General features: G+C 36.9%; 1 protein-coding gene, 1 long non-coding RNA gene and 1 pseudogene across 3 annotated transcripts in view; all 3 read right to left on the reverse strand.

The window, feature by feature from the left end:
* SOX6 (SRY-box transcription factor 6) overlaps positions 1-299 on the reverse strand; it is a 509,394-nt gene extending 509,095 nt beyond the window's left edge. The window contains exon 1 of the mRNA XM_036260192.1: positions 226-299. The gene's annotated coding sequence lies outside the window, so the exon portion shown is untranslated. The remainder of the gene's footprint in view (positions 1-225) is intronic.
* Positions 300-45,561: 45,262 nt separating this feature from the next.
* LOC118629073 lies at positions 45,562-110,262 on the reverse strand. Of its 2 annotated transcripts, XR_004959347.1 has the most exons (6): positions 110,161-110,262; positions 92,038-92,134; positions 89,833-89,999; positions 77,093-77,174; positions 73,787-73,901; positions 45,562-45,689 (listed from the first exon to the last, which is right to left on the reverse strand). It is a non-coding gene; the product is annotated as an uncharacterized LOC118629073 (long non-coding RNA). The 2 variants fall into 2 exon arrangements; XR_004959346.1 differs by lacking the exon at positions 45,562-45,689 and having other exon boundaries at positions 73,784-73,901; positions 110,161-110,258.
* LOC118629072 lies at positions 88,078-88,736 on the reverse strand (annotated as a pseudogene).
* Positions 110,263-144,179: the final 33,917 nt, after the last annotated feature.

Below are 144,179 nucleotides of genomic sequence, written 5' to 3' on the forward strand. Positions count from 1 at the left end.
TCAAAAAGTAAGATATTTATTCTTTCAGCTTATTGTAATGGGCCTTAATAGTTTTTTTCTATACTTCTTTTAAGAAAACACACACACACACAAATGAATAGCACTTACAAAAAACACTTACAAAAAAACTAAGAAAAATTCACACACACAAGGGATTAAGAACTTGTTTCAAAACTATAATTTTCATTACACAATAAGAAGAATAAAAATTAAACCAATACTTACAAATACGCAAAAAAAAAATCAGCCCCAGCACCCAGAAATCACTGGTAAATTGCCTTTGAATTCATGAAAGTGATCTGAAAATTTAGACAGAAAATGAAATTAAAAGGTTAAGAAAATTGCCTTTATATGCTTTATTTAAAAATATACATTTTACTATAAATCATACTACTTTTAACTCTGGCGGTTGTTCCCATTTACTCTAACAACATTTTCTAAGATGATAATAACAAAACAAAACAAAAAAACCATGATTTCATTGTTCTACTGCTAAGAATACAATATCTTCATCCATTATAGCTTTTATTTTAATGTCAGTAATAAACTTGGTGTTTAAAAGTGTAAGTAAATACAAAAGAAAAAGATTTTTAAAAAGAAATACAGTCTTACAAGTTACATTTGAAAAACATGTTTGTGTCTGCAAGTTAAAATGAATTAGCTTCACAGAAAATATCTTGGACGTGTTCAACAAGAATACCTTGTAGGTAGAATAAACATGAAAGGGTGCAGTTTTTGTTCTACCCAAAGTATGGAACCCATTTAGACTCATAGGTTACACACAATGCATTCTGTATGAGCCACAATTCAATCCAAAATTCTTTTGCTAGCACACAATTTAGTTCTGGCCGAAGAGGTAATAGATGCAACTCAAACACACAGAGCTAGCCTTGTAAAAAGTTTAACTAGCACAATGAGTCACTTTATGCCTCTAAATATCTATGGTTTCCTCTCTCCAGAACCCCCATGCATTAGAAGGTAGTTTAGTAGTTTATTTTTATTGTTTGGTCTAAATACAGCACATTTTTAGTTTCATGAAAACAAAGAAACTTTGTTGCAAAGGCCGTATTCTTCCCCAAATGTGAGGATGGCTATAAGTAGTGTTCAACTGAAAATAATAATGGAGCTTAGGTTCCTAATTTAGGTCAGAAACTTTCCTAGACTCTAGGGATTGGTTTGATTCAATCTTTTTTAAAAAAAAAAAAATATGGCCAGTAAACATCTAGGTTAGTTAACCTAGTTAGCTAACTAGATTTAAATAAAATTCATTCTCAAAAAATAATAATAATTTTGATCAACTTCACTTGTGGGAATCACTTCTCCCAATGTTGCACTTATAGCACAAATGGCCATAATAAATTAGGTATCAGCACCTGAATTAAGTTGAGATACAAAATAAATATCTAACTCAGCCCTTCCCTAGCTCCTATAATAAATATGCTTTTGCCTAAGTGACCCAGATAATTTATTGTATTTTCGAGTCAGGATTGATAGGAAATGAATCTGTCCTGAGCATTTGGACAATTTTAAGTATCAAAGGCTAATATACCCATTAGGTTTCTTCACCAGAACACCTCTTTGTGGGGAATGGTGCATGGGCCTTCTCTGGTCCAATTTCCAGCAACTCTGTAATGCCTGCTTCCACAGATGCAAGAAATACAGGAGAGTTTGGCCGGGGGAAGGTAGCTCTCCCACTTATTTTTAGTATTACGCCCTTCTCCTCCTCTTAGCTTTCTGATGTCTTAGGAACCAGGAGAGCAAAATAAATCCATAGCACAATGATGTATAGCCAAAGCCTAAACTCTGGAAGAATCCTAAAGGGTTTTTAAGCACTTGTATATTTTTTAAATAATCACGCCTTGTCCTTCTAGCAAATATATTTTTAAAGAACAAATTAGAATTATGCAACATACACAATCCACCTCATTCCTTCATTTACATTTAAAGGTTGGGGGATAAAATAAAATGCATCCAGAAAATATTGTGGCTAATGTATAGCTCTTTTTTTTTTCAGTCATTGAACTCTTTAAGAGTTAAGATCTCTGACCTGGCCAGTTTGCTAAGTGGTTAGAGCATCGACCAGCACACCTAAGGGACTTGGGTTCGATTCCTGGTCAAGGGCACGTACCTGGGTTGCAGGTTTGATCCCCAGCCCCACTTGGGGTCGTGCAGGATGCAACCAATTGATGTGTCTTTCTCATATCAATGTTTCTCTCTCTCTCTCTCTCTCTCTCTCTCTCTCTCTCTCTCTCTCCCTCCCTCCCTCCCTCCCTCCCTTCCACTCTATCTAAAAATCAATGGAAAAATATCCTTGGGTGAGGATTAACCAAAAAGAGTTAAGATCTCTAACTCTGAAAATATTTTAAATTTGGAACAAATCAAATTTCAGACATTCGGGATGAATAACATTTTGATATGCACTAATATGAAGTCAATAAATTTCATTTGTCATATAAATGCAGCCTCCTATTTATGTTAAAAGCAACTCAATCTCATTATCAACTGATACACACAATTGGTGAATTTCATAGCTAACAATTTAAAAAGTATACGCTTCTAAAATCACAGAGTTCATTATTAAAACAAAGAGAAAAAGAATTTAATACATACTTCTTCCTAAAGAGAATTTAGGAATAAGCAAGCAACATATTATGATGGCCAAAGAGTTAAGAATGGACTCACAAGAATGAACCCAGGTGAGGTAAGCTACTCCTTAGAGAACTAAAAAAGTTTAGGCTAAAGAAGACACTTCTAAGTAGAAGTGTCCACTTTGGTCCTGAGGGCAGCACAAAAGTATGATGACAGATGAAAATGCCAAAGCAAATCACCGTTTGTTCTACAAAATCACAATCTGGTTAGTAAAATGAATCCTAGTTAGTAAAAAGAACACCCGGTCACCACAGATGGTTCATTCCTCTGCTCATTCATTCATTCATTCATTCATTCATTCAACAAGTAGTTTGAGATTGCACTGAAGAGTCTAAACAGATATTTTTTAAAAATAAAAGCATTTTGTACACCTAAAACTAATACAATGTTATATGTCAGTTATAACTCAATTTAAAAATAAAAAACAAATACATGAATAACCATGGCCTTTCCTCTGAAGGATTTTTCCATCAATAATCTAACCTGGGTCACAGACTACTACATCTTACCATGGTGGCAACATGCTTCTGATTAATTGTTCATCAAACTTTTGCACATCCTTAGTTTACTAAATAAAAAGCGCATTGCTACAAACACTTCAATATAAAAATGCACAAAGAATATAAAGAGGAAATGTACAAAGGAACAAATACAAATGTCCAATAATATAAAATAAATATAATTTCCCTAATAATCAAAGAAATGTAAATAAAATATTTTCACAATAGTGACAAAATATTTTGTAAACTAGTCAAAAGCTACTATTGGTGAAGGTATAGAAAAATAAACACTTTCATGTACCACTGATGAGATTATAAATTGGGCACCACTTTTCTGAATGATAATTTGACAATAAGTGTTAAAATTTTTATGTCAATCTCTTTTAAGTTGGCTATGCTACTTTCAAAAATATTTATTGACATAAAATTATGGCCACAATATAGTGTTGAATAAGAAAGAAACATGGCCCTGGCCAATTTTGCTCAGCGGTTAGAGCATTGGCCCGTGGACCAATGAGTCCCAGGTTTGATTCCAGTCAAGGGCACGTACCTCGGCTGTGGTTCGTCCCCCACCCTCATTGGGTCATGCGGGAGGCAACCAGTCAATGTGTCTCTCACATAGATGTTTTCTCTCTCTCTTTCCCTCCCTCCCACTCTATCTGATGATAAACAGAAAAACGTCCTCAGGAGAGAATTAAAAAAATAATAAAAGCAACATGTGCCGTAGCCAGTGTGGCTCAGTTTGTTAGGCATTGTCCCATGCACCAGAGGGTTGGTGGTTCAATTACCAGTCAGGGCCCTGGTTGTGGACTTGATCCCTGGTAGGGGATGTGCAGAAGGGAGCCAATCTTGGATGCTCCTTCTCACATCAATGTTTCTCTCTCTCTCTCTCTCTCTCTCTCTCTCTCTCTCTCTCTCTTTCTCTCTCCCCCTTTTCTTCCTCTCTCTAAATATCAATTTAAAAATCTTTTTAAAAAAATCAACATGTATAATAAGAACCAATTTATAGAAAATCAAATGTGTATACACACACACCCATTTCACAAAATAAAATACAATTTAACAAAAATATTAACATTGTATGAAATATAGACTAATTTTTACTTTCTTATCTTTGAATTAGTGTTATTGAGATTTTTAAAATACTTAACATGTCTAATTTATCTCAAAACAATAAAGCTATTTCTAAAATTCCTTATATTACTTATACATTCAAAAGTGGTCACCCCAAACCTGGCTAACTTGCTACTAATCTGGCAGCAAAGGCCAAATATTAATATTAGTTACAAAGAGAAAATCCTCTGAATTACAAGGCAATTTCAAACAAGTATCTTGACATCAAATGAGGAAACCATAAACATTTTCACAAAAGCATGTCCCACTCTCCCCAAAATAGTACTAGATCAAAGGTAAACAGCAAATAAAAATACTGCCACCTCGCTGTATAATTAGACTTTTAAAACTTTCAAGCTAAAATTTTAAATCCTGCTTAAAGCTATCTCTAAGCCACACCCATTTCTCTTTTTATCCCCACCCTTTTTTTAAATTTATTTATTTACTTTAACAAGAAGGTTCAAGCACCAAATGGGTAGTTGGATTTATTTATGTAGAATTTGTATTAATTATAAAAAATGAAATATGAAAGGGACTGATACCAAGCTAATGCCCAAGTTTTTAAAAAATGCAATTGCTAATAATTAAGAACATCACAATAGTGAATGAAAAAATTAGGGTTTAGTTATTGATACATATATCTTCCAGGGCAAAAATAAGAGTATTTCTGAGATATCAAGGAAGATACTTATGCTACCTAGTCCAACACTTTGCTTTCCTAGCACAAACACCTATTTTCTCAAAGAAAGTGGAATTTCTCCTATTCTTAAAGATCTCCAAAGATAATTATTATTAAAGTCTGCTCATAGTAGCCTATTTATTTATTCTATGCTATTCAACCTACATCTTCAATACGATTTCAGCATTGAGGAACACCATTTAGAAGGGACATTGACAAGTATGCAAAAGAGATTAGCTAAGAAATCTTATAGGAACCATTAGAATGGTTGCAAGTTCTAAAGACAGTTAGAGATTATCAAACTCTTTGGTCTCAGGATTTCTAAAAATTTAGAGTCCCAAAGAGTTATGCTTATGTTTATCAATATTTATTATATTAGAAACTAAGGCTAAGCAAAAATTTGTGTTATTAATTCACTTAAAAGAAAATATATGATTACATAATAATCATTTGCCTGGTAACATACTTTTAAAATATAAGCATAGGGAATGCAGATTGGTACAGCCACTATGGAAAACAATATGGTGTTACCTCAAAAAATTGAAAATGAATTGCCATTTGACCCAGTGACCCCACTTCTAGGAATATACCCTATGAATCCTGAAACACCAATCAGAAAGAATATATGTATCCCCATGTTCATAGCAGCACTATTTACAATAACTAAGATCTGGATAAAAAAGTGGTGGTACATATACACAATGGAGTACTATGCAGCTGTAAAAAAGAAAGAACTCTTATCCTTTGAGACGACATTGAGGGACCTGGAGAGTATTATCCTAAGCAAAACAAGCCAAACAGAGAAAACAAATATCACATGATCTCAATTACTTGTGGAATATAATGAACATAACAATCTGAGGAACAAGGTAGACCCAGAGATGTGGAAGTAGAGTACAACCCTCACAAGAGGAGGTCGGGGGGAGGGAAGAGATAAACCACAGAATATATAAACATGTATGGACACAGACAACAAAGCTGGGCACGGGGTGGGGGAGATGGGGAGGAGGGTGTCAATGGGAAAAAAAGGAGAAACATCTGTAACAAAAATAAATTAATAAAAAATAAAATAAAATATAAGCATATTTTCCAAAACAAAAGAATTTGAAGACGGGAATTGTCTTGCATTTTTGCAAATCTCTTAAATGCCTGGTTTAATAAAAGACAGCTGAATTCACGTAGGTGTTACTGCATTCAATCTGTGTGATATGTTGATTTGGTGGAAAGTATGTGAAAAATATCCATCTTCACACAGATATGAAGAGGCAGAGTGTTTTAATAGCCTTTCCACATAATTGTAGCTATTCTTCTTTGATACTATATCAAATTTTGACAAGTAATAGTTTTTCAAAGGTTAATTGCAATATGTAATCTGAAACCTGAATACCAATGAACTTTTTGTATTCTGTTACTTTAAAACCCACTGGTCTTTAAATGCATCTCTTATCCATGCATGATTTTGTAATATGAATTGGTTCATTTGGGAAATGGTTCACTGTGTTGTGCAGATCTTTAAAATGTTGACATATTTCATTATTCAATATTTTTAAAAATCAAATTTGTTAATATCACCACCAATCTTATCAGAAAATCTTTTAAGTATTGGGAAGCCATAAACCTCATGGTGCTAGATACAAGTTTTCCAAACAACTAATTTTCTCTTGAAGCATCCAAGTCTGAATAACCACTGTGTGTCTGCTAGTCATTCTTTCAAGTAAAAATGAGGTTCTATGAAAAAGGGGGGGCAATTAATTCAGTTTGCAACTCAATCACACAAGTGATTTTCCTCAAGATAACCACTGGACTTGGGTATGTAGCATAAATGCTCTATGCACACTTCCCATTATATCACAGAGTATTAAAAGATGTACTTATGGGTCAAGAATTAATAAAACCAATTATTTTACTGTTTCATCTACAAAATTATTATGTGAAACTGGCTTTTTTTCCCTTTGAGTGGTGATGATTTTAAAAAATTCAATGACTATTAATATAATCTGGTGCCACTGCCCTAATTTGCATAAGGCACCAGCCAATTTTGCCCAAAATTGCTTTGCATCCTTAGTGTAAATGTCAACACTACAAAAAAGGCAAGTAGCATCTTCGTATTATGATGAAAATAGTTTTGACTTTTCAGACCCCTTGAAAGGGTCTCAGGGGTCCCCATGTGTCCACCATCCACATTTTGATAATTGCTTATGTACTCTGGATAATCCACTTTGCAGCTAAGGAAACTATCTAGTTTAATATTTTCAAACCAACAAAGAAGAGGTAATATCTAGAATAGTGAGTGTAATATGGTAAATACTGATTGAAAGTTTAGTTTTTCTTCTTTCCAAAAGAAAGAACAATACTAGCGGGTGGGAATTACAAAATGATGGATTTTAGCTCAATCCAGACAAATCTTTAAAAGCAATGGAAATACTTGCCTCACAAAGTAGAAATCTTTTGCTGGAGTTGTCAAAGTTAAGACTAGTGACTCATTGCAGGGATGTTGTAGAAAGAATTCTTACATTATGTTGAAAATTCTACCAAAACTTAGCTGATTATGTAATCACCTAGGAAGCTTTTATAAAATTTGAGTCTCTGGGCCCTACCCCAAACCTACTAAACCATATCTCCTTAAGTGGGCCAGGAGTTTCCACAGGTCACAGTGCACTGTTGGCAGGAATGCAGACTGGTGTGGCCACTATGGAAAACAGTATGTAGTTTCTTCAAAAAAATTAAAAATAAAATTGCATTTTGACCCGGTGGATCCTACTTCTGGGTATATATCCTAAGAATCCCAAAACACCAATCAGAAAGAATATATTCACCCTAATGTTCATAGCAGCATTGTTTACAATAGTCAAGATCTGGAAACAGCCTAAGTGCCCATCAGCAGATGAGGGGATAAAGTATGTTTACACAATGAACTACTACTTGGCTGCAAAAAAGAAGGAACTCCTACCTTTTACAACAGTATGGCTGGACCTGGAGATTATGCTAAGCAAAATAAGCCAGTCAGAGAAAAACAAATATCACATGATCTCACTTATATGTGAAATCTAAAGAACAAAATAAACTGACAACAAAATAGAACCATAGGCATGGATACATGAAGAAACTGTCCAAACGGAGGAGAGTGGTAAGAACAGGAAGAGGGAGATCAACCAAAGAATAGATATGCATATATGCATAACCCATGGATACAGGCAATAATATAGTGAAGTTTCCAGCAGAGGTAGGATGGAAGGAGGCAAAGGGGAGGGGAGTGGGGAATGGGGGACATTTGTAATAGAGTCAAAAATTTTTTAAGAAACATGTTTTTTTTTTTTTAAATGTGTATAGATGAAGGGATTAAGCAAAGAGAAAAGAGAAAGACTCATGGACACAGACAACAGTAGGGTGATTGCCGTATGAAGAAGGGGTGGGAAGAGGTGGAAGAAGGTAAAGGCAGTATAAAAAGAAGGAAAAAGGCTCCATTGGTGATTGTTAAAGCTGCCAGCTGTAGATGGTATTCAAGAACTGCTATACCAGTTCCCTCTGAAGTCCCTACCACTCTAGGATCCTACAATTTTATATTTTATCAACACCCACTGGGAAGTATGCCCTTACATTTTAATGTAACACTTCCTAAGCCTTCTTTAACACATTATAGATGGTCGGGATCATGGTATTTCTGGGTCAGAAGAGGAAGAATTACTGTTGCATTTCTTAGGTCTGCCAATTCACCTCTGCCCACATGTGTAGCAGAATGTAAATCAAAGAGAGAATTGCCTGTATTTGTCACATTTTCACAACTGCCAACACTTTACTACTCTCCTGAAATAACAATTCAAGATCTATCAGTGACTAAGGATGGTCAGTACAAAAACAGTGTCTACATGCAAAATAAATGAGATTATTTAGAAGACAGCACGTCTTCCACTTTACAAAGGTAGCTTATTGCAATGAACTAAATCAAAATATAGACCACAGATTTTCAAAACCTACCTACAAAATCACCGTGTGACTAAATTCCCCAAAACTCTTATATTTTGAGGTCTTGACTACAGAAAAATGCCACCTACTTCTTAACTTTATACTTTATACAACATAAAGCAGCAAGGCCTGTTGACCAGCGTCAAACAAAAATTTGGCAGTGGGTCAAAGGATATTTGGAATTTTTTGGTAACTTTTCACTCAATAAACTTGTTCTCTTTTATCTCTTCCGTCATGTCCTCTGCTTTTCTTAGCAAGATATACTTCTTTGAAATAACACTTATTATTAGGTTTCTTAATATTTCCTTTTTTCCTTGCAGTCTGTCTGATTTCAGACATATATGGTATCAGCTTACTAACAAGAGTCAGAGAAGATCTTGTGTAAGTAGGACTGGAAAAAATAGTGATTATCGAAACATAATCATCAGATTCCATATCAGAATTACCTGAGGTGCTTATTAAAATAATTTTTTTCGTTAATCCTCACCCAAGGATATTTTTCCATTGTTAGATAGAGTGGAAGGGAGGGAGAGAGAGAGAGAGAAAGAACATCAATGTGAGAGACACATTGATTGGTTGCCTACCACACAACCCCAACCAGGGCTGGAGATTGAACCTGCAACCCAAGTATGTGCCCTTGACTGGGAATTGAACCCAAGACCCCTCAGTCCATGGGCGGACACTCTAACTAATGAGTCAAACCAGCCAGGACTAACATAATTTTTTTTAAAAGACTGTTGGGTCCCACCCAGACCTATTGATTCAGCAATTCTGAAAGTATGGCCTAAGAATCTATTTTAAAGCATAGTGCCCTAGGTGATTCCCATGCACACTAAAATTCAATAACTCCTGGGTCAAAGAGCAACTATGTTAAACGTAGGTAGGCTCACAAAAATAACTTTTATGCAAATATGAAAAATTTATAACTCTATAAAATGTTTAATCTTACTGAAAATATTCTCGTGATCTTATTTTTTTAAATTAAAGTATTTTCTTAAGTGTTAAGGAAGAATTAGAAACTAGACATGGAATTTAAGTTTTGTCGTTGTTGTTTTTATCCTCACTCGAGGGCTTTTTTTTTGTATTTATCTTCAGATAGAACAGGAGGGAGAGGGGTGGGGGAGAGAGAGAGAGAAACATCAATGCAGAGAGACACATCGACTGGTTGCCACCTACACGGCCCCAACCGGGGCTGAGGACAAACTGCAACTGAGGTATGTGCCCTTAGCAGGAACTGAACCTGGGATTCTCTGGTCCACAGGCCAATGCTCTAACCACTGCCAGGGCTGGAATTTAACTTTAAAATTAAGTCTTGGGCCCTGATCAGCTTGGCTTAGTGGTTAGAGCATCGACCCATTGACCAAAGAGTCATGGGTTTGATTGCAGTCAAGGGTATGTGCCTCAGTTGCGGTTCGGTCTCCAGCCCTGGTCGGGGTTGGGCGGAGGAAATCAATGTGTCTCTCTCACATCATGTCTCTCTCCCTCTCTCCCCCTCCCTCCCGTTCTGTCTGAATATAAATGAAAGAATATCCTCGCGTGAGGATTAAAAAAAATAATAAGTCTTGGTTATTTTACAATGTTGAGTTTTTGGTTGTTGCTTTTGTTTTTTAATATGAAACCAATACAAGCAATTCAGCAGCAATTCAATTAACATTTCTGAGAGCCCACAGGAAGTATAACATGAAGTGGAATTTCTGGGGATACAGAACAATAAAGCACAATCTCAGATCTCCAGCTACTGACAATCTGGATTCATTGTAAGATAAATATTAAGTTAGAATAGTCTCAACATTTGCAGTGCATTATCATACCCAGAAAGAGGAGAGGATTTCATCCCTGCTGAGTTTTCTCTCCCTAAGTTCTCCTCACAAAATAAAGTGGCAGAACATTTAAAAAGCAATCATTTAACAAAAGCTTGCGAACAAGTAATAATTTTTTAAACCTATACATTTTTTAAGTCGGTCTATTTTTTTCTGCACGGTCAACTGACAAATAAATGTGGCAGGGCTGTTTTTTGTACTGGTTCTACGTAATTAAATCAAGATGAATTGAAAGACATCTAAAGAGGGTTCGTTTTGAAACTCATTTTAAGAAACTCTTTTTACCACTCTCAGTACCACTCCCTCTTAACCACAAATAATGACTTCAGTAATGGAGCTCTGTAATTTAAAGTATCAGGCAAATAACACCAAGTAACTCAGATGAGTTGACAGCGCCTGTTGTGCAAATATGTACTTAGGATGAGATTATAAAAATAACAGCTGCATTATCAACTGGATTCAGACCAGAATAATTTATGTGAATGCAGAGTCACCATGGTTGAACTTGGCTCCATAGCATGAGTGTAGCACTTTGTATGTTTTAAGCACTTCTCAATTTATGATAAAAATTCAAAGGTGGGGGGAGATGCTAAAAAAAGAGAGAGAGAAATAAAAATTTGGTGACTACAGGCTACTTATCTAAGAGTCCTAATTCCTAAAGTAAATCATAGTAACTCATCATTTACTGAATGTTTGCTCTGTGCCAGGCACTGTGAAAAACAAAAATGAATAAAGCAGAGTATCAGATAACTTTAAGGAGTTCACAGCCTAAGAAAGGAGACAAATAAGTACAGTCTTGTGTGAAATATGTTAGGTGAAGAAAAAGGATTATAAAACTATATCATTTCATTTTCTGAAATAAAGAACATACATAGAAAATTTGCATACTACCATTTACCTCCCAAGATCTTAGTAAGAATTACAGATATAAAAATGCTTCCGAGACAGAGTGTGCCTTCTATAACTGTAATTCCCTTTTTAATGCTTTTGCCCTGAGAAGACTCTGTTTAAATATACCCAAGTCACAATTTACACAGATGACCTGGTAGCTAATGTAATCACCCACTTTTTTAAAAAAAGTTTTCTTTATTGTTGAAAAGTAATACAGATGTCCCTTTTTTTTCTCCCATTGACATCCTCCTCCCTGCCCCCTAATCCTCTTTTTAAAGAAGAATGTCTTAGGGGTACATGACCCTAGAGCTGTGTCCTTGGCAATGCTACCCCATCAACATACTCAACTACACACTGCATATCCACGGAGAACTCAGTAATACACTGTGGATTAGTCCTTTCCAGGCCTAATAAGGTCCTGTGCTCACTCTCAAAACCACAGAAACAAATTAAGAGAATTGGTAGAGAGATCCTGCCTATCCTATGGAGAATTGTATATTCTCCATAACAATTTAAAGACCTCACTGTAAAGTCCAGATAAGATCTGGCCTGGCATCTCTCAGAGATGGCCTCACTTCCTAAGGGAAAATGTCAGGGAAAGCAGGATGAGATGCTTCGAGGTTTGCAGAGAAGGAAACAGACACGTAACTCACTTTGGACCGCATGACAAATCGGTGACAGTTTTAATTTTAAGTCATAGTTTCCACTTACTGTGCTGTCCATTCTATGAGGTACATAAATGTCTCCTGTTACTTCATCTGTAAAATGGGATACTTAGCATTCACTTCTCTTGCAGTATGTCAGTTTTGCTACTTTGATCTCTCACTTAACTCATTTGACAAAAGACACTTTGTAAAATGGAAAGGGGTAAAATTCCTGGATTTTTAAATACATTTCTCCAGTGCCAGCACTTTCCTACCCTCAGCTCCAATTAACCACTAATTCCTACATCTTCTTGTCCTGGAATTTTCGTAATTTCACCTTTTTCCGGTCCACAATAAGACTGATGGAACAGTGTATGTGGGATAGTGGTGGTGGTGGTGGTGATGGTGTGTGTGTGTGGGGGGGGGGGGTGTAGATATACATAGAAAAATTACCCTGCTACATACTACATAATTCTCATTTTCCTTCATCAGCTATTTTCAACTGGTGTGCCACAAGAATTTTTAAAACACACAATACCTAACTATTTAGTCAGGAGCACTGACCTCTTTTCTTCTAAACTGTCAAATAAAAAAATGACAACAGCCAACAACACAATGATAGCCATCTGGTATGAATATCCTGCCTTGAACCATAAATATATAGGGCATAAAATAGAGTTTCATCTTATTAGTCATGTCACATAAGGTTGCATTTGATTGGTTAATTCTTGCTACCAGAAATCCTGATTAGAAGTATAGACATCTGATTTCCTAAAAAGTCACTCTGGAGCAAAAAGGGTGGGTTATTATTATTATTCTTATTATTAGTGTGTAAATCAATGAAAATTATACCTATTTTTTGTCAGACTGACAAAAAATATAACATATTTTTTGGTGTGCTGCAGAATTTTAGTAATTAGTTTATATGTGCTGAGATGAAAAAGGTTGACAATCATGGCCCTACATTACTGCTCTCATGCCAGCATTGCAACAAAAACCGCCTTTCTTAATGTGAGGAGATGAAAGAAAGGCACAGAGCTCTCCAATACTCGAATCTAAGCCCTAAGTTTTATCCAAATCAACTCTGTTTCTGCAGACTTCACAATTTTACAAGAAAAGAAGAGTAGATATTATTAAGCAAATTCTTTAGGCCTATCATTATTCAATTAATACTTACTTTCTCATTAAATTCTCATAATTATTCTGTGACGGTATTACTATCCTCATTTTATAAATGGAAAAGAAAACAAAAAACAAAAAAACCTGAATCTTAATAGGATTAGATGCTCACAAAAGTAGTAAATGGCAGGGTTGGCACTCGAATTCACAATCCCTGGTTTCAAAGATACTGTACTTTCCATTTTTCATTTAACTAGCATTCCTTAATAACTCGGATCCTCGCCTTTTCAAAACATATTGGTTCTAATGCTAAAAGAACTCCTTTTAAAAGATTCTAAATCCTACCATTTCTGTGCACTGATCCTACTCCTGCCCTTCAACCACCATAGATCTCTGGTACCGGCACCACGCCAAGTCCACACATCAGCCTATAATTCAAAGCCTCCTTCTTGCATCTCTTACCACAGAGTAGCTTCCCAGAATAATTTTTCTGGACAGAGGAGTCTTTCTTCCCCCCAAAATGAAAATATTTACCAAGTAGCTCACATATACAATATGGAAATTTACAAAACCTAAAGAGAAATATTGTAAGGTCAAAACTGTTACTCTGTGCATTAAGTAGATCATTTAAATTTGAGGTGATTCTAAAAATCAAATATATAAGTTTTATTTCTTTCCAAGATTAAAATAATCTTAATAATTTTTAGGTTTAAATGTGTGAAATATAAATATTACAAAAGTATAAAAATTAAAACAGTAATTAGCACAGAAATAATAGGCAGATCAATGACCAACAGAAGATCTAGAAATAGATGTCAGTGTACAGAAAAATGTAGTATGTGATATATGACAGTTCAAGTCAACAGAGTAATAACAAAGTATTCAAGAAATGATGTTGGGAATGGGTAGATACTTGGAGGAAAAAAACCAAAACACTGAATCCCTACCTCACACTTTACACTAAAATACATTCTAGATGGATTTTAAGATCTCCAGCAAATCATTAAGGAAAAGAAAATAGAAAAAGAGGTCACAAAAATAAATGGAATATTTACAAATTAGAAAATGGAAAAAGCAAATAAGCTTTAAAATGTGTTTAATATCAGGATTTTTAAAATACGAATACAACAGTTCATAACTCAGTACAAGATAACAAAGACTTAGCAAAGATTTAAAACATTCATGAGCATGAGAAATCAGGCACTTCATTCACTTTAATATAGCACAATTTTTCTAAATGGCAATTTGACAATTCTGCATTCCCTATATCAGTTATGGAAAAAAATAAAAACTATGAAAAAGTATAAATAAAAAGTAAAAAGTGCTCTTTCCCATAACTCCAAATTTTAAAAGTATATGTCCTTTAATACAAAAATTCTACTATTTTGTCCTAAGAAAATGACTGGACAAATGGGTAAAAAGTGCATGTACAAAAATGTTCAATGAAGTATTGTTCATAATAGCAAGTTGCTGGAAATCACCAAAAGTTCATTGACATTGGAATAGGTAGGGTATCACCACAACACAGAATACACTACAGTCATTATAATTGTGGTATAAACAAGAAAGATATCCACAGCCTATTGTAACTGAGGAGGTGAAGCTAACAAAGCATTACATATTTTTCCATTAATAGAAATTATTACATGAATTGTATGCATATAAACACAAAAAAGAATATACAGCAAAATGTTATTTATAAGTGTTGATATCTATACATATATACATAAATAGAAGAACAAAGAATATGCAGGAAAAGTTCAGTAATGAGTGCTGAGACTATAAGTAAAACCTTTCCTTTTATTCCATTCATTTTCTATTGTCTCAATTTTTTTTTTTTTATCCTCACTCGAGAACACTTTTCCATTTTTTGTTCAGATAGAGTGGGGAGAGAGAAACATCGATGTGAAAGGGACACATCTACTGGTTGTTGCCGCCCGCATGACCCAACCAGGGCCAGGGACAAACTGCAACCGAGGTACATGTCCTTAGCAGGAACCGAACCCGGGCCTCCCTGGACCTCAGGCTGATGCTCTACCACTGAGCCAAACTGGCCAGGGCTCCTATTGTCTCAATTTTTACATGCATTGACATTCATTTCTTGTATAATTAGAAAAAAAGGCTGTTTATTTTTAAATAAATTAAAATTTGGTAAAGATTTAATTAAGATTCAAACACAACTTTTGAAACACCAAATTATAACCTCAAAAATTACAGGACTTCCGGTCAAGATGGCGGTAGGTAAACACAGTATCTCATCCTCCCACAACCACATCAAAGTTACAACTAAATTACAGAACAACCATCATTCAAAACCGCCTGAAATCAAGCTGAATGGAAGTCCTACAACTACGGAATTAAAGCAACAGCCACATCGCGACTGGTAGGAGGGGTGGAGGCAGATGGACTAGTCCCACACCCACATGTGGCAGATAAAAATCAGGAGGATACCTCGGCTGGGAAGGTCCTCCCTGAGGACTGAGGGGTCCCCGTCCCACACCAGGTGCCCTGCTCAGGGTTCCAGTGCCAGGAAGAGAAGTCCCCATAACTTCTGGCTGGAAACACCAGCGGGAACTGAGGCTCAGGGAGGCTGGGACAGCTGGAGCCCCAGGCAGCTCCTCTTAAAGGGCCTGCACACAGACTTACTCGGACTTGCTTCCTCTAGGCTTGGAGGGGAGGCAGCTCGAGGGGTGCTGGAGACATACAGGGAAGAACTGAGCTGTTTGGCATTGGAGCAAGGCCTGGAGAGGCGCCTTCTCCATGACAGACGTGCTGTCAGAGGCCTCTGTTCCTTTGGTGAGCCCTTCCCTGGGGTGGCAGACAGCCACCATATCTGGGACTCCAGCAATCTGACTCACACTGGTTGCTCCGCCCTGTTGATTCCCTGAGGCCCTGCCCCACCCAACTTTCAGGCCCACCCAACCTGTTGCCAGTTGTTTAACCATAGAATTGGCCTGTCTTGGATCCTGCTTCAGGTTTTCCTAAATTCTTTCAAACAAGCAGCATCTGGTCTCAGATAGCCCCATACCTCTTGTTAAGTAATACATAGAAACAAACACAGAGAGGCAGCCAAAATGAGGAGACAAAGAAACAGGTCCCAAATGAAAGAACAGAACAAAACTCCAGGAAAAGAACTAAGCGAAATGGAGATAAGCAACCTAACAGATGCTGAGTTCAAAATATTGCTTATAAGGATGCTCAGTGAACTTAGTGAGGGCCTCAAGAACATTAAAAAAGACCAGTCAGAAATGAAGGAGGCACAGTCAGAAATAAAGGAGGCACTAACTGAAATAAAGAATAATTTACACAGATTCAATAGTAGAGTAGGTAAAGCCAAGAAGCAAACCATTGATTTGGAACACAAGGAAGCAAAAAACACCCAATCAGAACAGCAAAAAGAAAACAGAATCCAAAAAAATGAGGAGAGTGTAAGGAGCCTCTGGGACAACTTCAAGCGTGCCAACATTCACATCTTGGGGGTGCCAGAAGGAGAAGAGAAAGAATAAGAAGTCAAAAACCTATTTGAAACAATAATGGCAGAAAACTTCCCTAACTGGGTGAAGGCAACAGACATACAAGTTCAGGAAGCACAGAGAGTCCCAAACAAGATGAACCCCAAGAGGCCTGCACCAAGACACATCATCATCAAAATGCAAAAGTTTCAAGACAGAGAGAATCTTAAAAGCAGCAAGAGAAAAGCAGTTAGTCACTTACAAGGGGGTTCCCATAAGACTGTCAGCTGATTTCTCAAAAGAAACTTTGCAGGCCAGAAGAGAGTGGCAAGAAATATTTAGAGTAATGAAAAGTAAGAACCTACAACCAAGATTACTCTATCCTGCAAAGCTGTCATTTAGAATCGATGGCCTTATAAAGAGTTTCCCAGACAAGAAAAAGTTAAAGGAGTTCATCACCACCAAACCGTTATTATATGAAATGTTGAAGGGTCTTTTTGAAGAAAAAGATAAAATATATGAACAAAGAAAATGGCAATGAATACATATCTATCAGCAATGGAATCTACAAAATGAACAGGCAGAACAGAAACATTCTCATAGATACAGAGAACATTTTGTTGGATGCCAGATGGGAGGGGGATTGGGGGAATGGTTGAAAAAGTGAAGGGATTAAGAAGAACAAATTGGTTGCTAGAGTGACAAACCTCAAAGAGAAGGGGGCTGGGAGGTGGAAAGAAATAAACCAAAGAACTTATATGCATAACCAATGGACACAGACAACAGTGTGGGGAAAGGCAGGAGGGAGGTGGGAGTGGGGAGGAGGGGGTCAATGGGGGAAAAATGAGGAATATCTGTAATACATTCAACAATAAAGATAAAAAAAATAAATTAAAAAAAAATTACAATGAAAAAGATAGATAATCCTAACAATATCAGTAAGAATAAATAACAATGCTAAATTAAAAATAGTACATTGACATCTACTGTAGCAGAAAATGACTAAATCTTCCTCGGTTAAACAAAATTCAGTGTATTTGAATATACACAATATAAATGCACAAATATGTATATAAATATATTATATCCATAACATGTATGGATATAAATGTGATGGACATATGTTAATATTTATCTACTTATATCATAAACCCTTTATAAAAGGGTTTTAGGAAATTGGCACACCATATTTCCATAAACTTTGTAGAATTTATGATAGAGTGATCTATTATTTGAATTTTCTTTGCATACTCTTCCTAAAACAGTGTTTTAAATTTGGCAGATTTAGTAAAAGTCTTCAAAATGTTCATCACTTTGACCCAGCTCCACTTCTGAGAATCTGTCTTAAGGAAATAGTCAAAAGTACTAAAATAATTTTTGCACAAACAGATTTATCCCCGCATTATTTTAAAGAGTAAAACTAGCCCTGGCCGGTTTGGCTCAGAGGTTAGAGCGCCCGCCTGCGGTCCGGAGAGACCCGGGTTCGGTTCCTGCTAAGGGCACGTACCTCAGTTTGCAGTTTGTCCCCGGCCCTGGTTGGTCGTGCGGGTGGCAGCCACTCGATGTGTCCCTTTCACATCGATGTTTCCCTCTCTCTCTCTTCCTCTCTCTCCCTCCCACTCTGTCTGTACAAAAAATGGAAAAATGTCCTCGGATGAGGATAAAAATAAATAAATAAATAAAGAGTAAAACTAAAGAGGCAGACAAATAACAGATCCTATCTGTGTAAAACAAGCATAGATGAAAGGTGCTTACACAGGCCCAGAAAAATTCTACAAGGATCCCAGAAAACTCTTCATAGTGGGATGAAGATTTTCATTTTACACATTTCCATATTTAAATTTTGAACATGAGCATGATTACTTCTATAATTTAAAATGCAAAAAAAAAGATAAAATGGCAATAACAATAATAATTTGAAGCAACCTATATCTAAAAATGAGAAAAAAAATTAAGTAAAATATAGTCCACTTACTAAGCATAATATTATATTATGTGGTTATTTTAATGTTTATTTAGAATCCTGTGTGATAGCACAGGAAAATACTCATGACATAATGTGATGCCAAAAAAAGTGATAAAAATTATATTTACATGCTTTTTAAAAAATAAAAGTCAATGTTTAAGAAAGACTGGAACTACAAGCTGTGAACAAAGCTGCCACTGGGTATGCGACTTGGAGTAAATACTATTTCTACTTCGGGTATTTTTCTTAATTTCTATAATGCTGAATGTTTTTAATTGAAAAAATAAATTAAGAAGAAAATAAATATGCAATTCTATTATTTTATACAGAGTTCACACTTGCAAATGTCACACTTGCAAATTGACCAACATTTAAAATGCTTTTTCTGAAATGTAATTAGCAAGCAACTAAATCTGCTTAATAATGTGACTTCTATATCCTAAATCCAAAAATAAAGGACAGTTTAAGTAAAATATAGCCATTACTGGGCATAATATTATGTGGTAATTTGAACTTTTATTTAGAATCTTAAGTAATAGTAATAGCATGGGGAAATGCTCACATGGTATATATCCTTTCTATTATATAATGGTTTAATTTAGGCAACAGAACTAGCTAACTTCTTTGAATCAGCAATATTCCTCTGAAAGTAGGAAATGAGATAGATGAACTTTTTCCTTGATCAGTAATCTCAGTTTCCTCTTCTATAACATGCACATATTAATACTATTCTGCCTCACAGGTTTGTTGCTAAAGTTAAATGAGATAATATATGAAAAGCAATTAGTACAGTCTCCTGGCAGTTAATAAATGGTAGCAATTGTTACTATTATGAGCATGCTTGCCCTTAAAATATTTTTTTATTCTCTCTTTTCTGTTAAGGATACACTTTATGCAAGGCTAATCAGAAAGAAAAAGGATAATTTTCAAATTATAAATGGATATGTATGTTTCAGAATCAACTTAAAATAGTTAAGAATTTGCCCTGGCCGGTTTGGCTCAGCGGTTAGAGCGTCCGCCTGCGGTCCGGAGAGACCCGGGTTCGGTTCCCGCTAAGGGCATGTATCTTGGTTGCAGTTTGTCCCCGGCCCTGGTTGGTCGTGCGGGTGGCAGCCACTCGATGTGTCCCTTTCACATTGATGTTTCCCTCTCTCTCTCCCTTCCTCTCTCTCCCTCCCACTCTGTACAAAAAATGGAAAAATGTCCTCGGGTGAGGATAAAAAAAAAAAATAGTTAAGAATTTCTTTAAAATACAAAATTATATCTGGGAAGTTACTTAGTTAAACCTTATACTGCAAATTTACATTCTAGTTAAACCTTATACTGCAAATTTACATTTTTAAAAGAATGTAATATTTACTATTGCTTATGCCCAAGTAATTGTTAAGCATACAGAACCTCAAAATAAAAGAAAATCAACTATACTTGTATAACTAACCTCCTAGAGTAACAATTACATTGCATAGTATGAGTTTTTTAACCTTCCTCACTGTTTATTCCACTATCTCACACTTGACTAGAACAGCAGGAACCAGAAGATAGTCTGGTATAGTAAAAAAGAATAAAGCCTATGAGGCAGACCTAGGTTCAAATCTTGGCTCTGTCGATTATTAGATACATGACCATGAGCAGTTATTTAATTTCTCTACATCATAGTTTCCTCGCCTGTAAAATAAAAATAATCATATTACCTACCTCAAAAGATTTTTAGGATAATTAAATGAGATTATCTACATAAAATATCTAGCAATATGTTGAACTCACAAAGTAGTAAGTGCTCAACAGTTTTTTGGCAATTATTAGTAGGAATCAGCTAGTAAATAATTTTTTTGTAAAAGGACATATAGTAAATAATTTAAGGGCCATACAGTCTCTGTTGCACCCATTCAACTCTGCCATCATAGAGCAAAAGCAACCATTGAAAATATAAGTAAATGGGTATAGCTGTGTTCTAATAAAACTTTATTTATAAAAATACATAGTGAGCTACGTTTGACCACCTGGACATAGTTTGCTAAATCCTAACTTAGTGGACCCCCCAATTGGAGGTACTCTAAATGATTCTCTAATCTATGACCTCCTAGGAATACTCCTTCAATTATCATATTTTCCAAATCAGTATTTTCAAAGTGTGTCCTATAGAAGATTTGTTTTCTGAAACATTAATAGATGTTACATCTCAAAAAGACTCTATGATCATAAAAATTTAGGAAGTTCTTGGCTGAACAGATTTTGTATCTGTAGAACTTCATTATAAATCAATATCTTTGGAAATCTCCAAAATGAGCACATGGAAGTCACTGAGTCATTATTCTGGCCAGATTATTTTAATGTCTATCCACTTAGTGATATGGGTATATAAATAAATAAAACAGGTAAAAATCCCTGCTTTCATCGAGTTTATATTCTATGGAAAGGCAAACAATGACTAAAAAAACTAAGTAATGTATAGATACTATTGTAGATGGTGGTAAGTGATATAGAGAAAAGCGAAGAAATTGGAGAACAGAGAATGCCAGAGTTGGAAGTATGTTGCACAGGATATTTAGAGATTAAATGTAAATTAAAAAAATACTCCAATTTTAAAATCCTCATTATATGTGGTTTATAAGACATTTCTAAACCATAAGGATACAAAAAAGATAACAGTAAACAGGTTTTTAAAATATAACATGCAAACACTAACCAAAAGAAATTTCTACTAATATCAAACAAGAATGGCTTAAAAGGAAGCAGCATTACTATAAAAATAACAGTTAATAATAAAATATATATATTGTTAAGATACAATGATTATAAAAATGTATATGATCCTAATGACACGGTCTCAAAATATTTAGCTAAATTTTTCAGAAATATAAGGCAAATAGACAAATTTATAATCAGAGTAAAGATTTTTAAATACGTCTCTTTATAAATAATAAAATGAGTGGACTTAAAAAACAGGAAAAATATAAAAGATTTAAATAATATGATCAGCAAATTCGACTTAACATATTTAGAATGGTGCACCTGCAACAACTGCACAATAAACAATATTTTTAACCAAATATCTTATAATCATACTTAATGGTAAAATGTTGAAAGCATTTTTTTCAGATAGAGACTATAATAAGAATGTCTACCACCACTACTTATATTCTCAACATTGTATTAGAAGTCTTAAACAGTACAAGAAGGCAAGAAAAAGAAATACAAGGTGTAAGGATTAAAAGATAAGAAATCAAACTGTCATGTGCAAATTATATGATTGTATAGGTAGAAAATTCAAAAGAATCTACAGATAAAGAATTATAACTAATAAGTGAGTTTGGCAAGTCTGTTTTATACAAGGGTATTATACAAAAAAAGTACACTGCATTTCTATATACACCCTCAAGCAAAATGAATTTATAAATACCATTTACATAAAACCATTAAATATCTAACTGAAACTTCTGATGAAAGATATGTGACGTTTCATCGCAGTAAACTATAAAATATTTTTGAGAATAAGTTAAAAGATTTAATAAATAGAGGGCTATACTATGCTCATGTATTAGAAGACTCAAAATTGTAATGAAGTAAATTTCTCCAAATTAAGGTATGGATTCAATGCTATTCCAATCAAGATTCCAAGAGTTTGGTGTGTGTTTGTATATACATAATTTGCTCAGTTAATTCTAAACTTTATATGAAAATCCAAATATCCAAGAAAATCTTAAAGAAGAACACAAAGGATAAACTTGATCTACCAGATATCAAGAGGAATTGGTCCAACTAGGAGAAAAATACTCCAAGGGAACAGAATCAAGAGCCAGAAGAAGAAGGGGGAAAAAACTAAGTAGATATAGGTATTTGATTTACAACAAAGTTATAAGTTGGCACTACTAAGCAATGGGGAAAGGATGAGGTTGCTTTTGCTTGTTTTTTCAAAAACTGATGTTGGGTCAAATAGATATCCAATAAAACTTGACCTCCACCTCACATCATGCTTAAAAAAAATTAGTTCTGAGTGTTTTATAGATCTAAATTTGGATGATAAAACAAAAATCAGAGATTTTTTTAACCTGAGACCAACAAACCTCTAGGGATTCTACGGAAAGGTTTCAAAGGTTCCATGGCTTATACCAAGGCTATATATCTTTTATAGCCTTCAAAAACAAAGCACACTATTCAAACTAAGTTTTAAAATGTCCTCATGAATTCAGGGTTAGATTTCTTAAGACATTGAAAACATTAGCTAAAACAGAAAAGGTAGATAAATTTGATTACATAAATATTAAGCATTTATGTTCATTAAAAGACACCTCAAAGTGTAGGGAAAGATTAAAAAAACACACCTACTTCAGAGTCCCTTGACCCACTTCTGATTTTAGCTAGAGCCTGCTATGGACAGTTCCTTGTGAGCTCAGACTTAATTGGTTCTGGCAAATATTTCAACTAAGTACTCACTGAGCACCCTCCCATCCTCTGCTTCAGGACCTTCTCTGAAGACTATGGGAATACATTTAGCCTAGCACTAGCTCAGCTTGGAAGCTGGGGGAGTAAGTGCCCCTAGAGGGAACCCTCAAACATATTGAATAAATGCTCTAGGTTTCCTTCCTTTGGAAAGACATTCTGTGCTCTTCTCAGAGGTCCTAGAGGAATCAAGCTTGTGATGCCTAAAGTAGTGACCTTAATAACAGTTTTTCCTTCTTCCCTGCCTCACTGTTATAAGTCTCTCTCTTCTACGTCCTTGCCACAGGCTCTACTTTTCCTAGAACCCAATTTAACAACATATCAATGTATCCAAAATATATAAGAATTCCTACAAATCAGTAAGAAAAAAACAAGCAATTGAAAAGAAAGTAGGAAAAAATATAAAAACTTGAAAAGAAACTTCACAAAGGAGGATTTCCAAATGGCCAATAAACATATAAAAATGTGCTTGATTTCACTAATATTTAGGGAAATTCAAATTGAAATCATAATGAGATGTTATACCACACCTGCCAGAATGCTAAATCTACAAAGACTGATAATCCCATTAATGGCTTCTTAGGATATTTTCCAAGAAGTGGGATCACTGGGTCAAATGGCAGTTCTATTTTAAATTTTTTGAGGAAACACCATATTGTTTTCAACAGTGGCTGCACCAATCTGCATTCTCCCCCAGCAGTGTGCTAGAGTCCCCTTTTCTCCACACCCTCACCAACACTTGTTAGAGGATCTGTTGATGGCCACCATTCTGGCAGTTTTGAGGTAAGATCTCATAGTCATTTTGCTTGTATCTCTCTGATGATTAGAGATGTTAAGCATTTTTCATATGTCTCCTGGCCATTTGTATGTCCTGTTTAAAAAAGTATCTATTCAGGTCCTCTGCCAATTTTTAATTGCATTGTTTGTCTTCCTTTTGTTGAGTTGTATGAGCACTCTATATATTTTGGATATTAACCCCTTATTCAATGTATAGTTGGTAAATATGTTCTCCCAGAGAACAGGTTCCCTTTTCATTTTAATGCTGGTTTCTTTCGCTGTGCAGAAGCTTTTAAGTTTGATGTAGTTCTATTTATTAATTTTTTCTTTTGCTTCTCTTGTCCTAGGCAATGTATCAGTGAAAATTCCACTAGGTATAATGTCTGAGATTTTTCTGCCTACATCTCTTTCTAGGATTTTTATGGTTTCACAGGTTATATTTGAGTCTTTCATCCATTTTGAGTTTATTCTTGTGTACGGTGTAAGTTGATGGTCTAGTTTCAATTTTTTTTTTTTTTTTTTTGCATGTAACGGTCCAATTTCCCAACACCATTTGTTGAAGAGACTGTCTTTTCTTCATTGTGTGTTCTTGCCTCCTTTGTCAAATATTAATTATGCATAATGTCTTGGGTCGATATTAGTGTTCTCTGTTCTGTTCCATTAGTCTATATGCCTATTCTTGTGCCAGTACCAGCCTGTTTTTATTACAATGACTTTGTAGTATAATTTGATATCTGGTATTGTGATCCCTCCCACTTTGTTCTTCTTTTTCAAGATTACTGTGGCTATTTGGGGTCTTTTATGGTTCCATATAAACTTTTGGAGTATTTGTTCTAGAGCTGTGAAATATGCCATTGGTACTTTAATAGGGATTGCATTGAATATGTAGATTATTTTGGGTAGTATGGACATTTTAATGATGTTGATTTTTCCAATCCATGAATATGGTATATGTTTCCACTTTTTTATATCTCCCTCTATTTCCTTTTTCAATGTCCTGTAGTTTTCAGAGAACAGGTCTTTTTCCTCCTTGGTTAAGTTTATTCCTAGGTATTTGTTGTTGTTGCAATGGTAAATGAGATTGTTTTTTTAATTTCCCTTTCTGAGTGTTCATTATTGGTGTATAAAAATGTCATCAATTTCTGTATGTTAATTTTGTATCCTGCTACTTTGCCAAAGTCATTCATAAATCTAGTAGATTTTTGATTGAGTCTTTAGGATTTTTCTGTGTACAATATCATGTCATCTGCAAATGACAGTTTCACTTCCTCCTCTCCAATTTGGATCCCTTTTATTTTTTCTTCTTGTCTAATTTCTGTGGCTAAGACTTTTAGTACTATGTTAAATAACAGTGGCAAAAGTGGCATCATCCCAGTCTTGTTTCTGTTCTTTTGTGTTGTTGTTGTTGTTGTTGTTGTTACAAATGTTTCTCCTTTTTTCCCCCATTGACACCCTCCTCCCAATCCGCCACGCCCCCAGCATTATTGTCTATGTCCTTGTTTACACATACATGCATATAAGTTCTGTGACTTATCTCTTCCCTGCCCCCACATCCACTTGTTTCTGCTCTTAAAGGAAATGCTTTTAGCTGCTGTACATTGAGTATGATGTTGGCTGTAGGTTTTTCATATATGGTCTTTATTATGTTGAGATATGAGCCCTATATTCCCATTTTGCTGAGCATTTTTATCACAAATGGGTGCTGCATTTTGTCAAATGCTTTTTCAGCATCTATTGATATGATCATATGGTTTTCATCCCAGGGATGCAAGGCAAATCACCTATGATCCACTTTTAAGTAGTTACCCTGCAGAGATGCAACCAACTGTACAAGAATGTTTATAACAGCATTACCTATTTATTCATTTTTAAATGTTTCTTATTGATTTTTTTTTTTAAGAGAGGAAGGGAGAGATAGAAATATGGATGAGAGAGAAACATTGATAGGCTGCTTCTTGCATGCCCCCTACTGGGGATCAAGCCCACAACCAGGGCATATGCCCTGACTGGGAATCAAACCAGGACCTCTGAGTCCCTGGGCTGACACTCAATCCACTGAGCCACACCAGCCAGGCCAACAGCATTATTTATATTAGTCCAAAACTGGAAATGTTTGTCAACAGTAAACTAGGTAAACTGTGATATAGTCATAAAATGGAATTCTATGATAATAAAAATGAGTAAATTATTGCTACACAAAGCAAGAATGTATCTTACTAATAAAATATAAAGTGAAAGGATCCAGATACAAAAGGGTATATAATGAATGCTTCTATTTATAAAAAGTATAAAAAACAGGCAAATCAAAACTAGGTTGTTTAGGAATGTATGCTCTGGACATGAAACTATCAAGAAGAACAAAGGAGTGATTAGCATAAAAAGATGTAGTGACAACTCCACCTGTGCAGGAGGAAGGAGAGTAGTGGTTGAGAGAGGAGCAAGGAGGACTTTGGGGGTGCCAGAGATGTGCTATTTCTTAACCTGGATGGTAGTTACACAGATATTTACTTTACGATAAAACATATTTGTTTTGTGTACTTTTCTACCTGGATATTATATTCTATAATAAAAAGATAAAAACAAGTTTTTCGTAAATCCCTGACATTTAAACATGAGATAAGCAATCTAATACAAAATGATAAGAATGAAAACTAAAATTGTGAGATACCAGTTTTCAGTTATATGGTCAAGGATATGGAGAGACGGGCACTCTCCAACATAACTGTTAAGAGCACAAATTAGGACAGCAGCTATGAAAGCAAATTTGATAATACCTATTTAAAATTTTAACTGAATATAACCTTTAACCCAAAATTGCATTTCTAGTAATTTTTCCTACAGATATATTTGCATACCGACACGAAGAAGACTCTAGAAGGATAGTCAATGCAATATTGCTAGTAATATCAAAAGATCAGAACCAACCAAACAGTCCATTAATGAGGAGGGGCTAAATATACTATATTCAAACAGTGGAATATTGTATTGCCATTTTTAAAAAATGAGAAAGTTCTATATGTTCTGATAGGCATGTATGTATATATAGATGAAATGAAAAATGTATAATACCATTTGTGTTAAAAATACCATTTAAGAAACATTTTATAGTATAGCTCTAGACCAGCAATTTTCAACCTTTTTCATCTCATTTATTTTTGCTTTACCAAAAAACAATAATAATTATAGTAATTACCTACCCTTTTTGCTCCAAGGTGACTTTTTTAAAAGTCAGGTGCCTATACTTGTATAGAAAGATTTCTGATATCAAGAATCAACCAATCAGCCTGGCCAGTGTAGCTAAATGGACTGATCATCATCCCGTGGACTGAGAGGTCCTGGCTCAATTCCCAGTCAGGGCACATGACTGGGCTGCAGGCTCAATCCCCAGTAGGAGATTGTGCAGGAGGCAGCCAATCAATGTTTCCTTCTCACATCGATGTTTCTGTCTCTCTCTCTCTCTCCGTTCCTCTTTCTCTAAAAAATCAATCAAAACATATTTTTAAAAAAAGAATAAACCAATCAGACGCAATCTTATTATGTGATGTGACCAATAAGATGCAACTCTGTTATATGACCTATATATTTATGGTTCAAGACAGGGAGGGAATTCACACCGGGTGGCTATTGTTGTGTTGGCTGTTGTCTTTTTTTTTTTTTTTTTTTAACAATCTAAGAAGGAAAAGGTAAGTACCTCTGACTAAATATTCAGGTATTGCATGTTTTAAAAATTATTGCAGCACATCTATTGAAAATTGCTACTCTAAATAGATACACATAAGAAACTGGTAATAGAGATGGCTTTTTGGCAAGGGAACCTGAGGAAATTACAGAAAATATGTAGGAGAACTACCTTTTCTCTTCATCTTCTGCACCTTTATACATTTTTATCATATATACATATGACCTATTCAAAAAAAAATAACTTACTTTGGAATTGAGTCTCACAAAAGTCCTCATAGTCTCTTTTTAAAGTATGCTATCCAGTGTACAGGTAGTATATTAGCCATAAACATCTTTTATATTCCCTGGAATAAGAAGTAACTAAATCTAAGAATGAAGTTTTGGGATTTATCATCCTGGTATGATGATTTCAGCATAATGAAAGCACCTTTAAGATGACACACTGTTTTTCAAATATACTACAAAGTGTTGTTAGACAAAACAAAGATGAAAGGTATTTTAGTCCTGTGCTAATGAATACCAGAGTAAACACCATAGAACAAAATCATATAAATGACAGGAGAACAAGTCATGACTCTGCCCAGACAGGTCCACTAAATATATACTCCCTCTTTGTGTAGTTTTTAAGATTTTTTTTTATTTTATTTTAACTTGGCATACTTGAGCAATAAACAACTTTCTTCCAGCTGACTCTGTCCACTTTCTGGCAAACTTACTCTTTTGGAATGCGGTGAATATTAACCATTTGTGCAAAACTAAAATAGGTTGACTCAAACAGATCATTGACTTCAACTTGACTTCTTTCTCTGTAAACACAACTCAGTGAACATTACAATACCCTTGATCATTTTAACAGGACATTTCATTTTAGTACTCTTGAACCTAACTTTATTGTGGCTTTTGTGAATGTCTCTTTCATTTCAGTTAATCTCATACCTATCACCTGAATAGACACTTCTCCAAAGAGGACATACAGATGGCCAATAAACATGTGAAAAGATACTCAACATCACTAATCTAATCATCAGAGAAATGCAAATTAAAGCCACAACGAGATATCACCTCACACCTGTCAGAATGGCTATCATCAATAAATCAACAAACAAGGGTTGGTGAGGATGTGGAAAAGAGGGAACCCTGGTGCACTGCTGGTGGGAATGCAGATTGGTGCTGTCACTGCAGAAAACAGTATGGAGTTTCCTCAAAAAATTAAAAATAGAACTGCCTTATGACCCAGCAATTCCATTTCTGGGAATATATCCTAAGAGACTGAAAACACTAATTTGAAAGAATATATGCACCTCTATGTTCACTGCAGCGTTATTTATAATAGCCAAGATTTAGAAGCAGCCCAAGTGCCCATCAGTAGATGAGTGGATAAAAAATATGTGGTACATTTACACAATGGAATACTACTCAGCTGTAAAAAATAAAAGTAAAAAAGAAGAAAATCTTACCTTTTGCAAAAATATGGATGGACCTGGAAAGTATTATGCTAAGTGAAAGAATCTAGTCAGGGAAAGACAAGTACCATATGATTTCACTCACATGTGGAATCTAACAGACAAAATAGAAACAGACTCATAGATACAGAGAACAGACTGACAGCTTTCAGGGGTCGGGGGTTTGGGGCTAGGTGAAAAAGGTAAAAGGATTAAGCAAAAAGAAAAAGAAAAAAGCTCACAGACATAAACAACAGTACGGTGATTGCCAGAGGGAAAGGAGGTAGAGGTAAGTAGAAGAGGATAGAGCAGAGATAAGTGGTGATGGAAGGAGATTTGACTTTGGGTTTTAAACACACAATACAACATACAGATGATGTACTATAGAATGGTACACTTGAAACCTATACAATGTTATTAACCAAGGTCACCCCAACAAACTAAAAAAAAAGTTTTTACATCTCATATCCATCTTTTAAGCTAATTCAAGTATCTACAGATCTCATTTTGTGTACAATCATGGAGAGCATGGAAGATTTACCAATCTCATGTCACATAAGAACAAACAGGGATGAATGACATCTGAGAGAAGAAAATGTTGCCATTCTTAAAATTTAGAAGCTAGTTCATTCACAAATTAGTAAATTGCAGCATGGTTCTAACCCATTTGCTCGGACTTTAAAGACGGTAAGTTCCTGAATTCACATTTTAACTTCAGATAGTTACCTACTTACTTGTTTGTTCAAATCAACAAAAATCTATTATTTTGAACTAGTTGAAGTCAATAGCTTTATTTATCTTAATCCCATGTACAGTATAACTGAATTTTTCCCCTTCAACGTATATTAGTTAAGCACCTGATCCTGGCCTACATGACCAGGGTAACTCTTAAATTGTTTCAATGTGCATTTCGTCAGATTGTAAACCTCTGATGGATAAAACCTGTATTTTTTCTTTCCTTTTGTAAACTTATATAGCACCATGGTTCAGAGCTTTCAGTAAGTTTTTATACCGCATTTTAAAAGCAAAGGACATTTTAGTTAACCTACTTGGAGAAAAATGTTTTCATAATATATCAATTTACTAGCCAAAGGTAAGTTCAATAAGAGCTCATCTTTTATATGGAAAATTATGATTATTAACACCCTGGCACAGGCATCCAATAAGATACCCTTGTAGGGTAGGTTTTCTGAACTTACATGTCACCTAATTGTTATAAGTCTCTATGTTTTAGAGACCAGTGCCACCATTGCCTTAAATTTGAGGTCTATTAGAGAGACATTTATGAGTAGCAATAAATTTTAATCCTCCATTTTTCAATGTAGATAAATTGATCAAGAGGGAGGGACAGTAACCAATCCTTCTTTCAGGCTAACTAAAGGCAAATATAACAAAACCTAGAAATACATTTGACCCCAGTTAAGATTCTGATTCTGTTTAATAAAAAAATAAGTTAGGCCCTGGCCGGTTTGGCTCAGCAGTTAGAGCGTCGGCCTGCGGTCCAGAGAGACCAGGGTTCGGTTCCCGCTAAGGGCACGTACCTCGGTTGCAGTTTGTCCCTGGCCCTGGTTGGTTGTGCAGGTGGCAGCCACTCGATGTGTCCCTTTCACATCGATGTTTCTCTCTCTCTCTGTTCCTCTCTCTCCTTCCCACTCTACCTGAACAAAAAATGGAAAAATGTCCTCGGGTGAGGATAAAAAAAATTATAAAATAAAATAAGTTAGCCCTGGCTAGTTTGGCTCAGCAGTTAGAAAGTCAACCCACAGACCAAAGGGTTGCAGGTTGGATCCCGGAATTGGTTCCTGGTTGGGTCCTGCAAGAGGCGACCAATCAATGTGTGTCTGTCTCTCAATCAGTGTTTCTCTTTGTCCCCTCCCCCCCATCCACTCTCTCTAGAAATCAATGGAAAAAACAATGGAAAAACTATCCTCAGGTGAGGTGAGGATTAACAAAAATAAATAAGTTATCATAGACTGATAAACAAAATAGATCCAGAGACGTGGAAGCATGGAACAGACTGCCAAATCTCAGAGGGAAGGGAGGTGGGGGTGGAAAGAAATAAACCAAAGAACTTATATGTATATATGCATAACCCACGGACAGCTATATTTCAGTGAAGGTTGGGGGTTGGCAGAAGCAGGGTAGAGGAGGTCAGTGGTGGGGGGGAAGGAGGGGACATCTGTAATACTTTCAACAATAAAGATAATTTTTTTAAGTTAACAATTAGAGATAATTGTCCAGGCAAAGGGGGAAAAATAGTAAAAGAAAAAAATTAGAGTTTCCAAAGAAACATATACAAACATATTTCTTTAATAATTATAATACAAGAAGAGCTTCATTCAGAATGATACCTTCCTACTGCATGGCAGTTTACAAGCAACCTAAATGCTTTGCTTGAAACTAATAGTATTTTTTTCCTTAAAATGCTATTGTCTGTTCTCTGGCAAAAAAGCACATATTTCTTTGGATGATGATGAATAAGGAACTACAAAGTTTACCACAGCTTCAGTCACCAATGCTCCCCCCCATACAGTGTCATCCTCAGAAACCATCTGGTGCTCTTTCTGCATAATTAGGAAAACATTGAGTTAGCACTTCACACTCTAGGGAGGATTAAACCAACTTTTTTAAGCAAGAAAAATTCCAGCCAAGTCAAAACAGAATTGTAATGTATCAAAACTTTCTCTAAAGGAGATCTTTATATGCCCAGGCTTAACCTGTTTTGTTTTGTTTTATTGCAATACCTGAACTCTACAAATAGTATATTCCGTGAGTAGAATGCTAGCAAAGCAGATGTTACCCCTTGCATCCACCCACTAGATCTTATTCCCAATTTGGTTGTCTGCAGTGGTGAATCAGAGCAAGGTGACTCAGTCAACTAATGACAAGAAATTTGAAGTTCCACTTGTCTCACAGTGTTTACCTTGAAATACGACTATTAAGCTACTAAAACTTAAAAGCACAGGAGCTAGCCAAGTTGCAAAATAGCATTCAGGATAAGACCACTGCATCATAATTTCTCTCTAATTGTTTTTCTTAGAACAGATGTCTAAAATGAGTTCCTCACATTAAAAACAAATGGAAGGAGATTAAGGTTTTGAACTATGCCTCTGACAAGCTCATATGAGTGTCTTACAGTCGTCAGAATTCATTCAAGAGGAAAACAAGAAGCATGGCAAAACATAACTCAGCAAAGTATTGCACTTTAAAATATGTCTTGTTCTAGAACTGCAGACTGTACATGTTTTGCTTTGTCTTGTTTTGGGGTTTTGTTTTGTTTTGTTTTTTGTCCCAACCTCTCTGGACCAACTGCTTGCCCAAGGATAATGGAAACCTACCAAAATTTAAAGAGTGTCTAACATCTTCCAGACACATTGATGTACACCAAAAAAAAATGCACTGTCATGGTAGAGAAAAGGAAAATACCAAAGGCTATAGTTCCTAGGTGTACCAAGGCACCCAGACACACCACAGAGAGCTCACAGAAGCACTACAAGGTATTTTAACTTTTCAAGAGAAACACAGTTATCCAGGACATCTTGTTGATTGCTATGTAACTACAAAGACAAATTAGTTCATAGTTTCAACTGAACATCACACTACATTCATTTCAATGACATTGTATCTTTGCAAAGCTAGTTTTCCATCTTCGCCTGATAAAAAAGCAACTGTGCCAAAATCAATGAGGAACTGGGAATGAGAGTGGCAATGTCCAATCTGTCTCCAGTGTTTGAAAGATTGTGCATAGACACCTCACTAGCAATTGTGATTATTTAAGAATGAAATTAAAGTAGTACTTTTGCTCTCAATTTATGTGTATTATTTTTTTCAAACAGCTGCTAAGTTTTTAACTCATGAATACTTAAGTTGTTTGATTCCAGATATGTACTAAAGTGAACTGTTATTTTTTTTTTGGAGTGGAGTCACTATGAAAAAATTACCATGAACCAAGAAAACTTGAAGACTTCTGATTTACAGACTTAGAGTCTGTTTACTCCTGAATATACAAGATTCAGGTAAATAAAGGCAAATCGCTGGTGATAAATAAAAATAACATAAGTATCTGAAAAATACACTTTTCTAAACAGTCCCTGAAGGGAATGACTTCATTCAGGTCCATGGGAAGGGAATGACTCTGGGGTTATTGTGAGCAAAATCGGTAGTTTCAGTGTCACTACCAAATAAGTCAAAGCCTCAAAATGCAAATGCAAGCTAAAAAGAAAAAATGTGAAGCAATAAGACAACCTGATAAAAACAAATCAGAAGCATTATACATACCAAAAGAAAAACTCACTAGAAACACCACATTGGTAGGTTAGAAAGTGACAGAGACATAAAAAAGTATCAGTGCAACTTCATACTCAGAGGTATCCTGGCAGCATCCGGTGGTATTTCTGATCCCAGACCAAAATTGTAACCAGGAAGTGTACACAAGCGCACGGAAGAAAGATAAGTAAATACAAAGTCACAGGATTTTAAAACACGCACGCATGCAAAAGAGAGGGATATTGGAGATAATGCAAAACAGTGCAAGGGGAAGATAGCTCTCAACACAGAGTAAGAAGGATCACAAACCTAAAATAACCTGCAGATTCTCATTTAAGATAAACTGTAGATGAAGCCTGGCAATGCCCAGAATTGTGATTCCAACAAGAACAGCACCAGAGCATTACAGCAAAACAGAATGCCAAGTAATATGAAGGAATGATCCTTGTTGCACAAATTAAAAAGGGTAAGACTCAAATCTGATGAGAGTTTCACATTCCTAATCGGCAGACAAGATTCTTAACATAAAGGCAAAATTCCATCTAAATGTAAGACTGTAAAGTGTTGGTTAAAAAAACAATTTTCAATGTCACAAAGTACATTATTGATATACCCCTGTGTTGTTTAAATGAATTAGAGGCAATGGAGAATTTATCTGGGATATCCATACACAGTGATTTTACAAAAACTCGGTCAAATGGCAAACTCGTAGAAGCAGAGGAACGCTGGTAAGAGTGGCCAATAGTCCAAAGTTGTGCATGCTTCTTTTCTCCGCTACTAGCTATATCACATTAGAAATGTCAGTCATTCTTAATGTTTCTCAGTTTCCCCAAACTTCAAAAATGTATGATATATAATATTTATTGTTTCAGGGTTACTGAAAGAATGGGATATGATGAAAGAATAAAAGTTATTTGAAAATATAAAGTTCTGCAATCAAGAAAGTGTTCTATTCACTCAAAACAGTACTTTTGCTTGCTCACATGAGCTTTAGGAAGAGCTGGGCAAGCTAGCAAAGAAGTTCCAAAACTCCTTATCAGTAATCTATGGATTTTTTTTTAATCCTCACTCAAGGACACTTCTTTGCATTTTTTATCTTCAGATAGAGCAGGAGGGACAGAGGGAAGAAGAGAGAGAGAAACATCGAGTGGCTACCACCCACAGGACCCCAACCGGCACCGGGGACAAACTGCAACTGAAGTCCGTGCCCTTAGCAGGAACTGAACCCAGGACTCTCTGGTCCACGGGCCGGCGCTCTAACTGCTGAGCCAAACAGGCCAGGCCGGTAACCTATCGATTTTACACACAAATAGATAACACCTGCAGTACTAGAACTTAATCTCATGACCACATCAGATACTGAGGCATCAAAAAAAGACTAAAGAAAACAAATGCTCCTGTGACTGGGTTAATTTAAAATAGCATCTTAAAAGTATTCCTGAATAACCAATTTGTTGCTGGATCATCTGAATTCTATCTACAAAATGCATCTTGAGTCTGAGTCTGGAAACTGATATCATTAAATTATGTCATTTCCAAAATGATTCTCAAATTTAACTCTTCCTATTCTCTTTCACTGCCCTAGACTAAGCCCTTATTGCCTCTCATCTGAACTTCTAAACAGCCTAATTGAGATCTCTAATTCCAGTCTCCTCTCCTGTTACTTCATTACTCATTCCAGCCATAATCTTCCTAATTATCTTCCTTAAATATAAATATCACTATGTCACTACTATGAACAAAATCTATTTGGCTCCATTTCACTTCTTAGCATAAAGGCCAAATTCTTTACTATCCCATTCAAGGCCTTCATTAACCTGGCCACAATAGCCTTCACAGTCTCATCACCTTGAATGCAGGCAGAACTTTAGCCAAACAGGACTGTTCCCTGTTTCCCCAAAGTGAGTTGCATTTTCCTACCTTCGGATCTTTGTTTATGTTCTTCCCACAGAACAAGTGGAATGCTACTCCCCTCACCTGTTGAATACAAATGCTACTTTCTCCATGAAGTCCTCCTGAGAGTTAAGTTTTCCAACAGGAGTTAGTCTTTCATTCTCTTAGCATGCTGATAGCATGGCCTGTATATTTCATTTGGACACAAAAGTTTTGCTTTGTATTATAATAATTTATGTAATATCTGTTGTCTCTTATACTAGGTTATAACTTTATTGAGGAGAGAAGACTTGCCTTGTTCACTTTAATTTCACCTACAAAGCCTAGAAGAACTTCTCTGAATAGCAGGAGCTCTGTAATATGACTTTTGAATTTAAAATGGAAACCACTTATGCAAATAAACTTCACCCAGAAAAAGCACAGCTAAGAAATGAATAGGAACACATTCCCATGAAGGATGGAGGGGAAAACCTGCTATGCTGTGTGCTACATTGTGGCATTTAGCCCCTCTTCCATTGTTGGCAACCTTTATAAAAACAAACAAAAAAGTTAAAAAGCTGGACTTATGTCCTATATTTTCAAAAACACAACAGTAACTTTTTCAATAATAATGTTTCATGGCAAAAGAAGTGTACCTGTCTTTCTAAAAGATATCTCTCTATTTCTTGAACTCAGTTCATAAATATAAGTCCTTCAAAAGCTGAACAGAAAAGTAAATTCATCATCCAAGACATAATGTATTCATATCTGGGTAGACCTCCTTTGTACTTATCACTAATTGGATTCCTGTGGTACCTTTCTTCTGAAGGAAAAGTACAGATGCCAGTAAGACAGGGCGAGAAAGGCTACTGATCTCCCTACTTGCCAGATTTTGAGGAAATGAGGATGAAAAGAGAGAAAAAAATACATAAATAAGCTTTCATTTTCAGGGGCTAGGATAAAAATCCCACATATTATTTACCATGTTTTCCAAGTTTTAGTCAATAGGCTAGACTTCTTAAAGGAAATCTTTCTTCCAAATTTCATAATGCAATACTAAGTTTAAAGGTACTAATTTATCTGACTGTTAATGCATCTTCTCTCCTATCAGGTTTGCTTAAAATAAGACTCGTATATTTAAAAAGTGACAAGAAAATTGAGACATAGAACAGAGAAGAGAAATTAAGGTCACAGAATGAATTTAAATGTGGCATTAAGTCAAGTTTCCCCGAGAACCCTTCTAACATACTTTGACCCCCATAGACATGCATAAATATAGCGAAAGGAAAGTCTGGCAGATTATATAATAAATAAAATGCTTTTTTAATTAGCTTTCGTGCCTTACACAGTGGATGCCAATTCAAAGAAGCTCCTGTGGCCAAAGAGACTTTTCACTCAGGGGCAACAACCAGACTAGAGGTATCACCTGTTCATTGCAACTATACTGACTGACATCTCAGTTACTTTTAAGAGGCTCATAAAAATTCCTAGAGCACTGAGGAGAGGAAAAAACTCAACCTAGGGCAATTAGCCAAACAGAAAGGGCCACTGCCACAGCCATTTCACTTTAGGATCCTGGAAACCTCACCGTGTCATGAAATTACATTTCCAAGATGAAAAGGTTCCCCCAATGCTTTCTGGGAATCATACTCAATCTGCATGGATCTAACCAACTTGTAATACTTAACTATTTTATTTACTCTTTTTTTGGTGCTATTGTACACTCAGCAGGAATCTGCTCTGCAGTATCTAGTACTTCTACCCTGGGTAAAATTAAATAACAATATTACTTCTCCCAGATGTATTTGTGTTTTATACCTGTCAGTAATCCTAGAACGAAACGAGAGTACCGAAGACAGAAGAAATCTAACATGTGTGGAAAGCCTACTGTGGTTAGTTGTATTATGTTCCCAACTGTCTGTTCTAACTCTTTGACATGTGACTTCCAGTGCCTCCCAGTAAATGGAGTATATTTCCCTGCCCCATTGCCAGGCTTGGACAGATGACTTGGCCAATGGAATATGAGAAGATGTGACACACGCCATATTCTTATAGAAGCTTTAAATGCACCTACATAGTCTGGATCAACCTTCTGTACTTCTGGCCTCTGCTACAAGAACAGCATGTCCCAGATAGGGCCTGCTCCCTCAGCCTGGATCACAGATTGAAATGACATATGCCAGAGAGCCAAGGAGAGCCACAGCCAACCTGAAGACTCATGACTGAGAAATAAATGTCTGTTGTTTAAAGCCACTGGCGTTGGGATTCTTTGTGACTATAGCAAAGCTAACAAATACAGAAACTGCTAACGGAAATGGTATTATACTGCATAACAACCTTAAAACCTCAGTGACTTGCAAGAACAAATATTTATTTCTCTGCTTATAATACATGTTGATGGAAGCAAGTCAGCTTACGTGTCTCTGCTCGGGGGTCAGATTCAAGTCTGCGCCATTTTCTTCTTATTCTAGAGCTCAGGCTGAGGATACATCCTATGTCTGAAACATACTCTTTGTATAATAGAGAGCACAGAGAATAAGAGGTATGAGAAAATCTTGCAACGCTTCTAAAAGATATTGCTCAGAAACAACATGGCCAAGATCCAAAGTCAGTAGGAGGAGGAAGTATACCCCATCTATAAGAAGTGAAGGAATAAACAACTGTGATCAGTAGTACAATATGCCATATTTATTATGTTTTTATCCTAGGGGCTGTACTTTATATAACTTACATTTCACACCAATCTGGTAAGAATGGCATTATCTCCATCTTTTAGAAAATTGTGGCTCAGAAAAGTAATGTAACTTGTGCAAAGGTATTTCAACAATGTGTGAATGAAGGTCTGGGGTCCAGATCCAGGACTAGGTGACTCCAAAGCGCTTGCTCTTATGCCCACCCCACACTCGCACACTGTTTTTCTCTGTCAAGTTTTAAGCATTAACTTAGCAGGTGGGATCTATGCCTCTGTAAAGCCAGTATGGGCTATAAAGGGCTTCAATAACTAACCTTTCTAAGTGAAATAGGGTAACGTAAGTATAGTAAAAATAGGGACATGAAAACAAACTTACAGAAAGAAAGATAGGCAGGAATGAGCACAACAATGAGAAGGTATGTGAATGAGAACCCAGGGAACTGAAAAATAAGAAGAGAAACTGATAGCACTTCTCTGGGCAAGAGCACTTATAAAAATAGCTTGCCTCCGGGGAAAACTTCTTAGACTCTGATTTCACAGGCCTTAAGAAAAGCACTAGGGTGTTTCCCTTTTCTTCAAAAAGTGCACACCCAGTTTTTTTGTAGCTGCCTAAATACTACCATGTACTCACTACAGTGCCTGCTTTGAGTCCGGTGGTCACTAGCTTATGGGCATCAAGTGCTTTTTAAAATTCAAAAAACATGTCATCCCTAATGCACCTGAATGAGTTGCTCTCAACATATTTGAGGAGTCATTTTTCATCTAAGTCACACCTTTGGGGCTCCAGACCATGGTCTGCTCTGCCTGCCAATTTCTACCACGATTGTAATTCTATTTGAAATATTAACACACTGTTGTAGCAATGTAACTTCTAGCTGTTATTGTTTTTTTTTAATTCAATAATTCAAAACTGATTAGATAACATAACTAAGCCAGCAGAAATGTTCTAACCATCAGGTAAGTAGTAATTAGAGTTGCAGAGGCACACCATAGGACACTAGACTTGCAACAAAAAGCTGGAGTATCTTATAGCAGGCCTTCACTCCAGATAGCTAGACTGCCACTAGAGAAAAAGCAAGCAATCTCTAAGTAGCCCAGGACTAGTCATTAAGCCATATACAATGTGCCTTGCTATTTTGTTTGTGTGTATTTGAAGATCCCGCTACACTAGAACACAGTGCAGGAAAAAAATTTTAAAGAAAAACAAGCAAATATTTTCCCAGATATGAGAAGAAAACTGGAGTTGGTTAGTTGTCCATACAACCTGGGCCTGATTATTCTCCTCTTTGACCCCACCTACTTTTTTCCTAAATGTTTTTATATATCTAACTACTCAATCCTCCAACAAAATGACTAAGCTATGTTTATCTAAGATGGATATTTTTCTGCAGTTCAAAATGTCAAATAAATCACATGGTAAATCAATTCAAAAAGGATCCTTTGGTGCAAAAGTAATCTCTCTCAGAAATATTATCCTCTTCATGCACAGGCACCAGTGAATTACTCTAACAAATAATTATCCTAAAGTTCCACAGGTCCCTTTCACAGATAACTCAAAGGGGAGAAAATTTTATTAACAGTATGTGTCTGTGCATACTCAGGCCCAACCACCAAGGGAAACCTACTATCATTATTATTATTACTTATATTCGTGGGTAGATGATATATATAAACACATTTATCAAATTCAAATTAGCCAAAGGTGGCAGTAAGAAATCAAACTATGAAATATGCATAAAATCTCTTATTCACCCTTTATTATTATACAGTTAGGGACTAGACAGGGTCTAGCAGAAAATATATAGCTTTGGAGTGCAATAGACCTAAGTTTTAGTTCTAGATCTTCTGTGTGACCTTGGACAATTTACTTAATTTCTCTAAACCTTGGATTTTTTATTTTTAAATGAGGTAATACTAAAAACATATAGAATTTTTAAGATTAAGAAAGATAATAGTTATATACATCTAATTCAACAAAGCTTAACACACAGCAGATACTCAATAAGTGTTAGGAAATGTTTAATTGACTTAAAACGAGCAGAGAGTATATTTATAAGTATTTTTTAAGGAAGACAATTTAGAATTCTGGTCAAAGATGAAGGAGTAGAAGCAATTTTTTTCTAACTCTTCTCCCTTTTAAACAACACAAAATAATAAATTGGGGAGGGGGGAATGAGGAGATCCTTAATGAAGCAATGAAATACCTACCTACAAGTTCCCAACACACAGTGAAGAATATGGGCTGAATAGATGACATCTAAACCAGAATAAAGAAGAATAACTACAAGATGACACCTATCTCCTCAGACTTCAAGCAAGAATACATTTCTCCAAAAGTGAAGTGCCACAGTCTAAAAGAATATCAAATGGTCTTTTGACTAAAGTGGTAACAGCAGAAGCAGTAGGGAATGTTCCTATGAAGACCCAGGTCCACACAGGAATTGCAGGTGAAGCTGAGCTGCATAAGGACGAAACACGCAGATGTACCATCTTGTCTATAATCTAATCTCCTAAAACACTGCCTGAGGCGAAAGAAAGGAAGCAGAGATGACCAGATCACAGCACAGATAGCCTAACTTAAGGTGGTTCATTGTAAGCCACACCAAACTTCTAATGCCAGAAACTAAGAGATATAAGCAGAATGTAAAAAATAAATAAATAATTGAGGTTTTTCAAGACAACAAATGCCAATTTTAAAGTGGCTAAGATTGCCTCAGTTCACTCTATACAATCCCTCCTAATATTATTTTTTAACAAATAAATATTCAGTATAAATATGCCCTCATCTGAAGCTAAGCAGTAAGAAAGGAATTAGCACAGGAACTGTATATGCATACATAATAGGAAAATGAGATATTAAAGACACAGATCACACAATAAAAAATTGTTAATGATTTCCTCCCTTGCTCAAGGAAGCAAAGGAAGAGTTTAGACAAATATTTCTTCTCAGTCTCAAATAAAAATAATATGATCTCTGTGAGGGAGAAAAAAAAGAACTCAAAGAAAAGATAAAGAGATCAAAGAAGAGATAAGGCAAAAGTAGTTGAAAAGTGAGCTGGCGGACCTCAGGAAAGAAATGGAAGAAGGAAAAGCAAGCCGTTACATAGATAAAACTCTCATTAGGTGTAGAAAAAAAAAATTGTTTTAACAACTGACACTAGGGCATAGAGAGAGGATTGAGTAAATCATTTAAAAACAAATGGTAAAGCCCTGGCTGGTTTGGCTCAGGGGTTAGAGCGTTGGCCTGCGGTCCAGAGAGACCCGGATTCGATTCCCACTAAGGGCGTGTACCTCAGTTGCAGTTTGTCCCAGGCCCTGGTTGGTTGCGCAGGTGGCAGCCACTCGATGTGTCCCCTTCACATCAATGTTTCTCTCTCTCTCTCTCTTCCTCTCTCTCCTTCCCACTCTACCTGAACAAAAAATGTCCTTGGGTGAGGATTAAAAAAAAAGAAAGAAAGAAAGAAATGGTAAAAATGAACATAAAGCATTGGATAGTAAACTGATAATTAGAAAAACAATGGAGATGCAACATTTATAATTCCTGATTCTGAAGAAGAGAATTTTTTAAATGAACCTCCCCAGAAAATTATGTATATATAACACAAGAAAGTAATTCATGTCCCCAGGAAAAGGTAAAATGTAAATAGTAATGCTAAAATATATCCTGATAAACTTTGTACTTTAAAAGTTTATAAGTAAAAACAAAAAATTATCTGCAAAGTTGGAAATGAAAGGGCTTGTTGCTGGCCTCAGCCTTTGCCTCAACATTAAATGCCTGGAGAAAAGTACGGCGAACTCTAAAATCCTGAATGTGATCCAATAATGCTATACTCAGCCAAGTTGTCCTTCAAGTATAAAAACAACAAAGTCTAAACATATAAAAATACATAAACATACCAATAATAAGGAAGCTTGCGTCTAAGAAAACAATACCTTAAGATAATATCCAGCTAAGCAAGGGATGAATCTAAGGAAGTTAATGCTAAAAGGTGAGCACAGTGAACTTCATATCCATGGACACTAGGTTGAGAACTCTCTTTGAAAAAAACCCTGAGGCTGGAAAAAAAAGATCTGAGATGGGCATATAATCTCATTCAATCTGCATTTATTGAATTCTACTATGTGTCAGGTTTTTCCACTGATGTCATAACTAACATATATAACTCAACCCTGTGGGATAAATATCATATTCTATTTTTTTAAATGAGGAATCTGAAGTTTAAAGTCATACAGCTGTTAAGTGTGGGAATCTGAACATAAATCCAAGTCTTCTGAATTCAAAACCCATTCTCTAAATTGTCCTTCAAAGCTTCGACACAAACCACTGAAGATTGGAGGGGTGGGGAGTGTGGGCAGGGAGGGCTTACATGGTAACTAAATCCATCTCCTCCTTATATACACTATTCATGAGTACTTACACTTAAATCAGATCCACTCTCAGCCTTAATCTTTCCCAACCAAAAAGTTATGTTTTTAGTCTATATTGATATGAATTCACTCACACTTCCTAATGATTTTCTGGATTTCTTCTGTTTCTGTTTCTTTCTGGAAATGTTTTTGGGTTTTTTTAAACCTGGGTTTCCAGTCTGACTACTATATTGTTTTGCTTAAGGACCAGATTCTGCTGTATTCTGTTTCTAATACTTTTCCTGATAATATCCCATATTTTTTCTTATTTTTTGGCACATACACACAGAAACCTCTAAAATAATTCTGCTTATTTTAAGTAATAAATAAAAGTTAAAGTTTCACCCTGGCTGGTTTGGCTCAGCGGTTAGAGCGTCGGCCTGCGGTACAGAGAGACCCGGGTTCGGTTCCCGCTAGGGGCACGTACCTCGGTTGCAGTTTGTCCCCGGCCCTGGTTGGTCGTGCGGGTGGCAACCACTCGATGTGTCCCTTCACATCGATGTTTCTCTCTCTCTCTCTTCCTCTCTCTCCCTCCCGCTCTGTCTGAACAAAAAATGCAAAAATGTCCTCGGGTGAGGATAAAAAAAAAAAAAGTTAAAGTTTCATTGTCTTTGTATTAAACACGAAGAAAAATGGGAATAATCTTCAGTTTGGGCAAATAGATATTTTTTGCCATTTTCTTTCTATTTACCTGTCTTTGATATTTTTTAATATTATCCATTCTTGGTTAGCATTTTACTATCTGAAAAGGCTTGGAATAGACTTCCTATTCCAAGGAAACAACAGATTTTCCTGTACACTCCCTCTTCAAATTGATAAATAAAAAGTGGTAAGTGAACTAATCTCCCAGGAACCCTCTGTTAACACTACTCTATTCAGGAAAGAATCTGTTCATCCAATTAATTTTTTTTTTATCCTAAGTATGTTAAAAATAATAATAATAAAGCAAAGCTAACTAACTGGCTCATAATCCCATGACCTGAATCTCATCTGCACTGAACTCTAAATTCAATTATCCAGAACCAGAAAATGTTACTCAGTTCTGTAAAAATCATTCAATCCTGGTGCCTAATGTAAAATTATATCTAGTAGTACTCTAGGTCACTTAATAATAAAGGAAACTGTGGGTTTCTATAGTCTCCTTTGCAAATCTCAATTACTTAGTCTTACTTAGAACATATCCACTATATCATAATTCAAAAAAAAAAAAAATTAAACAACATATAGTCCTGAGTAACTTAGTGAAATTACTCTATAAAACCAGACTTAAACATAATATATCTTAATATATATGTCTAAATAAAATGAAGTCTCAAGATCAATTTCTGGTCTCAATGAGACAAAGGTAGGGTTCAAAAATGTCCTCTCTAGCCTGGCCAGGTGGCTCAGTTGGTTGAATGTCATCCCATGCACCAAAAGGGTTTCGGGTTCAATCCCTAGTCAGGGCACATACCTAGGTTGCGGGTTCAATCACTCCCGGTCAGGGCATGTACAGGAGGAGACTGATACAGGAGATCGATGTTTCTCTTGCACATCAATTTTTCTTTCTCAGTCCCTCTCTCTCTCTCTCTTTCTCTCAAATCAATAAAAATATACTTGGATGAGGATAAAAGAATAATAATTAAAATGTCCTTTCTTTTATAACATGATATAGCAATATTTTTAGTGTCAGGCATACAATGCTATGTGAATTACCAAGATCTTAAAACAAATTCACAATGTGTAATCACCCTTCACAGGTGAGGTATTATTCTGTTTATTCTATGGAGAAATATTTTAGTTTAAAATAAATGTTGAAGGTTTGGGAGATTGCTACAATAAGGACAAAACAAGGAAAAGAGAACATTTCATCATGTTCCGCATAATACAAGTACAATATGAATTCCTGATAGTGGATTTCATTTAATATTGATGCCCATGTCATCAAAAAATACTTAGACATAAAATTACATAGTCATCAATTTAAAACATGGCACTTAGCATATTGATTATATTCTTTCAGCAAAAAAATCATAAAAATGTTCAACATAAATTAAAAGTATATAACGTCAGTACCTTGCAGTGGAAACACAATATTTAAAACTAAATGAATATATCTTTAATATTTATAGAATAATTTAATCTGTGAGACTAAGATGCTATGTGACTATGATGGCTGAAAAATTGTATATCCCTTAAAATTAGGTAAGATAGAAGATGAAGAGAAAGTTCAATGAAGAGGATTAAAACCAACAAACTTTTTTTTTCTTTTGACTTTTAGAAATGTATATTCTCTCCTTTTTAGATTAATGTTTGTTTAATTTATTGGGGTGACATTGGTTAATAAAATTTTATAAGTTTCAGGGATACGATTCTATAATACATCATCTGTATATTGCATTGTGTGTTCACCACCCAAATCAAGTCTTTTTTTCATCACCATTTATTCCCTCTGTGCCCTCTTCTACCCGCTCCCACCACCCTCCCTTCCCTCCGCCAATCACCATACGGTCGTCTGTGTCCATGAGTCTTTCTTTTCTTTGCTTAACCCCTTCACCCTTCTCACCCAGCTCCCCAACCTCCTCCCCTGTGACAACTGTCAGTCTGCCTTCTGTATCCATGAGTCTGTCTCCACTTTGTTATTTTATTTTGTTCATTAGATTCCAAATATAAGTGAGATCATATGGTACTTGTGTTTCTCTAATTGGCTTATTTCACTTAGCATAATATTCTCCAGGTCCATCCACGCAACCCCAAAAGGTAAGATTTCCTTCTTTTTTTTTTTTTTAAATGGCTGAGCAGTATTCCATTGTGTAAAAAAATGTACCACAGCTTTTTTATCCACTCATCCACTGTTAAGCACTTAGGCTGCTTCCAAAGCTTGGCTATTGTAAATAACAGTGCAATGAACATAGGGGTGCATATATTAGTTTCAGGTTTCCTTGGATATGTTCCCAGAAGTGGAATCACTGGGTCATAAGGCAGTTCCATTTTTAATTTTTGAGGTAACTCCATACTGCTTTCCACAGTGGCTGCACCAATCTGCATTCCCACCAACAGCACACAAGGGTTCCTTTTTCTCCACATTCTCGCCAATACTTACCTGGTTGTTGATTTATTGATGATAGCCATTCTGACAGGTGTGTGGTGATATCTCATTGTGTTTTAATTTGCATTTCTCTGTTGAGCATCCTTTCATATGTCTATATAATACAGTAATTTTGAAAATGATGGGAGTTGTCTGTATATTGCAGAGCAGTATATTAGTTAGTACATTACTTCTTTAGTTTTGAGACTCTGATATTTGCTCACTGAATATATCATCACTAGGAGCTTCCTAAAAATTAATATGTAAAAGAACATTATGCAAGCAATTGTTTGAACTGTTAAGTTAAAAACTGAATAACAAAAAATCTCCCAGAATAAAGCTGTCCCACAGAATTTAGCAAAATAAATTTACCAAGAATTGTAATTCCAGTTATTTATGAAACAGAAAATCAAGAAAACCTCAGAATCAGTTATGCAACTCCATTTAAATTCAGTTGAACTAAAATATAAATATTATCCAATCCTATTATAACATGAACAAAAACACTCATTTCTAAAGTAACCTCAAGTGCTCTGCACCATTAAAATTCAAAAGTTTATTCAACAAACATTTTATTTTAACTATGATCAATTCAGTGGAATACTTTTCTTCATCATCAGGGACCAGTAATTGGTAAATGATGACAAATATTTATATTACCCATAGTTAGTCTACTAACTCCACTTCTGAAAAGTTATAGTATTTTATTTCCAAATCAAGAGGAGGCTACACACAAATAGAAATACACTATTGTAAGAAAACTTTTTGAAAATTAGGTAGAAATATTAATTGAGCACCTACTAATGTGCCAGGCAATGTCTATTATTAAGGAACTCTTCATCTCAAAGCATTTTTTTAGTAATGTATTCCTCCATACTAACCTAGGAAGTGATTTTAACTAGTTACAATTGGATGAACATGCAACTTTCTAGGAATACATTTTTGGTGTGTAGATCAATATATACCAGCATGTAGTTTTTCCCAAAGTTTATCTATAATATCACTCTTAGAATTTAACAATATCAAAATGTTGAACCTCTATTTAAAATGTGAGTGGCTATGATATACATCTTTTCATTTATAACTCAAAAAAAAAATATCAGCTTAATTTCCTTTTAGTTCTGACATCGTAGATCTAAGAGGGAAAAGTCTGCTAGTTAACATACAATTTGCACAGAACCAAAACACTTGTTGAGTTCTATATTACTAGCCAAAATCTAGCTTCTGTCTTCAACTCTTCATGCTAATAATATTCAAAATTAGAACATCCCGGCAAAATTTGATATTAAATTAGATAAATATTTTTATAGCTTTAAATCTCATTATCTAACCCCCCCATGTCTCCTCATATGCTAATAAAAATAATGCTTATGATTAAGATAATAACAATGGTTCACACTTATATAGCACTTACTATCTGCCTGGCATTGTATGAAACATATTAGATATACCACCCTAAATATGTCATATTACATATATCAAACATCTATATTATTATTTTCTTCATTTCAGACATGAATAAATTGAAGCATAGAGAGTTTAAGATCATATCTTCCCTTCCATTTATCACACACAGCTTTCATCTACTCCATTAGAATGCTATGTTTTTAAAGTTGAAATTTGTTTTAACACTGTAGACATTTACTATGTCATTAGGCTAGTATTTACTATAAAATGGTACAAAAAAATTCTCATTAATAAATAACTAGCATTAAGGATATATGCAACTTCTAATATAAATTTATTAAAGAAGCTTCCTAAATTTATCCAGGAACTACATGAGAATTAAGATGTTCTTGTCTTCATTTTACATTAATGAAAGTTCAATTTGACACAGTGATTCACAGCTTCTACATCTGACAATGGTAGAATAGCAAGAACTGGATTTACCTTCGTCTTTAAATAACTAGAAAACAAAATATATGAAACTATGATTTTCAGAAACTGAGCAATAAGTAGTGTAGGCCTATGAACCCTGAGAAAATGGAAATAAATTAGGTGAGCCTACAATTGTTCCTGGAGTCTTTGGGCCACAGTACTGACAGGGGATGACAAACAGAACCCAGAAGTCTAGCTGAATTGAAGAAACAGAGAATATCAGAGAGACCAAGAAGGCTAGAATTAACAGGGAGGAATGCTTAAAAAATAGACCAATGCTTGCCTGCTGGTGTGGCTTGGTGGGTTGAGCATCATCCCACGCAACAAGAGGTCATGGATTTGATTCCAGGTCAGGGGACATGTCCCAGTTGCCACTGGATCCCCAGTAGGGAAGTGCAGGAGGCAGCAGTTGATGTTTCCCTCTCTCTCTCTTCCTCTCCCTTTCTCTCTCTCTAAAAATCAATAAAAACTTTTTTAAAAAATGTTGTGCAGAGAAAGTGATTCAGAGATGTGCAGAGAGGCCCCATTCAGTCTTAGACTGAATAGAGATCTGCACATAAGAGAAAATCACCCTACTCTAAAAAAATAACTACTGGAAAGAAATACATTGAAAAATCTATGGAGCCTACACAGGGTTGAGAATAGTTCCTATTGCCACCAGCCGCATTTTAAAAAAATACTGAAACCTCATAATACATATAAAATGAGTCAGCAAAAACATCTCATCAAGTAGTGGGCCTAAATTATTCCTAGTATTTGCTGCCTCACTTAAAAAGCTTAAAAGTAAGCCTCACTTAACTATTCCAAGTAACTCTGTGTACCAGGCACATCACAGAGTAAAACAAAAGGTATAGGCCTTATAAAACATTACCAAAAGAGATTTAAAAGGACCCAAATAAATAGAAAGACATCCTGTGTTCATAGATTGTAAGACTTAATATTGTTAAGACTGCAATTCCCCAAATAAACCTATAGATTCTATACAATCCCTATTTAAATCCAATGGTCTTTTTTGCAGAAAAGAAAAAATGGATCTTAAAATGTATATGAAACTGCAAGGAACCCTGAATATCCAAAATAATCTTGAAAAACAAGAACTAAGTTGGAGGGCTCACAATTTTCTATTTCAACATTTACTACAAAGTTATAGGAATCACAACAATGTGGTACTGGCATAAGGAGAGATAAATAAATGAAATAAAAAATGAGAGCCTAGAAATAAACTTATATATGAACAAACAAAATGGCAATAAATACATAACTATTGGTAATTGACTTTACAAACAAAATGAACATGCAGAACAGAAACAGTCTCATAGACACACAGATGTTCCTCCTTTTGCCCCAATTGACCCCCTCCTTCCTGCTCCCGCCCCGCTCCTGCCTTTCCCCACAAAACATAAAGACCTTTAACAACTTAAAATGAAAAGGTAAACCAATTTTAGAATGAGCAAAAAATTTGAATGGATATTTCCCAAAGAATTTATACAAATACCACTAGGCACATAAAAAGATGCTCAACATCATCATTCATTAGAAAAATATTAAAACAGCAATTAAAAATGTGCTTCACATGTTCATGGATTGAAAGAATTAATATCATTAAAATGTACATGTTACCCAAAGCAATCTATAGATTCAGTGCAATTTCTATTTAAATATCAATGGCATATTTCACAGATCTAGAATAAATATTCCAAAAATTTACATGGAACAACAAAACTAATAGCTTTAGCAATCTTGTGAAAGAAGAAGGAAGTTGGAGGAATCACAATACCCGATTTCAAACTACACTACAAAGCCATTGTAATTAAAGCAGCCTGGTACTGGCATAAGAACAGACATATAGCTCGGCTGGTGTGGCTCAGTGGATTGAGTGTCATCCCATGGACTGAGAGGTCCTGGTTCAATTCTTGTTCAGGGCACATGCCCAGGTTGCGGGCTCAGTCCCCACTAGGGGGTTTGTAGGAGGCAGCCAATCAATTTTCTCACACATCAATGTTTCTATCTCTCTCTCCCTTCCTCTCTCTCTAAAAAAATCAATAAAGACATTTTTAAAAAGAAGAACAGGCATGTAGATCAATGGAACAAAAGAGAAAGCCCAGAAATAAACCCATGCCTTTATGGTCAATTAGTATTTGACAAAGGAGGCAAGAGGATACAATGGAATAAAGTCAGTCACTTCAATAAATGGTGTTGGGAAAATTGGACAGAAATATGCAAAAAAAAATGAAACTAGACCACCTTATACCATACACAAGAATACTAATGAGATAAACCAAAGAACGTATATGCATGTATGTGTAACCAATGGACATAGACAACAATGCTGGCGGGGTGGGGGCAGGATTGAAAGGAGGGTGTCTAGAGCGGGGAAAGGAGAAACATCTGTAACAAAAATAAAATAATTTTTTAAAAAAGAATAAACTAAAAATGAATTAAAGACTTAAATTTAGACTCAAACCCATAATAATCCTAGAAGAAAACAGAGACAGTAAAGTCTCTGACATTTTTCATAGCAATATTTGTTCTAATATATCTCCTTGGGCAAGGGAAACAAAAGAAAAATAAACAAATAAAACTACATTCAACTAAAAAGTATTTGCACAGCAAAGGAAACCATCAACAAAATGAAAAGGGAACCCACTGAAAGGGAGAACAAATTTGCCAAGGATACATCTGATAAGGAGTTAATTTCTGAAATATATAAAGAACTTGTACAACTCAAAACCAGGAAGACAAACAATCCAATTTAAAAATGGGCAAAGGACCTAAATAGACATTTCTCCAAAGAGGACATACAGATGGCCAATAGACATATAAAAAATGCTCAAAATCACTAATAATCAGAGAGATGCAAATTAAAACCACAACAAGATATCACTTCACACCTGCCAGAATGACTATCATCAATAAATCAACAAAGAAGTGCTGACAAGGAGGTGGAGAAAAGGGAACCGTTGTGCACTGTGGGAGGGAATATAGATTGGTGCAACCATTGTGGAAAGCAGTATGAAATTACCTCAAAAAATTAAAAATGGCTCCCCTGGCCCGTTTGGCTCAGCAGTTATAGCATCGGCCTGCAGTCCAGAGAGACCTAGGTTCGGTTCCCACTAAGGGCATATACCTCAGTTGCAGTTTGTCCCCGACCCTGGCTGGGTCATGCAGGTGGCAACCACTCGAAGTGTCCCTTTCACGTTGATGTTTCTCTCTCTTTCTCTCCCTCCCACTCTATCTGAACAAAATATCAAAAAATGTCCTTGGGTGAGGAAATAAATAAATAAATAAATAAATAAATAAATGAATGAATGAATGAATGAATGAATGAATGAATAAAGGAACTGCCTTTTGACCCAGTAATCCTACTTCTGGGAATATATCCAAAGAAACCCGAAACACTAATATGAAAGAATATGTGCATCCCTATGTTAATTGCAGTATTATTTACAATAGCCAAGATCTGGAAATAGCCCAAAGCCTGTCAGTAGATGAGTGGATAAAAAAGCTGTGGTACATTTACACAGTGGAACACTACTCAGTCAGGGCATGTACCCAGATTTCAGGTTCGATCATTGGTTGAGGCACATGCAGGAGGCAACCAATTGATGTTACTCTCTCACATGGATCTCTCTCTCTCTATCTCTATCTCTCCCCCCCCCATCTCTATGCCCCCTTCCTCTTTCTAAAAAAATAAACAAAATTCATTCAATCAGTCAATAATAAAACTGAAATGGACCTAAATATAGAGCCAAAACTGAGAATCTACAATAAAATCTTTCTGGGCTTGGGTTAAAAGCATATACCATAAAATTTTTAAATTCATATATTAGATTTCATTAAAATTAATTTTTTTTGCTTTTTGAAAGACACTGTTAGGAAAATGAAAAGACAAGCCCATTCTGGGAGAAATATTTGTATAACATACATCAGATAATGGACTTGCATCTAGAATATATTAAAAACTCAATTGAATAAAAAATTACACAACATTTTAAAAGATATCACTTCAAAGAGATATTGAGGACAAATAAGCAGTGGAAATTTTCTCGAAATCATCAGTCATTAAAGAAATGCAAATTTAAATCTCAATGGCATACTATTGTAAGTCTACTAGCACCACTAATTTAAAAAAAAAAAAAAAAAAAAAACCACTAACAATACCAGTGCCAACTGCTGGTAAGGTTATGGAGCAATGGAGCCCATTAATAGTTAAAGGGAACACAAAAATAGTACAATCATTTTGGAAAACTCTTTAGCAGTTTCTTAAGAAGTTAAACATTCATTTATCATTCAACATAAAAATCCCATTCCTAGGTATTTTTCCAAAAGCACTGAAAACATATGTCCATACAAACACCTGTATCCAGATGTTTAGAGCAGCTTTACTCTGAAGAATCACAAAAACTGGAAACAACCCAAGTTACCATCGACTGGTGATAGAAAAACAAATTGTGGTACATCCATACAATGGAATACTACTCACAAAAGAAAGAAGCAAATTACTTTACCTGCAACCACAGGAATGAATCTCAGAAGCATTATGCTAAATAAAAGAAGCCAGACACAAAATGCTCAGTGCCGTTATGATTCCATTTACATGACACTGTAGAAGAGGTAAGCTTATAAAGACAGAAATATGACCAGTAATTATCAGGGGTGGAGAATGAGTGAGGGATTGACTAAAAAGGGCATGAAGAAACTTTGTAGGGTGATAAAAACATCCTTTATCTTAAGTGTGGTGGTAGCTACATGACGAATACATTTGTAAAATATTAAAATACTGTATACCTTAAAAGGGTAAATTTTATTGTACGTAAAGTATAGCTCAATAAATCTGACTTTTAAAAATATTAATTGACAGAGTAAAGCAAAAATAAGAAAGGTCAGGGATTTGACATATATACAAGTAAAATGTATGGCAACAATAATACAAAAAACAGGAGGGAAGCAAAAGAAGTATATTGCATACTATTGTCACATATGGTTCTCACTCTATACATGACATAAAATAATATTATTCAAAGGTAGACTGTAATAAATTAAAAATATATATATTATAAATCTTAAAGTAACCATTAACCAAAAAAAAGTACAGCTAATTAGACAACAGTAGCCATAAAATAGAATCATTTTTTTAAATTCCCTATAGGTGGAACAAATAGGAAAAAAACAAGGATAAATTAAACCCAACCATACAGACAATTACATTAAATATAAAAGATATAAACATTCTAAGTAAAAGGCAAAGATTTTCAGATTAGATAAAAACTAAAACCCAACTATGTGCCATCTATGAGTTACCCACTTTAAAATAGAGTCATATCCTGTTACACTCTCCTATTAGGCATTTTTGCCATAATATATATAAATATGAAGTTAAACTTAAAGCAGTAACGCAAAAACAATTTTAACATGAGAAATTTATTTCAAGCAAAATAAATCAAATATAATGTTTTATGCATTTCTTACTTAACAATTTAAGGAATTCTCTTAAATAGTCTAGACCATTTCACCAAATTTGTAGTTCACATTTTTCTTACACACCTATAAGATATACTTTCTATTTTCCTAATTTGGCATATTTCATTGACATGTGAATATTGTATACTATAAAAAAATCATTGCAGTAACACCTAAAACTTTTTCCAATACTTTAAACTTTAATATATAGGGCCCCAAAGTAAATTAGTACTTTTTGACAAATTATAAAATAAAATGCAGAAGTTATATAATACTTTATAATTTTTTTATAATCATAAAATCTATTAAGCTAAAACAAAAACAGGAAAATAATGTTATATTAGCGACATTTTACAAATAAAGTCCACTGTAAAACCTTAAATGTGGGAGACGTATTTTCTAGACCAAAAGTAAGATGCATGTAATTTACAAAGATCAGCCTCACTTACTACCTTCTCTCCTAAAAAATACATGCAATAAAAATATATCTCCAGCATTATTTACAGTGGCCAAGACATGAAACCAACCTAAGTGTCCTTCAATAGATGATTAAACAAAGAAGATGTGGCATGTGTGTGTGTGTATTTGGACTATTTCATTGACATGTGAATATTGTATACACACACACACACACACACACACACAATGGAATACTACTCAACCATAAAAAGATGAAATACTGCCATTTTTTACAACATGGATGGATCTGGAGAGTATTATGCTATGTGAAAGAAACCGGATGAAAAAGACACGGACCATATGATTCCACTCATATGTTGGATATAAAACAAAAAGCAACAAATGAACAAATAAACAAAAATAAATTCACAAATAAAGCTAACATAATGGTGGTTACCAGAGGGGAAGGGCAGGTGAGAGAAGGATGGAGAATATAGTCCTGGCCGGTTTGGCTCAGCGGTTAGAGCGTCGGCCTGCGGTCCAGAGAGACCCAGGTTTGCTTCCCGTTGGGGGCATGTACCTCGGTTGCAGTTTGTCCCCGGCCCTGGTTGGTCATGCAGGTGGCAGCCACTCGATGTGTCCCTTTCACGTCGATGTTTCTCTCTCTCTCTTTCTTCCTCCCACTCTACCTGAACCAAAGAATGGAAAAATGTCCTCGGATGAGGATAAAATGAAAAAAAAGAATATAAAAGGTGTCAAAAATGGTGACTGAAGGAGACTAGACTTTAGGTGTGAGCACACAATAGAGTACACAGATGTCGTATTATCCAGTTGTACACCTGAAATTTATATAATGTTACTAACTGATGTCACCCCCAAAAATTTAGTTTTTTTAAAGTCAGATTTGCTGAGATAAGCTGGAGTCATTTGTGTACTGAGTCAGTCTAAACTGGAAGCAACATCAAATAAATATTTAAAATATAAAATTTATTTTATATTTTCAAAGCAAAAAGCAATGGATTTGTATTTAAAGTAAGAATAGGAGTGATTTTTTTCTTCTCCTTTTCATTGTTTTTTTAGTTTTCTTAAATAAATGTGTATTTATTCATAATAAAATTAACTTTTAAATGAATAAAAAAATATATATACATATACATATACACACACACACACACACATATATATATCACTCTGTGGGCTAATATACAAATTTTGTTTTTATTTTTTCACACTTAAGAGTCTACTGGTCTGGTCAAATGAATAAGGGTGAGTTAAATATTTACTGCACCCAACAATAATTAGACGTTAGACAAATGAAAGTAATTTTTCTAAACATTTAGCAACGATGTTTTTGTCCATGACACTTCATGAAGAAATATGTACTCTGTATTGTCCAATCCTGGGAGTTACATAAGAGTGAGGTTCAGGTCCTCAGCTACTAGAGTGTTTTAAAACACACACACACACACACACACACACACACACACAGACTTTATATAACATTCCTAAAAGGTATAAATTAAAATCTAAAAGGTCAGAATAAAATTCTCTGTGCCACAATTAAAGCCTACTGGGGCTAACACGTATAGGAGGTTGATTTGATACACATCACCGGATTGTGACACAATTGAAGAACCAGGAAAATTAATATGGTATTGCATACTATCTATCTGGTAGAAAATGTTTAAATCTCTGATATAAAATTATTTGAGAATAACACCATATGAATATAGGAATCACTTATATACAATGAACATTAAATTTATAATTTAAATGATGATTATTAAACAGCAATGTCAACAAAAGGACTTAAAACCTAGACTTTAAACCTAGAAATTTATCATTTTAAATATTTTCATTCTCTAACTAGTAACTTTCCTTTCAGAACTTAAAACTATCTGTAAAAGGAAGACACTTAAAATGATAACACTTTATTATTTATTTATTTATTTATTTATTTATTTATTTATTTATTTTTAATCCTCACCGGAGGACATTTTTCCATTCTTTGTTCAGATAGAGTGGGAGGGAGAGAGAGGAAGAGAGAGAGAGAAACATCGATATGAAAGGGACACATCGAGTGGCTGTCACCCGCACAACCAACCAGGGCCAGGGACAAACTGCAACCGAGGTACATGCCCTTAGCGGGAACTGAACCTGGTTCTCTCCGGACCACAGGCCGACGCTCTAACCACTGAACCAAACCAGCTAAGGCAAAATGATAACACTTTAAAACAGAAATGTGTGTCTACAATCTAGAATATATATCTCCCAACAGAGACCATATCTTTAAAGAGGTATTGATCACAATAGATAGGTGCCTCTAACTCCAAACTGAGCCAGGATAAAATTAACAATAAATAAAATCACAACAATGTCATAAAGACAATATAGTTGAGTTTCATTGCTGACTTGCAACAAAAGGATGACTCTTACTCAGGTCCTTTACCAGTCTGAAATCCTAACACCATTTCAACAAGGACCTTATCTAAAAGATAAATAATAACCATTTCTGTCAATGAACTAACTAGTGGGTACCTTTGACTCTTCAATATCATATACAAGATACAGAGTATTTGAAGTGCCTTAGTATAATCAACAAGGCTGAACAGGAAGTGGTAGCCCTTCCTGGGAGGTGATACTTAGCCCATTCAAAAGAAAATTGGTTATAGGGATCTGCAGTTTTAAGAGACAATAAATACAATAGTCATCATCAAAGCTTTCCTTGATATTATGCAACCCTAGTCTCATTATTTCCCAGTATTATTCAATAAAAATAAACAGGAGAAAAAAGAACTGAGACACTGTGGACTAATAGCAAATAAAAGTGCTTAAATTCCTGTAATAAAAGGTTTCTCAAAGGCTCTGGCCAGGTTGCTCAGTTGGTTAGAGCATCATCCTGATATGCCAAGGTTGTAGGTTCGATCCCCAGTCAGGGCACATACAAGAATCAACCAATGAATGCATAAATAAGTGGAACAACAAATCGATGTTTCTGCTTCTCTCTCTCTCTCTCTCTCTCTCTCTCTCTCTCTCTCAAATCAATAAAAAACAATTATTGAAAGGTTTCTCAAAGCCATAACCATGTTTGTGCTCTGTTAAAAATCATACTCATCATTGGTCTGAGAGAGCAATGCATCAGCCAAAAAAACACAACAGGGTAACATAAAATTTGTCATTTTGTCCAGTCACAGGTTTTTGCTTCCTCTTTCCCTCCCATCCTATCTTCCTTTGCTATTTCAATAACTATTGACTGTCTACTATATGCTAGGCACAGTACTGTGTACTAGGTCTGAATAGTTAAGAAGATATAGTCTCTGCCTTTGTATTATTCACAGTTAATTTCATTCCAATAGGAGAAACTCTGGGAGCTAATTGTATAGCATTTGGTGCAAGTTTTCATAGTCATTTTCCCAAAATTACCTAAAACTATCTTTATTCTCTTAACAACTGAACTGCACCATAAATGTTAAGGATTTCTGAAAATATAAAGCAATCATAAACATATTAACTTTCCTTTGCACTTCTACTATTTCCTATAAACTATTAAAATTTGAACTAAATCTTTCAAGAAAGAGGTCAGTCTGAACTGTTCCAATAAATCCTACATGCGATGAAAGCAGGAAGAGGGCGGGAGAGGGTAGCAAAGAAAAAAATCTTTTGTACCTGCCAAAATTCAGCAGTTGTATGATCTCTTACAAATCAGTTGTTCTGCACATAGTGATATAATGATGGGGGGGAGTAATTATAATTAGGTGCCTATTTTGATTCCTCTCTCCATAGTATCAGTATTGAATGTTATTTGATTTTGGCAAAAGATAAGGTCACTGACTGCTTGAAAGATGTGCAGTATCACTTCTGTGAATGTTTCACATGGGATGTCTAAAAATGAAAAACATCTCAATCTCAATCACATACTAGCCAGAAGGACAATCTGCAGAATTCACAATTACATTTAAATATATAAATAAACAAATAAATAGAATCTGTGGTATCAGTAATATTTTAAAAATTCAATACTCTGAAAAGGAAAATCATTTTTTAACTTATACATTAAAAAGTTGACAATGCTATGAAAACTCATTAAACCTTTTAGTGTGTGCATTTATTGAGTCTAAATTACCACTAATTAGCTGATCATCTACCAATATAACTATAATTATTTCTTTTTTAAATTATTTTTGCTCAGGTATGACAGGTAATTTAAGCATTTAGATGTTTTTCTTAAATAAAATATATTAGCATTATTATTATATATAAAGTCTTACACATAGAAAATTTTTTACCAGAGTAATTTCACTCACCAAAAGTTAAACCACTTTAAAAAGTGGGGATATGATGAACATATAAATAAACAGAAGTGCCTTTCATCATGTGCCCTGACTAGTCAGGTAAAATTATGAACAAATTCATATTATATGTTTTGATAATTCTATATTCAGATGTTTACTTCTCAAGATTCTGATCTCACAATCTTGATTAGAAAAACTGACATACCATTTCCAGGATTTTGATACTTATACTTTTTGTAAAAGAAAATAGTAATCAAAATTTTATTATGTCTGATTTAAAATGAGGACTCACTCAGAAGGACTTACTCAGAAAGAACCATAGCTCTTGATTCTATTCTATGGTATCTTCTTACCTCAAGCAGTTAACCAAAGGTCCTTAAATAAATATATAATCATCACTAGAAACAAATAATTTAGTAATAGATTCAAATAGCCAGAATAACTGAGGATATCACTCAGTCATAATTATTAAAGATTCATTAGAGTCCTAGCCTAAAAATGAGAAAGAAAACAAACCAGAAGTACTGAAATTACACATCTCCAAATCAACAACACTCTCCAGCCATCAATTAAACCTGACTGAAATAAATGGAACTATGGCTGAAAATATATCAAATGGTTAGATGGTCTGAAAACTACCTGTTGATCCAAATCTTTTTTTTTTTTTTTCTCAGAGAATATCATCTTCTTCACACTCCCTTCCACTAAAATAAAAGTATTCCAACTACATCTTTTGTGGTTGGTCCAATACTCAAATACAATTAAAGGGTAATGGTGGCATCTTCTTTACAGGTATAGTTCAAATAATTTTGCAAACCAATGTCACCCCAATAAATTTAATTTAAAAATATATAACCACAGAATCACATGCAAAAGTGACCATATGCCTAGCCAGTGTGGCTGAGTGGTTGAGCATCAACCCATGCACCAAGAGGTCGCTCGCCAGTTCAGTTCCCAGTCAGAGCACATGCCCAGGTTGTGGGCCAAATCCCCAATGAAGGGCATGTAAGAGGTGGCCAACTCTCCCTCTCCCTTCCTCTCTCTCTAAAAAGTTAATAAAGAAAAAAAAGTGACCATAAACGCATTAGTTATTAATTTAGGACAAGCATCTCTAACATCTCCATGTTGATCAAAGAATTTAACATTTCAAATTAAAGTATAAGATTTCAGATTTGTTTTCAGCAAATAACATTTTATCCTAATCATAAATTTACTTTCATTCAGATTGCTGCTAATATTTAAAAAGTCATGTTTTTGCACTTGGTTTTATTTCCTCTTTCATATAGTAAAATGCATGGGAAGTTAATTCATAAAATATAAAAAGCTTACAAATTTTATTCTATAGACAAACAATATTATGAAATTCACAGGCCTCAGCTGTGAGTGCTTCTGGGATCAAATTAAGTCACTTCATACCAGGAATTTGTGACTTTATCCTCTTTTTCATTATTCTTATATACCACAACAAAATTGCCACACATAATTTTCCTTTTTGAGTGTCAGTTGAATGTCTTCCAGGTTTCAGAATCCCAAAACTTTTGATGGTATTCTCAAAAGGTAGGGTGTCCAGTTAGTGTTATAAAGACACTGATCACAACTAGTAAACATAACTACGATTTTTCATAAAATTTCATCTTTCCATCCCAAGTTTCCTTAAACACCGGAAAATATTATCAAAGATGTCAAAAGTAACTTCCTGTGCATAATTAGTGTGTGTGTGTCCAGGTGGAGTGTTAAGATGGGCAAAGTAAAATTAGAAAATTTTCCATATGGTATCTGTGCTGCATTTGACAAATTTCTTAAATCCCTACTCTTCTCCAATATGTCCCTTTGTGCCTCTTTCTTCTCTGTACCTCAGACCTTAAACTCCCCTCTGTAAAATTTACCACTCCACAGTAACTATATCCAATAAATATGTTCCCTCATCTAAATTTCCTTGTGACTACACACTATACACTACCCCTGGCATGTCCCAGTATACCAACTGTCCTTTCTTTCATAAGGCCTCTTCTGTTTTAACTAACATAAAGCTGGCAATTTCTATATGGGGGTTAATCTAAACATAAAATTCCATTACTCTTTCATTTACCATTCCATAATCAACCCTTGCTCATATATAATTCTCTTATGTAAATATCCTTTTTTCTCACCTTAATATTAACTTTATAATTATAAATTATATTGGCAGCATTATTATTTACTATTAGTATAAATGATAATATCAGAAGCATCATTATCATTATTAGTTCCCACAAGGCTATGGAAATGTCTCATGCCTCATACAGAACAAGAGTTGTGCCTTTTCAAATGATATGATGTCTTATATTTGGGTAATAAAGATATGTGATTAAGCCCTTTTGTTACATAGCTACATCATAATGTACATCATAAAGGCCCACTCAGTGATGTGATTAGTTCAGTCTAGTAAAGACCTGTTAAATTTCAAATGCTGGCTCTGTCCTTAAGAAGTCAAATCATGCCCTGGCCAGTTCGGCTCAGTGGTTACAGCATCAGCCTGCGGACCAGAGAGTCCAGGCACTGACTGGGATTGTGTGGGTGGCAAACACTCGATGTGTCTCCCTCATGTAGGTGTTTTTCTCTCTCTCTTCCTTCCTCTTTCCCTCCTGCTCTATCTAAAGATAAATGCAAAAATGTCCTCAGGTGAGGATTTGAAAAAAAAAAAGAAGTCAAATCACAGTGTTTCTCTCTCTCTCTTCCTCCCTCTCTCCCTCCTGCTCTATCTAAAGATAAATGCAAAAATGTTCTCCAGTGAGGATTAAAAAAAAAAAAAAGAAGTCAAATTACAGTTTCAAAAATTAACCAAAATACTTTTTCTACACAATGCCAACTATTAAGAATCTCTGATTTATATTCCTAACTTAACTAGGTATTTTCGCATTATGTAAGTGGCCTTTGAAACTAAAGCAGAAAGAAACATCCTGGAAAAGCATTTTCCTGAGCACTGGTCATAGTAGGACTCATACAGTTCTATAAACTCCACTGGCTGGCCAAAACTTGAAGAAATCAAATAATGCCTTGGTCAGGTCACTCAGTTGGTTGGAGCATCATCCCATACAATAAAAGGTTTTGGGTATGATTCCCAGTCAGGGCACATACCTAGGTTGTAGGTTTGATCCCTGCTCGGTGCACATGCCAGAGGCAACTAGTTTCTCTTTCTCTTTCTCTTTCTCTCACCCCCACTCCCTGCCTCTCTCTCTCTCTCTCTCTTTCTCTCTCTCCCACCCCCTTTCTCCTTTCATCTCTCCAAAACATATCCTTGGGTGAGGATTTAAAATAAATAAATAAATAAAATGATTTATTCTCAACTTTCCAACCTCCTGCCTTCATACACCAACCTTTCTAAGGTACACCTGAAAAATTCCCTTCCTACCACCTGCAAATTTTTTAATCTTCCACCTGCTAATACTCTTCAGGAAAACATTTCTACCTGATTCTGTGCCCAATCTGCAAGAAATGCCAAGGATTGCTCTCATACCATTCAAGTTCTACTGACTAGGGGGAAACTCTGCTTGCCTAAGTGGAAAGGATAATTTACAAAGAACGAAGATATTCACTATGTACTACAATCGCTAGTTTGCGACTGAGAATTTAGTCAGGTTTCTCATATGCCTCTTTGAGAACTTTTGTCCAAAGCAGAAACCTAACTTCACTATATCTGCTATTTCTCAAGATTTCCAACATTCTAAAGATGTTGTACTCTGGTAAACTGAGAAGGCAAGGTTAAGGCCCTTGTTTTTCAACCATGATTAAACCAATGCTTTAGTCGAAGATTGAATGAACTAGTTGTGAAACCTAACCCTCTAGAGCAAACTAGCCTGTTTAGCAATACAGTAAGTATACCCTCTTCTGATTTTCCATATGGAGCGCCAATTTAAAAAAATGAGAATTCTCAGCTAAATAGCAGCTTTTCTTTCAAAGTAAAAAACAAAGCCCCTCTCACAGTGCTTACATTTGTGATACATCTGTAAAGTGATTTTTTAGCATCAGAAAGCATTTTAATTGTAGTAAACTGAACAATGCTGAAATTGTTTGAAGAGGAGATTAAATTTAATGAAATTCACAAACAACCCCTTTTAGAAAGTAACAACAATTTTTGAACATTAGAGAGTAGCTCATTATATCAAGACAACTCCACTGTAAAAAGCAGTCTGACTTCAATCACTGCATATCTACATGTTAATGAACTTGCTATATAAAGCAGGAACTAAGCAGAAAAAGTAATAAAAAAAACTGTCATAATGCATATTTGCTGGGGGAAAAAAACTTCTTTAATCAACAAGACACCTTTTCACTAATACCTTAATAGTATCTAAAACTCTTTCGAACACCACAAAAGGAAGATGATACTTTCAAGTTTCTTTAGGACATTACACAGCTTGCACATTCCTGTAGTGTTCACATGCTGTCAGTATCACCATTCCACTTTTAAGTTTCAACAGACAGATACAGCTTAGTACAAAGTCTCTGTCATAATAATTTTGTGGCTGCCCCCTGATCAAACATAAACAAATCTGAAACTGAAAAGTGAGAGCCAACCAATGACCTTTGATTAGAAGCACAAACCTTGGTTTTAATAAAATGCCTCATTCATTGCTCTTGGGTGCCAACAAGGAAGGTGTGTTACAGACTGAAAAGAGCAGTCAATACACCATTTACACTCATTCAATGATATCCATTATTCACAGCTGGAATTTGTGATTATAGCAAGTGTGACGCAGGTGTCTTAAAAATAGCAAAATCAAAACACAAAAGTGCAGTTTTCTACCTTTAAACTAAATAAAATTACTTTACCCCTGTCTCTCAGTTACTTGTTACTGCCTTTCATGCCTTACTAATCATATTGTACTAATCTTCTTTCCTAAACTGTAATTTTCACAGTATTTGTTGCTATTACTGAGAATTGAAAAAGCACTGGCAATATTTACTTCTGAACTTGTGATTTTCCTAGGCTATCAGAGCACCACTCAAATGCATGTCTATAATGTGTATTTTAATTAGAGCAAAGTTTGAAATTTAGGTTTTTTATTTTGCCTTTTTGTCAAGAAAAAAAGTTTTAAACTACAGCCCTGGTTAGCATATTTTGTGTCAAATACCAGATTACCCTCAAGAGCAATGGCTCAAGAAAATGAAAATCAAGTCCAATTTTTATGACTTAGATGCTGAGGGTGAGAGATAGGACAGAGTTTTCAAAGCCAATCCATCCATAAGTGTTGTGATGGATTTATACAAAGGAACTGTTAAAGCCAATGAGAACTGTAAACTAGAATGATTAGGTACATGCAAGCTACACAGTGCATGCCTTAGAGTGACACTAAAATATTTCAACTTTTGCTCTAAAACCAGAGAACTTCAAATGTAATTGCCAGTGTTATTGCTAGTACCTAGCACTGTCCCTAAAATATGGCAGGAATATATAGGGCTATAACTTTGTCAGGGTGAGAAGGTGGCAAGATCGGAGAAGTGATCTGAGGAAATAGTCTATCTACAACTCAAAGTGCAAGGAAGCAAGGAAGGGAAGGAATAAAGAAGGGAATAAGAGAGGGCAGGAGACAGGGAAGGAAGAAAGGAAGCAGGAAGAGAGCAGGAGAGGCAAGAAGAAAGGGAAGAGAAGAGACACCAACGTCTTAAAAATAGTGTAATCATAAATCATGTTGTCTATGCTGCAACAAAGTATTTCTGCCCTCTTGCATTGGGCACCACAGTCTGCCCAGTAGTCTGAACTTCTCCTGACAATAACTGCAGCTGTACTGCCTCACCTGCTGTAAATAAACAGCCCCACACAGGCTCTGACAAATCCCTGAGATATGAATGTAAGGTCTTAACATAATAGAAAACTCATGACTTCATTCATCTGCTAGATCAGCTGACCAGAACTCCAAGCTCATGAGGACAGAGACTCTGTCCATCTCCTACACTGCTACCTCCTCAGCACTTAGATCAGTGCCTGATTAGAACAACAGACATTTAATAAAAATTGCTTTAAAATTGATATTGTAAACATTAATATTTTTAGGATCCTGAATAGACTATAATTTAGGGCAGCAGTGCTCAAAGTATTAGCATGGTATCTCTGAGAGTCCCCAACACTCTTTCAGAGATCTTCAAGGTCAAAACTATTTTCTTGATAAAGATAGTAAGTTAGCCCGACCAGTGTGGCTCAGTGGTTGAGTGTCAACCCATGCACCAAGAGGTCATGGGTTCAATTCTCGGTCAGGGCATATGTCTAGGTTGTGGGCCAAATCCCCAGAGGGGGGCATGCAGGAGGCAGCCAATCAATGTTCTCTTTCATCGATGTTTCTACCTCTCTCTCCTTCTCCCTTCCTCTCTCTCTAAAATCAATAAAAAAAAAAATTTTTTAAGGCCAGTGACATTTAAAAAGAAAAATAATAAGTTATTTGTTTTTTTTACTTTCATTTCCTTGCAAGTGTACAGTAGAGTTTTCCAAAGGCTACATAATGTCATTCCTCTAAAAGCTAATGAAAGATGTGCTTCTGTGTTCTTATGTTTTAAAATTTGTAATGCAGAGACTTCCATTTCTGGGAAGATAGAGTAGAAAAACTTTTCCCTATTCCTCCCTCTAAGTACAACTAAAAACCCTGAACATTATATATAAAACAAACATAAGAAGATTATAAAAGGTAGAAAGAGGAAAGAAGACTAGCTAGACCCTCAGGACCAAAAAAATGCCAAGTGGTAAAATTTCCTGAATTTTTTCTTTGCCTCATGTATCCCAGACTTGGAACTAAAGAAGCCAACAACTTTGAACCAAAAACAGTCCCAAGAACAACCTATTCACTCCGATCAAAGAACTAGGAAAGGGGCAGCTTTCAGCTAGTCAGAAAACTTTTAGGTAACAACCACCCTAACACCAGATAAATACTACAGTAGGGAAAAAAAAAAAACTGTGGTCCATCCTGACCTATTCAAATAAAGGCCAAGCAGGGAGCCAAACTTCTATTTTCGTGTGGTTATAATGAGGCATCTAACACCCACCCCCAGGAAAGAGTCAAAGAATACTATGTAGGGCCCTGGCCAGTTTGGCTCAGCAGTTAGAGCATAGGCCTGTGGTCCAGAGAGACCCGGGTTCAGTTCCCACTAAGGGCGTGTACCTTCGTTGCAGTTTGTCCCCGGCCCTGGTTGGTCGTGCAGGTGGCAACCACTCAATGTGTCCCTTTCACATCGATGTTTCTCTCTCTCTCTTTCTCTCTCTCTCTCTCCCTCCCTCCCACTCTATCTGAACAAAAAATGGAAAAAAATGTCCTTGGGTGAGGATTAAAAAAAAAAAAAAAGAATACTCTGTAGGGATATAAATCTTTTATTCCCATCAGCCAGTAATAGCCATCCTGTCTGCTCTCTTACCCTGTGTGCAGTGTCAATGGAGAACATGTGAGGAGCCTGGATTTCTACTCTCACAAGGCAGGAAGAGATTCCCTTCCTCCTGCGATGGAATCAGGGGAAGCCTAGTAAAGCATCAAAACTTGCACCACTGCCCAGCAGTAACAGCACCACCTTTACTGTGATGTCAGTGACAACCAGGTGGGGAGCTAGAACTTCTCATTCAGCAGTAACAAGGAGCCCACACAAACAGGTGTGGAACCTGGACTTCTATGTCCACATGGCAGTAACAAAGTAAAAACCACCCTTCCCCTACTGGAATGGTGTCAAAGAAAACCAGCCATAATAGAAGGTTTATATAAGAGTGTCATAATATAATACCAAAAAAGCAGGTTTCAAGCAAAAGTCACTGTCATACCAAGAACCAGAAAGACCTCAAGCTAAATTAAAAGAGATCTAAATGAAAAAAGAACAATCAAAAGATACCAACACCAAGATGTTAGAATTATCTGACAAACATTTTAAAGCAGCTATGATAAAAATGTTTAAATGAGCAACTGTGAACACACTAGAAACAATTTAAAAAATAGCCTCAACAACAACAAAAACTTTAAAGAAGAACTTAATAGAGAATTTAGAACTGAACACTATAATAACTGAAATAAAAAGCTCAGTGGAGGGGCTCAGTTGCAGAATGAAAGGAACAGAATCAATAGCTGAAAGACAAAACAATATAAATTATCCAATCTAAACAATAGAGAGAAAATAAAATTTACATTGATGGGCAGAGTGTCAAGAATCTTTGAAATTATAGCAAAAGATCTAATGTTCATATCATCAGAGTCCTATAGAAAAGGAAAAAGGAAGTAGTGATGAAAAAGTTCTCAAATAAATAATGCTGAAAAAATCCAAATTCTAGCCAGAGACATAAACCTACAGAGTCAAGAAGATGAGCAAACCTCAAACAGCATAAACCAAAAAAAAACTATACCAAGACATACCATAATTAAATGTCAATGTTTAAAACAAAAAAGAAAAAAATTGGAAAACATCTAGATAAAAATGACACCTTACCAATAGAGGAAAAAGAATGCAAATGACAGCAGATTTCTCATCAAAAGCCATAGAGGCCAGAAGAAAATAACACAATATTTTTCAAGTGCGAAATAAAAGAATTGTCAGCCCAAAATCCTACACTCAGTGAAAATATCCTTCAGGAATGAAGGGGAAATCTGAACAATCTCAGATGGAGAAAAACTAAGAGAGTTTAACAACAGCAGACCATGGCAAAGGAATGGCTAAAAGAAGTTCTCTAAACAAAGAAGAATCAACAAAAGAAAGAATGTTGAAACATCAAGAAGAAAGAAAGAACAATAGGTAACCTGGGTAGGTACAATAGGTTTTCCTTCTTGCAAGTTTTCTAAATGATGGTTGATGGTTGAAGCACACTGCCTGATGTGGTTTTAAATACATATAGAAAAAAAACATTTAAGGCAGTTAAATAAATGGGAAAGAGTAATGGGAATTCAAGGGTAAGGTTTCCACACTTTACTCAAGCTGGTAAAATAAATAAATAAAAACTATGCCAATAGTCAGCAATTGATAGAACTGGATGGAAAAACACCAAGGATATATAAAGAACTCAACAACAAGATAAACAGACTCTAGTTGACATTTATAAACACTCCATCCAACAAGGGCCCATATACTGAGATAGACCATCAACTAGACCATAAAACAAACCTTAGCAAATTTAAAATAATTTAAATTACATGAAATCTGTCCTCTAAGCACAAGGAAATCAAACTAGAAATCGGCAACAAAAAAATAACAGAATTATCCCCAAATGCTTAGAAACTAAGTACCATATTTCTAAATAACCCATAGGTAAAAGAGGAAATATCAACCAAAAATTAAAAATACCTTGAACTAAATGAAAATGAAAATATATCAAAATTTGGGGGCATGGCTAAAGTAGTACTAAGAAGGAAATTTATAATTTTAATGTATACAAAAGGGAAAAAATGTCGAATCAATAATCTGAACTCCCACCTCAAAAACCTAAAAAAAGTGAAATAGCCGGACCGGTGTGGCTCACTGGTTGAGCGTTGACCCATGCACCAAGAGGTCACCAGTTAGATTCCCAGTCAGGTTACATGCCCAGGTTGTGGGCCTTATCCCCAGAGAGAGGCACGCAGGAGGTGGCCAACCGATATTCTTTCTCGTGGATTTTTTTTTTCTCTCTCTCTCCCTTCCTCTCTCTCTAAAATCAATACAGAAAAAATATTTTTAAAAAAACGAAAAAGCAGCCCTGGCCAGTTTGGCTCAGCGGTTAGAGCATCAGCCCGTGGACCGGAGAGTCCCCAGTTCGATTCCCACTAAGAGCACGTACCTCGGTTGCAGTTTGTCCCTGGCCCGGGTTGGGGTCATGTGGGTGGCAACCACTTGATGTGTCTCTCTCACATCAATGTTTCTCTCTCTCTCTCTCTCTCTTTCTCCCTCTCTTCCTCCTGCTCTATCTGAGGATAAATGCAAAAAAAAAAAAATGTCCTCAGGTGAGGATAAAAAAAAAAAGCAAAATAAACCTAAAGCAAGCAGAAGAAAAGAAATGGTAAAGATAAAAGCAGAAACCAATAAAATTGGAAACAAGAAACCTAGAAAAAATTAAACAAATGATCAGTAAAATTGGCAGGCCTCTTGTCAATACTGATGGAAAAAGACACAAATTACCAATATTAGGAATTAAATGAGATATCACTACAGACACTGCGAACATAAAAAGGATAATAAGTGAATATTATTAACTCTACACACATAAATTTTACAGCTTGATGAAATAGATGTCCTTAAGAAATACAAAGTACTACACTTCACCAAATATAAAACAGATATTTTGAATAGTCTTATAACTATAAGGAAATTGAATTTATAAGTTTCAATATTCCCCCCAAAAGAAATTTCCAAATGTTTAAAGAAGAATTAATACCAATTCTACATAATCTCTTCCAGAAAATAGAAGAGGAAGGGACACTATCCAATTCATTTTATAAGGCTAGTATTATCTGATACTGAAACTAAACAAAAACAAAACAAAAAAGTACCAAAACAAGAAAGCTTCTGAACAACATCCCTCATGAATATAAATGCAAAAATTCATATCTTTTTGTATTAAAAAGAACCACTGAAATGAGTATCCATAGTAACCCACTCTCTTCTTGGACAAAAAAATAATAATTTTAAGTGAACAAAATAATCAACAGAAAAAAACCAATGCCATAAATATCAGTTGAAATAACCCACATAAACAAAAGGTTTTGGAGTACTAAATAATTTTCAAAAGTGCAGAGGTCCTGAGACCATAAAGTTTGGAATTTCTGATTTAAAGCACCAGCTCTTTATTTTACCACTAGCTACTTGAGATACATCAGAAATCTTCAAGAGTTTTCTGAAATATGAGCTATTCCTATTAGGCTCATCTTTAAGGTAAGTCCTGTGAGGATCCAAAAATATTGTTACCCGCCTTTAAAACACTTTAATTTCAAATGCGCTAGAGGAGTTAGAATCCTGCCCTAATGATAACAGATTCTGGGGAATGAACAACACTATATATTAATGTTTGATCATTTAAAGGTTTCTGTGGGAAGTTCAGGATACTTCCTGCTAAGAAAAAAAGAATACATTGATTGAGTCAGTCAAGCCTGTTATATCTCAAGCAAATGGGAACTCAACCAAACCCATCACTTCCCTACAGTTTTCAGAAATCCCTAGTTCTGACCTCAAGAAATAGGGATCACAATCAGAGAAAGATAAGTATCACATGATCTCACTTATATGTGGAATCTTAATGAACAAAATAAACTGACAAACAAAACAGATTCAGAGACATGAAAGCATGGAACAGACTGACCAATCTCAGAGGGAATGGGGGAGCGGAAACATTAACCAAAGAACTTATATGTGTAACCCATGGACACAATCCTGCAGTGAAGTTAGGGGTGTGGGTGGGGGTAGCAGGGTGGAGGGTGTCAATGTGGGGAAAGAGTGGACATCTGTAATATTTTCAATAATAAAGATAAATTTTAAAAATAAAACAAACAAAAAAAGAAATAGGCATCAAAATAGCATCTGATTCACCGAGTATGATGGTTATAATCTAAAAAATGGAAAATAACAAATGTTGGTAAGGATGTGGAGAAACTGGAAACTTATTACATTGTTGGTAGGGATGTAAAATGAATGGTACAGCTATTGTGGAAAACAGTATGGCAGTTCCTCAACAAATTAAACATGGAATTATCATATGACCCAGGAATTCCATTGCTAGGTATATATCCAAAAGAACTGAAAACAAATACTCAGAAGAAATACTTGCAAATGCATTTTCATAGCAGCACCATACAAAATAGCTGAAAGGTGGAAACAACCCAAATGCCCATCAATGAACTGATAGGTAAACAAATTGTATATACACAATGAAATATTATTCAGTCATTTAAAAAAAATCCATATAGATGAACCTAGAAAAGATTATGCTAAGTTTTTTGAAAAGCTTGACAAAAGGTTACATATTGTATGATTCCATTTATATGAAATTCCAAGAAAAGGTAAATCCATAGAGATAGAAAGAAAACTGGTGGCTGCCAGGGACAGGGAGAAATGGGGAATAACTGCTTTAACAGACATGGGGTTTCCTTTTGGGGTGATGAAAAGATTTGGGAACTGAATAGATGTGGTGGTTGCACAACATTGTAAACATACTAAAACACCACTGAATTGTTCACTTTAAAATGGATAGCTTTAAGTTATGTAAATTCTACCTCAGTAATATTAACAAGATGTAAAAATAAAGGACATATTGACCTGATCTTAAGGTCATGAACAATAAAAAATTCAAATTGTATACAAAAAATAGTAGCTAAGAACCTTCGCTCAGTCAAAATTAATATTCTCTCTTAAGTGTATCTACAGCCCTCTGTCCATTAGTCAATCAAAACATTCATCACATTATAGAATCTGAACATATTTTTTCTGCCTTTTATAACGCCCACCTTCACTTTCCCATTAGCAACAGTGATCTTGAAAAAGAAAAATAAAGTTGAAGGTATCACACTACCTGATCTCAAACTATACTACAAAGCTATAGTAATCAAAATGGCATGGTACTGGCCTAGATGCAGACATATAGATCAATGAAACAGAATACAGATCCCAGAAATAAACTTATGCATTTACAGTCAAATAATATTTGACAAAGTAGGTAAGAACATACAATGGGGTAAAGACAGTCTATTCAATAAATAGTGTTGGGAATATTGGACAGATACATGCAAAAAATGAAACTAGACCACCTTATTATACCATACACAAGAGTAAACTAAAAATTGATTAAAAATGTAAATGTTAGACTAGAAACTATAATAATCCTAGAAGAAAACATAGGCAGTAAAGTCTCTGACATTTCTCATAGCAAAATTTTTTCTAATACATCTCCTTGGGCAAGGGAAACAAACAAAAAATAAACAAGACTATATTCAACTAAAAAGTATTTGCACAGCAAAGGAAACCATCAACAAAATAAAAAGGGAAACCACTGACTAGCAGAACATATTCGCTGATACATCTGAAAAGAGATTAATAATATAAAATTTATAAAGAACTTGTAAAATTCAATACCAATAAAAATTCCAATTAAAAAACAGGAAAAGGACCTGAATAGACACTTCCCCAAAGAGAACATACACATGGCCAATAGACATATGAAAAATTTCTCAACATCACTAATAATCAGAGAAATGCAAATTAAAACCACAATGACATATCACCTCACACCTGTCAGAATGGCTATCATCAATAAATCAACAAACAACAAGTGTTGGCGAGGATGTGGAAAAAAGAGACCATGGTACACTGTTGGTGGGAATGTATATGGTGCAGCCAGTGTGGAAAGCAGTATGGAGTGACCTCAAAAAATTAAAAATGAAACTGCCTTATGAACCAGTGATTCTATTTCTGGGAATTTATCCGAATAAACTTGAGACACTAATTCAACAGAATATGTGCACCTCTATTTTCATTGCAGTGCAATAGCAAGATTTGGAGGCAGTCCAAGTGCTCATCAGTAGATAAGTGGATAAAAGAGCTGTGGGTACATTTACACATTGGAATACTACTTGGCTGTAAAAAAAAAAAAAAAAAAAGGAAATTTTATCTTTTGCAAAAATATGGATGGACCTAGAAAGTACTATGCTAAGTGAAATAAGCCAGTCAGAGAAAGACAAGTACTATATAATTTCACTCATATGTGGAATCTAATGAACAAAATAAACTAACAAGCAAAATAGAGGCAGACTCAGAGAGAGCAGGCTGACAGCTATTGGAGGGTATGGGGAATGGAGGAAGGAATAGGGGGGATAAATGGTGATGGACAGACACTTGATTGGGGTGGTGAATACACAATACAGTGTACAGATGATGTGTTATAGAATTGTGCACCTGAAACCTGTATGATTTTGTTAAACAGTGTCACCCCAATAAATTCAATTTAAGAAAAAGAGGAAAAAATAAAATAAAGGCATATTGCTCAATTACAAAAATAAAAGTAAAGTCTATGATACCTTGAAATTTTTGCATTAGATCTTCCCTTGGAGCATTTGGAACATAAAGAATATGGACAGTAAAGGTAAAATAGAAACTCTGAGCCAACAGTAAGGAGATGGCCTGAATTCTGCTCTTTCTTTTATTCTAGCATTTTTGTATATATGTACATGCACATTGACCATAATTTTTACTAGTGCTTTGAGAAAAAATTGTAAGTTATCTCTGAGCCTCTTGGTGGTCTTTCTGCATTGTGTCTCTTTACTTCCTTCTGTTTGTATCTTGGAAAATGCCTTGTGGATTTTTAAGCAGAATGTGACTTTTCATTCGTAAAATAAAAACATATTTGAAACTCAAAAAAAAAAAGGAAACTATGTCTCCTATAACATATTGTCTAAGAGAGTCTCCAAAATGTATTTCCCAGTAGCTTGTAATTTAAATGCACAAAATTTTGTAAAATAAGTAAATAAATAGCTCCTCTTGTAAACATTTATTTAGCAGCCCTTGTAAAGAGCTGAGTGTACCTGTAATCCACTCTCTTGGGAGCATTAGGGCTGACAAGCTGTTTGATAGATAGTATGATGAACCAGAACTTAAGTTTTTCAAAACAGTTCAAATTAGTTAAAGTACTCAAACTTTCCTTCATCATCATATGAAAAAGACCAAAATTCTTTATAGTCCTTCAGTTAATAACTACCAGAAATTTTCAAATACACCTATGTTGCTTTTAACCATCTATTGACAACATTACTAAACTATATATAATTTTAAATTAGGATGCCTGTAGTTGGCAGAAGTAAAAGGATTGAAACAATATTGATAATATAAATATTTATATAGAATTACTACTTTTAAATGAGTAAACATCTGTCCAAACATTCTCCTGTTCTTTCCCTACCAAGTACTGTCGTTGATTTAAAGTATCACACTTTTTAAAAATATTAAATTTACTTGAACACTTAAGATTTCAGGGTCCTGCCCTGGCCAGTTTGGCTAAGCAGTTAGAGCGTTGGCCTGCAGTCCAGAGAGACCCGGGTTCGGTTCCCGCTAAGGGCACGTACCTCGGTTACAGTTTGTCCCTGGCCCTGGTTGGGTCGTGCATGTGGGAGGCAGCCACTCGATGTGTCCCTATCACGTCGATGTTTCTCTCTCTTTTTCTCTCTTCCTCTCTCTCCCTCCCACTCTATCTTAACAAAAAATGGAAAAATGTCCTCGGAGAGGATAAAAATAAAAATAAAGATTTCAGGGTCCTCAGAGAAAATATTATAACATTTTCTTCATGTTTGTCCTGTCACTTCTTTTGATTTGTTACCACTGCATTTTATTGTACCAAAAATAAAAACAAACAAAAACTTTTAAAAGGTGAAAGCATTTTTATATAATCAAATTTGTTTCAGACCTACAGGTTCAAGTATCTCATTTTCAACAAGTGTTATGAAAATTACAGTAGAGCTCCTTGGGCATTTTATTTCAGAGTAATCATTTTTAATGATTTTTAAAGGATGTAGCAACATTTCCCTGTGCAAATCAGTCTGTGTGAATAAAACTGTGAGATACATGCCAGAGCAAAGACCTTTAAATTCATCTTTTTAGTTAACTCTTTTTATGACTAGATTATAGATTACTTTGAACTGGAATAAAATTATCTTGAAACATGATCAAACAAACAAGTACCTATACAGAAATTTCTTTTTTGTTTCAGTTACTCCTCAACTAACAGTATTAGTATTATTTAAGATAAATGTATCATGGTGTATCTTGTATATAACTGAAAAAAGTTTTGTTTGCTATTACTTTAACAAAAAAGCACACTACAGTATTAAGAACATATTCATCATAATACATGAGTTTTTTGCTTAATCTCAAAAAATTCTTTGTTGTCTAAAATGTCCAGACATTAGATTGTGCTTATAAAATTAATTGACATTTTATATTACCAAGATTATTTCATGACAATATCACAGTAATGCTATAGTTACAGCAAGTCTGATTTCACTACAAAAATTTAAGAAATACTTGAAACCACAATGCTTAATTTATTTGTCTCAAAAAGAAAGCCTATACAAAAAAAAAAAAATGACTAATATTTCTCAATGTTTAACCAAAATTAGCCTTTTCAAAAGACAACATTGGTAATCTAATTAATTTTAAGTTACCTATATTTATAAAACTGCTATGAAAAATTAAGCATTTTAGTTGCAAGACTTTTCATCTCTTCATTTGTCACCTAAATTGTATTCCTGTAACTTTATAATAGAGTATGTAGTTTGAACCTTTTAACTAATGGATCAGCAACAAGTAAGTCAGGCCATTGCAATTACTGTCCACATGTTCATGTATATAAAACACTCTGCAGGTCAATCTAACCATTTTCATTGCGAAAAAGGCTGTTTCTTCCTTCTTCATAATGTCTTCAAATGTTTCTTCCTTCTTCTGAATTGATCAACTATCTCAGCATTAATACAATGGCCATTTGTACTTGCTGTGTAAATAAAAGGTAACAGAATTTGGCTTAAACAAACAGAGACAAAGAGGCCAGTCTATAGATTCATTGTTTCTTCAACATTCTTTAAACCATTCTAATTCTGTCTTTATCTCATATTAAAGTCTGATCATATATATTTGATTCCGTTTTTAAAATTTCAGTAGACAACTTCAGTGCTAACCTACTACTGCCCTGTCAGAAAATCTTTGATGTCACAGCATAATAGCTTCTGAAAGAACAGCACTAATGCTTAGTGTAACATTAAACCAGGGCTCTGCAGTGAGGCTGTCTGCTGTCGGAACAAACAATTTCACTGCTGTTGCCCAGAGGTGACAAGGTTGGGACCCATCTGTACAGCAACCCTCACTACCAAGAGAGATTTATTTGTATTAGGAACTAAGAATGCTGCCTCTTTCTTTTAAATATGCCAATCTCTATTTTGAAAATAAAGAAAAACAAATTATATTGCAAACATGTGACTCAATTCTCCCCTGAAGTGTAAGTTACACACTAAAGATATCTTATGTTTTCAAATAATTAATAGGTCAAATGAATAAACTTACTACAAAGAAGCAATTAATGTACTATTTCATTATTTCAGAAGTTACACCAAATATTGATATTTCAGACTTTTATAACATACTTGGAAATGACTATACAGACCTTTCCCTTAAGATATTTTTAGGTGTTACCAAAGTATCTACATAACTTTAGCCATTTCAGCCAAAAGATTCACCAACAGAGGAAAAATGTAATCAGTAAAATAGTGACTGTGCAGATAATCAATAAAACAACTAGTACACGATTTCTTTTTTAACATTAATGAACTGAAAATGTGACAATTTCCAGACATGTATATAACAGTTATACAAATATCTAATTAATATTTAACCAAAAATCTTTTTCTTTATTGTTTTTTTGTTGTTGTTGTTGTTTGTTTTAGAGAGAGACAAAGGGAGAGGGAGAGATAGAAACATCAATGAGAGAGAACATCAATTGGCCACCTCCTGCATGCCCCTCTCTGGGGACCTGGTCCACAAACTGGGCATGTGCCCTGACTGGGAATTGAACTGGTGACCTCTTGGTGCATGGGTCAACATTCAACCAATGAGCCATACCAGCGGGTTCCAAAAATCTTTTTTAACATCATCTATTATGAAATACCAAGGCATATTGGTTCTTCTCTGAATCCTTAAAGCCATTTATTGTTTTTTGTTCATTTAACAATTAGCATTCTGACCTCTCTGTTACTATTGTCTTTGTTATTTAATTTTCTTATATTAATGTTATGTAAGACCTGTACAGAACAACTTATAAACTTTATTGGGAGACTTTAAAGAGAACCAAAATAAATAAAGAGATATAATGTGTTCATGGATTGGAAGATTCAATGTTATAATAGTATCATTTCCCTAAAAATTGATGTATTGATTAAATGCAAACTGAATTAAAATCTCAATAGTTTTTGTCTGTGGAACTTAAAAAGCTAATTCTAAATTTATATGGAAGTGCAAAGGGCCAAGAAGTGCCAAGACACTCTCGGAAAATATGAACAAGGTAGCAGAATTTACTCTACAAGATAATAGACTTTTTATAGAGTAAATATAATTAAGCCCGTGCAGTACAGGTACAAGGATAGACAAACACATCAAGAGAATAATAAAGACCCTCAAATAGATCCATGCTTATAGGGCACTTGATATATGACAGAGGTAACCCTGCAGAGCAGTCAGGAAAAGATGGATATTAATAAACTATCTGGGACAGCTGGATACCTTTAAAGGGGTGGGGTGGTGGCAGAATACAACTACATTGTTACCTCAAACAATATCAAAAAAAACTGCAGGTGGATTAAAAGCCAATGTGAAAGTTATTGGAGATTATCTTCATGACCTCGGATAGGAACAAATGTCTTAAACAGCACAGGAAAAAAATTAACCAAAAAGGAAAAGATCAATAAATATTCAACTATATTAGAATTAAGAATATCTGTGCATCAAATGATCCCACCAAGAGAGTGAAAAGACAAGCCAGGAATGGGAAAGGATGCTTATAACACACAAAGTTACAAAAAAATTCATATACATAATATATAAAAATCTACAAATCATTTTTATAAAGAAAAAAAAAAGACAGCCCAATAGAAAAATGGACAAGAGACTTGAACAGGCACTTCACAAAAGAAATCTACCTGATCAATAACTTATTAAAAATTACTTAATGTCATTAGTAATCAGGAATGCAAATTAAAACTATGAAGAGAGATTACTACACACCTCACAGATTGGCAAAAATGAAAACCCTAATGACATTGCCCCGGCCGGTTTGGCTCAGCAGTTAAGAGCATTGGTCAACAGACCAAAGAGTCGAGGGTTCAATTCCAGGCAAGGGTTCTGTTCCCAGCCCTGATCAGGGTCATGCAGGAGGCAATCAAACGATCTGTCTCTCTCTCCCACTCTATCTGAAGATAAATTAAAAAATATCCTCGGGTGAGGATTTAAAAAAAAATTCTGACAATATCAATTGTTGACAAAGATATTGAGCAATGGGAATGCTCATAGACTATTGGTGGGAGTATAAACAATCACTTTAGAAAAGAGTCTAGCATTATCCGGGGGAGGTGAAGGAGGGCATAAGGGGGATACATGGTGATAGACAGATTTGACTTGGGGTGGTGAACAGACAATACAGGGTATATACAGATGATGTGTTTTGGAATTATGTGCCTGAAACCTGTATAATTTTGTTAACCAGTATCACATCAATAAACTCAATAAAAAGGAGAAAAAAAAAGATGAATATAAGCACACCCTTTGACCCAACAATTCCATTCCTGTATATACAACCTAGAGAACCTTGTGTACTTGTTCACCAAGAATGGATAAATGGACGTAACGGTTCAGAGCAGTATTGTTCATAATAACCAGCAACTGGATCTAGTCCAAATGCTCACTGACTATAGAGAAAATAAATAAACTCTGATACACAATAAGAAGCAAATTAATGAACTAAGATTTCATAATGACTTATGTTGAGCAAAAACTGAAACACATAAAAAATAGATTCTGCATGATTTATATAATGCACAAAAATAGGAAAAATCAAACTATTGCTCAGAGATGCATTCATAGACAATAAAACTATAAAGCAAAGGAAGTGATGAGCATTAAACATAGAATGATGATTACCTCAAAGAGACAACGTGGGGTATGCTTGGAAAGAAACAAAGAGGCTTCTGAGATGATGTCAGTGTTCCATTTTTTTTAAAACCTGGATGTTGGTTACATAAAATTCACTTATAAGTGTTCATTATACATACATACAACTACATTTTTTATATATTTTGCATGTTTAGATTTCAATTTTTAAAAAGAAAAAACAATTCTTCACAAAGAGTTATTGTGAATATAAGTAATAATATATGAGAAAAGCCCTTTGAAAATCATAAACTACACACATACTAATTTTTAAAAAGTTATTTAAAGACTGAAACCACCCTCATTTATAGACCAAGCAATAAACCACATGGTATAAATCCCCTGCCTCAAAATCATATGTTGTCACCTCTAAGTAATGAAACATGTCTTCAGTAATATCATAAAACAGTGTTTAACATTCTTCTCTTAGAGATCCATTCCTTTGGATTAAAAACATTCTCCTTTTTTAAAATCCAGATACCTCTTGCAAAAATATACTAAGCAGGAAACTAAAATTATGAGGGATTGTTAAAGGAACTGCAATATGAAGATTTATAGTACTCTATTTCACATCTCCTTAAAACAGTCCTATGTGAAAGGTCTTTATCCCCATTTAATAGCCCCTCCAAGATAGTACAGATCAGATGGCTATCTTTAAAAACTAAGGGGGAGCCCTGGCCAGTTTGGCTCAGTGGTTAGAGCGTCGGCCTGTGGTCCAGAGAGACCCTGGTTTTGTTCCCGCTAAGGGCACGTACCTCAGTTGCAGTTTGTCCCTGGCCCTGGTTGGGTCTTGTGGGAGACAGCCACTCAATGTGTCCCTTTCACGTCAAGGTTTCTCTCTCTCTCTCTTCCTCTCTCTCCCTCCCACTCTAGCTGAACAAAAAATGGAAAAATATCCTCGAGTGAGGATAAAAAAAAAAAAAAACTAAGGGAAAAATTTTCAAAAGTATAATAATAGAAATAAACATTTTATTTTTTATTTTTATTTTTTTTTATTCTCACCCCAGGACACTTTTCCATTTTTTGTTCAGATAGAGCGGGAGGGAGAGAGAGGAAGAGAGAGAGAGAGAAACATCGATGCGAAAGGACACATCGAGTGGCTGCCACCCGCACGACCAACCAGGGCCGGGGACAAACTGCAACCGAGGTACGTGCCCTTAGCGGGAACCAAACCCGGGTCTCTCTGGACCACAGGCTGACGCTCTAACCACTGAGCAAAACTGGTCAGGGCGAAATAAACTTTTTAAATGAGAAAAGAATGAAGGGAGGAAGGGAGGCAGGGAGGAAGGAAGGGAGAAGTTAATAAGTTAATTTATTTATTTTTACTAATTCTTAGTTTTAAAAACAGAATCTCAGCCCTGGCCAGTTTGGCTCAGCGGTTAGAGCGTCGGCCTGCGGTCCGGAGAGACCCGGGTTTGGTTCCCGCTAAGGGCACGTACTTCGGTTGCAGTTTGTCCCCGGCCCTGGTTGGTCGTGCGGGTGGCAGCCACTCGATGTGTCCCTTCACGTCGATGTTTCTCTCTCTCTCTCTCTTCCTTCCTCTCTCTCCCTCCCACTCTATCTGTACAAAAAAATGGAAAAATATCCTCAGGTGAGGATAAAAAAAAATAAAAAAATAAAAACAGAATCTCACATACATACAAATTCCATTTTCAAATGTATGCACACAAATGTGCATTGTTTTGCGTTATTAAATGTGTAAGCAAAAGGGGCATGACTAGAGAATTTTTAAATAATTAACTCCATTATGTTATAAAGAGTAATTTAAATATACATTGCTTTTTACACTATTAATTATTTGGTGTAATATATCTTTCTTGGTTTTCCTTTTTGCTATCAAAGTTACATATTCTATGTCTGAAAGGACCATGTCTCAGCTAGTAGGAGTGGAATTTCTGGGTCATACAGTAATTACATGTTTATTCTCTCAGGTCCTCACTTCCTAGATGACCAAGAAAAGAAGGAACAATGGTTGTGCCAAAAAAGACCATGGCCATGTGCAGCCTATTCGCTGCACCTACTGTGCCCAATGCCTGCCCACAGATGAGGCCGTTAAGAAGTTCGTCATTTGAAATGGAATAGAGGCCACAGCTGTTACGGACATTTCCAAAGGGATTGTCTTCTACACCTATGTGCTTCCCAAGCTGTATGTGAAACTACATTACTCTATTCACAGCAAGGCAGTCAGGAATCATCTCATGAAGCTCGGAAGGACCAAAGACCCCAACCCTGACTTAGACCTGTGGGTGCTGTCCCATGACCTAACCAAAACTCGTGTAAGGAGATAAGTCCTAAAGGACTGAAGAAAAGTTCTCCAGAAAAAAATTAAACGGAAACTGTACTTTTTAAAAAAATTACATCTTTAATTATAGAGAAACTGCTAAACTGTTTTCTTAAGTGGCTATACCATTTTACATTCCCACTGTCAATGTATAAGGGTTCCAATTTCTCTGCTCAACGTCACTAATTATCGGAGAGATGAAAATTAAACTATGAGGCATCACCTCACACCTGCCAGAATGGCTGCAATCAACAAATCATCAAACAACAAGTGTTGGCGAGGGTGTGGAAAAAAGGGGACTCTAGTGCACTGCTGGTGGGAATGCAGACTGGTGCAGCCACTGTGGAAAACAATATGGTGTTTCCTCAAAAAATTAAAAATGAAACTGCCATTTGACCCAGTGATCTCACTTCTAGAAATATATCCTAAGAAGCCTGAAACACCACTCAGAAAGATTATATGTACCCCTATGTTCATAGCAGCATTATTTACAATTGCTAAGATCTGGAAACAGCCCAAATGTCTATCAATAGATAAGTGGATAAAAAAGCTGTAGTACATATACACAATGGAGTACTATGCAGCTGTAAGAAAGAAAGATCTCTTATCCTTTGAGACGACATGGAAGGACCTCAAGAGTATCATGCTAAGCGAAATAAGCCAATTAGAGAAAGACAAATACCACATGATCTCACTTATTTGTGGAATATAATGAACAAGGTGAGCTGATGAACGAAATAAACCCAGAGACATAGAAAGGAGCATGGTTCAGACTGACAAACCTCAGAGTAGGGGGGTGGAGGGGATGGATGAGATGAACCAAAGAACTTATATGCATGAATGCATAACCAATGGACATAGACAACAATGCTTAGGGGGGAGGGGGCGGCATAAGGAGGAGGGTGTCAGGGAGGGAAAGGAGAAACATCTGTAACAAAAATAAATTAATAAAAATTGGAGGGAAAAAAGGATTCCAATTTCTCCACATCCTCACCATTTGTTAGTTTGTTTTTATTATAGCCATCCTAATATGGAGGAAGTAATATCACGTTGTGGTTTTGATTTACATTTCCCTAATGAGTAATGATCTTGAACATCATTTCATATGCTTTTGGGGCATTTGTACTCTTACTTGAAGAAACATCAGTTAAAATACTTTGCCCTTTTAAAAAATTGGGCTTTTTGTCTTTTTATTGTTGGGTTGTAAGAGTTCTTTATACATTCTGGATACAAGTCTCATCAATATATGATTTACAAATATTTCTACCCATTCTATAAGTTATCTTTTCATTTTCTTGATGGTTTCCTTTGATACACAAAAGCTTTTCATTTTGATGGAATCCAAGTTTTTTTTCACCTATGCTTTTGGTACCACACCTAAGAAACCATTGCCAAATCCAAGGCCATAAAGATTTACTCCTGCCCTGGCCGGTTTGGCTCAGCGGTTAGAGCATCGGCCTGCGGTCCAGAGAGACAGGGTTCGGTTCCCGCTAAGGGCATGTACCTCGGTTGCAGTTTGTCCCCGGCCCTGGTTGGTCGTGCGGGTGGCAGCCACTCAATGTGTCCCTTTCACGTCAATGTTTCTCTCTTTCTCTCTCTTCCTCTCTCTCCCTCCCATTCTATCTGTGCAAAAAATGGAAAAATGTCCTCGGGTGAGGATAAAAAAAAAGATTTACTCCTATTCTAAGAGTTTTGTAGTTTTGCCTCTTATACTTGAGTCTTTGATTTATTTTGAGTTCATTTTTATATCGTGTGAGGTAGGGATACAACTTCAGTCTTTTGCATGGGTATACCCAGTCGTGCCAGCACCATCTGTGGAAAAGACTAGTATTTTCCCATTGGATTGTCTTGGCACCCTTGTCAAAAATGACATTACTACTTTTTAGATATTATTATTCCTTGTAACAGAGAATTTTGAATTATTATTTGCTTATGAACATAACTTAAAAAGTAGATTTTGGAATCACTATCACTATATTGACTGTTCAAATTGCATGTAAAAATTTTTTTCAATCTTATTTTTTTCACATTTTAATTTTGCTTAGCAATTGAGACTAATTTCATGACAGCCTGACCTGAAATAGCTCGCCATCAATAGCTTTGAAGCTCTTTTTATACTTCAGTTTCCTTCTGATATAAAGTGAGTATTTTGAGCTAGGTTATGTTTGATTATTTTCCCCCATTGTATCCCACCCTGAAATTGTTGTGGAGCAAAGTGAAAAGAGTGAGCTAAGAGGGAGAACTGAAGGAACAGTTGAAAGGATCCGAGCAGTCAAGGTTTTATCCCAAGTTTGGTTTGTTTGTTTGTTTATTTATTTATTTATTTATTTATTTATTTATTTATATAGGGTTCTATTGCTTATGAAAAGTCTGAAAGCAGCAGAACTCTATGATCCATGAGAAGAAAGAAGGGCATAATGAACTATCAGAGAAATAAAGACAGAATAGAGGCATAAATGGTAATGGAAGGAGACCTGACTTGAGGTGGTGAACACACAATACAGTGTACAGATGATGTTTTGTGGAATTGTGCACCTGAAACCTGTAAAATTTCTTTAACCAGTGTCATCCCAACAAATCCGATAAAAAGGAAAAAAATAAAGATAAAAATGAATTTAAGATTAGTCTTGAATAAGAAACAATGAGAAATCCTAGGTAGTGAAGAGTTACAATATGAGTAGTAAGATATCTGGAGAGAGAACAGGAAGTTATAAATTGAAAGAGAAGAGTACAAAGACAAAGTCCATTTCTATTTAATGTTTGTTTGTTTGTTTGTTTGTTTGTTTAGATTTCCAAATTAGCTGATGAGAGCTAGTTTTCTTCAGATTTTCACCTCTCCCTTCAAAACAAAAGATGGAAATGTTCTGATTTAACCATTTGTTTGTGCTGTGATTCTATTCTCCTAAAATCCAATGACAACTATACTCGTAATTTTAAAGAATCAACTAGCTACATTAATTCACTACCTTTAAATATATTTCTCAATATTTTCACGCAGTAAATGAATATGAATGTGAACATATAACAACTCCCTTGGAAATCAATTTCACTGCTAACATATATATATACAGTCCTGTTTAAAATTCAAAGATGTCTTCTCTTCTTTTAATGCTCTATTTCTTTCATTATAACAAAATATTATTAAGGTATAACATATAGGGAAAAAGTGCACTAATCTTAAGGTCAATCAATGAGCTCACTCAATAAATTTTTACATATGTATTCTCCAAAGTAACCACCATCCAGACTAAAATATAAAACATTCCCAAAACCCTAGAGGCTTCTCACATGCCTCTTTCCAATTAATAATCCATCCCCAGTGATAACCACCATTCTGACTTCTGTAACTGTAATTATGCCTATTCTTGAATTTAATAAACGGAGTCACAGTGCATACTCTATCTTTATCTTCTATGTCTTACAATTTTTATCTAGCTCTACTCCAGCGGTTCTCAACCTGTGGGTTGCGACCCCTTTGGGGTTCAAACGACCCTTTCACAGGGGTTGCCTAAGACATAACAGTAGCAAAATTACAGTTATGAAGTAGCAATGAAAATAATTTTATAGTTGTGGGTCACCACAACATGAGGAACTGTATTAAAGGGTTGTGGCATTAGAAAGGTTGAGAACCACTGCTCTATTCCTATCTCTTCAACCTACTTCTCTATTTCCACATAATGTCTGTGAGATTCCCACGCATTGCTACAATTATCAGTAGGTTTTTATTGCTGTGTAGTATTCCAGTAAATAAGTATACCACAATTTATCCATTCTCTTGTTGATGGACATATGGGTTGTGTATAGTTGGTGACTTATGAATAAAATGGCTATAAACATGTGAAGCATGTCTTTTTGTGGACATAGTATTCATTTTTGTTGGGTAAATGCCTAGGAGTTGAATTGCTGTCATAGATAGGAAGATATTTGACTTTAGTATATAATATCAAATAGTATTCAAAACAGGTTATTAACAATTTACAGTCCCATCAGCAGTGTATGAGAGTTTCAGCTGTTCTGCATCCTCAGCAACACATGAGAGAGACACTGTCACTCTTCTTAATTTTAGCCTAAATGTTCAATTTGTTAATTTTATAAAGTCTGGCATTTTACTAACCATGAAACAGAATATATAGTATCCTTCTGTCGTCAAAGTGTATCTCAGTTAGCAGCCCTGAGGAAAAGCAGCAATGACATTACCTAGTGGCTTTTAGAAATACTGAATCTCATGGCTCACCTCAAACCTACAGAATCAGAATCTGTATTTTAATAAGATCCCCAGGTCATTTATATGCCTACTAAAAGTTAAAAAGCACTTCTCTAGCTGATAAAATTCTAGGATGGTTAAAATATCCCCTACAAATCTTTCCAACAAAATCTCTATGAATGAGCAAGATGTGGCCCAGTAACACATTCCTTATATGAATTTCATTACAAGGGCAAGATTCTAGAATGTATAACTGACCACGTACAAGGACAAAAGATAATCATTAGGACCAAATGTGAGTTCACAAAGAACAGGTCCTATCATATTAACCTCTTTTGTTTCTGTGTTTCAAAAAAGTTATATGTCACAATCATGGGCCTATACTACAAAAGAAAACACTTAGTCTGGCTGGCGTAGCTCAGTGGTTGACCATCAACCCATGCACCAGCAGGTCGCCAGTTCGATTCCCCATCAGGACACATGCCCAGGTTGTGGGCCCAATCCCTCGTAGGGGGCATGCAGGAGGTGGCCAATCAATGTTTTCTCCCATCAATGTTTCTCTCTCTCCCTCTTGCTCTAAAATGAATAAAGAAAAAAAAATACTTAAAACATAACTGATGTTTAATTGTTTTTTATATTATTTCTTGAACCATGCTAGGCACTTTTAAAATATTTAACTGTTGAGTTTTTGAAGATGGCGGCGTAGGTAAATGTAGTATTGCGTCCTCCCACAACCACACCAAAGTTACAACTAAACTACAGAACAACCATCATTCAAAACCGCCTGAAATCAAGCTGAATGGAAGTCCTACAACTACGCAATTAAAGAAGCAGCCACATAGAGACTGGTAGGAGGGGCAGAGGCGGATGGGCTGGTCCCACACCCACGTGTGGCGGATAAAAATCAGGAGGATACCTCGGCTGGGAAGGTCCTCCCTGAGGACTGAGGGGTCCCCATCACATACTAGGTGCCCCGCTCAGGGTTGCATTGCCCAGAAAAGAATCCCCATCACTTCTGGCTGGAAAAACCAGCGGGAACTGAGGCTCAGGGAGGCTGAGGTGGCTGGAGCCCCAGGCAGCTCCTCTTAAAGGGCCTGCGCACGGACTTGTTGGACTCACTCCCTCTAAGCTTGGAGAGGAGGCAGCTTGAGGGGCACCAGAGACATACAGGGAAGAACTGAGCTGTTTGGCATTGGAGGAAGGGCTGGAGAGGGGGCTTTCTCTGGGACAAACATGCTGTCAGAGGCCTTTGTTCCTTTGGTGAGCCCTTCCCTGGGGCGGCAGCCAGCCACCATATCTGGGACTCCAGCAACCTGGCTCACACTGGTTGCCCTGCCCTGGTGATTCCCTGAGGCCCCGCCCCACCCAACTTTCAGGCCCACCCAACCTGTTGCCAGTTGCTTAACCACAGGATTGGCCTGTCTTGGATCCTGCTTCAGGTTTTCCTAAATTCTTTCAAACAAGCAGCATCTGGTCTCAGCTAGCCCCATACCTCTCATTAAATAATACACAGAAACAAACACAGGGAGACAGTCAAAATGAGGAGACAAAGAAACAGGTCCCAAATGAAAGAACAGAACAAAACCCCAGGAAAAGAACTAAGCGAAATGAAGATAAGCAACCTAACAGATGCTGAGTTCAAAATACTGCTTATAAAGATGTTCAATGAACTTAGTGAGAACCTCAGCAAACTTAATGAGGGCCTCAAGAGCATAAAAAAGGACCAGTCGGAAATGAAGGAGGCACTAACTGAGATAAAGAATAATTTACACAGATTCAATAGTAGAGTAGGTAAAGCCAAGAAGCAAACCATCGATTTGGAACACAAAGAAGCAAAAACACCCAATCAGAACAGCAAAAAGAAAAAAGAATCCAAAAAAATGAGGCTAGTGTAAGGAGCCTCTGGGAAAACTTCAATCATGCCAACATTTGCATCTTGGGGGTGCCAGAAGGCGAAGAGAGAGAACAAGAAATCGAAAACCTATTTGAAACCATAATGGCAGAAAACTTCCCTAACTTGGTGAAGGAAACAAACATACAAATCCAGGAAGTACAGAGAGTCCCAAACAAGATGAACTCCAAGAGGCCCACACCAAGACACATCATCATCAAAATGCAAAAGGTTCCAGACAAAGAGAGAATCTTAAAAGCAGCAAGAGAAAAGCAGTTAGTTACCTACAAGAGAGTTCCCATAAGACTGTCAGCTGATTTCTCAAAAGAAACTTTGCAGGCCAGAAGGGAGTGGCAAGAAATATTCAGAGTGATGAGAAGCAAGAACCTACAACCAAGATTACTCTATCCTGCAAATCTGTCATTTAGAATCGATGACCAAATAAAGAGTTTCCCAGACAAGAAAAAGTTAAAGGAGTTCATCACCACCAAACCATTATTATATGAAATATTGAAGGGTCTTTTTGAATAAAAAGATAAAATATATGAACAAAGAAAATGGCAATGAATACATATCTATCGACAAGGGAATCTATAAACAAAATGAACAAGCAGAACAGAAACAGTCTCATAGATACAAAGACTATTTTGTTGGTTGCCAGATGGGAAGGGGTTGGGGGAATGGGTAAAAAAGGTGAAGGGGCTAAGAAGTACAAATTGGTTGCTAGACTGACAAACCTCAAAGGAAAGGGGGTTGGGGAGTGGGAAGAAATAAACCAAAGAACTTATATGCATAACCAATGGACACAGACAACAGTGTGGGAAAAGACCGGAGGGGGGTGGGAGTGGGGAGGAGGGGATCAATGGGGGGAAAATGAGGAACATCTGTAATACATTCAACAATAAAATTTTTTTTAAAGTAAAAAAGAAAATATTTAATTGTTAAATATTGGTTTGAGTGCTTTTATTTTCTGAAAATGAATCTTAATAATGAATCTTCATAAAGTATTTATCTCCTGCCTACATCTCAGTAAGTATGTATTGGTATCCACTACAGTTATTAGATAAATTCTAATTTTGATTATTGTCATGTCATTTCTTGTTCTTATTCAACAGAGAATAAATATGTCCTAGTAAGAAACAGAAATACAGTATTTATATTGCCCAGATGGATTATTTTCATGCAGTAATGTATCTGAATTTCAGCAAGCCATTTGACAAATGGCTCAAATATCCTCACTATACTGTAAATTTTTTAAAGTAGGACATTGTTTTTATTGTTTTGTTTTGTTTTTTTTATTCAGATAGGGTGGGAGGGAGAGAGAGAAAAACATCAACATGAAAGGGACACATCGAGTGGCTGCCACCCACACAACCCAACCAGAGCCGGGGACAAACTGCTACTGAGGTACGTGCCCTTAGCGGGAACCAAACCCAGGTCTCTCTGGACTGCAGGCCAACGCTCTAACCACTGAGCCAAACCGGCCAGGACAGGACATTGTTTTAATTGCCCTTTATAGATCCTGCATCTATCTGGTATATAGAAGACACTTAATAAATGTTTGTTGAATTTATTTAATTAATTAAGCCTGTGGATATACAAACAAATTGGGGCTAAATGCTAGTGTGCTCTACAAAGTTTCTAATAATTAGTATGTTAAATGACAGGATCAGGATTCAAAAGATATTTTTAAAAGTTAAAAACATAAGGAATAAGAAAGAGACTATAAGCACAGATATGGGGAAAAGAGAAAATAAGAGAATGCCATGTCAACTTTATACCAATATATTTTTTTAAATCTACAGAAACTAGATTATTTTCTAGTAAAATATAAATTACCAACTGATTCAAGAAAGGGTAGAAAGCATGAACAGACCAATAAAATACTGTTAAATATATCTTTTAAATGTGTGAAGATCAATTGGTTTTATGAGTGAGTTTTTTAACTTTTAAAAATTCAGCAGATATTCCTCATTGGATGAGGAAATTGAGACTCAGGAATTAAGTGATTTTCTTGTGACATGACTAAAATATGGTGGTCCGGATTTGAATCTGTGAATATAACCACTATATGAATATAACCACTGTGGAATTGTCACCTCTGTTGTCCTAGATAATATCTGTTGAGTTTTTTAACTTTTTAACTTTTAAAGAACTGATAATTCCTATGCTCTCCAAGAGACAAAGATGGCAATACACCACAGACAATTCCTGTACTTCCAGAGCACAGGCAAAATGGAAAACTTCCAGCTCATTTCATGAAGCAGTCATGACTTTACTATCAAAATTCTAAAAAGTACCAAAATAAATGAATCATAAATATAATTCATATATGCAAAATTCAAATTCAGCAGAATATATATATATAAATATATACTGTAATTAAGTAGTTTATTTAAGGACTACAAGGATATTTAAGTAGTACTAGAAAAATCTATCAACATGTTTTCTAGAATATTTACAAAACTAAGGAATAAAACAATTATTTTATCAATGAATGCCAAAAAATACTTGATGAAATTTTTAAACTATGCTAAACTGAAATATCTTTTTTTCTTAAATACTGAAAAAAGTCAATAGTTTATTATAATTTATTTTATTTAACAATCTGGGAAGTTCACAGCCATCAGCAGTTCCAGTGCGATTTCAGGTGCAATTGGGAATTCAAGAATCTGTGTGGAGCTGTTAGTGTAGCAAACCTTGTAAGTAAAATACATGCATACTTTTGGGGGTTTTTTGTTGTTGTTGTTGTTTATATTCTCACCCGAGGACATTTTTCCATTTTTTGTTCAGGTAGAGTGGGAGGGAGAGAGAGGAACAGAGAGAAAGAAACACTGATGTGAAAGGACCACATGGACTGGCTGCCACCCGCACGACCAACCAGGGCCAGGGCCAAACCGCAACCGAGGTACGCGCCCTTAGCGGAAACCGAACCCGGGTCTCTCTGGACCGCAGGCCGATGCTCTAACCGCTGAGCCAAACCGGCCAGGGCTACATGCATACTTGTAATAGCACATGTGACGGGATCTCTCTAAAATTGACTTAATTAGTTTCATTCTCAGCAAACTGACCTGGGCCACTCAACATGGCTTTTATTGTTCCTGATGTCAGTGCATGTTCTCTTTTTACAATAAATTCATGACCATCTGAAGATATTACTTTGACATACATGACATCAGGGCCTTCACAGCCACCATAGGTTTTCTCTTCTCCATCCATTATGTTCACAGGAAGTTCAGTAGTTTCTCGTCAGCCCCACAGCCACCGCAGGCACTGCAGCAGGTCCCCGCACACCACCACAGCCCCCACTCCAGAGCCTCGCCCCCACCCCCACCAACCAAAATATCTTAATAAAGAAAGATCAGTTGACTCTAACCAGAGAAATTCTTAACTCAAATGCAAGCTCCAAAACCACCAGCAGTTCAAGTCTAGGATGGATGGGGCATGGTAACTAAAAGGTATGTGAGTTTTTGTTGGCTGTAAGATTAATGAGTCAACAGTATGATGTGCCTTCCATAACAATTTAGCCTAGATAATACTATCTAGGACAACAGAATTGACAATTCCACAGTATCCTATAGTGGTTATATTCACAGATTCAAATCCTGACCATCATATTTAGTCATGTCACAAGAAAATTGCTTGAGTCCTGAGTCTCAGTTTCCTTATCCATAAATTGGAAATAATAATACATACCTCAAAGAGTTCAAGTAAGACTTAAATGAGATAACATTTGGTACATAATGTTGTTTTAAACAAGTTGTCTGAGCATTCTTCATGCAACAATATCTGCTGAGTGCTATTAGGTTTCAGGCATTGCTCCAGTCACTAAAAATTAAACAATGAACTAGCAGAAAATAGACAACATTCCTATCTACATGGAGCTTACACTCCAGTAGAAAAGAGGAAGTAATATCTCTATCATTACTCCTCCGGCATGGATTGGATGATCAAGTATGTAAAATCAGACCATAAAAAGAGTGATTAGAACACTCTTTCAACTCTAAGGTTCTATGATGCAGGCTGTACGTCTATGATTCCAGGTATAAATACTATAGAAATACACAGGAATGCATTCCCAAGTTCTAGTCTAGCCATGAGGCACGAGGCTTTAGCAACTACCATACCACTGCCATTTCCTCCAGCAGCAGCACCATGGCATTTCTGCCTGCAGGCGACCCTTTGATTTCACAGCTGCCCTCACATACTGTATATCATCTATCCCTTCAGATGCTGAACTCAACTGCCTCCATGCCTTGGCTCTTTTCTTTTTCTCCACTGGTGCCTTTTTCATCAGAGAAACAGCATAGAGTCATTAGTGAAAAAGCTTAATTAGTTTTTGCCATCAAACAAACCTGGGTTCAAATCCTAGATCTAACATGGCCGGTCTGCTGCTTCCCCAAGGAGTCTTCTGGGACCTGGAGGTTAAGCCTGGGCTCCCTGGCCACTTTTGCCTGGGGCTGAGGCCCTTCTGGGGGATGTCTACTGGATCCACAGGATGCTGGAGTCTGCGTCAAAACACCTTGAGGGAAACAGAGGTTACCAACTCCATACCCCAATTTCAGCCAGCTGCCTCCACCATAACCTTCTAGGTTTGGGGCCTAGAAATCAAGTCTATAACCACTGACCTAGAAATCAAGCCTGCAATCACTAGCCAGGTCAGGCTGCACCTGGGTCCTTCTGTGGGCTGCCTCCTGAGTCACGCGCCCTGTCTGCTAGCTACTGCCTCTTTAAGTTCACCACTGCTTCTTCAACTGTTGCTACAGTCACCAATCTAGCTCTGAGAAAACCCATACCCAAACTCACTCCGTACCCACAACTAGTCTCCACAAATTATGACACTCAAAATCAAAGATATAGACATTATAAAAAAGGAATTTCAGTTCCTATAGATTTGTTGATTTGCAGTTGAAGAGGTCCTCAAAGTACCTGTTGCTATAAAACATTTAGTATTACCTCTCAAAAGTATTCTAGAGTCACCATGTTGGGGGAAATTGTAAGATGATTTCACATCACATTCAAGTAATGTTCATTTTTATCCCTTCAACAAAGTTTTTTTAATATAGTACTCTACTTTAGGCCAGATTCTCCTTTTAAAGACATCCACTTTAATAACAGCTCATGTCTTAACAGCTACATTGAAAGAAAAAAAAGAATCTCAGAATCTCAGTGCTACCTGCAAAGAGACTCCTTTCTGCCCTCTTGGACTCATCTCTTCTCCCACCAACACATACCACCCTGAGGTAGTCACCACCCTGAATGTGTTTTACTCATTTGCTTGCTTGCTTTATACCTGGACTGCTTTTGTATGTATCCCTCAATGACATAGTGTGAAGTTTTGCTTTTTCATAAACTTTATATAAACAGAAGCAAACATTATATAGTCTTTAGTAAATTTTTTTCTCCCGACACTATGTCTAATGTTGGTATTAAATTAATTTCAATGCATTCACACACAAAAATAATAACGGCTAATGCTTGCATGACCCCACATGCCAAGCACTGTTCTAAGCACCTATGTTTACTCATTTAACCCTAAAACAACCCTAAAAAAAGTGGGTCCTGTTTTACAGATAAGGAAATTGATGCCTGAAGAAATTAAAATAACAGGCCCAAGTTCACACTGCTAGAAAGCAGTAGAGTGTGCTCTTAGCCACAATGCCACAGGCTCACTTTACCCCCAAATGAATTCTCCAGCTTTCTACAGGTAAGAGAAATAAAATTAGAGTCAGCAAAGGAATTCCACTCTTCAGAATTCTTTTTCTTTTTTTATTCCTCACCCGATGATATTTTTCTATTCATCATTGGATAGAGTGGGAGGGAGGGAGGGAGAGAGAGAGAGAGACAGAGAGAAACATCCATGTGATAGAGACACATAGACCGGCCACCTCCCACACGACCCAACCAGGGCGGGGGACAAACAGCAACCGAGGTACATGCCCATGACTGAAATCAAACCCGTGACTCATTGGTCCACAGGCTGAGCTCTAACTGCTGAGCGCAACCAGCCAGGGCTCTTCGGAATTCTTTTTTTTTTTTTTTAATCCTTACCCGAGGACATTTTTCCATTTTTTATTCAGGTAGAGTGGGAGGGAGAGAGAGGAACAGAGAGAGAGAGAGAAACATCAATGTGAAGGGACACATCGAGTGGCGGCCACCCGCACAACCGACCAGGGCCGGGGACAAACTGCAACCGAGGCACGCGCCCCTAGCGGGAACCGAACCCGGGTCTCTCAGGACCGCAGGCCGACGCTCTAACCGCTGCACCAAACCGGCCAGGGCTCTTCAGAATTCTTGACAAAGAAAACTAAGAACAGGTTTCAAACATAATCTTAAAAGTGAGGGAGGGGCAGAAGGACAATAAAAATTTAAGGGAGGAGAATTTTTTTAAACTTCTGGGACAAAAGGAAATTCAAAGCATCAGCATTTTCAATATTTGCCCTAAAATTGACATCTATACAATTTATGCATCTATATCCAGGTTGAAATTAGTATTAAGTGCTTAAGAAGAATTTGAGCATCTACATCCAGGAAGAAATGTAAGTACACCTAGTTCTTACCTAATGGCTGCTCACTGTCTACTGTAATATATCACTTTTCATGTAGTAAAACACCAACTGAGAGATAAACAGGCCTCTCTGGTCTTCCTTTGCATTGCTGGAACAGATAGAAAGAAACACCTCAATTCAGAAAGAAACACATGTAATGGGGAGTGGGGAGAGTTTTAAAAAAAAGTAGCCCCGCCGGTGTGGCTCAGTGGATTGAACATTGTCCCATGCACCAAGAGGTCACCAGTTCCATTCCCCACCAGAGCTCAATCCCCAGTAGGGGGCATGCAGAAAGTAGATCTATGTTTCTATCTTTCTCTCCCTCTCCCTTCCTCTCTCTCTAAAATAAATAAAAACATATGTTTTAAATAAAGTAAAGAAAACAGGTGTTTCTATGGAATTCCAAAGAGAGAGAGATCTGCTGTATACAATAAATGTCAGAGACGGAAGCCTAGAAGCCAAGAGCCAATCATCAATGACCTTCATAGACCTTACTTAAAACAGTGCTTCCCCTTAGCAGGAAAACAACCTTTTAAGTAAAAGAATGCAGAAGATAATGAATGTCATCAAATGAAAATAAAGCATCTAACTGGTGCAAAGGAAAGAGAATTTGAGAATTTCTGTATGTGAATGTGAAGCTGATAGAAATGCAAGCAGTCCTTGCTTTGCACTATACTGTGTTAACTGCAACTAGTGCATATTGGAGCCAAGTCCTCACTTTGCAAGGTTCTGTAGTAACTGATCAAACCACGACATCTGAACTATGTAAAGCTGAGATCAGAACTATGCAAAAAGAGGATACGGTTCTGATATACATGAATTTCAGTTAACATCAAGCAGTGCAAAGCAAGAACTACCTTAATTACCGAATCTACTAAAATTCAACATCACATAATAACATGTTCAGCTCCTGATTATCCTGATTATCCAAGCTCCTGATTATCTAGCTTGTAGGTTATCTGGAAAAAATCTCATGACTTACTTGCCTGTTATAGGCAGCTATATTATATAGCAGAAATACCATGGTACTTGAAGCCAGAACATCTGGGTTTAGATTATGGTTCTACCATTTAATGGCTATGCGACTTTGGGCAAGCTATTTTCCCTCTTCAACCTTAATTTCTTTATCTATAAAATAAGAATAATAACATCTACCTCCAGAATTTGTTATGCAAATGAAATAATAAAATAATAATGACTGTTTAATGAGATCTTACAACATAGCAACTCTCTCAAATATATTTTGTATACTGAAACTTCTCAAAAGCTATGATACAGGTTATTATCTTCATCTTTTAAAAACACCCAGAAATGCCCTGGACGGTTTGGCTCAGCGGTTGGAGTACTGGCCTGTGGACAAGAGAGTTCCGGGTTCAGTTCCCACTAGGGCCACGTACCAAAAAAAAAAAAAAATTTAAAAACACCCAGAAATATGTCTGGTATATGGCAATTGCCCAATATATTTTTGGTAATATACATCTATTTCGTTACTCAATATTGCCTCCTTCTGTGGCAACGAATGGGTACTGAAAAAAAAAAAGAGAAAATCTAAAATCTGGTCAGATGTTTCAAGAAACTAGGAAGAAGAAGAGAATTAAGTTCTTCCTGAGTCTAGACCCCTGACTCCCCCCACCCTCCCCGCCACCAGAGATTCCTCCTCCTGAGTGATAGTGGCACTTTGAGATTCTAGAAGAGGTTAACTAGAAGACTTCAAAGACAGCCAACTCTGTTGGTGTCAGAAACCATACTCAAAAACCCTGGCACTGGCCACTGCTGCCAGCCTGGCCAAACACATGCAATGAATTGATGGCTGTGTCCCAGTGCCCTGCCTATCTCTTTCAGCCCAAACGCCGTTAGAGACACAACCCTTCAGATGCTAATACTTCCTTCCTAAAGTTCTCATTAGCCACTCAAGGTTAGAAAGCAAGAGTACTATCTAGGATCACACTGCGGAAATGCACTCGATCGAAGTTGTCAGGAGAGCAAAGGGAAGAAGCTAGAAATATTTTACACTTTCTGCTCATAAGTCCACCAGCACAAATTCATTTATTAAACTACATTCCTAGCCATTTGTCCTTTTAGAAAGTAGAGTGGGCATGGTGCTTTAAGGTTGATATACAGAACAGGGAACTTCATTAAAAGTTCTGTGTAAAGAGGCAGCACAGAGCCTTATCCCAGAAGGGTTTAAACAGCATGTCAGAGCTGAACCTCTTTGAAGATAATCAAACTTTTCATTCTACCAATTAAGAAACTAATTCCTGGAAAGAAGTGACTTAGCCAATGTCACCTGAAGTTCATTGGCAGAGCTGAAACTCCCAAACTGGGTTCTTGCTACTACACCAAGCTATGCAACATGTATACCAAGTTAGAGCAAAGGGCGAAAGGAAGAAAAGAAGAAAATGCTGAATATAAATGTTAGCCTATAGCTATCCCTCATTTGCTGCCTTACTCAACTTTCCCAACTTCTGCTCTGACTGTAGCTAAAGTCAAGGAAAGCTGAGTGTAGAAGCAACAAAGGGTAAAGCTGAGATCAAAACTATGCAAAGAGAGGATATGGAGATTAGTGATTCTCCATGTGGTCCCCTCGCCTGCAAAACGATAAACACACTTAAGTATGGAACCTCACAGACCCCCTAATACCAACAAATACCTCAAATTGGTTTTCTTTAAAGAATGAAAGATGGCTTAAGTCTGCTTCCTCTCTCATATCAGAGCCCTGTGAAAACTCCACACTACTGTTTTCTAAACTCCAATACTAATAAATCCATAGCCCCACTCCCTGCCTCCGGTTTTCGGTGACTGTCTACGTTCTTCAGAGGGGTCCTATCCCAGGAAAGGGTTCTCTGGAAACCATGCTTTTCTTCCTTAATCACCACACCCTTCTCACCTTTCTTTCCCATTTACTTTTCTATTTCAGTGGTCTCCAAAGTGGGCTCATACATCCAAGTAGTACACTATATAAACATACTTGTGTATATTTATCTATTTAAAAGAAAAATGGCCCTGGCCATTTAGAGCGTCGGCCCGTGCACCAAAGAGTCCTGGTTCAATTCTGGCCAAGGGCCCATACCTTGGTTGCGGTTTGTCCCTGGCCCCAGTTGGGATCCTGCAGGAGGCAACTAATCAATGTGAGAAAGACACATCAATGTTTCTCTCTCTCTCTCTCTCTCTCTCTTTCTATTTCTCTCTCTCTCTCTTTCTTCTCTCTCTCTTCCTCCCTCTCTCCCTCCCATTCTATCTGAACATAAATGAAAAAATATCCTTGGGTGAGGATAAATAAATAAATAAATAAATAAATAAATAAATAAAACAAATCCACCCTGGCTGGTTTGGCTCAACGGTTAGAGTGTCAGCCCATGGACCAGAGGCCCAGGTTCAGTTCCTGAGCTAAGGGCTCATACCTTGGTTGCAGTCCGTCCCTGGCCCCAGCTGGGGTTGTGTGGGTGGCAATCAGTCGATGTGACTCTCTCACATCGATGTTTCTCTCCCTCTCTCTTCTTCCCTCTCTCTCTCCTTCTCTATCTGAAGATAAATGCAAAAATGTCCTCAGGTGAAGATGAAAAAAAAAACGAATCCTTACTTAAATTTAAATAAAGATTAACAACGGAATATAATGAACATAACAGTCTGAGGAATACAGTAGACCCAGACACATGGAAGTAGGGCACAGACTGACATCCCTCAGAAGAGGGGATGGGGGGGTGGGGAGGTGGGAAGAGATAAACCACAGAACTTATATGCATGTATGCATGACCAATGGACATGGACAACTAAGCTGGGGACAGGGTGGAGGGGGGGTGGGGTGGGGGGTGCCAATGGGGTAAAAAGGTAAAATATCTGTAACAAAAAAATAAATAAAAATTCATAAAAATAAATAAATAAATAAAGATTAACACTATATGTAAAATATTAATGTGATTAATAATTTTATTTTAACTGAATTAATAATTAATTTTAACTAAATTAACCCTGAACAAATGCTCAAGAGGTTGTTGGGGTTTTTTTGTTTTTTGGTACGTGCCCCTAGCTGGAACTGAACTCAGGACTCTCTGGTCCACAGGCCGACATTCCAACTGCTGAGCCAAACTGGCCAGGGCTCAAGAGGTTTTTAAAGATCCTTCCAGAGAGACCACAGTTTGAAGATAATACCAGTAATACAAGCCTTAGTGACAATAATACTATGACCAAGTGAACACTCGTACTATAGTTGTAGCCCTTTAGTGACCACATTATAAGATACAAACAATGATGATTCAAGCAGATCTGAAAAGAAATAGGCCAAGATTTTTTTTTACTTATCAAGAAGACAATTTGAGATATAGATTTATGTCTAGCATCATTAACAGTATACCTTACCCTATTTTACATTGAGATGTTAAATAACAAGACTTTGAAGCTATTATAATCAGTAACACATTTAAAAACTAAGCATATAGATATAAATTTTTGCAATTGCTTACAATTTTTCTAATAATTTTTAAAATCATATACTACTCAATTCAACGTTTTACAGAATTTCACGAAACATAATGTTAAATGTTTAGAAACCTCTTCTGAAGTTCTTTTTTTTTTTTAATTCTCACCAAGGACATTTTTCCATTTTTTTGTTCAGATAGAGTTGGAGGGAGAGAGAACGAGAGAAACATCGACGTGAAAGGGACACATCGAGTGGTTGCCACCCACATGACCCAACCAGGGCCGGGGACAAACTGCAACGGAGGTATATGCCCTTCCTTAGCGGGAACCGAACCTAGTCTCTCTGAACTGCAGGCCGACGCTCTAACCGCTGAGCCAAACCAGCCAGGGCTGAAGTTCTTTAATTATAAAATACAAAAAACCATATGCTATTAGAAAACACTTGTTCTTTCTACTGTTATAAAAATGACTAAAAATAATACACAGGAAACAATATGGCAACAAATTTAAATATATTCCCTTGCTAAAAAATCAGAGTTTCGCCCTGGCCAGTCTTGGGTTCGATTCCAGTCAAGGGCACGTGCCTCGGTTGCAGTTCAGTCCCTGGCCATGGTCAGGGTCACGTGGGAGGCAACCAGTCCATGTGTCTCTCTAGCATTGCTATTTCTCTCTCTCTCCCCTCCTCCCACTCTATCTGAAGATAAATGGAGAAATTTCCTCCGGTGAGGATTAAAAAAAAAAAAAATCAGAACTGTCATATGCACAGCTCTGTAACCATTTACCTAAAATGCAATGATGTCCTGTGGGTATGTGCAGTGAGTACTGCCACGAACAATGTTGGAAGTTGCATAGAAAACATGGCTGAAGCCCTGGCCGGTTTGGCTCAGCGGTTAGAGCGTCCGCCTGCGGTCCGGAGAGACCCGGGTTCAGTTCCCGCTAAGGGCACGTACCTCGGTTGCAGTTTGTTCCCGGCCCTGGTTGGTCATGCGGGTGGCAGCCACTCGATGTGTCCCTTTCACATCGATGTTTCCCTCTCTCTCTCTTCCTCTCTCTCCCTCCCACTCTGTCTGTACAAAAAATGGAAAAATGTCCTCGAATGAAGATAAAAAAAAAAAAAAAGAAAACATGGCTGAAGATTTGAAAAAGAAACTTTTGTCATATAGGATGCTTGCTTTTCAGGTAAATGAACATACATATTTTTAACATGCCTCAGTTTATGATTTTTAAAAAGGCAAAGTGCTACTTTTGAGCGAGCCACTAAAATATATACAAGAGAAAATATAATTTCAACACTGTTACTTTTTTAAATAAAAGTAATGTTTAGGGAAAACTGACAAAGTGTAACCACTGGTGAAGTAGTTGCTCTAGCTGGACTAACAGAAAACCATTAAGGACAAGATTACAGAGACAGCACCACTGACTTCACTAAGGGCATCATTCATACCCAAGCAATTAAAAATATATCTGTAAAACATAGTTAAATCTTTACAATGCTTTGAAGTAAGATGCGGAATAACCAAGAGAACAGTTTTCACTACCCAGAAGTTCCCCTGATTATCTCATTGCAACATTTCCAAACTTAAGATAAGGAACTAAAAAACTAGTATTCCAAATGTGCTAACAAGGGATTGTGAGTATGTGTTACCACATAGCTAGACCAGATAGATGATAGATGATAGATAGATAGATAGATAGATAGATAGATAGATAGATAGATAGATATAGACAGATAGACAGATAGATGGTAGATAGACAGACAGACAGACACATACCATCAAACAAACAATCTTTATCTTCAAGGTAAAGTTGATATTTTATCAAATAAGAAAGCAAATGCTTTTCTAAACAGATTCATGCTATGAAAAAGTATTCTGAAAACATATGGTAGAAATGATTCTATCATAGTGTGATTTTGTTACCAAAAATTCTACGTCTATCATCTACAAAAACACTCATCTGTTTTTTATTTTAAAATTGGCAACAGAATATTCTAACCTGTTTAATGATGATGCAAAGAGATTCAATGAGTGTTGAGCCCATTTATTAAAAATATGAAATGTTATACCACCTTCAACCTCATTGGCAAAAACAATAGACTGCTGTCAGGGAAGATAGAGATTTACTAGCTAAATTTTAACAAAACATTTTTATATATTTTGTGTATAAGATTAATAAATTATTCTTTCTGACTGGTGTTTCAGGCTTCTTAGGGTATATTCCTAGAAGTGGGATCACTGGGTCAAATGGAAGTTCAATTATCATCGCAAAAAAAAAAGGTTAATAAATTAGTATAACAATTTAATAAGTGTAAGCAATGATATACTTCTTTCATTTGAATCTATTTTATTTCTGAGGTATCATTTTTAGCTGTGGCAGCATTAAAACCATGTAAACTGAACTTAGATCCAAACCTTTAAATCATTTCATAACAAAGTGTTAAATTAAGACTTTTAAAAATAACCAGTATATTAAATCATAGGGCTTGGGGAACCACAGTTAATTTTAAAATATCATTTTATCTATACCTCTTTATTTTAATATCTACTGATGAATTTTTATAGCATATATTAGCACAATAGTACATGTATATACAGTAGTCCCTCTTATCCAGGGTTTCGCTTTCTGTAGTTTTAGTCACTTGCCGTTAACCATGGTCCAAAAATATTAAATGGAAAATTACAGAAATAAACAATTCATAAGTTTTAAATCGCACATCATTCTCAGGAGTGTGATGAAATGTCATGCCATCCCACTCAGTCCCACCCTGGACATAAATCATTCCTTTATCCAGCATATCCAGCATATCCGTGCTGTACACCCATTAGTCACATAATAGCTGTCTCGGTTATAAGATCACAGTGTTGTGTTTAAGAAACCCTTATTTTATTTATTAATGCCACATTCACATTACAGTATATTGTTATTATTCTATTAAAATACAATAAGTATCAGTGATTGTTAATCTCTTACAATGTGTAATTTATAAATTAAACTTTGTCATAGGTGTGTATGTATAGGAAAAAGCATAGTATATCTAGGAGTCAGTACTATCCATGGTTTCTGGCATCCACTGGGGGTCTTGAAACATATCTTCCATGGATAAGGGGTGACTACTGTAATTCTAAATAAATATACACATGTATTAGGAGACATACTTATAAATGTTTTGCTGATGGTGTGTTTATCCCTGACGTTTGCTGGCCTATTCTATCATAGTGAGATGTTCTCCCAAGTAAGCCTTAAAATTATATTGTTAGAGGAACTCCTTACCAACAATAATTTCGTCACCCTTACCAACAATAATTTCTAGTTGCCCTAAGGCTATCCAAACTACCTACAATCTTTATTTCTTTCTCTCCTTAAACATCCTAAATTCTATTCCTTTCCCCTCAGCTAATGTAAATACTACATTCACTCCAACTAAATGGGGAGAATACTAACTAGTGCTTGGTTTGTGATAATATTCAAACAAACATTTTACTAATAATCAAAGATATGTACTTTTAAAATGCATTAGAAAATACTTATTTAACTAAGTGAAGGCTTAATTTGAGACAATTTATGATGACCAAATAAGTTAACACCCTTCTCAATGAATTTAATAAAATTATATCTGTTTTTAAATTATCTCAGATATAAATTTGTTAAAAAAGCAAAACTAAAGACTATATAGCCATAGTCTCATAAAATTTAAAAGACAATTGATGCAAATGTCCTATTTGATTGGCATTTTAATAATAGAAACCAGTGTATGCACAGATCAAAAATGAAGAAGAGAATAAACCAAAGATATGAAAGTGATGCTAACAAAATTCAAAAGAAAAAAATTAGCATACAATGAGACTGGGTACACTTTTCCATATACTTTAGTCACACCACTCCTGATAACATTAATGAGCTTTCCATGTGAACATATAGAAGAAATTAAACACAAAATTTTACAACTAAGACATGGCTAATTATGACGAGTGCTTTGGAAAGGGTCCCAAGGTATCACAGTTAAAAGCTGAGCTATTTCTCATTCTTTCCCCACCATGTGAAGGGATTAAGAGTCCCTAAATTCACTAGTCCCACCCAATTTAGGCTGATATATATATTTGTCTTAGAGAAAATAAGCTTGTTACAAAATGCTACACAATGTAAAATATATAAGTATTCAGTGTACTATGACTCTACCCTAGTATCCCTGCAAACACACAAAATTATACAAAAAGTACAAATGAAAGCATTCTCTTTGGAACTGTTGTCAGTAAAAATGTGAAGAGTTTAACCTCAGAAAAGCTGAAATTTTGTTTTAATAATGCCTTAAAATATCATATTAAAAATAAAAATTATATAAAACAGTTTACTTGTTCCAAGATTAAAATTCTTTTCTAAACCTCAATCTACAGGGTGGGGCAAAAATAGGTTTACAGTTGTTCATATGGAAAATAATATAATAATTAATAAATAATACAAGAATAAACTCTGTTTCAAATACTCACAACTGTAATCCTACTTTTTGCCCCAGCCTGTATTTATTTTCAATCTGCATTATAGTGAGAAAGGGCTACAGCCAAGAAATTTTAAAATAGTCCAATTTTCCTCCAGTGTATATTTGTATCTTCAGACTCAAGAGTAAAAAATGTTCCTGAGACTCAGTTAACTAATATGCTTGTGTTCCGAGTTAGTTAAACTTCGTTCAGTTGCTATATTATTTCAATTTTTATTTTCTTTTTCCTTGGGTTTTTGCTGCTTATTAAAGAACTCAACTGAAAGTCCTAAAGGAAAATATTCTTTAAAGCATCATAACTAATTTAATATGGCTAAGGGGATGTTTTTAAACTGTATTATAGAACTCTCATATCTTCTTTTTCCCCCTCCTTTACTCAGCTCCAGAGCCGTTCTTTTTAATGGAGAGATTTCATCATATTTTTCGTGGCGTTATCAACACTGCGAGTCTCCAGCATGCTAAAGCAGTGGTACGGAAAACAGTAGGTTAAGGCCATTGAAAACTAGGGCTATAACTTCTCCAGCCTATTTCACCACCAAGCCCTTTTCAGAAAGTGATTATGTAAAAAAAAGTCACACAAGCTGCAAAATCTCAATAGGTGTGTTTAATTTGGAGAAACAAATGATTAAACACCAGAAAACTTCCAAGCCAAAAACAGAAAAGAAAGCTCGTGGGCTCAAAGAAAGAGCATTTGAACAGTTATTAGAAAACACAAGATCCCAAATTACAAAACTAAAAAGGACAGATTTGGCGTCCCTATTTGAAAGTTATAAAAAGTAGAGAGGGGTTGTTGCTGCTACTACTGCTTCTGCTACTCCTACTGTTTCATCAGCATCATTGTAGAATAATTTGTATTTCTTCCAAAAAAATCTGACTTACTCTGAGGGTTAATTTATTTTCATGTTATTCCTCAATAAAAAAGAAGTTATGGCCCTGGCCGGTTTGGCTCAGCGGTTAGAGCATTGGCCTGCGGTCCAGAGAGACCCGGGTTCGGTTCCCACTAAGGGCGTGTACCTCGGTTGCAATTTGTCCCTAGCCCTGGTTTGGTCATGCGGGTGGCAGCCACTTGATGTGTCCCTTTCACGTCGATGTTTCTCTCTCTCTCTTCCTCTCTCTCCCTCCCACTCTATCTGAACAAAAAATGGAAAAATGTCCTCGAGCGAAGATAAAAAAAAATTTAATTTAATTTAAAAAAAGAAGTTATGGAATATGCCAAGTTTACAGGTGGAAAAACTTAATTATAAATGTGAGACACCTAAAGACTTGTAATAAATAAGGGGACTAGGAAATAACACTCAGATCTAATATTTGCCAATTCAAGGCAGGGGCGATTCTTTGCAGTGCAAGATACAAGATTTTATTAACTCACAGTCCTGATCATCAGTTCCTATATTAAGAAGCCACTTATTTTAATTTCCCTACTTAGCTGACATATTTGAAGGAAAGCAATCATTTGAAAAGGTCTTCTGTACCTTAAAATGACTTACAATGCCCCGACCACAAAACTGAGCTAAGAAAGAGAAGTGTTAAGCTGCTGGCCTATTGTCACATCACATTCATGATAGACAAGGCATTCTGGGGTCACAAAGACATAAATATGAGACACTTCAGTGTCATACTTGCAGAATAATCAATAATACCATCAAATGTTTCCCCCAAGTCCAGTGCTTTTCAGGATGTTACCTCAAGCAGCCTATTCCTAATCATCTTTTATGTCACAGCTCAAAGGCCACCTCTTACTAGAAGCTTTCCTTGACATAGGCACTTCCACTTTAGTACATATCTCCATTATAGCAACTAGCACACTGCACAGGATCACCTATAGTCATACCTCCTCGCTAGGACCCTATATTTTCATCTTTGAATTCATGTAGTCAAGTGGTTCCCATCTTTTTACTGCCAAGGATCCTTTTATTAATCCTCCCTTTAAACCCCATATTTTGAAAGATTGCTGTCTATCAACTAGCCACACTTATCATGTAATAATTAAATGTTTTCTAATTTTTATTAATCAAAGACATATATAACTGATGTTTAACACTTCTGATCATTTACATTGGTATATGGGAAATGCAGCATTGATTTGGCTCTGGAAATAAGTATGAAGATAAAATAAATGAGCACTGACATTATATAAAAGAGACTGGGGGAAAAGTGGGCCAAAAAAGCCAGCCCTAATTTATGACATACTAGCTTTGTTTGCAGTGAATAATATCCTGAAGCTAAACCCAAATGAAACATTTATTTATATCAAGTAGAAAATTAGTGTGACTGGTAAGGTTATCTACCCGACATACCTTTTATTGAATGAGGCAATGAATATGAAAGCACTTTGAAAACTGAGTTCTATAAACCTTAAGAGAATTAAGGGCCCTTTTTATGCCAAGAGTCTACTACTGATCACATAACTGCTGTCAATTAATCCTAACACAATTGTCCAGAACTGTTCTACACACTTCTATATATGGTATCTTCAAGCTAATCTTCCAATAACCCTACCTGATAAATTCTATGACAATCCCTATTTTAAAAATTAGGAAATTGAGACTTAAATAAATTGTATAACTTTTTCAAGGTCACAAAACTAATTTAGGAAATAAGACTTCAAAGGAAAGATTCAAGAAGTAAAAAATTAAAAGTTTAATTTTGGTTTTCTCACTTGCAGGTCTATCATTCAAATAAAGCATACTTTTCTTGAAAGCAAGAGAAAGCTTATTAAGATGTGTATATTTGGCATGAAGAACTTCCTGGTGTTAATCATTGAAATGTGTAACCAAAGAAGATTATAAAATCTCTTTGTTTGCAGGCTTTCAGTATAAAGAGAGCTTCTGAACTGACTAGAATGGAGATAGGGTGATCAATACACCCTTGGAGGATAGAAAATGACAGATGAAATGACTTTTCAAAATCTTTTCTAGGCTTGGCCGGTTTGGCTCAGCGGTTAGAGCGTCGGCCTGCGGTCCAGAGAGAGACTCAGGTTCAGTTCCCACTAAGGGCCTGTACCTCCGTTGCAGTTTGGCCCCGGCCCTGGGTGGGTCGTGCGGGTGGTAGCCACTCGATGTGCCCCTTTCATGTCGATGTTTCTCTCTCTCTCTCCCACTCTCTCCATCCCACTCTATCTGAACAAAAAAAAAAAAAAATGAAAAAAATGTCCTCGGGTGAGGATTAAAAAAAAAATCTCTTCTAGTTCTTTGAATTGGTTTCTCAAATTTGAAAGCTGAACATTCAAACCTTACATTTAGTCACTACTCCATCCCAGGTCTGCCAGACTACTAATGAATTCTCCTTTCTAGGAAGGAAAGGAAAGAACATGTATTGCGGTCCGTATTTGATATAAGAGGAAAAGAAACAGATTATGTAATTTGCCAAAGATTACATAGCAAGTTTGTAGTGAAGCTAAAATGGAAAGCCAGCTCTTTATAATTCTAAGTATGGTACCACTTCAATAGTAATAGATAACATGTATTAAATACTTTATGCCAAGCCCAGAGCTCAGTGCTTTCCACTCATTTATCTCATTTAATCCTCATAATAACCCTACTGTGTAGATATTATTATTACTCCCATTTTACAGATGAAGAAGTGGGAGTTTAAAGATTACACTATAAATATATTGTGAATGGAGTGGCTAACTTCTACATAGAAGGCTCATTCCCCATGGAGACAGATAGAGATTATTTCTAAGAAAACAACAACATTCCTGCCCTTTGATATTTTTCCCAAGAAAGAACAATGAACTATTCTCTCTTACTTAGAAGCATTCTTCTCCAGTTCTACCAATGACCTGTTTAGCACCATGGCAACTGTGCCTAAATTTCCCCACCTATCAAATATTAAAAATCTTCAACAGAAGAGAAAAATCTTGAAAAGTAAAAACCATGACTTCAAAAATGCCTCTCAGGGTACCTAGAACTTAGTAAGGGCTCAATCACATTACCCAATGATCTGTTTGTAAAGTATAAATGGATACATTTTCAACTATACCTCAGTATGAAACCTATATCATTGCTTTAAAAAAAAAAAACACTTTGTTGCATTTTTGTTTTTCCACATATTGTGCTTGTGTAGTCATAAAAAGCTATACATCTTTATTTTTCATTGTCTACTTTTAAATAACAACTTTTCAAAGAAGCAAAAAGATTGTGCTCAGTAAAGTCAAAATCACAAATAGCACTAAAATCCCTTTTTGCATTTGAATAGATATAGTCCAGATAGACAATTCAATTAGTCCTTTAAGGTGACTAGAAACAACAAATGATTTAAGTAGCAGGGATAGTAGATCATTTCAAAGGTTATCTTGTGAGAATTTTCAAAGAAAGAAATTAAAATTAGAAAGTATAGAATGTTTACATAGATATGCATCATATAATGTACTTTGAATTTACCTTATATTTTATTATGCATATGTCATCACTGAAAAGCATCAAATTGATATACCTAAGTAATTTTTGGTCCAAAACAGTTTAAAAATACAAAAACTCTTAAAGAATTCCATTATAACACATTAGGCTTCTTCAACACATGGTGCTTCAATCCAGAGAAATCTTTTTAAAGCTCTATAACACAGAAAAGCTTGGTAAATGGAATATACCAGTGAATTCCTTGTTTCACACACCAGAGCGGAATGTTCATAGATGGAGCACAAATACGGAAATAGAAAATCCAGAAAATTACAGAGCAGCAAATTCAAGCCAGTCACCAAAGACAAAAAATTTTCTAAAACATATACAACACTAAACTACCAACAGTTAGATGATTTTTTTTATTTCACTATTCTATCTTAAATGACTACAGGTTGAGATCACCAGGTCTTTATAAATAGAATCAAACATCTCCCTATAAATACAAAGAGATAACTCTTTAGATAAAGATTTCTATCATGTCAAATAATTGTTTTTCACTTGAAGTAGTAAGAAAGAGAATGCCACTACACATTTTTTTTTTTTTCATGCCATTAAAAGGTAAGGAAGAATATTTCAGAATTCTTTAAACATTGTAAAAAAAATTGTTTCCAGTATTATGTACTGTGCAAGTTATTGAGGATTACTAAATGTATTAGCATGATAAAGTAGAAATAACTGGGCGGTTGATTTTTTAAATGTAGTTTATTAGTTTATAATAGATTATAGCATCTACAATTAACCTCAGAAAATAATTCACATCTTTCCTAAAACTAAAAGTTTTTTTGAGTGAATAGTAAAATATGAGTGACATATAAGGGGTCTTAGAGGAGCAAGCAGAGAATCTGAATATAAACAAGCCATCATTCTGGTAAAAGGAAATACAAACAACTGGAATAAAAATAGTTGATGCACAAAAGCCATAATGAGGGGGTAGCTCAAAAAATAACTCCTACTTTGAATGGTTTGGATGAAATTCAAATTATCCACAGAAAAGTGTGGACTGGCATAAATGTTTGTACAAAATTATAAGTGTATTTCAAGAAGTATGCAAGAGGCAACCGCCTGCATGATGCACAAGGTCCCGGCAATGCTCTGTTTAAGTGCTAGTGCACAGAGTCCAAACCACTGCATTTTAATTACCATGCAGCCTCAGATATATTGCCTTTGATATGGAAATGTTCTTGTTCTCTCATCTTCACATATGGTTTCATGCACAGAAATCTTTATCTGATTCATAAAAAATAAACTAGAATCCAATCTCAACACCTGACCTCAGTGCTTAGAAGTTTTTTACTAAGCATGGTGTCACTATAAAAAGAATGGCTAATATTGGTGTAAAGTTGGATATTTTGAGCAACGATATGAAAGATTTGCAGTTAAGAATTGAATCGATACTGTTTCTCTGAGGTTTTAGGGTTTCATGCTCCCTTTTTGAGACTACCACAGATTTGAGGAAAAACAGACCAGCACCCTTTTCCTGGAGGTGAGAGAGTGCGTAGTATATTGAAATGATATTCCATCTTACAACCTCCACGCACATTCTTCAACTGATATTTTTACCCAAATTATGACAATGGGTATTTACAACCTGAAAAGCTCTATCAAAAAGCATAACACAAGTTTAAAACTATTTCCAGTTTGACTAAATGTCTAAACAAAATAATTCACTGAGAAGCTTTTACCCTGTTCTACAGAACAAGGGAAATAAAAACACTTTTCCTATACACAAATAAAAATATGTAATGGGAGAATGGATGGACGTTGTTGATATAACTCTTACCAAAACAATTAGTTTTCAAATCACAATGGAGGAACCTGAAGTAAAAAGGATAATCTATACATTTAAAATGTGCTTACATCTAATAAAAATGCTTTTCATAGACTATACTGGAGTGGCAGCTTTTTTTTTTTTTTTTCTTTACTTGAGTATGTTGAGATTCAGAGTAGAAAATGTGGAGTTAGAATAAAGTCACAAAATGTTCAATACATTATTTTCCTTGTTAGGGAAAAAATAATAGGAGAGAGCCATATTTCTTAAACAAGAAGCAATCCAAATGCAAAGATAGTCTATTTCTTCCTCTAAAAAGCAATGAATATTTGTTCATATTTTAGCAAGTTTCTATAATAAAATGTTTTCATTAAATCTCATATACCTACATAACTTGATAATTCTGAAATAACCTAGATTAGTTTCTTTAAAACCAGTAATATGACCCATCTAACCTCATGACAGCAGATAATACATCCCATCTGCAAATCATCTTGCTGTATGTTATCTGTGTTTTATCATTTCTAGTACCTGTCTGTGCCTGATATGGTACTCTCAGACACATTAGCTTGATGGAATGTTTCACTTGACTTCAAAAACATCAATTGATATATATGCACCCCTAAACTATATTTAAACAAACAGCTCTTATATCAACCAAAATTTTAGTTGTACTCTGCTATACTTTTAGAGAATGCTGTTTGTAAATAGTAAAAAAGTATATATGAATTATTTCACTAAGAAGATAATTCTTTCAAACTTGGATATGAATAACCTAACAAAACTGAGAAGCATAGAAAATATTAAAAGTAAAGGTTAACACCAATATATAATAAATCTTACTAAAAGAAAATTCATTTATTCCAGTACCTATTGAGCTAATTGAAAAAGAATTATTTAAAACATCACTAATTTCTTCAATAGAAGATGGATATGTACAGCAATTTTATCAGTGACCAATAATCTAATAATTCCTTTTACAAAGCTAATAGAAACAGATATAATGCCACTAAAATTTATCATTTATGTATTGAAAGTAGTATTTTAAAGCTTTATAAAGGACTTGCCAGGTATGTTAGTGTATTTTAAACATACGCTTTTCCCTTACTAAGAAAAATATCTATTGCTTTCTGTTACTAATGAAAAAATGTCCAACAGACAATATAATATTCCTATTGAATGTCATTTCTTCAAGTTATTGTTATTGAATCCATTATAGAATCAACTTAAGGTATAGAGATTGACAGTGCTTTATTAATTACTATTTTTACATTTATTTTTCTTTATAATACAATGTTGAGTGTTATAGTTACCAAACATACTATTATAGGAGTTTGTATCATGCTCCATAATAACAAACTCATAAATTTTGCATTTAAAATATATATATACATATATATACCAGGAGAAAGTTCCTTCTGATTACTTCCAAAACAAACACTAAGAATAGCATTAAATAGGATGAACAATTTTAAAAAACTATCTTGTTTTACCACTATATGTAATGGAATATGGTGGGAGAGCAAAGGAGAACAGGGGTGTTGATAGTACATGAGAAAAGCAACAGAGGATGTCAGTTTGCCTAGGGAATTAATGACCTAGTATTTAGCTAGATCCTGATTACTTACTGCCTTTGGTCATGAACAAGATCTAGTAAGTGTGGTGCAACTTGCTTACTTTCAGAGTCTGAAGAATTTGGGGGGGGGGGGAGGTTGGTTGGTTGTTGTTCTTGTTGTTCTTAGGATAAGGACAATCTGTCTTGAGTTAAGAGGTTTTCAAAAATGTATAATGAAAAAAATCTACATTAGGCCTACTGTCCATGTGCTCACATATATGCCTGCATTTGGAAAGACTCTCAGAAGTATATAGATCACACATTTGTGGTCTGGTAGAGTTTTAAAAATTCAGTCATATTTTTCCCTTACTGTATGAAAATGAAATATTTCATTGCTTCAATAAAAATCAAATGCAACTAAATAAAACCATGTCACCACCTCCCACCTGAAAGGTACACTCTTGCTGCCATAGCAAAGCTAACCCTATCCCACTAAACTTATGGATGGTTTAGGATGTTTGCTTTTAAAATAAAGATAATCCTCTAGTAGGTATCAGGCATTTCCGAGTGGCCTAGAAACAAGGGGAGGAAGGAGGATGAAAGTGTCTAATGCTGAGTGTTGAATTCCACTGTGACTGCACAGGGTGACAGAAGGAAGGTCATGTTCATGGCTGCAGAAACCTGGTTTCAGCCAGAGTGCAGGCAAAAGCTGACCTGAGGCAGGGGTCTGAGAAGCTAGGCAGGAAGCTCAAGCACCAATCTGGGTACAAACAGAGAGGGCAAGGCACTGCTCCTAAGAACCCCAGGCTGAAAAGGATGAGACAGAAGAGACAGCAGATGTTTCCAGGCTCGCCCCACAGTGAACACTAGCAGCCCCAAGTGGCTAGGCATGGAGCGAGAAAACAGTAGCTGCAATCGGGACACTGATCCTAATTTGTTGAGCGACCTCTGGGGTAAGGGTGGGAGGGAGCACAGAGACAGGTGAACAATCCAAACCACGAGACTACCCAAACCAGGATACAATGCCAAGGCTGCACTGGTCCTACTGGATTAGTGGGGATAGAGGGGCACTAACAGCTCTCCCTACCCCACCCCCCATGCCCATGGCCATGGGCGGAGTGTGCAAAGTATATTGCCCGATTTACACTGCATCCCCTTTTCTCATTCTGTCTGCACCCTGCCGCTGGTATCAGGTTTACCCCTCTAACCAGTAGTTCCCCTTCTACCGAAAAATAAAGAGAGCTGAGGAACAAGAAAAGGAAGAGAGATGAATTAAAAACAAGGCTACACTGACACAACCTCCCCGAGTTTGGGGGCCTCCCAGGGCTGTCCTGGCTGGTTCCACCCTTCCTCGGAAACCCTATGTCCCAGAACGGAGCTGAGCAGACCAGGTCGGCCAAACCCGTGCCTATGGGCCTTGGGCCTCAGGGACGAGGTGCTGAGTGCGCAAGCTAATTATACATGTGGCATTTGGGCAGCCGACTGTCCAGTGACACCTTACCTTATGAGGAAACGTCAACCCAAGCAACTGTTCAAAACAAAATGCCATCGCGGGATCAGCTTCGCCGGCTCTTAGCCGGTTTGGGATTGCTTTTCCCACAGCCTCTCACACTTAGCGAAAGAATGTGGCCTGAGGAGGCCAGCCGTGGGCGGGCGGACCCGCCAGGGTTGGGGGGGACAGGCGGGGCGGTCCTTGCCAGGTGTCCGTCCAGTCCCCCCTCGCCATGGACCAGCTCGTGGACCCGACCACTTGACCTTTTTATTCACCAAACCCTCCTCCTAGAAATAGACTGGGCGGGGCTGCGTCTGTTCTCCTCGGGACCCGGGACCTGGGCATGTGACTATAAAGGGCAGAAGAGAGGAGACCCTGGGGAGGCGGGGGAGAAGGGGCACTCTCGCATCCCGACTCCACTGGGTTGTTGGCTGGGCCGCCCAGCCAGAGCGAAGGGCCGGCCACGGGAGTGCGCGCCAGGGTCAAGCGCCCTGGACATGGACGTCATCCGAGTGCCCCACTGACAGTGCAGCGGGAGGCCCAGAGCCCAGCCCAGCTTGCCGCAGCGACGGCTTTGGGCCATCCCGAGGCCGAAACTTCAAGCACGGCCCTCTGAGGAGGTCAGACACACAGAAGCAGCCGGGGACAGCCCATCCTGCTAGCAGCCCAGCCCCGCCAGCAGAGTCGAAGGTTTATTTTTAGTCCCCAAATAGGGGCAGCATTCAATATCTGGCAGTCCATACAAACTAAAGTTTTCAAACTTGGCCAGCCTAAGAGAGCTCAAATAAAACTCAAAACACGCCGGCAACAACCACCTTTTATCTGCTTCGAACACTTCAATTCTCTTTTTATCTTAAAGCTCCGCGGAGCGCCCGGGAAACAGTCTGGGAAACGGAGCTAATCTGTCCTCCGCAGACGCGGGCGCTCCTCTGGGGCCCGAGTACAACCCCAGCAGACTTTGCAAAAGCCCCTTCCTTTCTCTGGCCAGCCCTTTAAGGGAGAAAGAAAAAAGCAGCTCCCCCGGGAGCAGCCCGGCTTGAGCGGGTGGCAGCACCGCCCCCGGGCCTGGGCCGAGCCCCAGAGCGGCAGATCTCGCGGGTCTGTGGAGAGTGCAGCGGGCGGAGGGCCCGGGGCAGGGCGCCGAGAAGGACGGAGGGCGCCGGCGGGGCTCAGGGGCGCGGAGGGAAGACCGCAGGGTGGAGAAGTGCCGGCGACTGTGCGCGGGGCCCGGGGACTCCCAGGCCGAGCCCGCACCCGGCAGAGCTGGGCGGCCCCTAACACACGCCCCCGCGGGGCCTGGCACCATTGCCCTAGCGTCCCAGGCAAAGAGGACCACAGATTAGCACTTGGGTTTCGGACTGTCTTGGAATTCGGTTTGTTTATTCCTAAAGAGAGCATAAAAAAGTCTTGCCCCAAAAATAAGGGTAGGGGAGAGGAAGAGAGAGCGGAGGGAACTGGAGGCAACTCGCGCGGGGTCCCGAGAAAGTTGCGGCACAGCGGCGGCGGGGTGAGTGTGGGAGGAGGAAACGTACTAGTTTTCTAGCGACCCGGGTTTTCTTTATGAACTCCTCGGGGGAAACCACCCCCGCCGAGAGCGCCGCGGAGATCCTCGATTTTCGCCCACCCTCAGCCAGCGTCAATCCCACAAATAGCCGAAGTTTCCAAACCAAAATGGGGGTGGGGTGGGGGTAGCGTTAAGAAGCCCAGCAACCCAGCGGATCCTCCCCACCTCCCGCACCCTGAGTCTGGCTAACACTGAAGCGCTCCGGAAAACTGCGGCATCGCAGTCAGTCACACGGCGAACCAACCCAACACTTTTCAAGAAAACAAAATATTCGCTGGGAAACTTACTTTGCATTTAGCCTCTATTCTTTGGGGGTATGCGGTTTAGGTCGGCTCGTAAGGAAAGCTCGTTTTGTCCAGGTTGGATATTGTCTACTTATGGATCAGCCCTTGGGTGAGGGTTTATTTTAATTTATGGCTTATGCATTCTTTTAAGGTCGATTTACATGACCTCCGGCTACAACTAAGACAGCCGAGGAGGGCACTCCAGTCGTCAGTCGGCCAAACCCACAATTAAAACAGCCCTCCCCCTAGTCTTGGTGTGACTGGGACTCTCCCGGGGTGGCTGGCTGCCTGATTTTCTGTTTTCTCTCTTCTTTCTTCACTTCTCTTTTTCCCTCTTTTCTCTATGTCTTTCTTTTTTAATATCACGAAATAAGAGGTGATATCAATTTGAAAGTTTAGGTATAACTTTCTCTAAACCCAAGCTGCTGCGATAACGAAGATACAGCGCTCACAAAGCCCTCAAGATGCTGCCCTCTTGTGGGAACAAAGGGCATTACCACCCAGCGGTTCCATCTAAACCCTAACAGAGCACACAAGCATATGCTGAGAGAGAGAGAGAGAGAGAGAGAGAGAGAGAGAGAGAGAGAGAGAGAGAGAGAGAGAGAGAGAGAGAGAGAGAGAACTACACACGCAGGCACACAAGCTTCTTACATCACACACTTGCGCAAACTTCAATGAGATACCTACCTCAAACTTCACGGAGACTTAAAAATTCATTCTCTAAGCCACCTGACTTCTTTTTCATATCATTCCCAGTTATACAGGTTAGAATATCTACACGGGGAGGCGGAGGAGGAGGAATAAGGTGGGCCGAGAGGGCGGACAGATTTCCGGACGAATACTTAGGATGGCGATAACAGCTTTCTGTTGTCAAAGGTTGCGTTGTTTGTCTCGCTCCCCTGCCCTTTTGCCTTAGTGTCCTACGCACACTTATCTACAGCTACAACATGTGTTTTCTCGGAGTAGATTTTGGGGCTTGGGGGGTGGCAAGAAAACCAGAAGCCCGCCACGCTGATCTGTCACCGCCTCCGGAACAAGGCACAACTCTCCGAGAAGGGGACGCATCCTGGGGATCCGCGCGTTCACCAGCGAGCGGCAGACGCTCGGGCCCCTTTCTCAGACTCTACTCTCCCCTCTCTGTCGGCCCCGCTGAGCGCCCTCCTCCCGCTCCTCCTCCCTCCTCTCCCCTCCCCAGCCTAGCACAGAAACCCGACCGGACTGGGCGGCCGCGGCTCCCGGCAACCCGCGCCCTCGCAGGGCTCCGCGCGCTCAGCTCTGGTCCCTCCGCCTGTCCGACCCAAGCCCCTCAGTCCCAGTTTAGGAAAACTAACCCTGGAGCTGCCGGGAAGGGCAGGAGCGGAAGGCGCAAGCGGACGGCTGCCCTACCCAGGGTTCCTGCCCCTGCCCCCTCCGGCTCCCCAACAGGTAGCTCGCAAACGGGCCGCGAGCTCTCGCTCTGCCTCCCTCGCTCTCTAGATCGCTCGCTCCGTCCCGGTTACCTGGGCGGGCTCCAGGGTGGTACCGCACGGGAGGGCTCCTTGTGCGCTGCGCCGCGGGAGTAAATGGCATTAAAGAAAAAGGGAAAGATACAAATAAAAAAATTTCTTAAGGAAGGGAAGTCGATGCTAGGTCAATTAGCACAGCCCCAGGAGCAAGGGAGCAGGAACCCCCCCAACGCCTCGGCCGGCGCAGCCCGTTAACTCAAGTCTGTGGGGGTGTCCCGCCCCGGGCGGGGGAGCGCTGACCCGCAGAAGTTTGCCGCCGGGGTGCCGGGAGGTGCGCGCTGAGCGGGTAGACTAGGGATTTCCCCCTTGAAACAAGTGAAGGCGATGGTTAGTGCTGTCAATCTTGGCAATCAGTGTGAGCGGCCATGTCGTAAGTATTCAAAGCATTTCCCGTCGTGCAACATCAGAAAGTGAGTGGCCAGGGCATTGATCTGAGCGAGGGAGAGGAGGCAGGGCTCCCCTCCCAGACAACACAGGCAAGATGAGACAAGAGGCGAGGGAGGCAGCGAGCCAGGCAGGGAAGCTGGGAGGGAGGGGGGAGGACCGGGGGAAGAGGAAGGAGGGGAGAGCGGGAGGCAAAGGCACGAGAGCTGGAGAGAGAGGGCAGAGATCCGCGAGAGCGGAGGGTGGAACTGTAGAAAGCGCCTGGGAAGAGAGACTGAAGTGACTACCAGGAGGGGATTGGAAAGGGACAAAGAAGAGGGAGAGCTGGGGTCAGAGGGGAATAGTGACAAGTATTTGCAGGGAGAGAAGCTGAGGAGTAAAGGACCCAAGGAGCGCTTTTAGGACAGGGCAGCTGGGAGGAGGAGTCAAGAGGAAGGCAAACTGAAGTGGGGAAAAGGTACACAACTGGGGAGAAAGAAAGGACAAACTGGACAAGAGGGAGAGAGAGAGAGAAGGTAAAGTGGGAGAGGAAGATGTAGGGCTGGTAGTTTTTGCTTTGAAAAAGTTATGAGACAGAGGAGGAATGGGCTGAAGGTTAAGAAATACTGAGATATAGAACTGGACCATAGAAGTGAGTCGTGAGAGATACAGAGAAGGGGAAGGACAAGGGCTGAAGCAGACTTGGAAGAAGGAAGGAAGGGTGACTATTAGATGAATAATAAGAAGGATGAAGGAAAATGAAGAAGAGGAGTGGTGGAAAGAAAGTAAAGAAATAGGTGCTGGAAGCAGAGATCATGAAACACACCAGTTAGTAGGGTCTCAGTAAATGGGAGAAGAGAAACGTATGTTAAAAGATGCAGGAGGAGGAACTGAAAGAAAAAAAGAAACAGCAATTGACATAGGAAAGTCTTAGGAGGTGGCACTGTTCCGGAGGCCAAGTGGATTATGGAGTTTATGGATGAAAATTGTTATAAATAACAATAAGGACAAACTACCAAAGAAAAATGATTATACCTTTACAACAATAAATCAAACAGTTGCACATGAATTATATGGATAAGTTTGTGTTATATGGAATTGTGTAGGTGATATATGTGTACTTCCTTAACTTTGTACAGAAATAGATTTTGAGAAACAATTTCAAGAGGGGTAACTTGGAAGTTATAGAAGATGAAATGAATTTCAGTCACCTAGGACAGTGTCTAAACTCCATAAATCAGATGTAGAAATTATGTTAATAAGAATCCCCCCAAAAAATACATAAATTAAAGATTTTCTTTGATGCATGTGTAGGATAAATTATTTGAAGTGTATAGAATGGCCTAAAGAAGCAAAGACCTGGAACTTTATCTCAGGGCTAAAAAGCTGCTGGACTGAGAAAGGAGGGAATAATCATAAAGTAAGGTAGTAGAAATGCAGAGTAAAAGAGACAGATGAGAAAACCAGCTTTGATAGTAACAGACACAGAGCTAACTAGAGGCAGTTCATACAAGGTGAGGTTGGCGTGCCTTAACCCAGGCCCAAAGAAAAAGACTGGATTTGAGAAACTGAAGTCAGTGGAGAGTCATCAAGATTAAAAACAGAGAAAAGTTCTGACATATTAGCATAACCTGTAGAGGTTTGTGGAAGGAGAGGTCCTTACTCTGTAGAAACTGCTATGAGATGGCCACTTTGTGACACTTCATAAACAGACACTTTATGAAGGAAGATATGGACCAGGAGAGAGGGGTCAGGAGTTATGACTAGAAAACCCAGAATATCCATGGCAATCTAAAGTTGCCGTTTTGAGGAAGACTTCCCACAGAGTAAGTGGTAAAAGATAAAGGGGAGAAAGCCTCACCTTTGTTAAGTTAACTTTGAGGAAGATGGAGAGAGAAGGCAAGCACAAAGATGGAACAAGCTAAGGTGTCAGACATACACTGACTTCAAGTATACTCCACATTTGGTTTCATATGGATTCCAGAGAAGGAAATGGCTAGAAATAAGGGTGGTGATGACCAACTCCAACTAGTGGGACAGAAGGAATAGCTAGATGCTTCTACCCCAATAGAAAATACCATGCTTGAATATTTGGAGCTTGGGGGCTGTAAGTTAAAGTGACTCAATGACTGTTAGCTAAGAAGAGGGCTGGTACCCCAAAAAAATTTGTGTCCCCTTTGCCCACTGCAACTCTCAGGACTGAAAAGTCTGCCTCTAGCCTAGGGGCAGGTGAAGAGAATGCCTGGCACCTTGCATGCCAGCTCCTTCCGCCAGGACTCCCAGAACTGCTGTGCCCTTGACCTCCAAGGCCCAAGGGGCAAACCCAGACCAGAGTGTCTAGCCTAGACCGGGGCTAGTCTCTTCTGGGATTTGTTTTTGGTTTTGGTTTTGTGAATAGTGTGGCCCGGCTCAGCGCTCACATCCAGAGCTCTTCGCTGCCTGCCCTGAAACTCAACCACAGGAGCCAATCTCTCCAAAGCCTAAAGACGTCAAAATCAAATGACCTGTCCTAAATACCTGTAGAGTTAAAGCAATGAGTAGAGGTGACACTTTAAGTCCCAAAGCTTGAACCCTCAGGAAAGAGCCACCGAGGAAGGTGGAACATCCAGGAGGGAAATGCTGGGGTTCGACTGGGTTCCTCAGAGTGGCTGTGACAAGTTTGGCTTTCAAGTACCAGCGCATCGGTCTGTTTAAATCATAGATCACTCGGGGAGCTGGGGGGGTAAGACTGACCCTGCCAACAAGATACAGGCCGCTAGCGGAAGGCAAGAAAGAAAAAGAAAAAAGGTGACATTATCAAGATCTCTGGTATCCAAGGCCCTATTAATAATCCACGGTGGACCTGCCAGGAAGGAGCTACAAGAATCCTCTTTAGATTTTATCTAATAAGCTGATACCAACATAGATAAATAAGACGAGACCCGGAGCTGGTCACAACATTGATCCCTAAAGTAAGGGAACTAGAGTTTGGGGTCTCCGTGATGCACTTCAGGCTGTGCACAGAATGACACGTGGCCTTGAGGGGGGTGCCCTCGCTGTTTCCTTTCCAGCCTCCCGCACTACTGTACAGTGTAGGGGGCAAGGTGAAGAGCGCTGCAGGGGGCTTAAGTGAGAGGCTCTCCACCTGGTCGGTGCTGGCCTGCGGGCTCCGAAAAGTCCCGGAAGTAGCAGAGGACACCCAGGCTCTGCTGCCAAATCCCGGTGCACAGGAGCTCATTTTCCGTGAAGGTCGGAAACCCGCACAGCGCAAGAAGCCGGGGCTGGAGCTAGGGAACTCCAGAAGGAAAGGACTGACGAGCGGACAGAGACCGACTTACCTGCCCGCAGCTGTCGCTGCCTCCGTGCTGTCCAGATGTCCCTGCGCCACGCAACCAGCAAAGGCAACGGGGCTTTGCTAAGTTTGGCCTCGCACCTCCAGAGAAGAGGCGCGAACCCGCAAAGGCAAGGAGCGCGCGGTTCCTGGAGAGAGGTCCCCCTGGACTTGGGAAGGGTAATGCAAGGAATGCTGCTCAAGAAGTTAATATTTAAAGCACCCACGCAAAAATCATAACGACTGTTTAAAAACTCAGATTATCGCTTTGATAGTCTCCTTACACCAGCCCAGCGGACAATTCAGATCTACATGACTTCATCTTAAGGTCGCCAACTTCTTTCAGGAAGGGCTTTATAGATACTGTATAAATAAGATAAATATAAATGTCTTTACTTCCAAAACACAGAGAATGAGAACTTTTACTGAAACGAAGAATTAGGGAAAGAGTATAAAAAACCAAAAGGGAAGAAGTTGAAAACTTTAATTACAGCATGGAGAAAAGTTTTAGCAATTGGTTTCCTTAAACAGGGACAGCAAGCCTACGAACACTCCAGCAGCCCACCGCACTGCATTTCAGTTTGGTGTAACCAAATAACCCGAACTCCCAAATAACAGTGCCCTTGGGACTCTGCCTCAAGAGGTCGGAACTCGTGTTTTAACAACAAAAGCAAAAAAATCAAACTGTGGATAATGCTCTGCGATCTACAAGACGTCATTTTGCCAAAGGACAGGACACTGTCCCTCCACTTTAAATGGACAGAGAATAACATTAGATTTCATTTGAATCTGTGCGTCATCCTGTCGAGAAGACCACAGAGGTAGCGACAGTAGCAGCAGCAGCACCGTCACAAAGGAGGTGGGGAAAAGTGGTAAAAATGCATGAACTTTTTGCAAAGAAAAATGAAGATAAATCAAAAATAAGTTTTACAGATACGTCTTTCCTGGCTTAGGAAAGTTCATTTTAAATGTGCTTCTCCTGTCTAAGGTGCAAAGCCAAGGCTAGGGGGGTGCGTGGCTGGAATCTGCATGCTGATAAGAGAAGGCTGATGTACTTACAGTGACAGAGGGCAGGCTGCGGGAGGAAAGCTGTTTGTGTTAGCCTGCGAGTTACCCAGGGCTGCAGTGAGAGCAGAAGGGAGGAGTGGGAGTGCCAGTCTGCGTACACCTTCACCGCGTCTCATTACATCTGCCAGCCTCTCTCTCCCTCTTTCATTTCCACATTCCCTTTGTTCCTGAAAAAAAAAAAAAATCTACACGTCACATCAGAGTCCCCAGATGCAGTCTACACCAAAGAAAAAAAAATGAATAATTCAATCAAACTGTGCATAGTCTCTAAGGCAATAAATCTATTGCACTTAAAGAAACGAAGGGTAATTACCACCATGGAATTAGAATAAGGCCAAAGACCAGAGATGTCGTTGAGTCTCTGGGTAAACTCCCTGGTCAAATAAAGTTTCATTTATTTAATCTTTTTGACATCGCAAATGAAAAGTCAGGGAAATATTTTTAACTTATTTTAAGAAGGATATTCACTTCTTTTAAAACCCATTTTAGAAGGGGGTGGAAAGAAGGGGGGAGAAAGCTTAGGGTATACTACCCTACTCAAAGGCTCCCAAAGGAAACAGCATAGAGCCGGCGCAGACAAGAACCAAGACGATGTGTCTGTGGAGCCTGTATAGGGTCCATTTCTCCCCGCCTCCTCCCACACCACTCTACCCTCCTCCACTGCCCTTTAATCAGAGGAGGATCACCCTCCATTCTCACCCACCACCGCGGTTCGGCATGAGGGAAACTGGAATCTGGAAACTTACCTGCAGCAACAAGACCTATGAGAAATCGCGCTTCCCTGCCACCAACACCCCATGCCATCCCCATGCACCCTTCCAAAGTGCTGTAACCATCTACTTCTTCCATCTGCCTGAGGGAAACTGTAAACGGGATTTCCCCCCACACAATTGAATGGAAGCTCTGTACTGTACCGACTTCTGGATTTGCCCTGGGTTGAGTTTAGGGAATGTCTGGAAAGAAAAAAAGGGGAGGAAAAAAGGGGGGCAGCTCAAGCCTTGTCCAAGTTAGTCAGAAGGCTGTTTTAGGCAGGAAAGAGCCTACAGGAGAAACAGCTGGGATGCAGACTGGCTATGGAAATCTCAGTTCTAGGAACCGTGTCCTTTCGTCCCGGAGGTAAGAATGTGTGACTGTCGCACGTTTATTCTTTCGCTATTTGTGTCCTCTTTCCCATTCCCAAGGACCCCTCCCTGCCACTCGGGTCAGCTAGCATGCACCCAGAGAAGGGCGCAGCACGACGAAGGGCTCTAATTTCCGGGTCTCTCCACTTATAAATTGTGGGTGTCACTGAAACGAGATTATCAAATCTTCCAACGCTGGAAGCAGCCACCAGACCTTCTGTCCCTCTGCCGGTTGCGCACTGGTCGCGGCATCTCCGGCTCCAGAGCGGTCCGAAAGCCCCAACCCGCCGGGATGCCTGGCCTGAGGGATCAGGTGATGCGGGGGAGACTTGCGGCATCCCCAACGGGTTCCACTGAGGGTTTTCACCCATCACCACCTCCCGCCGCCTCCGCGTGCGACACACACACACACACACACACACACACACACCACACATTCTGCCATTCTGGCCGAACTCCTCATCTAAACTCCAGTCCCTTTCACAGTCAATTCAGCCGGTTTGAGACCAGCGGGAAAACTAGGATGATACGTGGATGAACTGCGATGGTGCCAACCGCCGACTTGGCCGAGCTTTGTTTACGTGCCTAAGTCGCCACCTTGAGGTCGAACGGAAGACTGCACCTGGCTCCCGCTATTGAGATAAACCGGGCTAACACCGGCCCCGCAGCCTTGGAGACAGCCGGGGACCGCTTTAAAGGGAAGCAAACGCAGGGAGCCCCGCGAGCGGACTGGCCCGCAAGGCACGGCCTGCCCTCCAAGACCCCGGCTAAGAAGAGTGAGGGCTAAAAATGCACATTAGCTGAAAGCAATAACCGGGAACCGAGCGAAGGCTCTCTCCCAGCAAAGTACAAAGCTTCGGGCTAAAGAGTCTGCAGCTCTGAAGCCGGCGCTGCTGCCCCGAAACTTCAAGCACTAACTCCCAGGGCACTGGCGGAGGGCGGAGGCAGCTTCCAAGAGGCTTGGCATCTGTCTGCTCTGGTCCTGGACAAGGATCGAGCTCCCTTTTGCAGCAACCTCAGCTCAGCACGCACTCCGCACTCCCCGGGGCTCCTCTCCGCTTGCTCTCCACTCTCGGGGCAGAAGACAAAGGGACTCAGGGGCGACAAAGGGACTCAGGGGCGCGGCCAGGCCCGAAATCACTAGCGATGGGGGTTAGCGGGTGGGCCCCTCGACGAGAATTGCCGCCTGCTGCAAGGGCTGGACATTTAGCACTATAGTTGCCCATTTCTCAGGAAATCCATCCTTCTGATGGTCTAACAATGGATTCGGTAAAATAATGATTGTTAATTATATCAGCGATTTTCAACTTATCCACCCCTACCTCTATTGAAACCTCTTTTCACACACTGTTCTTTTTGTATTCACGCCTTGGATACAAAGGATACCACGCTTAAGAATCCCCTAGCTAAATCCTGAAATAACTTGTGTTTATTCTTTGTTATGCCCCGGACACTGCCTCCAAGGCTTGGGGACGTCGGAAAGGGCACTCCAAGTCCATCCATCTCCGTGAGCTGGGCCCTAAGGATACCTGCTCAGCCATATCCCTGCTATTTGGGTGCATAGACAGTTTAAATGTAATGCTTTACAAAAAAAAGAATAAGAATTTTATTTATCTCAAGAAAAAGGACACTCAAAAACTATTTTGTGTAGTCTGAGGCCATGAATCACCCTTCACTAGCTCCAACTGGGGTTTTTCAGTATTTTAATCAGCATAATAATAATAATTAATGAAATAAATTAAAATTTAAAAAGAGAACCACAGCAACCCAGTGCTAATAATGGACAACATGAGATGTCTTTTCAAAGAAGAGAAGCAACAGGCCCCCAAGCCAGACTCCATTCCCGTTTCATGCCACAGCCTAGCAAATTAACACTGGATTGCTCCTCCACTCGTGTGGAAAGCTGAGTGTTATTGAATACAGTACTGAATTTTCCCAGGGAATCCCAATTATAGAAACACCTGTGTTAAGTAATGTTATTCTAATCCACTGTGAAAACCTTAAGTATGTAATAGCCCTCAATTCATCTCATTTCTTAGTTGCAGTGGGGTGGGCCAACCTTATGGAAGAACATTAGACTTGTACAATGCCCCCAAGAGCCTTATCTCAGAGGGGCCTTGGTTTTACCATTCCTAATCCTGGCAGCTTATCTTCTCTTAAATGGAAGGATATACACATGAAGCCTAATGTAACTGACAGAAACTAAGCCTGGGTAGAAACCTCATTTAAAGAAAATCAAGTCAAAGGCCAATGACTATAAAACTGGAACACATGGCACATGTACAGACAGGCACCAACTCCATGATCTTTAAATCAAAATCCTAACAATATGGGAAAAGTTTTCATTCTGTATATATGCTTCACTTTACTATAAATAGAATATCAATGGCCAAATATAATGAAATAAAACCAATGTGGTAGAAACCAGAAAATTATAAACCTCTACCAATTACTTCCAAAAATACACATCAGACCTAATATTTTAAAATGCCAGACCCTAATATTTTTGAAATGCTATCTGAAAGAAAATTATTTATTAAAGAAATGACTGTTTTTTGGCTTAAGGCTGCCACAACTAATGCCACTAAAAGATCTAGATGAAAAGTGAAATGTTTATCAGTCATCCAAATGTTTGTCTTACAGTGATACATAGAACTATATTTCTAACTCAAAATGATCTAGATAATTACATAGGTAAGCATGTACATCACAGAAACCACAGAGAAAAAATATGATAGAGTTATAGGAAAATTCAACCACAGAAATAAACTTGATTCACTAAAATTCAAAGTATCCCACAGGATAGCATCCTTCTGAGATATTGTGTTACTTTTTCACTATGAAGTAATATTGTTAAAGCATTTGCATTCTTTCATATGCACTTCTCTGTGTTTAAAGAAACACCTCTTCCCAAACCTGAGGTTTACAATTCACTAAGATGACTACTGTTTCATTCATTACATGCTTTAGCCACACCAGAAACATTTGATAAATCATATAGATCCATTTCAGTGCCTAATAAAAGACAAGCAAGGGACACAAAAATAATGCTGTAAAACTGCTCACTGATAAATATCAAACAATAAAGCAATAATTTACTAATATTACTAGTCTTTAAAAGTTTGAAGACTTACCACAGAACTTTTATGCTTTATATATTTTTAACATTATTTTTAAAAACTGAATTTGATTACATTATCTAATTTTAAAATTTGTTACTTAAAACTCTTTCTTCCAAATCACAGATTATTATTTTTAAACTTTCTAAATAGAGGATTTCTTTTGTTTGTGTGTTTTTAAATATCACAATTATGTTAAAGACTTTTGCTTGTTTTCCACATTTTTTTCATATTTAAGTATTTATTAAGTGCCTAATATGTACAAAGCAAATAATTAACTAAGAATCCATTTTTTACAGTTATGATTTAATAAATATTAATTAAAATTTTATTACACATGTACTAAAAATTAATATTTTTAAAGTAATTATTGCAACAGCTTCTTTTAATTGTGGATGCAATATATTATTACAAAAGCCTTCTTAATATATCACTGCCAGAAATATTCCATTGACATTAATAGCTTGATTATTGGAACAGAAAAAGCCTTAGAAAGTAAAGCATATATTTCCTAAGAAATAAATATAGCAAAAGATTTGGAGCTCTAAATTAATTGTTTCTTTAGCTAACAAAAATATATTTTCCTTATATTTTCCATCATTGCACATTTCAATATGAAATATGCCCAAGAAAACTATGAAAATTATTTGAAAAGGGACACTATGTTTAAGTCTATATTTATCATGCATCTTTTTAAGGTATAATATAGCCTGTGTTGCTAATAATTTCAATTAATCACTAAAAAGCAATGTCCTCAAAATACCTATAAAAATATTATAATCCTAAAAGTAATATTTAGAAAATAAATGATGGCAGTATGTATTTTTTAAATGATAAAGAAATACAACTTATTCTTCTTGATAGGATTAGAGGATTCAAAGAAGCATTTAAATCCCCAGTTTTCCTAACAATTAACAATGAAAAACAGATGTTTACAAAGCTGTTTCTTATGCTGTCTTAAAAGATGCTAAAAGATGGTTTGTGGATAGTAAGAAGGAAGAGCCAGATAACTGCTTGCCGGGTGTATATTTAAAAAGCATTTTCATTGGCTGAGTTATTGTTAATAGTGAAAGAAAACATTTTGTGCTGCACATACTGTATGACTGTGACTATAAAAAACTGCCATCATAAAGTCCTCAAAAACTCTTAAGATGTAATTTGCAAAGATAATAATAACACAGAATTATTTCACTTCTCTGAATGCTACCCATTTGCATACCAGGACTGTGTACAATATAATCATAATGCACATTCATAATAACAAGGACTTCTTAACACTATAACAACAGCATAAGATCTGTGCATTAGACAATCCATCCTACCAAGTTTTACGTATTTGGTATGACAGGAAAGTCTGAGTTAGCCAGGTGTTAGCTGTCTACACAATTGAAGACCAACCACATTAACTACTAAATCACCATTGTGAGAAAATATAATGATAAAATTGAAAATGATGTGACTCTCCAAGGCAATAACAATATTATCTACTAGTATCTATTTAGTATTACACTGGAAAATGTCAAATAAATATTTTAAAAATTGTATGTCACAACCACGGGCCTATACTACAAAAGAAACCATTTAAAATATAACTGATGTTTAATTGTTTTTTATATTATTTCTTGAACCATGAACCACACTAGGCACTTTTAAATGTTTAATTGTTAAATATTGGTTTGGGTGCTTTTATTTTCTGAAAATGAATCTTAATAATGAATCTTCATGAAATATTTATCTCCTGCCTACATCTCAGTAACTATGTATTGGTATCCACTATAGTCACTAGATAAATTCTAATTTTTATTATTGTCATGTTGTTTCTTGTTCTTATTCAACAGAGAATAAATACATCCTAGTAAGAAACAGAAATACAGTATTTATATTGCCCAGATGGATTATTTTCTAAATTTACTCCTAACATTTTTTATATTAGTCAAAATGGAAAATATATTTTTGAAACAAAGAGAGGAGAAAGGTACAGTATTGCAACAAGTACAACATGTAACAGTACCTAGAGTGGCACAAACTGAGCAAAAATATCTAATTAGGAAAAATTCTTGAATATATTAAAACATTTACATTTTTTAAATTAAAATTTTGTTTAATATGAAAAATGCAACAGAAGATAATTACTTGTCCTTAAAATTGTATTAAATATTCAATAACACATAGGCACTTATTTATGTGAATATTATTATTGAAATTGAACATATTTTACTGTGAAGCTTCAATTATCTCCCAGATTATAATAAAGTATGAAAAATATTCATGTAGTTGACTTCATTCAATTAAAAAAGTTTTTTAAATGTAAGTTGATTATTTTCATGAACATTACAATTTATATTCGGAGCATGACACTTTAAATACAAGGAACTGCCTTAAACCAGCTACATTTTGTTCCTTGGCATTGTTAGTTAGAATATTGTGAAAATCAACAGACTTCTGTTGCCCTACCTTTACAACTCACTCAGGTTTAATGTATTACACAAAAAGGAGAAATCTGTAAAACGACTTCAGTTTTTCAAAAAATACCAATGCAAAATCTCTTACACATTTTAAATTTTATGAATGAGATTACAATGTTTTTGCTCCCGTTCTCTTTTTTAAATAAATTTTAAAATAACATTTTATCCATTAATGTTTAAGAAATAATTTTGCAATGTTAGTAAGAGATTTAATATTATCATTGATATTTTCTTAAGAAGTTACATTATCTGTTTGGATGTGATAATGAAGAAAATTGCAAGAATTTCCTGGGTGACAGGATGTAGAATATACTATAATCATCAGTAGTGGAAAACTCGAAGTGCAAGATGTATATACTCAAGTTTTCACAAAAATCAAATAATTATATTTAATATCAATAAAACTGTATGTGTGTGGGATAATCTGATATATTTGTTTTACTTTTAATTTTTCATCTTTTGACCCAGACTTTGAACAATTTTGTACCTTTTCCAAATATAGAAATAGAAAAATTAAGTACCCAACCCACCTTTCCTGAAATAGGGCCACACTGGTCTAATCTGGGAGTATAGATATAGGGTCTGCTCATTTTGTTTAAATTCATTAATCTTTTTGCCATAATTTATTTGAGCTACTTTAGTCATGACTATCACAATTTGGTGATCTTGTTCTTATTTTTAATATAATTCCCACTCTTTTATAAATTACTTCTGCATAGTTACTAAAAACACAATTTCCCTTTTATCGTTTGACAAATCTGAGCACCTGAAATCCAAACTTTCTCATTCTGCTTTCATCTGTGTGCCTATATTTGGAAAAGGATGCAATCTACATTTTTTCTATTTGTAATTAGTATTTCACAAACAAAGTTATACATACAACAGCTAATATTCTACTGCTCTAGTTACACAAGGAGTACTTAATGTACTACTTATAACTATTTTGCAGTGTCCTCAAGTAAACTAAAATTGCTAAAATGAGCTGAGAACAGTTTATCCAAGCAACATCCAAATGTGCAAGGCATGGGTTCTAAGATCTAAGAAGAGTAAACAGAAGAATTGTGATATCCGGATTCCATGAGCATACAGTTCACAATCATCATAAATCATTCCAACAGATACATTAAAAGATGCATCAGACACATTAAAATGAAGGATCATTCAAATGCCACAAAATATAATCTAGAAGTAGTGGAAGTATTATCTCAGTTTTCCAGAGGGTATAGTGTTGTACATAAAGATGACCTAGAGCCCTGGCCAGTTTTGCTCAGTGGATAGAGCATTGCCCTTTGGACCACAGAGTCCAGGGTTCAGTTCCCACTAAGGGCACGTACCTTGGTTGCAGTTTGTCCCTGGCCCCAGTGGGACAACCAGTCGATGTGTCCCTTTCACATCAATGTTTCTCTCTCTCTCTTCCTCCCTCTCTCCCTTCCGCTCTATCTGAAGATAAATGCAAAAATGTCCTCCAGTGAGGATTAAAAAAAAGACCTAGAGTATTAGATTGTCTTAATATTACCATTTTGTTTTCATTGACTATGTATAGTCACTACCCTAAACAAAGGACTAGCATATAGTTTAATAATCAGCTTCTAAAATAATTTATAGAAATCATTCGGCAGTAGATTTTTTTTCGGATTGCCAAGTTTAGTGCCCTTTAACACACCTAATTAATAACCCTATATTTTAAGTCATCTCTACTTCCTAAGTACTACTTCTACATTTGCTATTGAGAAAATTAAAGCATCTCATATCAGACATCCTAAGAATGCCTATACACAGAGATTCCCATGAAACTGAATCAGAAAAAGATCAGAAATCTTGATATTTCTTTTAAAACTAGTATAATTTATGTCATTGATTCTTTTTATTTTTTGTCCAGGATCTATTTCTTCTAGGCACTGAGAGTATACATAGTTTCACTTATTCAAAAAAATCACTGAAAGTACTGCCAGGTCATCTTGTACATACTTTGCTTTTCATTTTAAATTAATTTTAATTTTTGTTAAAGTGATACCTACCAAAGAACAAATCAAATTTTACAAAAAAAAAATCTCATATTATAAAACAATGGATCTCTGCCACACCTTTCCCTATCCCATTCACATCACCCAAGAGCAATCACTTTCAAGTCTCGTCATTTGGTATTTAATTGAATATTTCTGACTAATGTACTTAGAAGTACATTTTAAGCTTTGTACATAAACTGCTTTTTAATTTAAACTATTTAGACATCATCTATTGTCTTCTTGTTTTGGCAGGCGAGTATTTAATTCTTAAATATCATCTCTCCCATCCTCCCAAAATAATTATATAACAATTCTTGGCTAAATCAAGTCACACAAAGTACATTTTGTTTATGGGTGAGCCAAGTAGTTTACTAAAAATACATGTCATTTCTTTTTTTTTTTTTAATCCTCACCCGAGGACATTTTCCTCCACCCTTTGTTCAGATAGAGTGGGAGGGAGAGAGAGAGAAACATCGACGTGAAAGGGACACATCGAGTGGCTGCCACCCGCACGACCAACCAGGGCCGGGGACAAACTGCATCCGAGGTACATGCCCTTAGCCGGAACCAAATCCAGGTCTCTCTGGACTGCAGGCCGATGCTCCAACCACTGAGCCAAACCGGTCAGGGCCATGTCACTTCTTTTTTAACTTTTTTGTTTTTCCTTATTAAAAGCCTTTTTTATAATTATTTACTTACTTTTTATGGACTTACCATCACTTTTTTTTCCCACATGTTTTTGCCTATCAGTATTATTTTCTATATTATCAAATATATAAGATAATTTTTTTTCTTGGAAACTGTAATGGTTAATTTTATGTGTTGACTTGAGTAGACCACAGTACCCAGATAGTTGGGTAAAACACCATTCTGGATATTTCTGTGAGGGTGTTTTGGGATAAAATTAATATTTAAATTGGTGGACCTTGAGTAAAGCAAATTACCCTCCATAATGAGGGTGATTAGATGAAGACCTGAATAGAACAAATGGACTAACCTTTCTCTGGCAGATAGCCTTCAGTCTTGAACTGCAACATCAGCCTTTCTGAGTCTCCATCCTGCTGGCCCACCCAGCAGATCTTTGACTTGTCAGTGCCCACAAGCTCATGAGCTACTTCCTTACGATAAATCTCTTTCTGTAAATATACAATCCCACTGGTTCTGTTTCTCTGGCAAATCCTGACTAATATAAAAATCCTGTCTTTCTGTTCAAATTCAGACTGATTGCTCTCTATGCCTTTACATAATAGTCATCCTGGTGTTTGTTGTTTTGTTTGCTTGTGTTGAGTCCCATGTCTTTCTTTTTCTTGTTTTACTTAACTCATTTTATTGGAGCACATTCTCTAGTAACTTTTTTAACAAAAAGGATACAGAAGAAGTAAATTTTAGTTGTTACATACCTGAAAATTTATCTGTCTCATGACATTCACTTGATAGTTTTATTGGGTATAGAATTCCAGGTTGAAATAATTTCTCCTCAAAAAAATTTTAGCATTACTTCAGTATATCCTAGACTTCAGTGTTGATATTGAGATGTCTGTTTCCTTATCTTATATAACATTTTTTTTTTCTCCTCCTTCTCTCTGTGGAAGCTTTTGGGATCTTATCTCTATCATTATTGTTTTAAAATTTTACAATAATATACCTTGGTTTGGATCTTTTTTCATTCCTTGCCCTGGGCTCCTAGATGCCCTTTCAGTCTAAAAAGTCATGCCCTTAAGTTCTGCACACTTTTCTTATACTATATCTTTTCTACCCTACTCCATTTCATATATTCCATTTCATATTCTTCTTTCCTGGAATGCCTATTAGTCAGATGTTGAAACTAAAATAATTCTCTGAAATGTTTAATTTTTCTCTACTTTCCATTTCTTTCCTTTTATTCTACTTTCTAGGTGCTTCTGAGAAAGTTTTCTTCCCCTAATAAAAGGACATAGCTTCCTGAATAAAAGATCTTTTGTCACTGCACCTCCCAGCTTTCTATTTTTAAATGTGGCTGTGATGCCTGAAGTGATGTGGTTGTGGTGCCTGAACCATCTTATAATCATAAGACAATATGTGCAAAGATGGAAAGGTAACTAAAAAAATTTAAAACAACTAGAACTGCTCCTGGTACATATCAAGTACTCCATAAATATTTGTAAAATGAACAAATGTTCAGTGAATAATGACAGTAATATGGCAAAAAGATAGAAAAAGTCTAAGACTATATCACATGATCTCACTTACATGTGGAATCTAATGAACAAAACAAACTGACAAACAGAACAGATCCAGAGACATGAAAGCATGACACAGACTGACGAATCTCAGAGGAAAGGAGGGAGGGGGCGGGAAGAGATTAAACAAAGAACTTATATGCATATATGCATAACCAACAGATCCAGACAATAGTGTAATGAAGGCATGGGGAGATGGGAGTAGAGTGGAGGGGGTCAATGGAGGGGGTTAATGGAGGGGGGACGAAAGGGAGACATCTATAATACTTTCAACAACAAAAAATAAATTAAAAAAAATTTTTAAGTCTAAGATTTTTAATAACATCATTGCATTGCTACAACAGCCCTAAACTTCTAAATTCCACACTTCTTCTTATATGAAATATGTAACTTTTCATTGCTTAAGACACTGCAACCAAAAACATTCCTTAATATTATGAACATATAATAAGTATTCCGTTGGTGGTAGATAGTATTAGTCATCTTATTCTAGATGTCATATTCTTCAGATTTACTACTATTAGTCTCATTCTATATGTCTAATAATCAATAATTTTATAACACATGCTACTTTGGGTTCTCCACATCCCTCTAAACTTGTAAATCCTGGAACTAGGCACTGTTTCTAGAAAAAGATTAATCTGTGCTTTCACAATATGTCACAATGGGAAGACTTAGTCGTTGATTTTTTTTCACACAATATTCTTATTTATGCTTACCCACACCTGTTTGTTTGTTTGTTTGTTTGTTTGTTTGTTTGTTTAACAACTACATCAGGGTTATGGTCATGTTTAGCTTACTGTATTATGCTCTCTGGATTATTTTCTTTTCCAATTTTATTAATTTTAAAAATAATAAGCATGGTAATATTCAGTATAACTAGTGAAATAATACTGAGATTATTAGGAAAATGACAATAAAACTAAACTTTCCATTCCCACCTCCCTATGATAAGCAAAATGAATGGCCTCCATGGATTTCTCATATATTTCTTCATGTTTATTCAAACATAAACATATATGTATATTGAATATACATATTCTAGATTTTTTAGAAAAATGAGATTATGCTATTTACATTATTTGTAATTTGCTTTCACAACACTGCATAGACATGCCTTTAAATTTAGATAAACTGCATTCTGTTAGAAGCTGCATATATAATAGTTGGGTATTCTATAATAATTTATAACCCTACTCCTATTAATGGGCATTTAAATTACTTGCAACATTTTATTACCATAAAATGCTGCAATAATTATCTTCTATTATTGTTGCTTTTGTTGCTCTAAGTTTAATTTCCAAAAGTGAACTCTGGCAGAGACCCAGACAGTGATTAAACTGTGTGTCTTGGGAAAGAGGGCCAGTCTTCCCCACCTGGAGCACACAGCCAGCAATCCTCCCCCAAGGGAAGCTTTTGTCCAGGAATAAGATGGGCAAGTGCTGAGCTGTGTGGCTACGTTACAGAGAGGCAAATCCAATCTCCCCTGTGAGTTCAATCAATGCTATCCAATGAAGGGGAAGAAGTGCCTGCCTGCCACCCTATATAGGCTTGCAGGCATCACCCCCAACAGCAGACTGTTTAGGTCAGCCCTGCCAAGTCTGGGATATCCCACCCTGCTGAGCTCAATTCTGTGGAGGGGGTAGGGAGAGCATCTCAGAGCTGGGACATTAAAAATGTGAGACCCACCCTGGCCAGTTTGGCTCAGCAGTTAGAGCAGACCAGAGAGTCCCGGATTCATTTCCCACTAAGGGCATGTATCTCAGTTGCAGTTTGTCCCCGGCCCCAGTTGGGGTCATGCAGGTGGCAACCATTTGATGTGTCTCTCTCACATCAAAGTTTCTCTCTCTCTCTCCCTTCCTCTCTCCCTTCTGCTCTATCTGAAGATAAATGCAAAAATGTCCTTGAGTGAGGATTAAAAAAAAAAAAAGTGTGAGACCCTAAGAGGCTATCATTTGAGACCAGGACAAAGTGCTTAGTCCCCTACTGTGTTCTGGGCTAGCATCATCCCCAATGGGCAACCTTTTGATCTATCTCCCTGAGCCCAGGACAGTTGAGCTTTCTCCTACAAAGGGGACAGCTGGCTGTACCCAACCTGAACCTGCAGTGAGCTCCTCCAGGGGCAATTAGAGTTGGGGACTCTGGCCAAGACTGAGTGGTTTGGCTTTGAAGCAGAAGCCACTTTCCCTACATTCAGTGCCTGACTTTATGATATTCAAGTAGGAGACCACTAACTCTGTCCTCCCGACCCTGGTTGCCCCATCCTACCAAGCTCATAACCTGTGGAAGGGGCTGTGGATTGTGGCTAGGCTAAGCTCATCCTACAGTCTTTTTCAAAAGGCTCTGGAGAAAGAGCAGGCAACCTTAGGGAGAGGTAAAGTAGCTGACAGGTGGAGGCAGACTTGAGAATCTCAATCCTTTTACAGATCTGCCCCCAGCGCTAAGATATAAGAAGCAGACCTTTTTACACAAAACATCCCCTCCTATGCACACGTAGGTCCAGTAGATGCAAACACAAACAGTGAACAGCATGGTAGCTCCAAGACAGGTAGCCCAAGGCTGATTACACACAATGTCTGAGAGAAACCTGTACCTGAACCCCACCCAAGTGGACCCAGAACCAATACAACCAGTAGTGGGTTTCAGAACACACCAGAGCTTGACCCAACTAGCCACACAAGCAGCACACCCCAAGGGGGATTCTGGCAGGCACCAGACCCTGCTGGGAACAATTCCACACCAGGTAGCAGCCCCTGCATAGTGTCTCATACACAGTGATCGATGTTTACCCTTATAGTCAAGCCTTAAGGGTTAACTCCACCCACAAAAGAGCCAACAGCATTCAAGACTCAACTACAACAGGGGGTACACATAACCTACAAGAAACGTTCCTGGAGCATGGAGCTCAGGTGATCTGGAAGATTGTGCCACTGAGCCCATCAGCACACCTTCATCATAAAGCCATAATAACATGTTTGGGAGTCATAGAATATCTACCTAATACACAGAGACAAAATGGGAAGAAAAATAAAAATGCCCCAAACAAAAAACAGGAGAAATCCCTGAAAAAGAATTAAATGAAATAGATGAAATAGAAGCAAACAAAATACCAGATGCGGAGTATAAAACAATGGTTATAAGAATTCTCAAGGACCTTAGGGGAAGAATGAATGATCTCAGTGAGAACTTAAACAAAGAGATAGCAGGCATTAAAAGGACATAGAACCCATAAAAAAGAACCTGTCAGAAATAAAGAATACAATATCTGAAATGAACCATACACTAGAAGAAACCAACGGCAGGTTAGATGAAACAGAGGATCAAATCAATGACTTGGAGGACAAGATAACAATAAGCACCCAAGCAGAGCATCAAAAAGAAAAGAGAATTAAAAGAAATAAGGAGAGTCTAAGAAACCTCTGGGACAACATCAAGCATAACAACATCCGCATCGTTGGGGTACCAGAAGGAGAAGAGTGTGAACAAGGGAGAGAGAACCTGTTTGAAGAAATAATAGCAGAAAACTTCCCTAACCTGGTGAAGGAAAATGTCACACAAGTTCAGGAAGCACAGAGAGTCCCAATCAAGATGAACCCAAAGAGACCCACACTAAGACACATCATAAATAAAATGGCAAAGATTAAAGACAATGCGAGAATCTTAAAAGCAGCAAGATACAGACAGTTACCTACAAGGGAGCTTCCATAAGGCTGTTAGCTAATTTCTCAACAGGAACACTTCAGGCCAGAAGGGACTGGCATGAAGTATTCAAAGTGATAAAAAACAAAGACCTGCAACCAAGACTACTCTACCCAGCAAGGCTATCATTTAAAATTAAAGGCAAAATAATGAATTTCCCAGACCAAAAAAAAAAAGACTAAAGGAGTTCGTTACCACCAAAACAGCATTTTGATAAATGTTTAAAAGACTACTTGAAGAAGAAGCATAGTCCAGCTGGTGTGGCTCTGTGCTTGAGCATCAATCCATTTACCAAGAGGTCACCAGTTCAATTCCCGGTCAGAACACATGCCCAGGTTGTGGGCCTGATCCCTAGTGGGGGGCATGCAGGAGTCTGGATACCTAAATCTCTATTTGGTGGAAAGCCACCCACTAATCCAGAACATCTGTTTCAGATTACTCTGAGAAAGAAATAAACATCTGCTGTGCTAAACCACTGGCAAGTGGAGTTTATCTGTTAAACCAGCATGACCCTAACTAATACATTATTCAATCAAGTTGTATAATATTATGCTCAAAGATTCTTGCATATCTTCTGTTAGGTATTTATATGCTTTTTGCTACTATGATTAATCATATATTGCATTCTCTAACACTTAGCTGCTAGTTTATAAATATATAATTATTCTTCTAATTTTATATCCAGCGATATTGATAAACTATCGTATTAGTTATAATAACATCTGCAGATTAATTTTGGTTTTCTTTTTTTTTTTTTTTTTTTTATCCTCACCCGAGGATATTTTTCCATTTTTTGTACAGACAGAATGGGAGGGAGAGAGAGGAAGGGAGAGAGAGAGAGAAACATCGACGTGAAGGGACACATCGAGTGGCTGCCACCCGCACGACCAACCAGGGCCGGGGACAAACTGCAACCAAAGTACATGCCCTTAGCGGGAACCAAACCCGGGTCTCCCCAAACCGCAGGCCGACGCTCTAACCGCTGAGCCAAACTGGCCAGGGCTAATTTTGGTTTTCAAAGTAGATAATCATATTACCCACAATGATCCTTTTATATCTTAGTTCTTTTCCCCCGTTTATATAAATTACAATAAAGTATAAATCAACAAACAACAAATGCTGGCAAGGATGTGGAGAAAGGGGAACCCTCATGGACTGTTGGTGAAAATGAAGATTTGCAGCCACTGTGGAAAGTAGGTATGGAATTAGTTCAATAAATTAAAAAAGAATTGCCCTATGACCCAGCGATTCCACTTCTGGGAATATATTAGAAGAAACTCAAAACACGAATTCAAAAGAATATATGAACCCCTATGTTCACTGCAGCGTTATTTACAATAGCCAATATTTGGAAGCAGCCCAAGTGCCCATCAGTAGATGAGTGGATAAAACAGGTATGGTATGTTTACACAATGGAATACTACTAGGCCATAAAAAAGAAAAAGATGAAACTGTACTCTTTGCTACAGCATGGATGGACCTGGAGAACATTATGCTAAGTGAAATAAGCCAGTCAGAGAAAGACAAGTACTATATGGTTTTATTCATATGTGGAATCTAATGAACAGACTGGACTAACAAGCAAAGAGAGACAGACTCATAGTTAGAGAGCAGGCTGACAGCTCTCAGAGGGGAGGGGGGCGTAGGAGGCGTGGAGGGATTGAGCACAAAAGAAAAAAAAAAGAGAAAGAACTAATGGACACAGACAACAGTTCAATGATTGAAGGTGGGTGGGGGTGGGGAAGGGTATGGGGGATAAATGGTGATGGAACAAACAAAAACAAAATAAAATTTTTAAAAATTTAAAGAGGTAGTAGCATCCCTGTCTTCTTCTTGATTATAAAGTGGATGCTTTTACTGTTGCAAAATAAAATGTATTTAAAGTAGGATTTTTTTGTAGTATCCTATCTCATATTAAGGAAATCCCTTTCTATTCCAGATTTGTTGATTTTTTAAAATCATAAATGGATTTAGAATTTTATCATGCAATTTTCATCATTTATTGAGATGCAGAATCATCGTAGGTTTCCACACTAAAACCACCCTCTTGGCCCAAGACTGCCTAAGATGACTGCGGAAGATGCAGCTATCGCATCTACATCGTATCCAGTAGAAAAGAGGGAAGGAGAAGGACAAAAGGACCCATCTCCCACCAAAGAAATTCCTTTTGAGGAATCTTTCTGGAAGTCCCACACTACACTTCTGCTTTAATATCTGAACTTAGTCACATAACTAAATGTAGCATGGGAAGGCAGGAAATGTAGTCTTTTGACTGGGGACACTAACAACCTAAATGAAACTGAGGCTCTCTACAGTAACTTAGGAGAAAACCTAAATGACCTTGGCATGGTGATGAGTTCTTGGATATAATATCAAGGGTATAATTCATGAGAGAAATAGTGATAAACTGGATTTTATTAAAAATTTAAATCTTCTGCCCTGGCTGGTTTGGCTCAGCAGTTAGAGCGTCGGCCCTCAGACCAGAGAGTCCCGGGTTTGGTTCCTGCTAAGGGCACATACCTCAGTTGCAGTTTGTCCTCAGCCTCGATTGGGATTGTGCAGGTGGCGACCACTCGATGTGTCTCTCTCACATGGATGTTTGTCTCTCTCTCTCTTCCTTCCTCTCTCCCTCCTGCTCTATCTGAAAATAAATGCAAAAAAAAAAAAAATGTCCTGAGGTGAGGATAAAAAAAATTTTTTTAAACTACTGCAATGCAATACACAGTGTCAAGAAATGAAAAGACAGCTAAAGATGTAAGAAAATATTTGTAAATGACACATCTGATAAAGGACTAGTATCCAAAATATACAAAGAACTCATAAAACTCACTGATAAGAAAACAAAAAATCTGATTTAAAAATGGGCCAAAGAATTAACGTCAAGAAATCGATGGCATTCTTATACACCAATGATAAACTCACAGAAAGAGATACTAAAAAAAAAAAAAAATCCCATTTACCATCATGGTAAAAAAAATTAAGATACTTAGGAATAAACTTAACCAAAGAAATAAAGGACCTATTTGCAGGAAACTAAAGGTCATTGAAAAAAGAAATAGAGGAAGATATAAAAAAGTGGAAGCACATACCTTGTTCATGGATGGGAAGAATTAACATCATTAAAATGTCCATACTACCCAAAGCAATCTATAGATTCCATGCAATCCCCATCAAAATACCGAAGACATACTTCACAGAACTAGAACAAATACTTCAAAAGTTCATATGGAACCAAAAAAAGACCTCGAATAGCCACAGCAATATTGAAAAAGAAGAACAAAGTTGGAGGGATCACATTACCAGATTTCAGGTTATACTACAAAGCCACTGTAATCAGAACAGGCATATAGACCAGTGGAACAGAACAGAGAACCCAGAAATGGACCCAAGGCAATATGCTCAATTAATATTTGACAAAGGTGGCAAGAGCATACTGTGGAGTAAAGACAGCCTCTTTAATAAATGGTGTTGGGAAAACTGGACAGCTACATGCAAAAAAAATGAAACAAGACCATCAACTTACACCATACACAAGAATAAACTCAAAATGGATAAAAGACTTAAATGTGGCTCATGAATCCATAAAAATCCTAGAAGAAAATATAGGCAACAAAATTTCAGACATCATATGCAGCAGAATTTTCACTGATACACCACCTAAGGCAACAGAAACAAAGGAGAAAATGAACACATGAGACTACATCAAACTCAAAAGCTTCTGAGTAGCAAAAGATATAGTCATCAAAATGGAAAGGCAACCCACTGTATGGGAGAGCATAATTGCCAATGATATATCAGATAAGGGGTTAATTTCCAATATATAGAGAGTGCTCATACAGCTCAACAAAAGGAAGACAAAGAACCCAATTAAAAAATGGACAGAGGAACTAAATAGACACCTCTCCAAACAGGACATACAAATGGCCAAGAGACATATGAAGAAATGCTCAACATGACTAATCATAAGAGAGATGCAAGTTAAAGCAACAATGAGGTATCACCTCACATCTGTCAGAATGGCCACCATCAACAAATCATCAAGCAACAAGTGTTGGCGAGGGTGTGGAGAAAAGGGGACTCTAGTACACTGCTGGTGGGAATGCAGACTGGTGCAGCCACTATGGAAAACAATATGGTGTTACCGCAAAAAAATAAAAATTGAACTTCCATTTGACCTAGTGATCCTGCTTCTAGGAATATACCCTAAGAAGCCTGAAACACCAATCAGGAAGAATATATGTACCCCCATGTTTGGAGCACCACTATTTACAATAGCTAAGATCTGGAAACAGACCAAATGTCCATCAGTAGACAAATGGGTAAAAAAGTGGTGGTACATATAAACAATGGAGTACTATGCAGCTGTAAGACAGAAAGATCTCTTATCCTTTGAGACGACATGGAGGGACCTGGAAAGTATTATCCTAAGTGAAACAAGCCAAACAGAGAAAGACAAGTATCATATGATCTCACTTATTTGTGGAATATAATGAACATAACAGTCTGAGGAATGGGGTAGTCCCAGAGATGTGGAAGTGGGGTACAGACTGACAATCCCCAGAAGAGGGGGTGGTAGGGGAGAGATAAACCACAGAACTTATATGCATGTATGCATGAACAATGGACATGGACAACAAAGCTGGGGACAGGGCGGGGAGGAGGGGGAGTTGGGAATCAGTGGGGGGAAAAGGAGAAACATGTGTAACAAAAAAAAATTAATTAATTAAAAAAAAAAGAATGGGTAATTATGTGAGGTAATGGAAATGTGAACATATGCTCTTGTGGTAATCAGTGACCAACATGAAAGTGTTTCAAATGTACTACTGTATACCTTCAGCATATAAAATATTGTATGTAAATTATATCTAAATAAAGCTGGATAAAATTTACAAATTCAAAAAAAAAGTTGGTATCCCCTTATGATGTTCTTTTTTTTTTTATCCTCACCCGAGGACATTTTTCAATATTTTGGTCAGATAAAGTGGGAGGGGGAGAGAGAGAGAGAGAGAGAGAAACATCGACGTGAAAGCGACACATCGAGTGGTTGCCACCCACACGACCCAACCAGGGCTGGGGACAAACTGCAACCAAGGTACGTGCCCTTAGCAGGAACCGAACCCGGGTCTCTCCAGACCGCAGGCTGACGCTCTAACCGCTGAGCCAAACCGGCCAGGGCCCCTTATGATGTTCTTAAATCAATACTTATCCCTAACTCTGTACTTACTATTAATTCATTTTGAGAAATAAAATAAAATTATCAAATATTCAAAAAAAAAGTGGGCCGAAGACCTTAACAGACACCTCACCAAAGAAGATATACAAATAGTAAATAAGCATATAAAAATATCTTCAATATTACATGCCATCAGGTAAATTCATGTTAAAAGAACGATGAGATACTACTACACACCTCTTTGATTGGCCCGAATAAAATTTTTTTTTCTATTTTTTTTCTATTTTTTTTTTTATTTTTTTTTATTACAGATGTTTCTCCTTTCATAATCCATTGACGCCCTCCTCCCCATCCCTCCCACCCCATTCCCAGCTTTGTAGTCCATGTCCATTGGTTATGCATACATGCATATAAGTTCTGTAGTTTATCTCCTCCCCCCAACACCCCCTCTTCTGAGGTTTGTCAGTCTGTACCCTACCTCTATGTCTCTGGGTCAATTTTGTTCATCAGTTTGTTTAGTTCATTATATTATTCAACTAAGTGAGATCATGTGATATTTGTCTTTTTCTGCTTGGCTCATTTTGCTTAGCATAATACTCTCCAGGTCCCTCAAGTTCATCTCAAAGGATAAGAGATCTTTCTTTCTTACAGCTGCATAGTACTCCATTGTGTATATGTACCACAGCTTTTTTATCCATTCATCTACTGATGGACACTTGGGCTTAAAAAATGACAACACCAGCCCTGGCCGGTTTGGCTCAGCGGTTAGAGCATTGACCTGCGGTCTGGAGAGACCTGGGTTCGGTTCCCGCTAAGGGCACGTACCTCGGTTGCAGTTTGTACCCGGCCCTGGTTGGTCGTGCGGGTGGCAGCCACTCCATGTGTCCCTTTCACATCGATGTTTTCCTCTCTCTCTCTTTCCCTTCCACTCTATCTGAACAAAATATCGAAAAATGTCCTCGGGTGAGGATTAAAAAAAAAAATGACAACACCAAATGCTGACAAGAACGTGGAGTAACAGAAACTCTCATTGCTTCTGGGAATGCAAAATAGTGTAGCCTCTTTGAAATACAGTTTTGCAGTTTCGTACAAACTAAACATACTCTTATCATACAATTTTATAATCACATTTCTTAGTATTTATCCACAGGAGTTGAAAACTTCTGTCCACAAAAACCTGCACATGGATATTTATAGTAGCTTTATTCATAATTACCAAAATTTAAAAGCAACCAGGATATCCTTTGGTAGGTGAATGGACAAATAAACTGTGGTACACACAGACAATGAAGTATTAATAGCACTAAAAAAAAATGATCTATCAAACCATGAAAAGACAGAGGATGTGTCTAAAATATATTACTAAGTGAAAGAAGCCAATCTGAAAAGACTGTACACTATACCATTCAAACGGTTTGACATTCTGGAGTAGGCAAAACTACGGAGACAGTAAGATCACTTATTGCCAGGGATTGGAATGAGGGGGAAGGAAGAGAGAGGAATTGACAGAGAATAGAGGACTATTTAGGACCCAAATTATACCAGTTTGTGGCACTGCCAGACAATAAAAGATGAACTCACTGATATAAAAAAGAACCAAAAAGAGATTATGGGAAAAAAATTAGCACACTTAAAATTTAAAACTTAATTAAAAACAGCTGGAAAATAAAGCTGAAGAAGTTTTATAGACCATAGCCCAGAGAGCAAAAAGGATGGAGAACATAAAAGAGAAGTTAAGAGACACTGAGAACAGAATATGAAAATCTAATATAAATCCAATTATGGGGTCAGATGACAAGAGAAAGAGAAAATTGGGCAGAGGCAAAATATGAAGAGGATTTTCCAGAATGAGTGAAAAACACCAACATATAGATTCAGGAAATTCATTAAATCCTAATGGAAACAAATAATACCCCCCCACACACACACACACACACACACACACACAATTGGACACACTGTAGTGAAACTGTAGAGCACTAAAGACAAAGAAAAGTCTTAAGGACAAAATTGGAAAAAGATTGTCTATCTAGAGCAGTTAGACTAACAGCTGTTTTATCATCAGGGATAGATGAAGACTGGAGATAGAATATGTTTGACAATGATTATAAATATAAATTTGAACTTCTAATTAAATTATCTTTAGAGATTAAGGACAAGAAGAAAATATTTTTTAGACAAATAAAAATGAGCAAGTTTGTAACTAACTGACCCTAGTTTTTTAATGAATTCACTCAGGCAGCAAGAAAGTGATACAACATGAAAGGTTCACAATATTAGAAAGAATAGTGAGCAACAAATTGGTTAAAATGTAGATTAATCTAAACAAACACTAAGTGTAAACAACAATAATGTATTATCTATATGTACTTAAAAAGTATATAAAATTAGGATAACGGTCAAAATAGCTTAAAAGTTAGGAGGTATTGATCAAAGTTAAAGTGTTTTAAATCCATATAGTATTTGAGAAAAGAATACATTATATTGATTTTCTTTATGTGTTTATATATTAATTAAAAGTGGATAGAATAGAATATGTAACTTCATGGGAGAGACAAATGGACGACAAACAACACTTTTTAAGGCAGTGAAAATACTCTCTATAATATTATAATGCTGGATATTTTTTAAAAAGTAAAAAAAGTATATATTACATATATATTTCATTCTGTAACTATGTATAATAATGGATGTTATCTAGGCTTATTGTGGTGATCATTTTGCAATATATACAAATATCAAATTATTATATTGTATACTTCAAACTCATACAATGTCATATGACAATTATACCTCAATTATGTATATAATATATATGTTTACTAATTTTTGCAAATGTGTTAGTTAGGGCATGCCTTCAAAATACAGCCAGTCATTTTATATCTCTACCTTAGTCTTTACTTTCTATTTGCACAAAGCTTAAATGTCAGCCAGAGGTGAAAACTTAGATCCTTTTTGGCTCTTTTCTTAGAATGTGCTCAGCCTGTGCATGTACTTGACCTTCTAGAGTCCCAGGAATATGTGGGAGCTTTTCAAAGTGCATGCTATTCTTTGGTCATTACTCTGAACTTTTTGGTTAGTTTATTGCTTGCCCTACCCAACTTAATTGGTGAATTCTATCAAACATCTTTTTTCTCTATGTGTTTCATTTTGGAGAGGTTCTATTACCGTCAAATTCATTAATGTTTCTTCAGGAATGTCTAATATGCAGTTTAGTGCTACCCAGTGGATTTTTTTAAGATCTTAGACATTGTAGCTTTAATCTCTAGTAGTTGGATTTGTGTCTTTTGCTGTCTTTCATGTCTCTGCTCAATCTTTTCTCTAGCTTCTTTAGGAAAATTTGAATCCCTTCTAAATTTTTATTGGATGCCAGATCTTGGGAAATTTACCCTGTGGGTACTGGATATTTTTGTATTCCTATAAATACCTTTGAGCTTTGTTTTAAGAAATAGTTATAAGTGAAATGAAAATAGTTTGATCCCTTTGTTTTTAAGCTTCACTAGGTAGCAGTATATAAGTCTAATTTTGCTCACTAGTGAGGCAAACCTCTTCCGAGTATACTACGTTATGCCCTATGAATTATGACATTTTCCACCCTGAGTGGTGAAAATTAGAAGTATTTTTATCCCTATTTGATCGCTGAATGTTGTTCCTTCTAAGCTTTACGAGTTGGTTCTTTCTTTGGTCCACAGGTTTTCTCACACACATGCACTCATTACTACACAACTGAAGATTCAAGGTGTACCCTCAGTAGATCTCCAGAGTTTGCTAGAGACAACGTCAAGTACTTTAAATCAGCTTTCTCCTGATACTCTATCCTGCAAACTTAATGACTTTTACCAGAGATTGTGCCTCTCTGAAATGTATTCAGATTTTCTTTGTCACCAAGGTCATAATCAATTTCTGTAAATGTCTCATGAAACTTTTTCTTCCATAAGGTGTTTTACCTTCTCTGTGTGTACTGGGAAAATACACCATTCCTCAATCTGTGGCTTATGGTATACCCTCAAGGTTCTAAAAATCTAGGGCTCTTAGCCATGTGAGGCTCAAAACCCTGTTCTCTCTCTAGGCTATTCTCTTTTTTATCAGCTTTATAGGATTTGTTTTGGAATTCAAAGCCAAGAATTTTGCTCTTTATTCTTGCTGGGTTCTTTTCTGTCTTCCCTTCACTGAGGCAAAAGCACCTCAGCCACTGAGTCTAGTTTTAATAGCACAAGGGCTTCAAGGTAAAGCAGAATTACAAAGAAGGAAAATTTTCCAAAATATTTTATCCTATCACACATTTTGGCTATTATCATTATTAATCTCATTACATGGCTTAATTCCTTAGCTATTCATGCAATACAGGGAAACATTGTCTTTGATGTCTAAAAGAATTGTCACTGCTAGCCACTTCCAAGTTGGGTTACTTGGGACAAGTTACTTAAACTCTTTATTACCGCAATTGTAAAATAGGAATAATGACATGTGGCCTGTGAAGATTAAATTAGTTATTATATATAAAGTACCTGCAACCATACATGCTATATAATAGCACCTCAGTAAGTGTTAGACTTTATTTAGCAAGGAAATATTTTTTTTACTGTGTTAAAAAATTCTTTAAGTGACTCAAATATAGGCTAAAGGCTTTATTTGGCTCATGAGTAGGGAACACCTAGAGATCGAGTGCCTAGTCCTCAACTGAAGTAGGATCAGAATTTTTACAGAATATAGGAAAGTATGGGTCCTTGCAGTTTGGAGTAGGAAGCAGAGTGTTTTTGTTTGCCTGTTTTTACTTTAACTCTAACTCAAGAGTGAGGGTCATTTCTGTATACATGACCCTGCGTGAGTAAATTGGTGCAGTCCTAATAACCGTCAGAACAATCTGAGAATTGTTTCCGCAAGATATATAATTAATTATCTAGTCAAAGTTTATAGGTCAGGGGAGCTGGAGAGCAATAAGAAAGAAAAAGAGGCAAAGACAGAAAGGGAGAAACTGAGGGTGCTCAGTCATGTTTGTTTTAGACCTTTTATAAAGGGAAGCAAATTAAAGGATGTTAGATATATATCTCTTATTATTTTAATGAGAATTCACTTATAGTCAGGAGAGAGGCAACTAAAATAAAACATCAAAAGAAAAATCATTTTATTCTTGACCTGAGACTTTTTTTTCTTTATTGATTTGACAGAGAGAGAAAGAGAGAGGAAGAGAGAGAGATAGAGAGAGAGAAAAAAAACATCAATGAGAGAGAACATCGATTGGCCGCCTCCTGCATGCTCCCCACTGGGAATTGGGCCCACAACCTGGGCACGTTTCCTGATGGGGAATCAAACTGGCGACCTCTTGGTGCATGAGTTGATGTTCAACCACTGAGCCACACCAGCCGACTGAGACTAACTTTTAAATATAACTTTATGACTACATAAGTAATAAATATTTAAAATAAAAAAGAAGAAAAAAACATCACCCAAGATAACCACTATTAACCTTTTGGATCTTTCTGGTTTGTAACCCAGATACACCTAGCTGGCTCTGAAGTCCTGGAAAATATTTCCCCATTTATTTCCCTCTTCAAATTCATTCTCAACCTCTCTCTCTCTCTCTCTCTCTCTCTCTCTCTCTCTCTCTCTCCAACAAAATTTGAAAGACAAATAAAACAACAAAACTTAGTAACAAGTAGACTTTACTGCAGACTTTTTGGTGGGCTCTCTCCACAGCTAACAAATTTAGAATCTGCCTGAGTCATTTTTGTTCTCCCAAACTCCTCCACCCTCCCATCTAGCTCCCCTTTCCTGGCTCTGCTTTCGCACTTCCCTCTCTGCAGAGCTCTTCCCTAGCTCTCACATTGAAACTTAACACACGCACACCCACTGTGGACATCAATAAAACAGCTTTTTACCAGCTTTTGAACTTAAACATCCAGCATGGAGTCTTAAACCTCATAGGAGTCTCCCCATGTTTTGGTAAATATTTTCTCTATATCATTTCATATACATACGCCTACATACATGCATTTTTTCTTTTACAAAATTACTATTATCTATTTATAAAGTTTTTTATCCTACTTTTACAGTCTACTTGCTATAGTGACAATTTTTATTTAATTATATATTTTTTTATTTTGATTTTTTAATTTTATTAATTTATTTTTG

Source organism: Molossus molossus, unplaced genomic scaffold, assembly GCF_014108415.1.
Source record: "Molossus molossus isolate mMolMol1 unplaced genomic scaffold, mMolMol1.p scaffold_m16_p_13, whole genome shotgun sequence".
Lineage (NCBI taxonomy): Eukaryota > Metazoa > Chordata > Mammalia > Chiroptera > Molossidae > Molossus > Molossus molossus.